A 144,179-nucleotide genomic window follows, 5' to 3' on the forward strand; every position below is an offset into this window, starting at 1 on the left:
GGACGCTCGAATATTTATTATAAATAGTAAACGTAGTCTATATATAAAACTTATGTATAATTTTGGACTAATTTGTGCGACGAATCTCATGAGCCTAATTAATCCATGATTAGCCTAGGTAATGCTACAATAAACATTTGCTAATTATGGATTAATTAGGCTCAAAAAATTCGTCTCACGAATTAACTCTCGTTTATGAAATTAGTTTTTAAATTAGTCTATATTTAATATTTCAAATTAATGTCCAAATATCTGATGTGATATTAGGCTAAAATGTTTAGCCTCATCTATATAACCCCTAAGTTTCCGGGCCGAGCCAAAAGCGGCGGCTTCTTGGGGTTTCGCGGGCGTCAGACGAGCGGGATGGGACATGGATGGACGCGTGCGTCGCGAGCCGGACAAAGCCGCGAGACGAAACGGACGCGCCGGGGCCGATGGCGACCGGGCTCGGATCGTGGGCGCCCAGTTCGTGATCCGGCTCGTGTGGCCACCGGACAGGCCCCTGCTGGAGTATTTTCTTCTCGTGGTTGCGATGAGCCGTTGAGCAGTGAGGTTTGGTGTAGGTATTGGTTCTTACTCGGTGCAGTTACTCCGGTGATTGTTGAGTGACATGGCATTTACAGCTCTTCGTTCAGATGTGAATCGTAATTCTCATTAAATACGGTGAATTAAAGGATTGTTTAAATAAGGCTAAACTTTTTAGCCGTACGTCGCATCGGATGTTTGGACACTAATTTAAAGTATTAAACATAGACTAATAAAAAAATTAATTTTATAAATGAGTGGTAATCCACGAGACGAATTTTTTAAACCTAATTAATTCATAATTAGAGCATGTTTACTGTAGCATCACATAGGCTAATCATGGATTAATTAAGCTCAATAGATTCGTCTCGCAAATTAGTCCAAGATTATGGATGGGTTTAATTAATAGTCTATGTTTACTATTTATAATAATAATCCAAACATTCGATGGGACAAGAGGCTAAACTTTAGCCCCTTGTCCCAAACAGTCCCTAAAGCAAGTTCAATAATATAGCCTATTAGCTTCAACCTAATAGTCAGTTCATACTATAGTTACCTACAAAACATATACTACCCTATTAATATCTGGTCTCATCTGTCATACACATGTTATATTTTAAAATCCGTGCTACAGCTGACTACAAATCTATAGCTCGCTGCTCTTCTCTCTTATCTCCTTAAAATATGCTTATAGATGGCTTTATAATTTGCTATTGTACTTGCTCTTAACGAAAGAAAGATGAAACCAGATCTACACGTACACCTTATCTTTTGGCTTCGCTAAAGTTTAAATTTTTAACCTTAAATTTAAAGTTGATTTTGGATATTTTCATTTAAGTTTATTTTTAGTCTTGTTTTTTAAATCGCTAAGAATATGTATATAAAAGTTTTATTATAAATTATTTTTTATTTACGAATATGTTGTTGATCTCTTTCATGTATTATCCACCACCTCTATTTTAAAATATAAATATTTTTAAGTTATTTAGCATAGACTACGAGGTGTTAAAACATTTTAGTCACTTTTTAATTTTAAATTGATTAGATTTATTTTTAAGTATATGAGTGGCTCTACAATGGAATGATTAATATCATGAGAATTAGTGCATAAATATTTTATGTAGTGGTATACAATTTAAGTCCTAAAATACTTATATTTATTTTGGGACATAAAGTATGAAACAACGAAATAAAACTTATATTGCACGAACTATTTCAATACCAACTATATTATTTTTGAAAATATAAAAATAAAACCTTTCATTAATAATGCCGTAAGTTCGTAACAGGCTTTCACTTCTTTGGAGTGAAAGTCTACACCAGGGACGGACCCGACGGGTGCCAGGACGAGCCTAAGAATTCTTTTATATACACCTACATACATGTGTGTAAAAAAGAAAAAGAAATCCAATGAAGAGAAAAAAGATATATATTCCTTAATGATATGTGATTGTGTTTTTTATAATTATATAGCTGTATTGTATTTTTGACGTGATATATTTACGACATTAAAAACTATATAAGTTTGAACCATATAGACATATACGCCACTGGTCTAGAAAAGTAGCCAGCAAACCTGACAATTTTTAGTGCAATTTCTTGCCCAATCACAAGAAAAAGCAAATCTGTATAGCATTAAGGTAATTTTTAATATAATATCTACTTAGTTTCTCTTGGTCCTATAATATAAGACATAACTATTTTTTATTTATCAAATAAATACATATAAACATACATTAACTAGCACATATTTTTTCTAAATTTGTTTTATTTTAAATTTTTTACTATCAAAATGTTCAACCATATTACATACATGCATATATGCTCTTAGATAATTTTAGATAATTTAATGGATAGGTGATTATAACTATTTTTGATCATTGTGGTACATTGATATTGTTCATGGCCTCATGGGCAAAAGAAGTCAAGCGAGAACCTTCCCACTGCTCATACGGTACAAAATATTGTACTTTGTTTACTACTAGTCCAGAGGTGGTGTTCAGCTGTCAAAATTTTTTGGCAAAAACATCACATCGAACGTTTGATCGGATGTTAGAAAGGGTTTTCGGACATGAATGAAAAAACGAATTTCACTGCTAGCCTAGAAACCACGAGAAGAATCTTTTGAGCCTAATTAATCCGTTATTAGCACATGTTGGTTACTGTAACACTTATGGCTAATCATGGACTAATTAGGCTCAAAAGATTCGTCTCAAGATTTCTTCTATAACTGTGCAATTAGTTTTTTGGTTCATCTATGTTTAGTGCTTTATTTAGATGTTCAAAAATTCGATGTGATGTTTTTGGAAAGATTTTTTGGAACTAAACAAGGCCTGATTGTTGTGTACTTTCTTATGAGCGTACAAGCAATTAAGCACAGGTATTCCTTTTACATCTCAAAATCGGCGCACAACGTTTTTGTTAATCTCAAGCTCTACAAATTATCGAATATAACTAGGAATAATGTAAGTACTCCAAATATCACTTTAGTTTTGAGATGCCTATCTATTGCAAATTCCCCTCTCCTAATTCGCTCTAGTGTGATTTAGAGCAATCATAATACAAGACACTAATTATAATTTATATATGTTCTGTGTCACAAAGAAACTAGTACTATATACCACTTTTACAATACAAATGCTACTAATTTATATTTGAATTTAATGTTACTCGTCTCTTGTTATGTCTTGGATGCTGTATAGAAACACGTCTCATATAAGATATGGTTTCCTTCTCTTTATTCAATAACTCACTTGCCACATCATATTTATCATATGTGACAACTCATTTAATTTTATAGACATTATTCTAGTCAGGGCATTGTGAGTACCCTTAGCACACTTTTCACACATGCTATATGACCTATCATATTTATTGGTCGATATGATCTAAACCTCACACTGGCATAGGTATTAAGATGTTTGTGACATCCCTACTCATAGTGTCTAAAATATCGTACAACTATAGTTATGAATTTTCACTATTCGATATTCAAAGATGAGTTGGTAAGCTAGTCGTATGGGGTTCAGTGATGCTTAGCTTTTTTTTATTTAAGGTGAGGAAGACAACCTTAATGTGAGACTACTTCCGATGAAAAAGATGTGTGGGACATAGAGACGAGAAGACAAGTGTGACTTAAGACCTCCTACCGAGGTCGATGAACTATGATTCAAGATCATGTCTATCAGGGAGTTATCATGTGTTTTATGTGAAATCAAGCCAATTAAATTCAGTGAAGAGAATATGTAATAAATTATCTGAATGAGGAATTTTTAACTCACGGTGATATTTGTGGTGGGTTTTTTGAATTTTTTCCCAAATAATTCACCAAAAATTTCCAGGCATACTCATGCGTAGACAACTATTTTTGTGATGGTTGGTCAAAACTTGGTGCAGTGGCCCAGTGCGGCGGTGCGCGAAGGAAAACAGGAGAACTTCTCTTTGACCACCCTCATATTCAGGTAGATATAGGCGCACGCAAGCAGCCGTAGTATCCATTGTATTTCCATGCATCTCCATGTGGTTCTTTCCTTAGATCCTGCTCCATGTTCCACGGTTCCAGCGAATATCATGCTTTGCTTCCAACGGTTGATCCGAACCTATTCAGGAACAAACTAGCATGTATCATAGGGCAATAGGGCACTGCACATAAGGCACTTCATTTTGACCCAATTTGGATTAACAAGGGCATCTCACGTCCTCACATTTACGAGAACACTACCTTAGGTCTGTTTGCATGAGCTTACGGCAGTTATAGTTTCTTACAAAATCTTCAAAAGTCTGAAATTCTCCCAAACAACAGTTAACTTTTGAGAATTTTGAGTTATATAATCTAGAAATGAACTAGAAACTAGAAGCTAAAAAACTCAACTTTTCTAGTTTCTAAAAAGCTGGTTTATTACTAGCTGCTTCTTAGAATTTTAAGCACCTCAAACAGACCATTAGTGTTAGTGCATTACGCATGTCCTTGTACATAAAACTTCTTATTTAGTTTCCTCCTGTTAATATAACACCAGCCTCCCTACCTGATCTTAAAATAAAAGGAAAATAGCAAAAAAAACTCAAATGTCACTCCTAATTTGAGATTCCTTAGAAAATAATTTATGGCAAATATCCCTTGCCCAATCAACTTAGTTTAGAACCCACCCTAGCTATCACCGTTGACACATCTTCTCGTGTCCTTTTCCACACGTTCTATTATCCCAACCAAATATGGTTAACGTGATTACAGATCTAACTACATCTCTCGAGTCCAATCAAGTGGGAGCAAGAGACATAATTAATTAAGGCATGTATGTTCCACTATTGTACATATAGTCTCAAGCATATTTCTTCCTACTGGCACATTGATACATCAAAGTCATGTTCCTCACCTTAAATTTGCCAAAGAAAATCTAATAAGACTGATTTCGATCTGGCCTAGTTGTATGTTTCATGACAATATGATTTTTAAAGCAACTTTTCTATAGACATTTTTTTTAAAAAAATACACCATTTAACGATTCGAAAAGTGTGCTCGTAGAAAACGAGAGAATATAGTATTATGAAAGGGGGAGGCGAACACAACCTAAGGCTATAAATGAGCTGAGCTTTGCCGAGACATGATGCCTAGGTTAAACTTGAGCTCAAGTTAAGCCTATCAAACTTTGAGTTTTCAATCAAGCTCGGCTCGAGTGCTCAACATTTTGATGATAATTTCTTAAAAGCATAATTTTAGGTTAATCATATTTAATAAGAGGTAAGAACAACTTAAGATTAACGTATAATACTACCACGTATTAGCTTATCATGACTTATTTATATTTAATTAACTATCTCATTGAATATTTTTTAAAAAAACTACACGTACTGCCAAGCTTGTGAGAAGCTCGAGCTTGGCTCGTCAAGAGCTCAAACCAAGCTTGAACTGAGTCTTAGACAAGCCAAAGTTGAACAACTTGTGAGCCGCGAGCTTTTTGATAGCACTTGATAGTAACGTACGAGTATGTAGTACTAAAGAATGCAATACCGGGAAGCAGCAACAACGAGCGGGGTGGGTTAGGATGCCCAATCTTTATGTGGATTCAGTGCCAAACCATAAGTGATTTTAGGATCCATCCCATCTTTTTACGTGACAATAGGGGAAATTGCAACCCTAAATGTTACTCTTAGTTGAAAATTCTTCTTATAAGTTAATTTATTATAAATAACCCTCTTAATTCACTTTTGTTTGAGATTACTCCCTATTGTTGCTGCTCATCCATTATCGTAGCGGTATATCCTCACACACACTCTTATAGGAATTTTTACATTTTTTATAACTAATAATTAATTAATTATGTACAAGTATTAATATATTACTATGTTTTTTATGGCAGATAACTAACAATCCCAATTACTCAAACGAACGCGGCCTCCTGGCACTTAGCACTGTATTTGTATACTTGTATGCCTCCTATCTACTCTCTAATAGTAACATGACCTATGCATAGCAACAACCTGTTTCACTGGAAATGTGCCTCCTTTCTGTTGCAATGAAATAGAAATGTGTTGGATTTATTTATTTCATCGAGTGCATGTCTACCTCAGACCTGCCAATTCGAAGTACATTTTTACTCATAGGTCACATGCAGCCAAAGCAGTTGTTCTTTATTTCTCGTACAGACACAATTTGTTAAAAGTTCTGTCATATGCTGGCAAGACATAAACACTAGGGGTGTAACTAGGAGATAGTCCAGGTGAGCCCAGAAAATACCCTTAATTTTGGCCCACAACCAGCCTAACCCCACGCACGACGCAAACAACCCACTAGGTCAAGCGTGATGGACTGAGAGGAGAAGATGTGGGGTAAATAGGTGGGCCTTTCCCTCCGCCTCTACCACTTGGGCGCTCGACTACCCATTGCCCCCTCCCCGCACCGCCTCCCAGCACATGCCTCTGTCACTCGTCCACCACCTTCGTGACTGATTGACACTCGTACTGCCAAACACTATTGCTAGACCTCTTCCTCCACGGCCCCCTTTGACCGTGGGCTGCATGCCCCCTCTTGGTCGGCTCCTGCAAAGTGATCACATGTGCCTGGCTGCCTAGTGTCCTAGCTACTTCAACCTCAGACCATGGCTTCCTAGTGGCCTCCACTCCTCCAGCTTGTCGACGTTTGCCCAATTGCCCCTCCGGCTTAGTGAGTAGTGTCAGGGATATTGATATACTACTAGTTTGACTAATTATGAATGATTGAAAGTGAATAAACCGTTATATTGTAATTTGTAGGATTCGGTTAATCATGAAGAGGAGTGTGGATATTGCATCGCTCTTCCAAAACCATGAAGCTAATGAAAGAAAAAGATTGCAGCCTCCTCAGTTAGTTTTCTATGACTGTATCGTAATATTTGTACATTTTAAATTTAGCAACTAAAGTAGTTGATTACTGATGCTACCATTCTATTATTGCTAGTTTTGTATGATTTTTATTGTATTTTAACTAAATTTAAATTTATATATGAGATTCGCAGTGTTAGAAATTTTTAGTATATGATACGAACTTATAAAGCAGGAGCGCCCAAAAAAAAATTCCTAACTACGCCACTGATCAACACATAAAAAAATTTGTCACGGCTGATAAGTCGCCAGCTGAAAAGCATTTCAGACCCACCAAAAATGGAAGAAAGTCGAGAATTCTTGGTGGTGCTTCATGAGCAACAAACCATGGGGCAAAATAATGATGTCAAAAAATTACAACGGCTGAAGCTCAAATACATTGCAAGCAATTGCATTTCTTTCCCTACCAGATCGTACAAAATCTATTGAATGTCCTCCACAAGAAAACACCCAAATATTCCAAGATCCAAGAAGCAAGGTCATGCTTGTCTCACCAGTCCTTACTACAATGCTAAACTACATCCTAAACAAGCCCAAGAAGTTTCTTTCTAGAAACTGAGTGGGAACCACGAAGATCTGCAAAACATAGGTTATATGAGTCGAATTTACCAAGCACAAAACTGCTATAGAGCATCATCATTCTTCTGGCAACAACTTACTTGTTCATGAGCTGCGCAGTGTTCTCACTGACAGAAACACGCCACTATCAATACGAGCTGATGGCAGGAGGGGATGAAGATTCAAAAGAAGCTCGAAGAGGCCTATTAACAAATGGGTGTGACAGAAGTTGTGATGCAGAAGGCCGTTTCTCTGGATCAACTTGTACACACTGGCTAATGAAATCTTGAGCATCTTTTGACAAATAGCTGGGAATTTGAGGACCTTCTCCTTTTCCAATCATAAAAAAGGCGTTTGTCTGAAAATACCAAATCAACATTAGTGTAGTGCTTAGATAACAACCAAAGCAAGATATTAAGTGCGCTAGTTGAATTATAGTAAATCTTAAAGCAAAAATAATCTCAGGCACCAATAGTGTTATGTTCTCACAGAGTAAGAAATGAAGGGAAAGACTACCTATAAGCTGTAGGTCCTGTTTATGTATTTCACAGTGCTTTGCTATCGGTTAAACAAGTTATGTGTCTAAAATTGCATAACAAACTTGTATTTGAGGGACCATTTTGTAATATTAAAACATATAAAGTAGTAACTGATAAAAAAAGTACAGAGTTGGTGGGGCGGTAGATTCACTGCCACCACTATTGCCTTCTTTTAGGAGTATAGATATGCTAGCATACTGCCCTTCCGTTGCAATGGAATTTTATTAAAAAAATATTAGCATATTATTAATATTATTTTTTGCATTATCATCTCTTAATTACTACATATATTTGATACTGACATGTGGGTCTATTTATTTCACAGTTTTTCTCTCCCCCCCCCCACCCCCCCCCCCCCCCAAAAAAAAATAGAGTTAGTAAAGGTGTTTGATCTGTAGTCATTTTTTCTTTTAAAAATTAGTGATACGACCAGATTTTATTAAAGAAAATTATCATTAACATGTTATTACTATTGTTTTTGAATATTATTTCCTAAATTGATATCTATATTTGTTACCGGTATGTGGGCCCATTGGTCTAATAGTATTTTGTTCATTACACAAAAATTAGAGTTAATAAATGTGGGTTGCTATATAAATCAGGAGTTGGTGGTATGGTAGATGGTAGATTCACCACCACCCATCACCACCACTGCTACTCTTTATAGGAGTAAAGAGTATAGATAGTCTATTGTAGCAAACAAAGTTTACAGTAGTATATCTGCTATATACTTTAGGACAAAATTACCCTTGTGCTCACATAGAAAGTATAATGCAGCTTACACATCATAATATTGAATTAATTAAAGGGTATAACCTTCATTATTGAGTCAAATAAAGATGAGTAAATTTCTCAAAATCATATATACTTGTTAAACTTGTAGCGTATTTATCTTTTCAGTTTCAGGCGGTGCGAAACTATTGTAATAATTTACTGTGCCTTTGTGCATCTTACATGCAGCAGCCAGTTTATCCATGAACTGAAAAGTAAGATACTTTGGTGAAACCATCATAAAACTACAAATTAAGTCCCTGTGTTGCAGAGAGAAAAAACACATACTTATCATAAAATCTATAACAAAACTAGAGATTAGGGCAAAATGTCAAACAATTACAAATTCAGCGCCAATTTTAACACAAAAGTAAAGATTTGCCATACTATATTAAATCTGTAGTTTTTCTGACACTTGTGTCAAAAATATTTGTAGTTCTCGAAATTCACTCAATAATAAAGAACATAAGCTTTCCTAAAACTTAATCTTGACACTTATCTTGGACTGAAGTTTGATGATGTACTATTATCTTATACATTGAACAAGGACTAATACATAAAAAGAGTGTTAACAGAACTATAAACTGTAAAGTCAAAGTATGACATACCCACTCCACATTAGGGTATGGTATTTGACGGGTTAACATCTCCAATACAGTGCAGCCAAGACTCCAAATATCAGCCTGGGGCCCATATGTTTTTTTAGGATTAACAACCTGGAAATAGAGGTTGTTTTAGCACTTTCACAGTTTTCTGGCTACGACATACCAACACAGTATTATCATCAAACATTGGAAAACAATAACACATAATTAGTCTGACCAGAAAGAATCGTGATTCTCGTAAAGGGGAAGTAAACATCATAGGATAAAGAGTAACTTTTACCTCAGGTGCCATCCAATAAACACTTCCTTTGCATGATCTCAGCATATTAATTTTTGACATCTGAAATCCAACAAAGAAACTATCTCTGTAAGACAGCATCATAGGTAAAACACTACTATTTGTACAAAAAAAAGGCTAACCTCCTTCGCTAACCCAAAGTCTGCCAGTTTAACTGATCCATTCGCATGAACCAGTATATTTGCGCATTTAATGTCTCTGAAAATGAAACAATTATTTCAATCAAGGAAAAAATTGAATCAAATGGAAACATCAAACAGTATCCCATGCAAAACTAAAAGGGCACAGAGTTAAGAACATAGCATGATACCTCATTTATAATTTTTCAAAATAACTATGCCAAGTTAACTTTCCCTGTTTGTTCCTACATCTGAGCAATCCAGAATAAGGAATTTTTCTGTGCTCCAATAAGAAACTATTATTTGAGTCAGGGGGGCATGTATAGCCCCCAAGACCCTGTGGTGCATGCCACTTTCTAGAGAAGGTGGAGCAGTGGATGTTAGTTTTGGACCAATATACTGACATCGGGGAATGCAGATGTATTCCACTATATGTGCTATTAACATTTGAAATGCATGGAAAATGAGCCCAAAAGATCGTATGCTTTGTCAGAAAAGGTGGTTCAAAAATAATCTGTTACTTAATGCAGTATCACAAGCATTGAATTATTTCAATAAAAAATACAAGAGAAGCAGCTTACCTGTGGACTACGTTTCGCTCATGGAGATAAACCAATCCATTGAGAATCTGCCTTGTGTATGCAGATACTTGTGAGTCTCGTAGTTTATACTTTTGATAGAGGGATGATAGAGAACCCTGTGTAACAAGCTCAATAAAGATGTACAGTTTTGATTCTTCCTGCATTGGAAGTGTTGAATGAATTACATGAGTAATGGGCATCATTACAAACATACACAAATGAAAAAATGTGTATATTACATAGCAATTATTTACATAAAACTATTTCTAGAATTGAATTAACAACTCAGCAACATCAAAACAATAGTGGGTTACCTTGTCAGTTCCATAATACTGGACTATGTTTTCATGTTCAAACTGACTTAGTAGTGCAATTTCCTGAGAAACAATAACTCAAAATTAGATGGTTTTAGAAGGTGGTACAATATAGTACAGACAACAGTACAACACTAGAACAGACAGTATTCACAATAAAAGGTAGCTGCAACAGATGAAGAAAGTAACCTGTTCAAGTGCAAGAATAGATTGTTGAGCATTGCTTCCTTGGTCAAGCAAAGATACTTCCTTCACAGCAAAAAATGCTCCTTCACTGTAGAGGCATACAACGAGGACAGCATTTAAAATTTTAAATACATTGTGTGCTCTTCAAATGGTACAGAAACAAGAATGAATGATATCCCTTACATTACTCTAAGTGGTTAAGACTGAAGTTTTACTATAATCAGGTGAAGAGTATGCTCTATATCACTCCTAACAACTTCCAACCTGAAGCCATTTGGCTCCAATAATATTTCAGTGTGCATCCATGATCAAAGTCTTGGAAAGGTTGGAACTTGCAGATATCATGGTCCTATTCTCACAACATTGTAGGCTTCCTAGCACAAATGCAGCAAGCTGCCTATTGGAGGCTACTGGTAGCAAAGTAGTTGGATACTGTCTCTGCTTATTCTTATCAGGCATACTTTAATTTCAAGAAGTCTTCAAGATCAAAATTTCAGCATGATTTTACATAATATACTCATTAAATAGCTATAAAACCAACATTGTACAAAAGCACTTTGAAACCAATCACCCCAGTACCAATAAACTACACACGTTCCCAAAGAAATATTTGACATTCTAGTATTCTACCTGCAGAATTCATGCTATTAATGCCATGCACTTCTACCTTCAGGTAATAAACAAAATAGCTTTCCCATCTTCTAACGAGGGGGCTGTTTGGACTAGCTAAGATTTGTCTTTCATGAAAATAACCTTAAGCTAAGGCCAGCTATGACCATATGACATAAGTCTATTTAAAGATATGCTTAAGTTAGACAAAAGATTGTAGTATATCTGTGAATATGTGATAAGTAAGAATAAGACAAGATCAAACACCAATTTCGAACTAAAGCATTGGTACTTACTCACTGATCCCTTCGTACACCATCCCAAATGAACCACTTCCCAGAAGAGCACCACGCATCCACGACTTAATCTTCCTCTTGAACTTCCCATTTGGCGAGATGATGAACATAGCCTCCGTAGTAGTGCTGGATGCATCATCATCATTTGTTGTTGACAATGATGATGTCCCAGTGAAACCTTCAAAGGTCTCTCCTATCCTTAACCCTTTCATCTCCCCGTCCACCCCTGCCACTCCCTCCTCCTCCTCCTCCTCCTCCTCTGTGTCCGACGTGTGAGACGCGTCCGCACGTTCATAATCTGTTCTCACTCCACTTTTCTCTTCACTGGGAGCAAACGACTGCAGAATGTCCCAAGTCGACACCCCGCTCATGTCTTTGGCCATAATCCTCCCTGGCGGCGGTGCGAGCTGCATGAGCGGCTTAGGAGGGGAGAGCACGGGAGGCCGGGCTCCTCGGATCCCGACTTCGCCGCCTCCTCTCCTCGGAGATAGCAGCGGCAATTCAGCGACGGGTGCTACAGCAGCAACGGCCTTGGGGGATTCCTGAGCGAGCGCCGCACCGGTGGGCTCCTCCGCCGAATCAGTTGCGGTGGAATTGGAGGAAGAATGAAGGGACTCCTCGGGAATTGAATCAGGGAATGAGGGAGGAAGACTGATCTGGATGACCTCGGGGGCGGAAACGGTTCGGGCCACGGGGGAGGGGTCGTCGACGGGAGGCGAGGAGTTGAAGCGGGAGCGGGGGAGGAGGTCGGAGTTAGAACGCTCTTTCCGGGCTTCCCAGGCGTCGGCGGGGATCGCGAACTCCTCCGGCCCCGATAAACCCAAGCTGCGGCAGAGCTCGTCGACCTCCCCCTCCACGCTGCCGCTGATGCGGATGTCCGTCCCGCCGCCGCCGACTGCCAGGTCGAGCGACCGCGACGGCCGGAGCCCCAGCGACCGCTCCGCCGACGTGGACGACGACCACGACGCGCACGCCGACACCGCCGAGGCCCCCGCCTCGTAGTCGATGTGCTTCGCGGCGTTGCGGCGCTCCAGCCGCGAGCTACGCCCGCGGCTCCCGCTCCCGCTCCCTTCCCCGCCGCCGCGGCTGCTGGAGTCCATCGACGACGCGTCCGCGCCGCGGCGGCCGGAGGAGGAAGACTGCTTACGGCTCCACGAGAACATCTGGATCCATAAGACGACCGCGACCACACGCCTAGGCGATGCTCAGCTCCATGGCGGCGCCGCGTACTCCCTCCGCGATTCGAGCTCAATTCCGCAGCAGCCACGGCCCTCGCCTCGCGCCGCCGTGCGATTTGGGGGGGGAGGAAGGATTTGGAGCTCGCCTCGGCTGATTGCGGGATGAAGTGGCGTGTCCGCGTGTGCGGGCTTCGTCGCGACAAATAAACTTCGCCATACAAGCGGCCAATGACCGGTGGGTCCACACCCGAGCGGGGCCCGAAGCCAGTGACGCAGGCGCGTAGCCTCCTCCGTGGCGTGGGTTCGACGAGCCGGGACGTACCAGACGCGGGTTGACTGCGACGACGACGAGCGCGCGCGGTGAGAAGAAGTCGATGCGGACCCCGCGTGAGGGACCCACATGTCGGCGGGAGGGCAGAGGGGGTGGGTAAATAAATGGCTGCCGTTTGGCGCGGATGTGAGGGCCAGTGGGGAGAGTGCAGTGCAGTGGGAACGGGGCGGCGTCGCCGGGCCAGCACCTGTCAACGGCAGTTGCGCGCACGGCGCACGGCGGCGGTTGCAGATGAGGCAGGGAAACGAAGGGGAGGAACTTTTTATTAACGACGCATTGTACATGTCCCACTCTACAGCTCTGCCATCGGCAATGGTAAAATGGCACCCATGTTTTTACCGCCAGATCCCTGGGTTACTGTTTGAAATGGAAGATTATTTTTTTAAGACGTTCTAAAAATAATCCCTCTATATACCACTTTTTTTCTTCAACGAGATATCTCTTTATAGATAATTATAGCCCACGTCTTTGAGTTTTTTGACTGCAAAAATTAAACGATGTATTTACAATAACTTGGGAATAATTTATTTATATATTGTTCTTAACGAACTAAAATAAATGCTGAAAAATAAACGATGAAAAATTTTAAAATTAACTTCAAATTAAAGGTTGATAATTCAAATTTTGGCTTATAAACATAAGCAAAGACAAAAAAAACTGAAGCTAATAAATATGTCGGTATTACCCAGTTTTCATAGTGTAAGACTTTCTAGCGATGTCTAAAATTATACGGATGTTGATGAATCTACATATATGCACATTGATGTATCAATAAATGCAATACCCAAAAAATCAAACTGTATGAAACGGAGGGAGTATTTTTTAGGTTTTCAGATATAATTTTTGACTCTTCACTTATTTAAAAAAGTTACGGTTAATATTTTTATTGATATTAAGTGATAAAACATAAATAATATGTTACGCGTGACTATTTTTTTTATTTTTAAATATTTTATTAAAATAAAATGGATGATCAAATACTGGACATGGAAAAATTGAAGTCTCTGTCGGACGGACAGAGTAAAAAGGATTAGCCATGCTACAAGTAAACAAGTGGTTATGACGCAGCAAACTAACAGGGCCACATGATGACCTTAAGGCGTTACAGTTCCACTGCATTGAATTGTTTTGGTTTTTCATGAAAAAACCCCCAACGATTTATTTGTAAACAAAAAATAACATGTAAATAAAACTTTTATATACATATTTTTAAGTTATTAAAAGCCAAAAGCTAATAAACTTTGGTAAAAAAACCAAAAATAAATTTCATATATTAAGCATAAGCAAACGCAAAAGCAAAAGATAAGTGTGATATCATGGTATATTGTTGGCCACACTAAACTGAAATGGTTAAGTCTAAGAGGTTAATTTGTTCTAAATTTGAAATAAAATACTCGGAAAAAACAACTAAAAAATTCTTCCCTATAGTACCGTTTGATGTCAAACATATTAACCAAGTTGGTTGGTTGACTTTGACTAGGATCCCGATCTCAAAATGTCTTGTTATCAACTCTCAAGTACGGAATTGGAAAATACGGCTAGCATGCACGTACTCAAGTAGCAACTACATTGGAGGATTGCAACTGATGATTTCGATAGTTACGTACATTTATAAGTGGTTGTTTGGATTCAGGGATTTTTAGAGATTTTTTTAAAGTCTCCTGACACATCGGATGTTTGACGTTAATTAGAAGTATTAAATATAGACTGATAACAAAAATAATTGTATAAATAAATGCTATTTCATTAGATAAATTTTTTAAGACTAATTACGTCACGATTAGCAAATATTTACTATAGCATCATATTCGCTAATCATATACTAATTAGGTTCAATAGATTCGTCTCGCGAAATAGTCCAGAGTATGAGGTGGGTTTTACTAATAGTTTATATTTAATACTTCTAATTAGTGTCCAAATATATATTTGATGTGACAGGCCCTAGGAAGGATTCACTGTTTTATTTCATTATTATAAGATCACTTGGATGTCAAACGAACCAATGCTAAGATCATACCCAGGTTGAGTAAGTTGACTACAATTTTCTCGACCTTAAAGGCCCTACCCTCAACTCTCAGGTACGAATTTTGGAGAAAGATCATGCAAGTGTTCCTTTGGTTGGTGCTCGGTTTTTTTATTTAACGTTGTTCACTTTAGATTTGATTATTTGTGTTATTTAAACTTTTGACAAATATACAGAATTATAAGTTATTCTTAATATGTTTATAATAAATCTATTCATAATAAAATAATTAATAGTTATATTATTTTTAATAAGATAAATAGTATAATAATGAAAGGTAAACTGCGTTGTAGCAATAAAACGGGAGTAGTACTGCATAGGCCACGTTCGGCATTGCCCATAAGATAATTAAGCCCTTTTCTGCGTGTGCGTTTCCCGAACTGCTAAAAGTTGTATTTTTTGGAAAAATTTTGTATAGGAAAGTTGTTTTAAAAAATCATATTAGTCTATTTCATATTTTTAAATAATTATTAATTAATTATGTATTAATCTATTACAACGTTTTTCACGCCGGATATCTAATCCCACCTCCTTGCTACCGAACGCGGAGTACACACCGTGGCCATTGGCACCATCTGATCTGCTTAATCAAACAGAAACAGGTTTGCCAAAACAGTGTAAATGCATTCGCACGGAAGATGTCATGGCTTCGTTATCAAGCCCATTTTCGAGAGAGCCGGAGACTATTTTTTTCAGGTTTCGATTGTCACAAAAGTAAGGTCATGAATAATGTAAATGGTATCGTTAAGTGGCCTGGATGCCGCGTGGCTGCCACGTAAGCTTGAGATCATATGTCTAAAAAGAATGTACTACGATACAAAGTTCTTGTACCTCTAACTTTTTATGCTTTTATCCTTTTCTATTTTAACTCTTATATCATTTTTATCTCCATACAAGTTTAAACTTTTACAATAAAATCCTATCAACCATAAATTTATGTACATACGTCCAACCAAATGATCGTCACCACCTCTCCTCTGGTTCACAATTCACGTGAATCAGCGGCGAATCACAAGCCATAGATCGGGGCTGTGGTGGTTAGTATGACTCAGGAGAGCGGATGACTCAGGAGAGCGGATCAACACGACAGTCATTGGAAGAGGCGTAGGCAAAGGGTATGCTAGGTATGCCTTGGCATACCCTACACTCTATACTCATTATATAACAGTATATATGTGCATTTCTAAAAAATCACTTAAATACAAATATGTGTTACTTACTGTGTGTATATTGAATCATGTTGTCAATTTTACAATTATTACTGATTTTTAAAATATATTTATCAATTTGTATATGGTAATTTTTGACAGACCTACCCTTAGCTAAAATAATCCTAGGGTCACCACTGGCCATCGGAGTTCGAGCGGCGTGGATCGTTGCTGCAACCACCGTCAGGACTCGGGAGGGCATATCGATACTGTGGCGGTCGACGGGCCTCAAGCAGTGTAGAGCCGTAGATCGATGCTTGCGACCGCTGACAAAGTTCGAAACTACGCGATCGACACAGCAACACCTGGCGGAGCTCGCGTCAACGTGGATTGACACAGTTGGGAAAGGACAAGAGTGGATCCAATGACACGAAAAACAAGGGCAAGATGGATATGATCCACCGTGAAAAGACGACCTTGCCAACACACAGCTTCAACCATACACTCCTGGTTTTCAAGCCAGGGCGAACTGTGGCCGAGGTCATCGTGCCCTACAGAAGGTGTGTAGAGCCTGCAGAAGATGCAACTTCTCTTCCTTCTCTCTTCCATCTGGAATCCAACGGGGAGCTTTGAGACTACTCGTCATAATGGAGCATTGATCATGACCCAAAGGAATTAAATCGCCATGCGCCACTTCTAATCTTCCCATGGCAAATTCTGACACAAGTAGATATTACTGCTAGAGATAAAATATCAAAAGTTAGATGTAATAGAGTCTAATAGTATCTAGAAATAAAGGTAAAATCCTGAATAGACGCGATGGAGTATTTGCCTTTTACTCTAAGTTTTTATCTCCTATGAATGGTATATATACACCGATGAGGATCAATGCAATGCATAACAGATCATAAGGTTTTTTCTATTCAATATTCTCTACATGGTATCAGAGATTCCTAAACCAACATCACAGGATCTTTGGTTAATATAGCTCCCATTCGTACTGCCCCAAGGATATGATTCTTACATAAATATTCCTAGGGCGTCGCATCGATGAGCTACAAAGATTAGCCATATATTAGTTTTAGATCAATTTCTTTTTAGTCCCCGCCTAGATTATATATAGATTAGATTACATTTCTATCAATTTAGCATTAAATTAGTTTCTTCTAGCTACAAAAACCCCACATCTATAGATTGGATTACATTTCTATCAATATTTAGCATTAGATTAGTTTCTTCTCGCTACAAAATCCTAGAGGTAGAAGTAGAGAAGCGGTAACATCGATCAACCAACAAGAAATCACTGCATTAAGCGGATGCCATATTCACCAAGCCTACATGTCCGTCAACAACCTACATTGAGGTAACACAATTGTATATCAATGTGGTCTACATCAACATGGGAATAACACATCGTCGTTTCGTCCACAACAATGGACATAAATCTTGCGGCCTCTGATAAGAATCTCTACAAGACACTTCATTGACGACAGCTGACGTCTACACTAGACAAAGACTGCATCAACGTGACATCACTATAGTAATGATCTCTTACACGACGTAATAGTTCAACAAAAAATTAGTGACCTGACATCAACAATATCCTCTGACATTTTCAAATGACCTAAGGGCATCTTTCGACATATACAAGATGCATTCAATGATATCCTCTGACATATGCAAGGTGCCTCATCTATGATCATAGCTTCGTCTCTAATTTTTTTCCACCTTTGGCTATACGTGGTTACATTAACTACTATATCTACAACGACCACGACTATCACATGATTTGCTACCCCCAACAAATATTACCATAAATCATCGTAAACAATTCTAGTTAAAAGCGTATGGGTCATTGTTGTCACCCATGATACTTTATGACTGCGGGGAGAATAGAGGAGAGATAAGAGACGACATAGAAGGGACACAATTACCAATGTAGAGGACTATCCATCCGAGATGTAATTAATTATGGTGAAGCAAAGAAGGGAAGATAGTGAAAACATAAGATTTAAATCCAGTCACAGTCGTTCACTTTACTTCTGTTACGACCGAGGGATCAATGCTAGAGATAAAATATATGTTATTAGAAATAATAGAGTTTAGCAGTATCTAGAAATAAAGATAAAATCTCAGATAAATATGATGAAATATTTATCTTATACTTCAAATTTCTATCTAATATATATATATATATTATATATATAAATATATATAAAGATTAGTGAAATATATAGCAGATCGATGGATTTCTCCGATTTTTTTATGATTACGTCACTGACTCACTGCCCGATGATGACGTTGCGTGCGCGCGCAGAGCCGCAGTATGGACGGCGACGCAGGCAGAGGGAGGGTCCCGACGATGACGCACGCAAGCGCAAGGTGGCGCCTGGTTAGCAGTCTACTAGGGGCAGGGGTGTTTGTTTATACGGTTAATTACATCATACCACTGGAATTATATTAGATTAGAAAAATATCATTATAATTCATTAAATTAAAGATATGCTATTATAATTTAGCCAAAATGAGATAGATACCACTATATATGCTAGAATCAGCCAGGTTGACCTTTTTTGACTGTCAGTTTTTTTGTATGGATCAAAATACCCATGGGGTCTGCTTAACCACCGGATAAAATCCCCATTTCTATGGCGACAACGATGAGGTCGACGGCGCGGCGACGGCTAGCAGCGGTGCCGACCTCATTCCCCCCTTCCCCAAGAGCGACGACAATGACGACGAAGTCGACGGCGCGGCGGCCACTGGTGGCTTGTGCCAACCTGTTTCGCCCCTTCCTAGAGATTGACGGCGACGACGACGAGGTAGACGGCGCGGCGGCGGCTGGCAGTAGTACCGCCCCATTCCGCCCTTCCTATAGATCGACGGCAACGACAACGAGGTCAACGGTGCGGCCGCGGTGCCGAACCCATTCGCCCTTCCCAGAGATCGACGACAACGACGACGAGGTCGACGGCGCGGCGGTGGCTAGCGGCAGTGCCGACCCTATCCCCCCTTTCCAGAGATCGACGGCGACGACGACGAGGTCGACGGCGTGCCGGTGGCACCGAACACGCGGCTCCGAGCAGTGGGCGTCCTCCGAGCACACGCACAGCCGTCGCTCACCACGCTCACGCCGCCGGCGCCGGCGACGCCGAGCACTTGGTCGCTCCACTCTTCACTTCACTCGGTTGTTAGTAAATCAAAGCTAAAAACGTGCTGAAAAGTGAGAAAAAACGCAGGAAAAGTACAAAAAAGCAGCGATATTTGACACAATAAATTGCTTAAAATGAGCTTAATCCCCCATTTCATTCCAAATAGGATAGGAAATGATGTTGCTGTTTTGGTAGCGCAAGTGTAAATAAAACAGATATGTTGTTCGAACTGCTCAAGTGAAAAGAAAGATGTGACTGGAGAAGAGGCCGTCCGGGTCGTACATGTCCTTCACCTTGAAGAACTCGCCGGCGTTCGGATACTTGGCGATGGCGCCGTCGAAGGCGACGTTCCGGTTCTTGCCCCAGTGCGGCATGCCGCCGTACTCGTGGCTCGGAGCGTGGTGAGCGACGGATGCGCACTGGAGGGGCTATGCGTGTGCTCGGAGGACGAACATGTGGTGGCGCCGAACACGTGGCTGACGACGACGATGACTCCTCCCGTCAGCGTCCTCGAGCAGCGACGACGGGTGCAACTTGCCACACCGGCAGGGCCACAGAAGTTGTCACCAACATGTGCTAATGATAGATTAATTAATTAGGCTCAAAAGATTTGTCTCGCGGTTTACAGCTAAACCGTGAAATTCATTTTTTTATTCGTGTCCAAAAACTACATCTGGTTGAACGTCTAACTTAACTCTTTTGCCAAAATTTTTTGGCAACTAAACCAGACCTTGCTTACCGGAGAGTATGAAACAGTGCAGAGCGTTGTACTCGTGTACCAGTACTGGGTCAACAGATAGATACACGTCACAGGTTCCATGCATGCATTGTTGATGCTTATATCCTGATTGCTGTGTGTGTGTCACGAGCCACGACGCGGTCCAGCACTCTACTCTTTCGTATATCTGCGCAGCAACTGAAAATTCTCAGTTGTATTTATTGCACTTCACAGCTATGGTGCGTCTCTGTCTCATGGCATGCGTTCTGGTATAATATTTCTCGGTTAGTCCATTAACATCTGTCGTATTGGATTAGTACTGTAAACTAAAGCTATCAAAATTTGAAATTACATTTAAGTTGATTTAAAATTTTTCACCAAAGTTTATTTTTCAACCTTGGCTTTTATATCACTAAGAATAAATATATAATTTTTTTATTCAAAAATTATTTTCGTTTTCAAATAAAAGGGCAAACAATCCATGACGATTGCTTATGATTGCTACTCTCTGTTTTATATTATAAGACTTTTTAGTTATATTTAGATTTATTTATTGATATATGTGTATTATATAGAGAGATTTATTAATAATTTTATGAATCTAGAAAGTCATACAATATGATATAGATGTAGTACTAAATTTATGTACTTCATTTATCTAAGATACATAGTACTTTCTTTTTTCTAAATTAAGATAACACATAAATATTATTGTGATCGGTTTTGATGAGAAAGCAAGTAAAGAAGTTACGTGAAGCATTAGTTAGTTGTATTTAGGGGCGGAACCAGGGCTCTGTTAGGGCTCAAACCCTAGGCCTAGAATCCAAACTCTATATAAATTTCATATAAATTTTAGAAGAAAAAAAGGTGAATTTATAAAGAGTTGGATAAAATAATAGATTTGAGTCCTACGTGTGGCTCCTAGCTACCTGGTTCCTCTCCTGATTGTATTCTAAAACAAATTTGAATATCATAAATAGTTATATTTTACATGAAGATACTATTATCTAGGGGGTGATGAAAAAAATCAAATAACATATTTACAAACAAAAAATAATTTATAATAAAATTTTTATATGCATATTTTTAACTATCTAAAAGTCAAGGTTAAAAAATTGATGAAAAAACTTAAAATAAACTCTAAATATAATGTTAAAAATTTTATTTTTAGCTTATAAGAATAAACAAGAGCTAAAAGTTTTATTTTTGGTTTATAAGAATAAATATGAGTGAAAAGATACCGCGGACCTTTCTAGTTTCCATGATTCTGCAAATTGTACCACCAGTCTGACGTAATAGTATTAAGAGACCATGCATGCATCCGCATTGATAAGAGGTTGCAATTAGCCTGCGCCTCTTTCAAACCACTTGCCAGCTGCGAGCCACTGAAAGCGAGTTCGAAGATCATATCGGCCGGAGAAAAGATCTGTAATCGCAACATTCGCGGAGATTACAGGCAATACTGTTTAGATCCTCTCTCTTGCAACAAGCATGGTGGCACTGCGGGGGCACTGGTACAGGATCTAGCAGTTGGCATATGCTGTGACGTCAAATCGATAACGGGATTCACGGGGCATCACTTTCCGGTTATACTAGATTTTTTTTTATGTCTTCCGGTTATACTAGATCGTTGACAGGGAAAGGAAGTAAGGACGCATTTAGTTCTTGAATTTATTTTTTTTATCACGTTAGACGTTTGATTGGATGTTAGAAGTAATTTTCAGATATAAATGAAAAACAAATTTTATGGCTCGTCTGGAAACTACAAGACGAATCTTTTGAGCCTAATTAATCTATCATTAACACACGTGGACAACTATAGCACTTATGCCTAATTATACACTAATTAGATCCAAAAGATTCGTCTCATGATTTCCTTTGACTATGCAATTGGTTTTTTAGTTATGTTTGATGTTTTATTTATGTGTACAAAGATTCGATATGATTTTTTTTAGAAAAACTTTTTAAAAACTAAACTGGCCCTAAATTGCTTGGGCCCACATACCCAAGAAACGACCAAGAGATTCTAAGGGCATATTTAAAAGTAGAGTTTAGTATTGACTCTTTATTCATCCACGTTAGCAACACTAACTTATTTTATAATATAATTGTATGTACAAAGATAGAGTTGGGTATGTTTTTTATTAATATAAAAATATATTTTTATTACTATTCTTTCCTTTTAATGTATCATATGCAATAAAATTTACTTAAATAAATATAAAAAGTCAACTCTAAGTTGTTATCATGCATAACAACTATTTTTCTCTCTCGTCAATTGTCTTTTCTCTATGTCATCTTATTTTCTCATATAATAACGGATAGAGTTAGCTAATAATTAACATTATACGTGTCCTAAGCGTCGTATTACGTTGTCAACGCGCCATTTAACTCCTTAAGTCATCAACCTGTCGTTCATTAGGCCAGTCTCAATACATGTTAGTGTCGTGCACATTAAATAGGGTGTCACATCAGTAAAATTGCTGATTTGATAGGGTCATTAAATGGGGGAATTTCATGAGATGAGAGAGGAGTTTTATCCCTATGAAACTCATCTGGCTCGGTTATCTAGTTTACAGTCTTGGTAACTATACCATAAAACTATGTATTGAGACTGACATTACTTGCATGGCTTTGCAGAACCCTAGTACCTGTTTCGACGATAGAGACTGAGCTGATCGATCTGAATATAATCAGTATCAGCATTATCGGGTGACCTTTAGGCTTTTTTCACGTGAAATCCGAACGGTATATTTATAAATGAAAAATATGTTGTGATTATGATTTTTTATATACGTATTATTAGCGATATAAAAACAAAGACCGAACAATGATAAAAATAACTCAAAAACCAAGTCTAAATTTAAGTTTGGAAACAAAATCTTATAAACATATGTAGAAGTGAAAAGATGAGGACAATTGTTTTACTAAAATTAAGTATAAACATAACGGCTTATTGATGACTAGATATAATTTATAAGTAAAATTTTTATATACATGTACTTAGCAATATATTCAAAACAAAAATAAACTATAATAGAAAAAACTCAAAATTAACTTCATATTTAAATTTTAACTCTATAAGCATAAAAGTAAACATAAGTTAGAGGACGAGCAGTTGTATCGTTCTCGATTGCTAGCGCCCTTCACGGCGCCGGTGCATGCATGTACGGCAAATCGGTAATGTGGTTGATGGGCATCCACCGGTGGTAAATCTCTATCGATATGGTGCCACCACGGAGGAGCTATGTTGATATCTCGACGACGATGGCAGCAACGCTGTAAGGGAGGTAGATACATTGTTGCGTCTGTTTGTTCTAACCTAATGACGTACACGACGCGTGTGTCGTGAGCGGCGCCAGTTACAAGCGCGCCGCTACTGGTTGCTAGTATACCTTTCTTGAGGTTGTCTTCGATATCCCTACGACGACGACAAGGATAGCCATCAACCTGCAAATCGCATGTTTTCTTCGCCTGAGAAAACCGGATAGGTAACATCGATCCGAGCAACTTAATGCTAATCAACTGCTGTCTTCGTTTAAGGATCGTCTTTGGGGTTATTGATAAAAAACCAAACAACATATTTATATAAAAAATAATTTATTAATAAAACTTTTATGTATGTGTTCATATCGATCTAACAACCAAAGCTAAAAAATAAATTTCGATAAAAAAACATCAAAAATTAACTTCATATTTAAAGTTGAAAATTTAAATTCCAGGTTATAACCCAAACCCAAACCCAAAACCAAAAGATAGAAGGAAATATATAACAAGTCTGGCTAAGTTTATAACCAAGTTTGCCGACACCCACTGCACCAATTTAGTTTCATTAAATTCATGGTATAAAATATTTTTATTGTACCGTTTATTTTGTGTTAAAAATATTGCAATATTTTTCTATATATTTGATGAAACTTAAAGAGATTTGACTTAGCTTATAATATGAACCAGGGAGTAAGATGCTACTACCTCTGTTTTATAATGTAAGATGTTTGACTTTTTTGGTTAACGTTTGATCATTCGTCTTATTCAAAAATTTAGTACAACTATAAAAAATTGATAAGTCGTGTGCTTAAAGTTTATTTGATAATAAAGTACTCCATCCATTTCATAATATAAGATGTTTGACTTTTTAGTTATAATGTTTGACCATTTGTCTTATTCAAAAATTATGGAAACATCATTTATTTTGCTTGTGACCTACTTTATTATCAAAAAAAACTTTAAGCACGACTTGTTATTTTTTATATTTGTACTAAATTTTTAAATAAAACGAATGATCAAACAGTGCAACCAAAAAAGTCAAATATCTTATATTATGAAACGGAGGTAGTAAGTCACAAGTAAAATAAAATGATATTTCTATAATTTTTTAAATAAGACAAATGGTCAAACATTGCAAACAAAAAAGTCAAACATCTTATATTATAAAACGAGAGAGTACTAATTAGCTAAGTTACATGGAAAAAATGTTAATAGTTAACTAAGTTATGAGTACTCTCTGCATATAGTATTATGTTACATTATTTAATTAACCAGTTTCCCACAATGTTTGCAAGCGTACCTGCTAGTTGCGACGCCAGCGATGAAAGCGAGGTCTAGCTCTCATATGTATCGGCCAGAGAAAATATTCGCAATTGCAGCATTCGCCGGAGTAGATCCTCTTGCGCGTATGGTGTTTACCGGATCCAGCTTGCATGCAGCTGTGACCTGAACTAACTTCCATTTCCTACATCGTCGACACGACAAGGAAAGGAAGTAAATCGCCTGGGCCCACGTTCCGAAGAAACGATGAACACATGCCTAGATTTGCACGTCTCCCGATTGGACTTACGTACGTCTTGAGCCGCTACCGTCGTCGTTTGCACGACAGCGACTGAGCCCGCTCGAGCTGAAGCCGTGGTTAGTTTCTAAAAACTTTTTCTAAAAATATCATGTCGAATCTTTTGATATTTAAATAAAGTATTAAATATACATGAATATTAAAATTAATTATATAGTTATGGAGAAATTGTGAGATGAATTTTTTAAGTCCAATTAGTACCTGATTAGTCATAAATGCTACAGTAACCAATATATGCTAATGACAGATTAATTAGACTTAAAAAATTCGTTTCGCAGTTTCTAGACGAAATCTAAAATTTAGCTTGAAATTAGAATATGTTAATACTTTAAATATATAAGCGTACACGTCGATCGATGTGACGTATCACAGGAAAAAAAATTGGAAACCGAAAGCAGCCTGAATCGATCGTTCCCGATCACCAGGCGCCAGCGCGCGGACACGGCTCGCGAATTGCATCCACGGGAACTCGGGAAGCGCGTGCGCCTATATATACGTTCCCGCTGGCGTACGGCCGTGACAGAACGATCCGGGGTTGTATGTACGCACGCGTGCGCGCGGCTGATGAGCGCATCGATCGGTGCCGTACATCTCCATGGGCGATGCCGCCACCACCGATCGAGAAGAAGGTGGTGATCGTGACAGCCTACGAGGAGGTCCCGCGGCGCCGTCCGGGGAGCTGCTGCAGCGCTGGCGCGTCAGCGTCGGCGTCGGTGGCGCGTCGTCGTCAGGGCGTGGCGGGCGCCGCCCGGTACAGCGGCAACGACAACCGGCGGGCGCTGCTGCTCGCGTACGCGCAGCAGCTGCGGCGTGGCGATGATCACCGGCGCGGAGCTGGCGGCGGGCGGCCGCCGGTGCTGCTGGAGTGGGGCAAATGGAAGGCGCAAGGCCGTCCCGGCGCCAGCGCCAGCGCCGCCGGCGACGCGGTAAGACCGCGCGCGCGAGAGAGATTTGACATTTGGCACATCGCCTTCTGATTCATTCCCATGCTAACCTGACGTACGTACGTACGTACGCACGCGCGTGTTGTGGTTGTTGAGCGGTGCCAGGTGGGGAGGAGGAGAAGCCTGTGCTCCAGGCTCCAGCGCTGGACCAGGGCGTTTCTCCGGCGAGTTCGGAGAATCGGGGAGAATGCGTTGTGCACGAACATGGAGAACAATCGACCGGCGTCACCGGCCAATTAATTAATGCAGGACGCAGTAAAGTGTATGTTGATCGATTGCCACTTTCCGCTCCTGTGCTGCACGGCTGCACCGTTGTTTGGTGTGGCGAATCCGGAAGTAACGATGGGATCACCATTCACCATTGAGCATTTCTTCCGTGCTGCAAGATGTACCGGTAGGTAGAAGTACCGGACGGTAATGAAGTAAATCTAACCGTTCACAGTTACAAGTGTAGGATTAGGAGAGAAATACATCCACGTTCCGCTCGTTTTTTTTGCCACTCCACGAGCTTGTCAACGGCCTAGCTGCCACCACCTCCCCGTCGTCCGCCACTTTCGCCAACCGGGACGACCGCGGCTGCCACCACCTCCCCGCTGGTTGCCACCGCCTCGCTTTCGTCGGTCGTCCCGACCGACCGACGCCAGCTCCCCGCCGCGCCGGCCGGGATGGCCGCAGCCGCCACCTCCTCCCCGTCGGCCTCCACCGCGTCGCTTCCGCCGGCCTGGAACACTGCGACCGTCGCCGCCTCCTCGTCGGTCGCCACCGCCTCGCACTGCCGCCGCCGCCAAGCTTCCTCGGTTCAGATCGGGAGCTAGATAAGGGGGATTGAAAAGTGAAAACCCTAGTTCCCTCGTCGACCCGAAAAGTCAAAAAAACCCTTCCACCGTTCTATGTGATGCAGTACAATAACATGGGTAGTTTTGTACCTGAAGATACCACCTAGTTTTCCACCATCGGATTAAGATGTATGGACGGTTCATATTTAGTATTAACTTAAGTGAAATGTACACGTTGCACGGAAGAAATTTTCTTCACCATTACCAAACATATGGTGTGCCATAACTACTCAACTGGAGAACTACTGCTCTCCATTATGTGAGTCTGTTTTATCGCATTACGGGAGAGGCACACAATGATATTAGTATATTACCAAAACCCGGCTGAAATTAATTTTTGTCCATGGTTTAATTGGACACAGCTGGTTGTGGAAAAATATTTGATTAACTACCAATTCATTAATATTTTAATCATTTGATATATGTATTTAATTTAATCTCTTTTCAAACGAAATTTAGTTCCCCCCTGAAATGTGCTATTTGTATGGCATGCAGCATAGGAGTATTCTGCTTGCGTAATTTATTAGAATAAATGCTTCACTAAAACTGATAGTATTAGCTCTAAAATTTGTAATCATGAATGTATTTTATTCATTGTTTCTTTCCATTGGACTTTATCCGAAATTAATGGAATGTAATGACATTGTATCCATCGTAACTGAGCTCCCCCGGAAAATGTATCATTGTTTCTTTGCATTAGACTGGGGGGACACGGAATTTTAATATTTGCGCCCCAAAATTTTTTTTCTCATAATTGTATAGGATTTTGATCCCACAGAATGATACGCTGAACAAGCTTAAATTATTTCATAATAGCTTATTATTATCATCCTTAAAGGTCGTAAGATCCAAACTAAATAAATCTATAAGAAAAAACGACAAAGACTTCACAGACAAAAGCTCGAGTGTAGACAAGTCTAGTCTAGATCAAGTCTTCACCTTAAAAGATATCGCAATCTTTCAAAGTTATCTATATGTTAAATTTATGTAAAACTATGTTTAGTTCCTAAAATTTTTTTTCAAAAACACAACATCGAATCTTTGGGCATCTAAATGAAGCATTAAATATATATGAACAATAAAACTAATTACACAGTTATGGAGAAAATCGTGAGATGAATCTTTTGAGCATAATTAGGACGTGATTAGCCATAAGTGCTATAATAACCAACATGTGCTAATGACGGATTAATTAGACTCAAAAGATTCGTCTCACGGTTTCCAGGCGGAATCTAAAATTTGTTTTGTAATAAGGTTGCGTTTAATACTTCAAGTGTGTGTTTAAAAACTTGATGTGATGTTTTTGCAAATTAAATCAGGCCTAAGAGTAACTAGTTAAGATATCTTACTAGTTGAATAAAATAATATAACAAGAAAAAGTAAGATAATCATTATATGCCAAACCAATAAATAACTTTTTACCAATTTCCTTCAGTAAATTATATATTATGAAAACCACTTATACCAAAAGAATTTGGAATAATCCATATGACATAACTGCAAAGACCGGAAGTACGACACATCTAAATAATTTAGCATCACCTCGGCTGCACAACTTTACGCACACGATAAATTAAACTGATCCAGAGGACGTGCATCGTCCAGTAGAACTAAGGATAGTAACATAAGACACTTCTTATCTAGCCCTATACCTATAAATACCTAATATTAAGTTAATACCTGGCCCGCTTTTTAAGTACCTTTTCATAGGTACCTTACATTACGAACAATTAGATTACGGTTTTTTCACGGATGGTATTGTTTTCAAGCACGGAAGAAAAGATGGACTAAAATATGCACAAGCTCCTATACACAGCAGCATTGTTGTGCTCAAACCTTTGGACTTTCTCTGTATATATTGGCAGCAAATAATCTCTCTTCGTTCACTCACGTCTCATTTTTCGCTTATGCGTATGCCTATAAGCCAAATTTTAAGTTTTAACTTTAAATTTAGAGTTGTTTTTAAGGTTTTGTCACCAGATTTTATTTTATAGCCTTGACTTTTAGATAGAAAAAATACATATATAAAAATTTTATTTATAAATTATTTTTCATTGCAAATGTCCCTTCAATCATCATCATGTCTTGATCGATTGTTGACAAATCAAATTTCACTTCTAGTTTGTAAAAACCTTGCTCAATATCGATAGATCTCCATGTTCTAGAATAATGAAGGATAGTTGGGATGGAACTAGATATCAAGTTGTCATCCTAAACAAATATTTTAGTTAAGACCTTCTCATCAACATGAAGAATCACCATGTTGCGACACAATACAAGACCCATATAAGTGCGACCATATGGACCTGCACATTACTGTCATATTATCTAGGTTATTTTGGAGATTTTTGATAAAACAATAAAAGATTGTTTGTATTTTGTGATAGGTATGTAATTGTGTAAACGATACGATTAGCTAATATAGGTTAAAAATTAAATAGATTGACAAGATGATGAACTTCTATATCGAATTTTTTTTAAAAAATACATTGTTAATAATTCGAGAAGCGTGCGCATATAATAAAGGGAAAATCTGAGAAAAAACTTGGGTAAAGAAAACGCAGCCCTGGTACTGCATCACCGTGAATTTTATTACCACAAGCCTTAATAATTCTCAAGAAATTTGATAGCCCCTTGAAAAATATGGATTCCAATAGCGACTTGTGCAGTGAAATGAAGAATGGTGCGTGTGCCGTTTTTTTAATGAGAACAGAGTATAACGCAAACGCTCACAACGCAGCACACTCTCTCCTAAGAACGCACGCACGCAAACCCTTCCTATGAGCACCTCCGAAGACTACCTGACAAATCCTAGAGAACCACGAAGTCACCACGGGCGTCTCGATGTGTGCCAGTTCTAATGTACTCAACCAACTAGAAAACCGTATGTGAGGCCTAAGGGCATGTCTATTTTTAGAGAAAATCTAAAAAATGTCATTGACAAACGTCTAAGTCTAAGAAATATTATTGACGAATGCAAGTTCTAAGAAAAGTCATCGTACAAACGAATTTGTCTGAGAAATGCTATTGTCGTTAGGGTTCCATCCATTTCTTCATACTATAACACTTAACGGAAAAAAAGTTGACGGAACCCTACGGTGATGACATTTTTTAAACAAATTCGTTTATACGATGGTCTTTCTTAGAACTCATACTCATCGATGGTATTTCTTAGAATTAAGTGTTTATCAATGATATTTGTTAGATTTTTCCCTATTTTTATTGCAAAGGGCATTCTAGTGTGCAACCTTTGTCTGAGAGTGACACTATAAAAACCTATCTGCGTGGTGATATTTTGTTCAAGCCTGTTTTTGAGGATAGCGTAATCCCAATTTTCTCACAATAGGATAATGCATCCATGAAACCTGATTATCTACGGTTATACGTCTAGTTAATTTTTCTTTATGTCAATTTCACTGTTCTAGTTATAGTGCGTGCAGTCTTAGTTTAATTTCAGAGTAAAGTTAAAAAACTACAGATATTTTGCTTCAATTATCGTAAAACTACAGATTTAATGATATATATATATATATAACAAAATTACATATTTAAAACACAATTTATCCAAAAACTACAAATTTAAGATCTTGTATCACAAAAATACAGATTTAGTGGTGAACTTATCACAAAACTGCATATTTTGTAGTTCAGATACATCAAACTATTTTTAGGTTACAAAACCTATAATTTTGTGATAAACTTGGTGTTAAATGTATAGTTTTATTATACCATAACTTAAATATGTAATTATCTAAAAATTTGGTGCTAAATCTATAACTTTATGATACGTGTCGTGAAAGCTGTAGTTCTACAATAGTTTGATCAAGTTTCGTGAGATTTACTCTTAATTTTAATATGTACGGTATACCCACTGAAATACCAAACTCCATGTATAATGGTCAAAGTTGATTGAAAAGTTAATTATTTAGTCATGATAAGTTTATATACTTATTAATATTTTATTATAATTTAATGTATTACTAAATAAACTTTAAGTATGACTTATAATTTAATATATTTGTTCATAAATTTTGAATGCAATGAATGATCAAACGGTAATATAAAAATCAGCATCATTAAATAAAGAAATGAGTTCTTAAGTAATACTGATAGTAAAATATAGGGTAAATTTCATGTATACCCGAAAACTCACTCCATCTCCTTTTATACCACTATAATTTACCCAGCCCCTTCTATGCATCTAAAATTTTAACAATTCTTGCCAAGCCTCTTTTGTTATATTTTCTTGATTTCACTGTTAAGTTTATGACTAATGTTTTTATTGTCCTTGATGAATTAGGTTTGAATATAAACTTTAAAAATGATTGAAAATGATTGAAATTTTTTTGAGTGCACAACATGTGTATTTTATGTAACTAATAGGACTAAATAATATGTGCATGAAAAAGATCAAAATCAAAATTTAAGTATACAAGGAGGTAAAATTCAAAGTAGAGACATAGAATGGATTATCCCTAAAATATACTACGAATAAAGCCACCGATGTTGAGCAGGTCAAACAAAGAATAGATCGCACAAATTAAACTGGCGGATCGAACCGGGCACAGAAAAACTTTAGAAAACCAAGGACCCGACGCGGCAGAGTAGACACACCGCACCACCACCCCCCGCCTCCTCCTCCTCCTCTCCTCGCCGTGCCCGATGAAGGCATGAAGCCGCCCCCGAGACATGCCTCCTAGCCCCCGCACCTCCTCCTGCGTCTCGCCCAAGCCTCTCGCGCCGCAGGCATGCTGTTCGCGCGCCGCGACATCGAGGCCGCGGGCGCCGGGGGGTCCGACGACTCGCCGGCCGCCAAGAGGGGCAAGCCGGAGGCAGCCGGAGCGCGCCCCTCGCTGACGCGGACCGAGGCGGCCGCGGCCGCCTCCGTGCTGGCGCTCTTCCTTGTCGGGATCTTCTGCGTCCTCCGCGCCGCGCCCCGCCGCGAGTTCGAGCAGATCCTCCGCCTGCCGCGCAGCCTCGCAGATGTCCGCCTCCTCAAGTAAGCTACCTCCATCCGCTTGCTCCCACTGGATCGACCTGGATCGCGGCCATTCTTGTGTGAGAAACGTAGTTTGGATCGTTAGTCGAACCGTCAACTATTTTGGTGCAAATATTGGGCGTGATTTGAGTTTCGGGTTTGCTTGCCAAGAATTTATAGGTGACGTGAGATTGAATTTGTACACACATTTGAACGTAAAGAATCTGAAACTGCTTAGCCTGTGTAAGAAATTTGATAATTAGGATATGAACATCAAGTGGCTTCTTGTTTGTTGGAAGATGACAAGATCGGTCTGATGGTTGATTTCAGAAAAAATGGGACTGTGTCCAGCTCTTCAAGTCAAATATTATTGGAGATTAGGGCCATTAGGCATGGTTATGAGTTTGCCCATCGAATTTTGACTAAGGACCTTATTACGGACAGTAGTTTCCATTAGGATCATGTAGTATTCAGTGTGCAAAATATCAATCTACTTGCAAAATCGGTACAATATTCTTATCACGTCTATTATGAGTTTAGAAGTAGGTTATTTTGCAGTTCCCTATCATGATGCATTATCAATGCTTGTTAGTTCAATTCTAAATCAGAACCTTTTCCCGATAATTTAGATTAATGATGAGCAGAACTGTAGACAGTAAAGTTCTTTTCTTTAGGCCTTCGAACTAAAACACTGACTACCATAGCATGTAACCTCTATACTTCACTGACTTGCTTGTGATGTTTGTATTTGTTTTGATTTTTTAGATAATAACATTTTAGATTTTCTTTCTGTTTGCATCTGTTTCCTTTCTGCTCAATTGACCATGTGATGAGATGAGTGAGAAACTGAAATACTGATCCCACTTATTTTAATGTACATTGAGTCACTCATAGTATCCTTCTACGGAACATTCTGTGTAATATGATGCCTTTTCCTACTAGAACATCTATGTGCTGTTGTTATAGTAGTATTGGCAGAAATATCTGTTTTCCTTACATTTTTATCATGGTGTACTAAATCATGTTCTAAGTCGTTGTGACTGATCTTCTGGTCGGATTTTACCATTGAATAAAAAGGAAACCATCCATTTTCACATTCATATGGATGGAAGTGTATGTATTTCACTAGTAAAATGATCATAGAATATGATAACAATTAGCAAATTAACAAGTTATAGATATAGATGTTTACATGACAAAATTTTAACAGCTGATACTTTTCCTGAAACTTGCAGGGACAATCTGGCTGTGTATGCAAGAGATTATCAGGCTAATTTTATATTAGGATATTGCTCAATATACATCTTCATGCAAACATTTATGATCCCTGGAACAATATTCATGTCCTTACTTGCTGGAGCTCTTTTTGGGGTGGTCAAAGGTGGCATTTTGGTCGTTTTCACTGCTACAGCAGGTGCTTCATCTTGCTACTTTGTTTCCAAGTTGATTGGGAGGCCATTAATTAGCTGGTTGTGGCCTGAAAAACTGAGGTATTTCCAGTCAGAGGTAATCTTCTGATATTAATGATAAAATCTCTTGTTTATTCATTAAATTTCTTTTTTTTGTGATTCTTTCTGCAAATGTTAAATTGCGCCTATTTCTTTGTTTCATATAACAGATGTTTTGTTCCAATGCAGATTGCCAAAAGGAAAGAGAAGCTGTTGAATTACATGCTTTTTCTTAGAATTACACCAACTTTACCCAACACATTCATAAACATGGCATCACCTATTGTTGATATACCTTTCCATATTTTCTTTGCTGCAACACTAATCGGCCTCATCCCAGCATCTTATATCACTGTAAAGGTAAATGCCTTCTCAATGGTGATCTTCTTGTTTTACTTAGGTTAACTTAAAGCAAACAAAGATCTCAACTGGAGTCCATGTTGTATGTTAAGAAATTCCATTAAAAAACGCTGATGCTTAAAGTATCATGATTCGTTATCTTAATAATATAGCATTGCTCCTTTGCCTAGTTTTTGGGTCCAACAGGAGATGGACAGTGCATCATGTTTCATGAACTGTCTTTGCATTTTGTACATCTTCTCTGTTGGCTTCAAGATGTACTCCCGTTGGTTCCATAATTATTGTCCTTTTGGACAGGGATATGGTTCAAACTTTTAAAACTTTAACTATTAATAAATTTTAAAATATTTAGTTTGAAAACACTAGGACAACATGTATAGATGAGTCAAAGAGTACTTTAATAACAGTAATCATTTTTTATATATATTGTAATAGAAAATCATAGTCAAAGATAGATTTAGAAGCCATGTTGTTGTCCAAAACAGAATTATCAAATTGGATGCGGTACTTAGTTATGTACGAGTTTAGTGGTTTCTCTGATTGTCTTATCTGTTTTCAGTGATAAGTCCTGAGTATATTTCTGTTGTATCTACTCATGATTTTTGTTACTGCTGTCTTGCAGGCTGGTAGGGCACTAGGCGATCTAAGATCAGTTAGGGAACTGTATGACTCAAAAACACTAGTAATTCTGTTCCTCATTGGAACTGTTGCTGTTGTTCCAACAATTCTGAAAAGGAAGAGGATATACGAATGATGCCACTGAAAGCATCTAAACACTGTATTAGTATCGAGCACTCCAGAAGAATAGTATCAAGGACTCCAAAAGTATATTAGTTTTTTTTTTCCTTTCTTTTTGTTGATATTGTATACCTATTCGATTTTAGCCGAAGAGATGTAACATGATGAATGTTTTCCTTAATAATAGATGACGCTAAGATGTTGCATCTGCTGCTCCATTGTTCTGAAATTTCCGCGTCTCATTTAACTACTCCATAATCTCTCGTCTCAACAAATAACAACCTTCATACATTTAATTTTACCCCTCTTCTGGATCCCTCCAGAAAAGTCTAAACTTTTACATCAAAGATTATAATCGAATATAATGTTATCACGAGACCCTTGAGAGCTGAGGGTTACGGACGTACTCAAATTATTTACTCTTCATCTTCCTGCCAAATAAACCCGGAAAATTTTATATCCAGAGGAAACTCGGGCAAGATTGCTGAATGCTGACCCTGGAAGGCTAGAATATTTTCTCCTTTTTTTTTCTAGAGAGAGAGCCAGAATTTTTCTCACGTTTATCCACACTGCCTACGGTCTCTTCGGTTTGAATAATTTTCAGAGAGAAATAGAGGAATTAAACTGTTTCGTTTGAAATTGCTGTGATCAGAAGCCTTTACTGGGCGGCGACTTGACCTGTTTGGGCCTTGCCCTGCGAGGCCCAACTCAGCCTCCCAGCCCAACACGCAGGCACACGGCCTCCTCCTACCTTATCGGCTTCTCCTCCTATCCGAGAGGAAGCCAAGAAGAGCTCCGGGGAGAAGCGCACGCACCTCACCCTCCTCGTCGGGAGCGCAGAAATGGCGACCCTCTCCATGGTGTCCGTCCCCATCGCCACCTCCTCCCTGCCCCTCTCCGCCCGAGGCCGCAGTTCATCCATCTCCTTCCCCGCACCCAAGGTGAAACAGCCACTCCTGCCCACATCTTGTTCGGCCATTTGCCTCGCCTCGCTCGTGCCGCTCTCGGGTCTGCGCGATTGCTGTGTGCTCGATGCGTCATGCATCCCTCCTTGCGTATCGCATCTCGACCCGTAGGATAGTACTCCTATTTGCGGGAGGTTTTCCTCCTGCGTTTGTGTGATCTTGGGAGGTTTTGAAGGCTAGCGACCATTCGTGTACTACAGTACTAGGTTTGGGTGTTCGCCTCTTGTATGTGCAATTCGGTAGCTCTTTTCACGGATATATGATATTTGGAATCATTAGCAATTTAGTATGATGAGGAACTAGTGTTTATGTGCTTGCATGCTTGTGACTTTAGAGTTTGATTTTATGTTCCTAGCACATTTCATGTCGGAAGAATGGATTATGTTAGCTTTTTTGCACAGCAGAGTGCGTCATTCTTTGTTATTCCATACTAGGGAGAGCAAAGAAGGATTATAGCTAGGATAGAAGATTTATTCTTTGTTACTATGTATTATCTTCATTTGCTACTCCCTCCATTTGTAAATGCATGGCGTTTGTTAGTTCAAACAAACAATGGAGGGAACATGTCACAGATGTGGACTAGTGTTGGTAACTGTATTGTGGTTTTGATTCTTTTGGCTTATTGAGTACTGAGCAGAAAGGAGGTATCGGTCACGGTGGCCTGCGGATCGAGTGCATTCGTATTGGTGGAGTAGAGATCCCAAACCACAAGAGGGTAGAGTACTCGCTGCAGTACATTCATGGCATTGGGCGGTCACGCTCACGTCAGATCCTCTTGGACCTCAATTTTGACAACAAGGTTACCAAGGACCTCTCTGAGGAGGAAGTCATCACTCTCCGTAAGGAGGTTACCAAGTACATGATTGAAGGAGACCTCGTAATGACCCTATCCCTTTTGCTAGTTCATCAGCAAACTCTATTTTCTCTTTATCATTGGTTATTATCTTTGCTAGATGTCGATTATTCCTTGAAATCTGGGACCCTTAAACCGATCATTCAGCAAAACCTGTGTGGTTCTTTTCACAGTTCTGTCAATGGAATTGAAATTACTGGCAGTGTTCTAATGCGTTTGCCATGCTTTACAGAAACGGTTTAACCGTGTGGCAATCGAGAGGATGAAGGAGATTAGGTGCTATAAGGGCATCCGCCACAAGCTAGGGCTGCCAGTTCGTGGACAGAGGACAAAGAACAATTGCAGGACACTAAAGGGAAGGAGGGCTTCTGTTGCGAAGAAGAAGTCACCTGCTGCCCAGGAGGAATAAGACACATTGCCATGTATTTACTTTTCGGTTCTTTACCTCTTGTTTATTTTTTGTATACTGCATGACATCACTACTATCTTGTACTCATCTTCAAGTTTCATGTTTTTGTCGTCATAGAAGAATCTTTGCATATTTGGATGTAACCTGTTGCTGAAAAGTTTATACTAGTTGTCACCTGGCTTACATGAACCTATGGTAAATTAAGGTTACATCCGTGTTTTACATTCCATCATTTCACTGCCTCTCTCATGTCGTCTATCTATGCTTGATCGAGCCTATCCTGCTGAGTTAACCTATAGCCAGTTTTCTGTTCATTTGTTCTACATATCCTTGTCAGCTTTGTTCCTTCTCACTTTACAAACTGAAAGAGTGTCAGTGTAAGCTGAATAATGAGATTGACATACATGCCCTGCTCACCTGCTGATAACAGCAAACAACAGTTAAGATTATGTTTTTGTGAGATGATGATTTAAGCTTGAGCTACCACGCCTGTGGTTGGAACAAGGAGCTTTCTGGGGAGAGATGTTCAGCTCGATCTCAATATAGGAAAAACTGTGGCAATCGACCAAAGTATCAACAGAAGGGCAACAGAAAAAAAAAACATTTCGAGAAGAAATGCATCATTGTTCTCAGATAACATACAAGACGATGATGCTCTAACGGTCCTGCTTGTAGACTTGTAGGGATGTCGTGTTTGTAGTTAGTCATCTGTCAGTCAGAGAAACGAACAAGTTTCTGACAAGTTGACACAAACGTGGTACATTTTTTTTTGTTAAGACAACTATTGCATTGATCGATTGAGCACGGGTGGAAACAGTTCGATTTTATGATGTCTGAACCGTCAGCATTATCGTGCCTGTCAACAGTATAAGCCAGCTCGATCGCTGCCTCTTGGTTTTTCATGGCTCCAAAACAAACTTAAAGTAAACCACGGTTAATCCTGAATCACAAACTATGGTTCAGCACTTCAGCCGCTCAGCAAATTTATTTTATATGAAGACATATGGCTAATCCGAAAGAAATGCACCTTTGCATTTTCAAGGTCTCTATGGAGGGACTGCGTACCGTTTTAAACCTTCTACTAAATTTTCTACCATAGATACGTGAAAAGAGGCTGAAATTTCTTCTAAAGATTGAAAAATATTTAGCCCACACTATTATTTTATTTTGAATCCGTCGTGAACTAATATATACTACCTCTATTTCATATTGTAAGACTTTTAGCCTCGTCTAAATTTATTAATTGATGAATGTATATAATTTATATATGTCTAGATTTATTAGTATTTATATGAATTTAGATAAAACTGAAAAGTCTACGGAGAGAGTATCAGTCTATCTCGATTCAACAGGATACAGTTACGTAGCATTTCGTTTCAGAATTCAGGAACGAGCACAAAACTGAAACTTCACCGCATGACTACATGAGCGCAGGACAGCAGGAGCGGGACGGTGAGCGCGCGCTCTATCGACCACTCGAAAACCGCGTGACTCCTTCGAGAAAACGCAGCCGAGCCCACGAAAAGGGAAAAATAATATCACACTTTTGCGTTGCTTCCGCTCTCCCGTCCCGTGCGGTGCCATGGCGCTCGTCTCGCTCTCGCTCTCCCTGCCGTGCGCGGGCTCGGGCGCGGCGCCCGCCTCGTCGCTCCCTCTGCGCGCGGAGCTAAACGCCCCCTCCTCGTCCTTACGCCCGCTCGCGTCGTCGTCGTCGTCGCCGCGCGGCCGAGGGAGAGCGCTGGGCGGTGGTGCCGGCGGCGGGCTTGCTCTGGCCGCGGCGCAACCGGCCGGTGCCTCCTGCTCCGGACGCCGCGGGGAGAGGTGGAGGGTGGGCGTGTCGTCCTTCTCGTTCCTGCCGTCGTTTTTCGCGGGGAATAAGGAGAAGGAGGACCGCGAGAAGGCGGAGAGGCTCAAGGAGGAGTTCCTCGCCGCCATCAAGCCGCTCGACCGCGGCGCCGACGCCACGCCGGAGGACAAGGAGCGCGTCGAGAAGGTGAGCGAACGCCTCCTCCTCGGCTCCTCCTCCTCCTTGTCTCCACGATTCGTCCTAAGCTGAATCCTATAAGTAATTGCCTTGCTTGCCTCAGATTGTTCAGCAACTGGAGGAGGTGAACCCAGTGAAGGAGCCACTCAAGTCTGATCTACTCAACGGCAAATGGGAGCTTCTCTACACCACCTCAGAATCCATACTGCAACCAAAGGTCCCTTCTTATCTCAGCAACCTATTCTGTTGAAGCGTGCAACGGAGCGTGGATAAAACCGAGAAAAAAATGACAGTTGTACAGTTAGATCAACCTTTTAGAATGTCAAATTATGTTTGCTTGATGCAGAGGCCAAAGTTTCTGAGGCCATTTGGAACGATTTACCAATCAATCAATACGGACACTTTAAGAGCTCAGAATATGGAGACGTGGCCTTATTTTAATCAGGTAATTTCCTCCACAAAATTAGTCCTGTGCCTTTATCATTAAGAGCTTATTTATGATCATTTTGTAATACCTTTCTTTGTTCTTAAGAAAAGAATTTTTTCATAGGAATGATATGCCTTATGGATTTTATGTGGCGTACTTAACTTTTGTGATCTGTCATATGTGCTGTGATCTTACTCTTTATGTATAAGCAGCCCCAGGAAGTGTGTGTGTTGGGGGGGGGGGTCTCTTTTGCTCCTCTAGACAAAGGAATGTGGTAGCCTGAAACATTGACTACACTGGTGAAGTCTTACTTGATTCACAAAGTGTTCATTTCCTTCTTTCCACCTTTCTGCTTGTCAACTTTTGATCTAATGAGTAGCTACACGATTCCACATTTGCATGTACTAACTTAGGCAATTGTTTTCCAGTTTTTGCTTAACTGTTGGCATAATGCATATATGTAATGTTGTCTCACTACAAATTTGTTTCTGTAAGATCCGAATACCATGCTGTTGGTAATTTTTCTTACTATTAACTAGAGGTATTATTTCTCTCAAGCATGATAATGTACAAATATTTGCCTCTGCAGGTTACTGCCAACTTGGTACCTCTCAATTCTAGAAGAGTGGCGGTTAAGTTTGATTACTTCAAAATATTTAGTTTGGTGGGACATCTATCTCTTATCAACAGTTTGCTTTTTTACACTCGATAATTGTACTTCATTCTATCAATACTTCATTCTCATAATGTTATATTCCCTCCATTTCATAATGTAAGACTTTAGCATTGCTTAGATTCATAAGAATGTTAATGAACCTAGACACATTCCAAACCATATACATTGATTAATAGAGGAATCTATACATGGCTAGAAAGTCTTACTATATGAAACAGAGATAGTATTGTTCTATCTCAATAATTCATTCTTAAAGTGTTCGCTCTTCTGTTATACCTTGCAAAATTGCCCATTGATTGGACGATAGTGAGCACATAGGCATGTGCCTGCTACTGCTAAGTAATACTATCTGTTGACGTTGGAGGGAGTACCATGTTTTGTCATACAATGATGTTACGATGTAGTTCTTTCATTTTCTTTGCTAGTGATGTGGTATTGCTGTTTGTCCTTCAGTAGTTCAGTTGTTCTTAGTAACTACACTTGAAAAGTATTTCTATGCATGTTAAGGTTGATTTGTACATAACATAGTCAAACTTCATACTGCTGTCACAAGTTACTAATTATATAATTTTATTGTGATTAGATTCCAATCAAAGCTCCTGGAAGTGGTAAAGGTGAACTAGAAATTACATATCTTGATGAAGAGCTCAGGTTAGATTCTTTCACCCTATGAATGAGTTTTGTAAAAGTGAAGTTTGATCATATACCTACCCGCTAAAATTGGTTTGTTTTTTCTTGTTTTTGCATTTAATTTTAGATTGTTTCTCATCAAATTAACTCCCCCAAAAAAACCAGAAATCCTTTCCCCTACATATTCCTACCCTTGATATAGGCATCAGAATGTATATGATTTGCAGATTTGAGTGCTCAAGATAGAATGATTCGAGAATGAGTTGCAAAAAGTAATCTCTCCCTCTACCAAGAAGAAAAAAACCAAAGCATGCGCCAGGGGTTCTGTCCTCTAACAGTTTTTTTATCATCCTTAAGATACTATATTTTCTAGTATAAAAATTTGGTATCTCTATGTGTATCTTAAGGAGTTCTGGAGTTAAAGGTACCAAAATATTTTACATTAAAAATTTAGTACTACTTGATACCTTTTTAAGAACCGTAAAATTTCTCATCCTGTAAAGGAAGAAATATGAGCCTAATGAGAAGGGTGGTGCTGACCTTGTTATTGGCTACCTAGTGTCTTTTGTCTTTTGCAATCTTCTTCTGTTATGGTGCGTGGTTTTGTTTTATTTACTGTCTGCTCGGCATTTTGACTTAGCCAGTTTGTTATGGGTTCTTTTGTTATCCTAGCAGTTATAAAATTTGTTTCTTTTCTCTTGATGATGTTTAGTTGATAGACATGGTTATAGTCACTAATAGTAATCAAATATTAAATTTACTAATGTTGCAAGAAATTTCTGGTTTCAGGGCTTCAAGAGGCGATAAGGGAAATTTGTTCATACTGAAGATGGTTGATCCAACCTACAGAGTTCCATTGTCATAGTATCTTCAATGCTGATGTGCAGTACAGTTACTACAGCAATTAGGTCCCAGCTATCCCAAGTATTCCTTTTCAGTTCTGATGAATGTAACTTGTAAGACATGTAAATATGAGTATTTGAGCATAGTTCTTATAGGATACAGCACATCAAAAACAGGCTCAACTTGATGTATATAAAGCAATGCAATTGTGGGTTCATTCATAAAAAACCTATAATGAATGTCTGCTTATGGTTTTTAACTAGGCATAAGAAAACCAGATAACCATAGCACTCCCTCCACTTTTTCTATTTGACACCATTGTTTTTGTTATACGTTTGATCATTTGTTTATTAAAAAAATTATATGTATTAATTATTTTGTTATGATTTGATTTATTAGCAAAGAAATTTTAAGAATAACTTACAATTTTATATTTTTATACAAAAATTTTAAATAAAACGAACCAAATGTTGATCCAAAAATCATCGATATCAAATAAAAAATAGAGGAACACCGATGACCTTCTTCCATGTTCTCCCAACTAACATACATGGCTCATTTGAGTTATTTGTCAGTCCGATCTACTACTCCCTCCGTTTCATAATGTAAGATGTTTAACTTTTTTTGAATGCAATGTTTGATTATTTGTCTTATTCAAAAAATTATGAAAATATCATTTATTTTTCTTGTACTTGCTTTATTATCAAAAGAACTTTAAGCACGACTTATCATTTTTTTATATTTGTACTAAAATTTTAAATAAGACGAATGGTCAAATGTTGTAACCGAAGAAGTCAAACATGAAAAGGAGGTAGTACCAGATTTCTCCTTGATCCACTACAAGCTTTATATCCACCACCAATTTTCTCCCTATCTGCGTTAAACTGGGGATCAAGAGCCCAACTGAAAACGTGGTTGGCCTGCTTGTCCCGGTTGGCTAATACTGTCACAGGAGTCCGGACTCCGGAGGGGAGGAACAGCGGAAGCAGGCTTGCCGGGTTCTGTCATGGTCTGGGACTTGAATTCGCCGGTATCTCATTGTGGTAGGCAATGAACTGGGGAAGCGCTGATGGTTGTGGGTTAGGCCTGGAAAGGGCGCAATGCGAGCACAACGATCCTTCTCTTTCCCTGTACGTCTTCCTTTCTCCCCCAATTTCATGGCTAGAGAATTGTGGAATAACCTTTTCTTATGATTATGATCTTGCATTACAAGTGATTTTGCAGCAGTTGCACTCGCAACATAGTATGGTTTTATTGTGCATCTTATGCTAACTGACCCAGTGTCTATCGATTGTGTACGAGGGTTACGCTGCTTGTTGCACCCTATAATTTGATGCCCACTAATATTAGCATAATTTGCTGGTGGCGCCATCTTATTTTGTGAACAATCCACTAAGAAAACATCAAAACGGCAGCAAATGTAAAGCCAAGACCCACACTTCATAGTTGAACATTGAATTTGCATATATCACCGACTCACAGCTCCTGTCCCCATGTCACCTCTGCTGGACAACTTTATATCCCAACGTTGAACTGTCAATCTACTCTAAATTTAGAGATCGTCTATTTAGTGTTGTCCTATTTGAACATTGTCTGAACACTGGTATATTATATTTTGTCATCACGTTGAGCTGGAGCTTCTCAAGAAACCGATATTTCAATTTGTTCATCCAGCCGAGAGCCTAAAAGAAGCTTCCGCCCTTACTTCCTCTAACTTGCCCAAAAGCTCCTTCATGAACTCAGATTTAGTGCCATGTGTTATACGAAGTATATCTGCAGCCCTGGTTAAAGACTTTAGAGCATCCTCTGTATACTCAAGCAACCTGCAACCAAAACATCTATATGTAACTGTAAACATCATGAGTGTGACCCTTTAAGGGTACGAATATTCAAGACTTAAGAAGAATTTAGAACAAACTTCTGGAAAAATTCATGACAACACTTCAGCAAAGCTTTTGAAGAAGTATGTCCCTATCCAGCTATCCATCTAGCATCAATAGCGAACTTCTTTTGTAATAAACGTGAAATACAGCAAATGGCCAGACCGAAGCTTACATAGGACAAGCAAAGTTCTATCATAATATTATTATAGATGACATGCCCGCCGAAAGTAGGTGAATAGGCAAAAGTATCCCATACCATTCAAGCTTTCCGCAGGTATAGAACTGTAAGCCAATCATTGGGTGAAAAGGTGGATAAACTCCTGGCAGAAGTGCAACACAATAGTGCTCATTGAGTTTTGTTTAAATCCCCAAAACTGTGATACAACACATTGTAAGAAGAAAATTGCCTTACTTTCATACACTGGAATTGTCAATCTGCAATACATCAACGCAGTCTGCCAATCTTGTAATTCCATATATATCTGTACAAATAATAGATGTTAGCAAGCTAGTAGGTCGGGCATAGTTGAATAGGTTAGTGATAGATAGGCGGTTAATCATACTAGCCAGTGTTCTCAACACCTTTTTACTGTCAATGCTAGAAATATACCTTCAAGAGTGTTTCCCGTGTGTGAAGCAAAGTAGTTGACAAAGGATGGTACAGCTTCTGCACTAGCTCTTCAATAGTCTTGTACAGATAACCTGCCTCACTGTTACCTACTCCCCCAGAGTTAAGGTAGCACTTTACAGTATTACGAAACATTATCATGTGGTCAATTATGTATGCCTGTCTCAGATAACATCTGATAGTTAAAAAGGATACTTCCAGATGATTTTAGTGAAGAGGCTTTGTCAGATAATAGTAGTACATCGTTTGCCATCTTTTGTAACTCTATCCCGTCTCTAGAAGTGCTACATTTCTGGCATGTATAAGCCTTGTTTTCTAAAGATGTCAAATCCAGATAAAAATGAAGATCAATGGTGAATGAAAGGGCAACCGACATTATATTTGAATAACCTGATCTACTACATTTCTTCAATTAGTATTTTCCTTTCTGCTATTAACAAACCTGAATTAGGCAGAAGAAATCCATCACACTTGTGGTCCTTGCATCTGTATCCCTCAAGGAGAGCATCTTCCTCAGAATCCTGTAAGATTGGCAAAAAAAAGACTTATAGCTAGAGAACACTTCCATATCAAGAATGTGTCAGCTTCCCATAAGACAGACAAAAGTAACCTTAACACAACGGGGACATTTGCAGGTGAAGTAGTAATGCTTGAGATCGTCCTGTCTCTTCATAGTGGTTGTCGCAGTTTCAATGTAACTTATTGATACCTAACCAAAATAGGAGCTGATATTTCCCGGAGGAGAAAGAATAACCCCCAAAAAACAAGGTGCACAAGCAGAGAAATATATGATACAGATGCAAAAGATATATTCCTTACCTCCTCATTTTTACTTATAGGTTGTAATGCACGAACATATGCTGTCCGACCTTCAAATATCAAAACTGCATTTGGTACACAACTAGGTATACCAGAAAAGGGTAGATCCAATAATAATTATTTATTAAATGATTGAACCTGGGGGTGATATTCAATGATGAACAGAGAAAAATTATACCACCTGTGGTTAATAATAGATAAAACAGGGTATAGTCCAGTCCCAAGGGGCCTCAGTTCAGGATCAGATATGGTATGAGCATTGCATGCGAACTGCACATATGCGGCAGAGGTTATATTTTATTCATGCTTAATTTATATAAGTCTAGCCAGATAATCACTCCAATAGTCCTAGCCACTGCTTAAGGGTGAGAGTGGAAGACAACGAATATAAAAATAAAGAAAAATAACTATGAACAGACCATTTTTCTGGCCAAATCTTCTTGGTTTATCTTCACAAATTAAGTTCCAGATCTGACTCTACTCCACTCAAATAATACCACAGTGCATGTCCTAGATGACTTGGATTCTAATTGTAGGTCATGCTTTCCGATGGGTTGGAACTTGGAATAATGGAACCAAATCGATCACATCCAACTAGGTTTCCAATAGATTTTAGATCATAAGCACAACCAAAAGCTCAATAACACTAGGAACTAACCGTATCTTTACTCCTTTAAAAGAAGGTAGTGATGGCGGCAATAAATCTGCTATGCACATACTCCCAAATTTTGCAAATTAGCCCTTGAGATTTTTAGTATTACAATTCAATCAAATCTAAATGTATAGCCATATATGAAATCAAATTAAGGTGAATATTCCCTACAACAAAACAATGGGTAGCATATTTCATGGAAAATATATTTAGTTTGTTTTAGGAAACATTATCATATATTTCCTTTTATCATAAGGAAAGCATGGGCATTCAGCTAGTCTATACTCATTTAGAGGTAAGTGTGGTGGCAGTGAATCTGCCACCCATCTACTCAAATTTTGCAAATTACCCCCTTGATTTTCTTAATATTAAGAAACAAGGGCGTGCAACTCATCTTATGGAAAAATATTTGTAGCAAAGCACAGACATTCAGCTAGCTCTCCTAAAAAATGCATCCAAGGATCAATTTTTCAGTTTGGACATCTTGTCCTTACAGTAGTAGAAAGAACATTTTTTAATCTATGCTAGCATGCATATACTGATCATTTTATGATTTGAGGAGCGTTACCTTGGAAAAAGTATGTGTGATTTCCTTAAGATCAAGCACAATTGAAGGAATAATCAGCTGTACGAGAGTAGCCATCTGAGCATAAAGCACCAGTTGATTCTTATCAACCTCAGAGATGTCTATTTGTATGCGGTCAATCCAACATTCACAATATCAAAGTCTCTATAGTTGTCATGAATCAAATGTATAAGAGGGCAGGATACGGGATTCTAATGCATCCACTAGATTGCAATTATCTGTTCCTGAAGATGGAATGACCTGGCAAAACAAGAAATATCAAGTTACCAAAATGCAGAAAACTCCAGCGTGCCACATACACCAAAATATCATCATACATTATATTTTGACATTGATCGAATAGACAATACCTTATCATTTTGCAGTTTTGTTCTTAGTACAAGCCTCACCATCAAACGAATTGTAGGAGTAAGCATCTTTTTTCTATCCTCGGTAAGAGCAGCAATGGCTTGACACTCAAGTTGATGCAGCTTCCATTCTTCTTTCTGCGCTAGCAATATATCACGCAAAAAAAGTGACAGCATTAAGAGCAAGAGGAATCACTCCGAGCGAACGTCTGCACATGCTCACAGCTCACAAAAGCATTTCCTTGCACATCATAACAACCGAAGGAGAGAGTCGGCACCTGACACGAACTCCCGCAGTACCAAGCAACCCGACAAACCGAGCACTTCCTCAGGTTTCTAGAGGCAAAGCAATTGTCACAGTTTGAGCCTACAGAGATCTTGTTTGGTGTAGAAGCGTAAGGTTCTTGGCAAATAACGATTTCCCCTGCAAACGCACAACCCCACCACCACCATCATCATCGCGGCATTGCAGAGAGAAACCGAGACTATAGACACGGGAGGCCGCAACATCCCCTACGGATGCCGGCTAGGCATTTGGCCGAGCGGTTCGCGAGCAGGACAACCGCCCGGGCCTTGCTCGCCCACCATGGCATAGAGCCACAGAGCCGCCTTTCGAACAGAGAAGAAGGGGGTCGGATCACCTGGGAAGAAGCTGCGTGTCGCGAAGAGGCCGCGTCCCTTCCCGGGGACGGAGGCGACGGCGAGGCCGCGGCCGGCGAGCTCGTCCCGCAGCTGCTCCTCCCACGACGCCATCCCGCAGTCCGGCGCCTGTCCAGATGGTTCTCGGGCTTTGGAGCGGAGCGCCTAAAGTAGGCGCAAGTAAGGCCCAGCAACTTTCCTTGGGCCGGGCCGCGCTGCGAACTAGTTTCCGACACTGAAGAAACCCCCCTCTCTCTCTCCTTTCTATGCTTTTAACTTTTCGCCACTCTTACCGATTTTCGTAACAGATTTATCATTAGACCTACTTATTATAGATTCATGAGGGCCCATATATTATAGATAGCAAGTGGTAAATCTGTTTTGACCGCTCGTAAGAGTAGAAAAAAGTTAAATTTCTCCACCACCGCGTCTGAATTTTTTTTATTAAATAAACTTTTTTAGCAAGTAATTTTATTACTAAACTACCGGGCAAATTTTTTTTCAAAATTGAAACATTTGGTCAGTGTTGTTGGTATGACAAGATAAAGCTGCCACGCAGCCTGGTCGGCGTGGCATAACGTGACAGTCTTGTCACGCCTGGCGTGGCAAGACAATGTTGTCACGCCACCGATAATTATATAATAAACCGTTTTGCCACGTGTGGCGTGGCCAAAAGGTTCACCGAAAATATTTTTAAGAGGATAACGTCGCCTAGCGGTCCTCATAGTAATAAAAATATTTATTAAAAAAGTTTAAAAAATAAAAAAAATTTCACCGCGTCTCGACCTCACCCCTCCACGGCTCCACCCGCAGTCGCCGTCTCGGTCTCGCTGCTGCGATAGTAGTGCGGCTGCATTTCAAATTTCGGTGTTTCGTCCCCATTCCCTCCTCCTCCTTCGCCACCACGGCATGGTCGCCTCCCCGCTCGCTCCGACGCGCTCCATGGCCGCCTCCGGGCTCGACGCCCGCGGCTAAGAGGGTGCCCGCCGGCCGCCGCTTCCCCGACGCCCGTTCGGAACCCTAGCGGCGCCCGTGGATCTGCACCTCCGGCGAGATGCCTGTGGGCCCCGCCGCCGCCGAAGCCACTGACGATGGAGAGGAGGGATAACTTCCTTCAGCCCCCTGCCGCCGCCGCCGGGAAGAGCCTCCCGGTCCCCGCCGCAGGGGACGCGACCGGCAACCTGACCTCGTCGTCGAGCTCCACCTCCTCCCTCACGCTGTCCCCTCCGGACTTCCTGCGTCAGGTTCATGCCGCGTTCAAGCGGCATAGGCCTGTCGGTGAGTGGAATCCAGCCCTGCCCGCCTAGGGTTCTAGTTAACGTTTGATGCTTTTGTCATTCAAATCTAACTGGAGTAAGTTGGAATTCATTAGTGCCATACACTGTACACTGGGCTAGCGATCTGACAAAAAAATAGCTAGTTTAATGTGGGCCGTGGCAAATTAAAATTTTAGATATCAATTGTGATGTTTGAAGAACATATTGGTCCGAATGAATTTATCTTTACGTGGTGCTTATTCGCTTTGGATTGAACGTCTCGTAGGTTCAATGCAGTCCAATCAACCGCGAGCAACTCGAGTCCTGGTATCCCGAGCTGAGGTGCCAAGTAAAGCTGGTGCCAACCCTCCTGCGGCACAGAATCCGGAAGGTAAGATTATGCAGCAGAGGAGAGGCTTGCTGGGGGCTTCCAGGTTACGAAATGCAGCTCCTGATCAGATTAAAGCTGTTTCTGATGGATTGGTGGCCTCAAGTCAAGATGAATTGTTGTTGACTATGCCTTCAACATTGGGAACTATCACAGATACCCGTGATCAGAATGGTGGTCACCAGCAGAAAAGTGACGCCGATCTATTGGTGGATAGGAAGAGGTCATCAATGGAAGTTTCTTCCTCCCAGATGGCATCCACAAATGCATTGGTAGGGGAAGATTTAAAAAAGAACCTGTTCTATCTGGCTAGCGATTCACAGTTAACTTCTCAGAGTAAGAATCCTCCCCTTTCTGGTTACTCTGAAGTTTAATTGAAACTTGCGTTTGTGTTTAGTTATCAGTTTACATTGCAGGTGATAATGTAGGAGTAACTGCTGGTAGTAGAATGGACAGTATGTTGTCTTATCTGCATTCTGTTTCATTGACAGCAGGAGATAATTTTCCTGACGCTCAAGTAGCAGATAAGCAAGGCAGGAGCCACAAGGAGATTGGGATTGCTAGTGCAGCAGTTGAGATGGATATCAAGTATGATGCCGCTAACCTGTCTCGAAGGATTGATGAGGCTTGTGATCAGAATCATGGAGAGCCGTTGACTCGCTGCTCTGCCATGGGTTCATCAGTTACAGCCGTATCTTTATATTCAGGATCTACTATTCAAAGTAAACATGCTGTTCAGATAGATCAATATGCTTCACCAGCTCAGATGCCAGAATGTGGCATAGAATCATCTGGTGTACCAGGTCATGGTTCTCAAAAATTGCATGGAGTTGCAATGAATCAAACTAATTGCAATACCAACAATCAGCAGGTTGATAGTCTGGCCAATGGTGGAATGGACAAACCTGTTTCTGGTGATAAAGTTTGTTTGCCATCCCAAGGGTTATCTGGGAATGATCAATCTTTGTCTACCAAGGATGATGGTGCTCCCAGACGAGGCAAGGTTGAAAAGGAGCGTCGCAAAAAGAATTATGATCCTGATGTATTCTTTAAAGTGAATGGAAAACTTTATCAGAAGCTCGGTAAAATAGGGTCTGGAGGAAGCAGTGAAGTCCACAAAGTTATATCAGCTGAGTGTACAATATATGCCCTGAAAAAAATAAAACTTAAAGGTCGTGATTACCCTACTGCTTATGGCTTTTGCCAAGAAATTGAGTACCTAAACAAGTTGAAAGGAAAGAGCAATATCATACAGTTGATTGATTATGAGGTACTAACTACTAATCTTGCCTCCATTTTGTTTTTAATGAAATATTCTCTCCATTATTTGTGACAAGAAATTTGATGGCAGTACCTCCACTGAAAAACTTGTTGTGCAATTTTGTTTTTTCGTATTATCCAAAATTGAGCTTTGAATGTGAGCTTCTACTGCAATGTATTGCTAATAATTACGAAATTTATGGTCCGATGAAAGTTTTTGCAAATGCAAAGTTAATTGTATTGTTTTTTTTGGGCTAAACCTGCATATTTTAGGTCTAACTGTTAGTAAATGTTTGTCTAAATGTATGATCCTTTGAAATTCATAATTTCATATGTCCAGGATACTTATCATTATTGAAACAGACGAATTTGATACTTGTACAAAGAAATTACTGTTGCTTCATCACCTAACAAAGATAGCACTGCCTTTGCTGTAGCATAAAATGTGTTTCTTGATTTATGCAATTATGTAATCTTCCAGTCCCTCAATTGGTCTTTATTATTGTGATGCAACTATCATTATAACTTAATGCTAGCTTAGTTATCTTTCTAAAACCTACAATATAGAAGTAATAAAGTATCAAGTGTTTATGTTAGCCCAAACCTCAACAGAACAACTGCCATCTTAAATATTGGCAGTTTTCAATGCTGTAGTTTTATTGGAAATTCTAAATTGACACATGCAATACTACATTCCCTGTGATTTGTTGGTATCATTTGCAATTTCCTATAATATGCATACAGTCATACACATACACACAAGATCCATGTGTTTACATGGAAGTTTTACATGCTGTAAACTTGCTCGTCATTTCTATGCTTTCTGCATTGAGTGTAACAAGTACCTTTTGGTGTATGCTTGACATGTTTATTACCTCCTTTGAATTTTCAGTGCTCTACATCTTTTAGAACTTCAATTCTTCAAAAGAATAAAACTAAATGATTAAAAAAAACTTTCTGGCTACAATTTATTCCAGGCTTCCAGTAAAAATGGAAAATGTGTAGTTCACTATATTTAAGAAACTAAACGTTATATTCTATGTAACCTTGTGTTTGATGATTGATAATTTGATAATTCAACCAACCATGATGCATGAAGACCAATTTAAGCATCTATGGAGTTTGGTAAAATATGCTACTGTCTAATTGACCCTTTATAATTTTGCTGTCTGGAGAAAATGTTGTTTAATCTTCCTATGAATTTTGTTTTTACCAGGTCACTGATAAAAGTTTGCTTCAAGATGGTTCTCTGTCACCCAGAGATGGGAGAATTAAGGATGATCATTACATTTATATGGTCCTTGAGTATGGTGAAATTGATTTAGCTCATATGGTTGCTCAGGAGTGGAAGGAGAGGAGCACCTCAAATATGAAAATAGATGAAAATTGGCTACGTTTTTATTGGCAGGTAACTTTTCTTCTTATCCAATATAGCTGAAACAAGACACAAATGGATCGATAGAAACAATTCAACCTTAAGTAAAATGAAGGTGATCAACCCCTTCTGCAGTAGGGTATTTGTCCTACAAAGGATATATCTTCAGATCTTTATAACAAACGTACATTTATTGATTCATGGAATTTATCTAAGAATACCGATACTCCGTATTTACCAACTATTATTGTTAGTTTTAACTAATGAAGGGTTAGATACTTAGACCAAGAGTACTTTGTGACAGCTGGTTTGCTAGCAATTTGTTGATTTGCTATATCTTCGTTAATCAACTGTTAGTTTATCAAACCATCCATGTAGTAATCTGAGAACTTGTATAGGCTTGTAGTTGTTCACTGTTGACTTGTGTAATCCTTCAACTGAAGAACTCTGTAGAAAAGTTCTGTTCATTTTTCTCAGTATATGCACACAGGTGTGAGCTTTCCAAATTTCTTCTGGCATATTCTGCATAGTGGAAATATCTGTAAGCTTTCTGCTGCAGTGCTTACTATGCCCATTCTCTGTACCAAGAAAATTGTAATAAAGTGAGGCAACATCTCTATGCCGTGCTAATACTTAATGTAATGTTTTACAGCCCATGCTTATGTTATAAACCTGAAAATAAGGAGCAACATGGTTCACTATGATCTATCACATAAATCTCATGGTGCAAATTTCATCTTTGTCCATTTTGGTTAGGCATGCTTTCATGCAGAATGTCACAAAAGGGTTGATATAGTACCTATATTATGCTTATGTTAACATAGTACCTTATCAGTTTTCCTTTGTACTGTAGCAAATGCTTAAGGCTGTCAATACAATACATGAGGAACGGATAGTGCACTCCGATTTGAAGCCTGCGAATTTTTTACTTGTGAGGGGTGCACTGAAACTTATTGACTTTGGCATTGCTAAAGCAATAATGAATGATACAACAAACATTCAACGTGATTCTCAGGTACTAACTGATGCATTGCAGCAGACTGGTGCACGTGCACACACAGTCACAGAGGGAGATATAGCTTCTGTGTTGTAGCATTCATTGATGTAATGGTTAAGAATATCAATGTCCACTACAATCTACAGATATTATTGTCTTGCTTTCTAATCATAGTTTCCCACTGTATTGAGCAGATTGGAACACTAAACTACATGTCACCTGAAGCATTCATGTGCAATGAGCAGGACTCGGGTGGTAATATTATCAAGTGTGGCCGTCCATCTGACATTTGGTCTCTTGGTTGTATTCTTTACCAGATGGTGTATGGTAAGACACCCTTTGCTGATTATAAGAATTTCTGGGCCAAATTTAAAGTTGTCACTGATAGGAACCACAAGATTAAGTATGAACCAGTAGATAACCCATGGCTTATTGATTTAATGCAACGATGCCTTGCATGGGACCGAAATGATCGATGGAGAATACCTCAATTGCTTGAGCACCCATTTCTTGTTCCTTTGGTGCCAAGGGATTTCCCTTCCATTGACCAAGATCCATGTAGGTCTCTGATGGAGAGGGTTAGAGTTCACTGGGCCAATCCCAAGCTTCATAAATTTATTGAAGAGCTAGAGAAGGATGAAAGCTATCCAACCACCCAAATGTAAGATAGCTTTACATTGATAGAATGATAGAATGTGGATGTGCGATGCATATCTCCAGTTCTGCTATCAGCGTCTTACTGATACACAGGAAGGGAAAAGGCTGACTATAGCTAACGTTACATCTTATCATGATTGTGGAAATTGTCTACTAGAGGATTCATATATATTTGGTTATTAGGAAGCTTGCTACTTTGTGGCTCGTATTCGGTTTCCATGACATGACGCCGAGACCATCAGGAGCTGTGGCATATTTGTATCACGCGAGATTTTCTTCAGATGATGTATTGCTGTTAATGCTGGAACTAGGAGGCAGGCAGAACCTTAGTAGCACAAGTGCTTTAGTCTGTATCGCATGTTCGTTTGAATTTATTGTTGTGATCTGTAAATAGTACCTGCATGAGTAGGAATCGGAGGGAGCATTTTTTTTGTGGTGCCATTGGCATTGTACGCTCCCTGCCATCAGGAAGTTGATGCAATTGTTCGTCAGACTTGGTGTATGTTCAGCAGGGCAAGCTTTGCCAATCATATATGACTCCGTTGCTGTGTACTAGGTTCGTCTTTTTTTCAGTGATCCTCTTTTTGTGATTGAAGTGAACCGGGCGAATCCAAGGCCCATCCTCAGGTACTTAGGTGTGTGTGGGTGTGTGTTCACGTCGTCGCAGTGGCGCACTCATGTACTGTTCTCACTCCTAAAGCTGAGGCCGGATTGTACCTTTTCTCTTGGGATCATAAGCCATTATTCGTCACTAGCTACTGACTCCTCGATAAAATATGATAAAAATATGATGATTTTATCCACTTTATTTACACCAAAATAAGTTTATCTTTAAACAATACTATAATTGTATTGCTGATGGTTGACTTCTATGTAAAAAAGTCAACCACCAAATTTAGAAACACAAGATAATTTATAGATAAAACTTATATATATATATATATATATATATATATATATTCTTAGCAATTTAGAAGACAAGTACGGAAAATAACATGTGATAAAAACAAGCAAAATTAACTATAAATTTAATGTTAAAAATTTAAATTTTATGTTATAAGTAGAAGCGAAAGGATGATGTTGTTGGAGTATAAAAACAAAGAATAAATGTATTAGGATTAGATAAAGTATGGGTCAATTGTATTATATTTCAATAAAGTAGATATTATTCTAGTGTTTTTTTATTTTGTATTGTTATTTGTAGTACAGATGACAAATAAAGTTATTTCATGATGAAAGGATTAAGTTGTGTTGTTGTACCGAATTTTTTTTTCAGTTTTTTTTGGCTTTTACATATATGCTTCCCAAACTACTAAAGTATTTTGTAAAAAAGTTACATATAAATATATCATCTCATTTATTTATTTAGAGTTAATTTTTAAATTTATAGTAGTTAATTTTTTTGTTTTACTATTAAATAACTATAAAAATATATAATATTTTATCTTTTATCCCCAAAGAACATAGTGGAGACGCTGAAGATGAATGCATCGCAGGAGGCGGTCAAAGACGAGAGGGAGTCCGCCAATTAAGCGGCGTATGGTCCTCACTCTTCCTCAGTCCCTGCTCTGCTCCGGCCGCCGGCCGGCCGGCTGGCCGGCACCGGTGGGGGCCCCCCGGCGACCGGCCCAGCCTGAGCTTTCATGGCGCGCAGCCGAGTGACAGAAAGCAAAGGGCGAGACTGCCACTGACGCCGGGATTGGGCTGGACTGATCGAGCAGCCCACCCATGGAGTCATGGGCGCGTAGTACGGTAGCAGTACTGGCCCGAGCTATCACTGGTGGCGGTCTCGTTGCTTTCTGGGTGAGAATCTGCAGCGCCGACGGGCGGCGTCACGGATTCAATCACAGCTGCGTGTACGTTTGATACGGATCGGTTTGGGGGAAAGCGCACTGTTTCCATGTCAGCTGAGCCATTTCCTTTCTCGAGAGGTAGTGCGCGGCTGCTACTGTGCACGGAATAGGAGCTCCGGTTTCGTGTTTTTCCTGAAGGAAGTAGAAAAGCGAGGCGCTGGGTTTCACTCACATGCGCAGCAATAATGAAATTGCGCGCAGTTTGCAGTACTAGCACTTGCACAGAGATGAACTTGTTCTCTTCCATGTGGATTCACATGAGGTAGGCTGTGTTTGTTTGTTGATTATATATAAAAGATAAAAAGCTGATTTTTAGAGCTATTTAATAAGTATAAACGATAAAATTAACTAATATACAACTAAAAATATAGTTTAGTTGTTTAAGAAACGGACGCACAAAAGCCACCTAGAAAATAATCTTGGCCCAAAGAAAGCTACCAGTACTAATTCTTCACTTGCTTTTTAATAAATAACGTTTTTGACTTTTTGACAGAAGTTTAATTATTTTATCTTATTTAAAAATATATAATTATTATTTATTTGCTGTGTTTGGACTTATTACAACATGTGTTAGCTATAACTTATATTTTACATATTTAAAAAAATTAAATAAAACAAGTGGTTAAAAATATGTTAAAAATCAATAATATTATCTATTAGATTACGGAGAGGTACAACCACTGCTACAGATCCTACAAATACGATGGTTTAAACGTGACGGAGCCCAAGAGCCCGTCAATGAAAAAGCCATCTATGACGGACCGTCATAGGACCCATCACAGATGGTTGTGTATGGTTTAGCCCGTCACCGCTGATAAGTAATACGTGACTTAGACAAATTTTGGCCCGTCACCAAAAGTTATTGCTGGCCTTTGTGCAACCCGTTATCGGGGCACACTATCTGTGACGGGCACTGAGAATAGGCCCGTCGTAGATGTATCATCTCCGACGGGCCAAAGGTTAAGACCCGTCAGAGATGTCCTTTCGATGATGGGCCTCGAAGTAAGGCCCGTCAAAGATGTTTGTTCTGTGACGGGCTTTAGATTAATGCCCGTTTGTTCCGTGACGGGCTCATTTTATTTTTTTTGTATTTTATTATCAGTGGCGGGCCGTGTGTTGCTATTGCATTATTCGTGACGGGCTTAGAACCTACCGGTGACGGACTAAAATTTTAGCCTGTCAAAGATAAGTTCATGCCCGTCCTACGTAATCTTCTGAATGCCTATTGGTGACGGGCTATAAAATGAGCCTGTCACAGATGATTAGTATCTTTGACGGGATCTATTTCAAGCCCGTCACGGATACGTTATCCATGACGGGCTGTAACACCTTCTGTGATGGGCCAACGTTGAGGCCCGTCAAAGATGCCTATGATCCGTGACGGGATTTTACCCGTCAGTAATGTATCGGTCTCATCAATGACCACTCAACACTGATTAAGCCGGCGTCCATCACCAAAAAGCCTTTAGGCCCGTCACAGATGTCAGGTTCCGGTGCAGTGAACTGTACTGCAAGTACCATGGAGTGTATACTACTGTTCATCAGTAAACCTATCAAAAGGATCGGTATATAGCTAGGTAGTAGTACCACACCACCGAGGGCACACTGCACAGTGGACAGCCTGAGAACCAAACAACGGGGAAGGAGGGGAAGAAACCAAACATGCACGGTTGCACGCACCTGATGAGGCGATGACCGACCGGTTGTCCACCCACTGTCGCGCGGGGCATCAATGCAACAGTCAGGCTGATGGTGTTTTTTCTAGGTGATACTACTGCATTCACACAGTCCGTCACATCAGGACCACCCCCAACACACAGCGCAACACACACCGATCTTGCGTTGCGTGCGTCTCTCTCCGGTTAGTCGCCACCACCCGCAAAGATCCCTCGAGCTGCAGCAGCACAGCACAGCACCCCCGGTCAAGCATGCGAACCGCATCGCAAACTGGTGGGCGTGGGTCAGGATCACCATCCATCCGATCCGAGAGAAAGCCATTAATTTGATCAGCTCGAAACAGCACGCGTGATGGGTGGATGGAATGACGAGAGGCTACGCGACGAGAGGGTCTATTGTTGCGCCAGGAGAAACGAAGCGTTCCGGGCGGGGGGCGTGGCCGCGCATGACGAGATGGGGGAGCGAGGGCGTACGGGCGCGGGTGTCCCGGCCGGGCCACCCGACGGCAGCCCGGCCCCCGGGGGGGCCGCCTGGGTCACCCGCCTCGTGCATGACGCCGTGGCGCGCGTGCGTCGCGCGGGAAGCGTGTGGGAGGGGGCGTTTGCGCTGTCATTCCGCGAGTGGGGGATGAGCGAGGAGGACTGGCTGGGCCAGGAATTTTTTTTATTTTTAAAATCTCTTTACTAAAAAATTTTATTACTAAATATCTGGGAAAAATGTTTTCACCGTATACACCTTTGGCTATGTCACCGAATTGACGTGGCGAAACGGCTTGTCACGCTGACCACATTGCGTGGCAGCGTTATCTTGCCACGTCACCAATATTAGTGTGGCCAAAAAATTCAGTTTTGAAAAAAAATTATCTGATGATTTAGTCTTACTAAAAGGTTTATTTAATAAAAAATTTCCCGGGCCAGCCGGCCGCCCCAGGTTTCAGTTTGGCGGTGAGTGGCAAAGTTATATTCACTTTGTTTTTTATATTATTGAATTCTCGTCCCTTTATTTTATATTATAAGAGTTTTAATTTTAAAAAATAAGTTCTAAAAATTCAACTAAATATATAAAAACTTAAGTAATACCTATAGGTTATAACTTAAATCAGTTTCATTGATCAGAATATCAAGTATATTGTGAAAGTATATTTGTTTTACGTTGAAAATATCACTATATTTTGTTAATTACATTAAATCGTTAGAAGTTACCTAAACCAAATAAAACATCTTACGACATGAAAAATGTAGAGTAATATTTTATTTTGACAAACATTGTTTTTTAAACACTGGACTATTAAACCAAGTATTGAGTTTCCTACACTTATATTTGTTTGGTCCAAATAATCCTGGATGGTTTTGTAAAATTGTTTAGCCTGTTTGGAATGCTGACCCAATGCTTTAACAATGCCGCGACACTAGTTAAACCAGCAATTAAATAAGAAAAATAAGTAAAATGAGCATATATGTGGCTAAAAGAAATAAAGGTGAGTAAAGATGAAGAGTCATCCTATCCACTGCCTCCGTCATTCCCAGAATCATCCATACAATCTCTTGCATTAAGAACGGATATAGTATTTTTAATTCGTTATCATTAGTATATTTTTCTTAAATTTTTTATTGGTGTAATCAGCTTGCCAGTCTTAGGCCCCGTTCGATTGCCCCTGGTAAGATATCTTACCCCTCGTTTTTCGCGCGCACGTTTTCTAAACCGCTAAACAGTGTATTTTTTACAAAAATTTTCTATAGGAAAGTTGTTTAAAAAAATATATTAATCTATTATATATATTTTTTAAAAATTAATAATTAATCAATTATGTACTAATCCATTACTACGTTTTTCGTATCATGATAAGTTACTTACCCTCACCAGCCGAACACAGCCTTAAAAATCATCTAAGTCAACTCGTTAACATAAAAACTATGGGCTATCTCACGTGTACCACAAACTATTCAACAAAATCGCTCATGAGTTATTCAGACCAAATGAGAAAGTTTACGAGGCTTAATACATGGTTTAAGGTTTTCGGCAGAGTGTTGACTAGCAGTTTTATCTTTTTGGTTTATATTAAGCATAAGTGAAATGGTTTATTGATTATTAAATAATAATTTATACGTAAAATTTTTATATATTTGTTCCTAGAAATCTAAAAGCAAAAGCTAAAAATAAACTACAATATAAAAACAAAATTAACTTTAAATTCAAGTTTTAAAATTTTAATTCTGCCTTATAAGCGTAAACCTAAGCTAAAGAAAGGAGATAGGAGGTAAAGTTCATGGGTTGATATTTGCTCGTAGGCAGGTGAGTTGGAGCTCCGTGTACTTGCACTTTTCAGCTTTTTTTCAAATATTCAAAATTTAGAACATGAAGGTACACAGAAATCCACTCTTTAAGTTTCAACTTCACAAAACAAAATCTGAGATACCAAGAAAGTTGATACGGTCTATAAGTCTCAATACCAACTTAAATACTCCTTTCGATTTTAAATATTTGTTGTTTAGGTAAGATTTATTCATAAGATAACCAACCTACACACCGTAAGGTTTTAAGTTGTGAAATCTATTCTCTCTAGCAATGGGTCTCCAACATATCATATTAAGAGGAAGACAAAGTGACGCGTACAAAATGTTAATTATTCCGATCAATTCATTTGCCTCAGATGCTTCCAATCGCTAAGCTTGGTCAATGTTCACTACCCTCCATTGCATGAAACTTTTTTATTAAATAAATATTTTTAGCAATAAATTTTATTACTAAATCACCGGATATTTTTTCTTAAAACTGAACCTTTTAGCCACGCCAGTGTTAGCGCCGTGACAAGACAACGCTCGTACGCTACCAAATTGGCATGTCGGTTTTGCCACGCCATTGTCACTGCCACGCCACCGACAATGGCGTTACAAGCTGTTTCGCCACGCTAATGTTGGTGGCGTGGCAAAAAGGTTTATAGGGTGAAAATATTTTCTCCGGAGGTTCAGTAACAAAATTATTTATTAAAAAGGTTTAAAAAATTAAAAAAAATCTCATTGCATTCCTTTCTCTCCTTCCGCTCCACTACGTGTAGTATGATGTAACCAACTATGATCTTTGATGTAACACATTTATATTATAAAGTAGAACAGTGTACAAGTATTATCGTAGCCAAGTTCTCTTCATTTTCTTTAAACACCCTCATATTAAATCTATACCTCGCAGGTCATTTTCAGAATAAGGATTGCAGTTTCAATCCAAGACGGAATCAAAAAAAGCACATGATGAGAAGGTGCTCGGAGATAGCATAATCCAAGGAGGATATACCCAACTTCAAAACCTAGAGACATCCTAGGTGTGTGTCTAGACATGATAACCTCGATTCCTTATGTGATACAAATAGTAAAAAAAAGAAAATATATAGCACAAAATTTTCACACTCAAATATCTGCATGCAAGAAAATAGTTATTAAACTAAATTTGAAATTAATAAAAGGAATATTTGCCCCTTGTTTATTCTTACAGGTTTTATAATATTTCAAATTTTATGAAATGATGGATGTCACAATACACATTTTTTCTAAAGTTATATTTGGTAGCGCTAGGAGTATCTCGGTTTAGGTGCATGTGCATATGGTAGCACCCGAAATGGTTCCTATTGGATATTCAAAAGGCATTTATAGTGTAATGATCCTCAAGTGGCTCCACTAACTAGCTCGGGTCATTGGCTCTACGTTGAATGTGGTTTTCCTTGTAAGGTTTGTCAGAGATATGGGCCCGGGGGTATCTCCTGTGTGGTTGGCGCACGGCAACCGCGACCCTACTAACCGAAACCTCCGGGAAGGGAGGTCGGGCCCCGGGAAGCTACGTGCCCCCAGGGGGTCGGGCCCGGAAGGTTGCCTGGTGGTCGAGTGCCAAAGGCGTCGGGCCACCTCCGACCCCCTCGACATAAGGGTTGCGCATCGCAGGGTCCACCACGCGTCAGACGTGGCCTCGGTGTCCAACCACCGTATTTACTACAATGGGAGGGCGCCTGGCGCGCCACGTCACCCTCATGATGGGCGCAGGCATGCGTCTGCGCCGCATTAAATGCGGCTGAAAGCACACGCCCCCCATCTGCTCTTCCCACACAGAAAAGGCGGGGGAAGACATGCTACACCTAATAGCATAGTGATGTCTCTGTTATCGTAGGGATAGCATGTCTCTCCTATGTTGCTGTTGCATTAAATGTGGCAGATGACTGCGAGAGAGGAGCGACGACCTCCCGTTTGGACCTCTAGGTCTAAGGGGCACCGCCCACTCCACTTACCCACTAATTGATAGGACCCGACAGGGGTGGCATGGCGTTAGGTTGACCAACGGCAAGCCTCCGCAGCAGTCCTAAGAAGGATGATGACCTACACATTGTAGGTGGAAAAAACCATGGCATTGTGGTGTCTCCTTACAGTATAAAAGGAGGCTCTAGTCAATGGAAGAAGTAGGACAGAAGACAAGTAGAACATTCTCACACAAGCTTGTAATGCATTTACTCCCATAGTGCACAAATAACAAGAGTAGGGTATTACATATCATAGCGGTCTAAACCTGTATAATCGTCTTGAGTCCACCAAGGGGCCCGATCGCCCTGGAATCTCTGTCACTTTTGTTTTCTTCTCTTCGATGAGGCTTTCGCGCCCTAGCTCATACCCCTGGGCCGAACTCAAAAGAGGTCCCACACGGTCCCCCGCTCGACGAGCTCACGCTTTGGCAAGATTCATGTTCCTTGTAGATGACATGAGTGCCCTTGATTGTGTCGAGGTAACTCAACCGTGTGACTCGTGTTGGAGGACCCGTGCCCCGCCTCCTTGTGCTGTCGCCTCGAGCGAGCAAATTCAGTTCTTAAATTGAACTAACCTAAATCTGTCGTGCGCTCGCTCAATCCCCTTTGTCATCGCAGACAATGCCTCCGCATTGTGTATTACATTGTCCCCATTGACGTTGTTGCTCATGGGTGTCTCGCTCTTCACCTTCGTCGTGGGTGTCTCAATATTCACCTTCCCCATGAGGCCATGACCAGTCCAAATCTTTAAATCGGAAGAAGAGCTCGTATACATGTTAGGAATGGGCAACCCGTTGAGACCCTTCATCGTGTCTACTTACCATAGAAATTGCTAGGAGGAGTGAGAGAGGGGGCATGGGGAGGGGGAGGGGGATGGGGATGGGGGAAGCAACCCAATGTTATTGATAATGAGAGGATAGGGGTAGCAAAGAGGAGAAAACAAGGGACATGAATGGGATTTAACATCTGTAGTTGTTCAATTATGTCATCGAGCAATGTGGGCTTGGTGTTTCGAACATGTAGCGTGATATTATTTTTGGATCTCTATGATGTAGCAGTACATTATGATCCCTGCTCAGGAGTTGTGATGTTAATGAGCCAAGATCATTAGGTACTTTTACAACCCTATTTAACCCTTAGAAAATTTTAGCTGAAAACCCTATTTTATACCTAACCATCAGATTTTATAGAAAAAAGTTTAGATGCTTATTACCCCTACTTGGGAGTAGCCTTACCCCACGTGAACGAACATTTTCTCATGATGAGGCTATGCACTATGAGTCTTGGTGAAAGCCAGTATTTCACACCTATCTAATTTTAGTTGCATATTAAAACCACCTTATTTTGTGCATTAACACTTGTTCATGTTTTATAGTTAATTAAAAGCTCAAGTTCTTGAAAAATTGAACATAAGCTCAATGTGAATTCGAAGTTCTCAAGTTTAATTCGACTTGATCATGATAGGCAACATAGACAGATGATATGGTGGGAGTAGGCTCCTTCCTGGATAGCTTTTTTCTTTTGAAATTAAGCATAAGTAAAACTATTTACTAATGATTAATAAATAATTTATGAGTAAAACTTTTATATACTTGTTCTAATTGATCTAGAAGCAAATGATGAAAAATAAACTACTATAAAATTTCCAAAATTAACTCCAAACTTTGCTTTTAAAATTCAAATATTAGATTATAACTATAAATATAAGGGAAAAGATAGCAACAATTAGGCCATTTTTAGTTTCCAAAATTATTTTCTCAAAACATCACATCGAATCTTTGGACATATAAATGAAGCATTAAATATACATGAACATTAAAACTAATTACACAGTTATGGGGGAAATTATGAGACAAATCTTTTGAGTCTAGTTAGAACGTGATTAGCCATAAGTGCTACGGTAACCAATAAGTGTTAATCACCAATTAATTAGACTCAAAAATTCGTCTTGCGGTTTTCAGGCGGAATCTGAAATTTATTTTTTCATTTATGTCCACAAGCCCCTTCTTACGTCTGATTAAATGTCTGACGTGGCCTTTTTACCAACTAAACAAGGCCTTAGACCTCCTTCCTGTGAAATGTCTATATCATAAAAAATGACTCAAAAAGGAAGAGCGTGTGGATCTTGATTCTTGACGAAAGACCATATGTTGTACTGTATACTACTTCTACATTCTTTTTGGCATATTTTTAAATTACCCTATCGCCTTTGCTTTGCTTAGCAACGCGGAGTTCCTTCTCGCAAGTCTCTTCGCGGGTAAAGATGTCCGTGATTCGTACGCGCGGATCCGTCACGGTGAAGGTAGCACGCAAAGGAAATGCTTTTCCACACACAAAGAACTGTGGACAGAATGCTCATCATGCGTACTACCTAGAGTCCCAATCAACAAAAAGAAAACAAAAACCATCTGCTTTCGGAAATCAGATTGCTTGTGTAAGCTGGTACTACGTACGTAATCACCCTTATCTCAATTCCGTATACACATTCTTATCTACAGGGGTTGCAAATATCATGATTATCGCCGAGATGGTCCTGATGATAGGTCATATCGTTAGGACATGATAACAAATTAACAACAAATCATGATTTGGTTCAGTAAATATCATGAGAATTTATTTTTAAAAAATTGGATGAAAAATCCAAACAAAATCATGGTGATAAATTACGATAATCATGACATATAATCGCGATATATTGCACTGTTTCACCCAAAAAGGTGATCATTGTCGTCATACAGCTATAATCGTTATCTATCACGCGATAATCACTCCCTCTCACGTGGGTTGACCCCAAACCTGCCACAAATTTATTTTTAAAAAATTAAATTCAAGTTTATGCGGTTTTCGTGCCATTATCATAAATTATCGCTGATAATCGTGGTATATTTTTTTTGGTGCATGGTTTCAGCTTATGAGACGATAAGTAAAATCCTAATTATCTCACCATGGCTTCCCCTATACGAATCGAATCAGCATTTGTTCATTTGCACCCAAGAGGTTGCTTCTAACTCATCAATTTCGTTTGGTTAGCTACCAGATCTCATATTCGATTATCCCTCAAACCCAAATTTATTCTTACGAGCAAATTAACTTGTTACAGCGCATGTTCAACTTTTGCACCTCGTTTGACCTTGACAGCTCACCGTTTTATTGGTGATCGGACGACCTATAGCTAGATGTAGTTGCTCAACGACTGAAGTTGGATATATATATATGCAACTGATCAACGGATTAGTTGAGTAATAACAGTATAATACTGCTGCCAAATTTGACGGCACGCATGCAATTGCTACGAAAAGGCACGGAAGTTCTTAATCAATAAATCATGGGGGAGAAGAGCTTGCGGCGCCATCCATTTGGCGACGAATGGCGGTAGTGGAGACGGGACGGGAGGGCTCCAATTGGCAGTTCGGCACAGCAGCAGCAGCAGCCAAAGCGACAGGTGCGAAGTGGCAAGTGGGGTTGGCACGGCGCGCGGAGTCGCGGGCGGTCTCGAGCCCAAGCCGGAGCCAGCCCCGCCTCGCGCCCGCGCGCGCACGCGCACGCGCTGCCACGCAGACGCGAGTACGCGACAGCGGGGAGGGGCCGAGGGCTGAGCTGCTGAGCCGGGACGAGCGCTCGCGAGTCGCGTCGCTTCCTCTCCACCGTGATCGCGACCGAAACGTCGTCGTCGTCGTCGCGCGCGCGGCCTCCCTTGCCACGCGCGATGCCCGGGCGGGCGGGCGGCGCGGGATGCACGTGTTGCTGCTGGCTGGCTAAGCTGGGTGGGCTGGCCCGCGCGGGTGACGACGTGACGTTGATGCGGATCGCGGCGCGCCGATTCCCGGGAGGTGGTGAGGGAGCTCATTTTACTCCGCTGCGATCGTTTGCCCCAAACTTATCTCCTCGTGATAACGCGTATGATTTTAAACGGTGTATTTTTTATATATAGAAAAGATGTTTTGAAAAATCATATTAATCTATTTTATATTGTTTTAATAATTAATGATTAATTAATCATGTACTAATCTATTACTATGTTTTCCATGTCATTGTAAGTTAACTTACTCTCCCTCAAAACAAACACGGCCTCTCTCAGCACCGTAAATTTTTACTGTTTATTCTGCTTTCTTTTAAAAAAAGATAAATAATATTTTTATTATTTTTAGAGAATAGTTTATGTGTAACTTATTTTTAAATAAGACGAACGGTTAAACATTACACGAAAATCATTGAATGTAGTTATATTGGGACATAGGTAATGAAAGAAAACCTAAACATGTGATCCATCCGCTCATCCGCTCATGTCGTCGGTTATTTATTAACCGAACCGTTGGTTTCTTTATTAATTAAACCACTGATTTTTATTTATTAATATTCTGATATAACATACTTCCAGTCTACCATCTGAAATGAGTAAAATATACATAACTAAACCAATATGTAAATTATTAAATATTCACACCACCAAAAAATAATAATTGCAGCAAAATAACATAATACTATAATAAAAACTGCTTGGGTTCTCAAAAACCGCCACAAGTTGAGAAAATGTCCGGTTCATTGGCTTTTTACTGGGTCCGTAACAGGGACACTCTTATGGTCCGGTTTTTTCAGTTCAACCATGGGTATCATCCAGGTTTTTTTTGCTATGGTCTTCCACGGCAAAACGCTCCGAAGCAACAAAGGAAAAGTAGTTATGTATTTCTTAAAATATAATTATTTATACACTGATATGTATGAAGTAAGGTTAATAAGTAAGAAAATATGATGTCTCTTCCTAAATACATAAGAATCGACAGAGGTGGAAGGGTATTCGAGTGTAAAATGAGAAATATTTTGAATAATAAATGACTAATGAGACATGTATTATTATAATAACATACAATTTTTTGTATTTTGATATGATATTTAAATATTATAAATACTTATATTTTAAAGAGAAAGCGAGTAGGTAATTGCACGTAAGGCTCGTGTAGTTTCCACGGACCCGAGTGGAAGTCGTCCGGCGCAAGATAGCAAAGCGAATAGAACAAAGTATGGGGGAAATGGGGGAATTTTCGGTCATTCAGAAAGAGAAGATGAACGAGACGGGAAATTAAGTGCGAATAAAGTGGCAATGTGAAGTGATTGAGCTTTAATACCAAAAGGACAGTTTTGTTCTGGTTAGGTATCTTTCGAAGCAGGTCGTGGATAGAAACAGAGGTCGTTTTCTGTTCCGATGGAAATCTTTATGCAACTACTTCAAATCAATCTGTACCCAAACGGAGAAAACACGAAGATCAACAATCCATGATATACAGTAGTCTTCTCGGTCTTTTTTATCATCTTTAAAAACTAATTTAAGGTATTAAAAATTTTTGTACAATTAAAGTACCTCAAGATACGTTCGAGATATTTTTTAAGAAGATTAAAAAAGCTCCATCTCCTCGTTCACAGTCTTGTGTAGCCACTAGCTAGGCAGACACACGACATGCATACATATAATAATAATTTGTTAGTATCTTATATTTGAAATGGATATGAGCTTAGTTCAAATTATGACATATCTTGTGGTGTAACCAATTTATCTGGATTTAAATCTTAGATTTAACATGAGAGTTTATGATTGTTTCGGAAGTGGGTACTCATATGGGTACATTATATGCATGTACGAACTAACGTGTGTAAATTATGAGCATGTGTATTTATACTAGTAATAATAATATTACTATTACTAACTTATATATTTAACTAGACCAGATTAATAAAAGAATAATGTACCAGTTGCTAGTGAACCCGTAACCAGGCCATAGATGTCTTTCTAAGATCAGATCATGACCTCTATCCCATCTGATCAATTATACTCTTAACAACGATATTGCTAGAACTAACACGGCGCCTTCACGCCAAAAACGATCACCGGTTCGAATCGAACGTGCGCACCACGCGTAAAATCACGTACGATCTCCACCGGGCTCCACCGTAGCAGTAGCCACGACGATGTCGTCTGACTGTCTGAGAGACATTCTACCACGTGCAAGTCGTCGATCGATGGGCAGGTGCATGTATAGCTCGCTAGCGCCCCACACCGGGACGCACGAACGTTAACGCCCCCGGACGTGCTGCACGAGACGAGTCCCCTGCCGGTCGGCGGCCGGACCACTGCCGGCCAGGCTTAGGCCGTGTTCTGATGAGCGGCAGCTATTCGACGCAGAAAATATAGCAATATTTTTATTTATGATTAATTAATTGTTAGTTATAAAAATTATAATATATATAACATAATTGTTTAAAATAAATTTTTAATGAATTTTTTTAAAAAACTCATCAATTAGCGGATCAATTAGCGGTTCAGGAAGTATGTATGTAAAAAATATAATCTGGATTAGCAAGAGAGAAACAACACTGCCTTAATTGCCTTCGGTTCACGTGGTCATACACGTCGTCCGTGATGATGATCTAACCTGGTTAGCTTTGTGGTAATTAATTGTGTCGCGTTGGTTTGTCATGTTTGTACGTTTTTCAGCATACCATTCTGGACTTCTGGTTCCAGTAAGAACCAAGGTACAAATCCCACGGATTTTATATGCTAGTTGATATAAATTTGCAATCAAATTATACCGTTTTTCACTTCAATCATTAGGATGATGTCACATGCGGTTATTTTCAGCATATTGGTAAGACTAGATATATTTCCAACTACTACCGACACATTCCTAATATTATGTCACCCGCTAACCATTTAGCTGAAAATCAATGCATACATACGGTTCCTTTTCTCTGTTTATAAAGTTGAGGCCCAACCTTTATCTATTAATTTATTATAATTATTTCAGCTTGACTATACTTATCTTTGTATTTATGGTTGTTCTATGTATTTAACTTAAGCCTAAACCTATTTTATTTCCACCCCTTCTACCTACTACCATCCGCTAGTGCATGATGGCACTATCAATAACACAGTTACACTTTTGTACCATGCTTTTTACTTACCGTCCTTAGAGTCCATATAACCACTAACTATTAAATATTTTATTTCATCCGATTAACATATAAATCTTTATAATATTGTATAGAATTATATATGTGCTAATAAATTTAGATATATAAATATACGTCAATTAATTGATAAATCTAGATATAGTTTGAAATTTTACGATATAAAACAACGCGAGTATATTTATCGAACTTATCATACGTGCTACCATTTTAGCCCTTTCAAACCCACATGCGCCCTTTAAAAGTGCACTAATAAGATATAAAATAAGTCTCCATGTGTATTCGATGGGTTGAATTTTCTAACTTTTTTTTGTTTGGGGGCAAAACGTACTCATATGTGTCGTAGGATTGCATAGGAAACATGACATCCTGTATGAGCTATGGCATCAAATGCCTGTATGCCTGTACAACTGTGGAATCTGGAACAAGGAAAAAGCGGATTACGGCGTGCCATCTGCCAAGCGTTGCATCATACACGGGGCTCACATGAGAAATTTCTTTGTTAAATAAATCTTTTAACAAGTAATTTTATTATTAAACTATCGGATAATTTTTTTTATAACTGAACGAAGAATAAAAAAAATTCCTTGCACGGCTTCCAGCCTTCCACCCCGATGAGTCGCGTAGTATTCGCGTGGCGTGTGCAGGTCGTGCAGCCGTTTACCGCCCCGAGCTCGCGGGCATTTAAACCCCTTCACCCACCTCGCACCCGAGCGGAAAAAAAATTAAAAGAATAAAAAACCTAAAAATCGCCACACCGGCCTCCTCCTCGCCGGCCGCCGCGGCGACCGCGCGCGTCCACGCCAAGGCCGATCCCGACGGACCGCCCCATGCACCCATTCTGCTGCGTGCCCCCGGTCCCCGTCTCCCCTGCTGCCGCCGCGGCTACGGCGGCCGCCTCGTCGACCGCGGTGGCCGGGGCCCCCGCCGTGATGCCGCCGCCGCCGCAGCCCCCGCCGCCGCCGCCCCCTCCCCCGCGCAGCAACTCGGCGCCGGCCGAGCGGCGTGCGCTGCGCTGGGCGGCGGGGGGTAGTAGTGGCGGCGGCAACTCCTCGCCGCCGGAGGGGGTGAAGCTGAACGAGATCGTCGGCGGTGGCATCTCCGGGATCCTCTACAAGTGGGTCAACTACGGGCGTGGGTGGAGGCCGCGGTGGTTCGCGCTCCACGACGGCGTGCTCTCCTACTATAAGATCCACGGGCCCGACCGCATCGTCCTCTCGCGCGAGACCGAACGGGGCGCCAAGGTCATCGGCGAGGACTCTCTCCGCCGCCTCTCCCGACCATCCACCTCCTCCTCGTCCTCCGCCCACTCCAACGGTCACCACCTCCCCCGCAAGCCCATCGGCGAAATTCACCTCAAGGTCATCCTCATCCTCTGTTCGCATCGCCTCCGTGATCCCCAGATCCATTTCGTCGGCTTCTGACGGTGAAATGGATTGCGTGTGCAGGTGTCATCCGTGAGGGAGAGCAGATCGGATGACAGGAGATTCTCGATTTTCTCTGGGACGAAGAGGCTGCACCTGCGGGCGGAGACAAGGGAGGACAGGGCGGCGTGGGTCGAGGCGCTGCAGGCGACCAAGGAGATGTTCCCGCGGATGTCCACGAGCGAGATGGTGGGGCCAGGAGACACCGCAGCGGCTGTGGCTGTCTCTACCGAGCGCCTAAGGCTCCGGCTGCAGCAGGAGGGGGTCAGCGAGGCGGCCATTGCTGACAGCGAAAGGATCGTGCGCACCGAGTTTGAGGTGTTGCACAAGCAACTCATGCTCCTTAAGCAGAAGCAGACGCTCCTCCTCGACACCCTCCGTCAGCTAGAGGTATTGCTATTCATTGTACTCGCGGTTTGAAGGATACGTGATTGCGCATGAGGTAGGTATTTGTAGTTTCCATGACATGGGGTGATATTGTGTCATTTTTTGCATGTTTGAGTTAATTCATGGAAAAAAAGGTACAGAGTACTGATGAGCATTTTACGTTGACTGAACCATCTGACGGAAGTGTCCTTGGAAAATTTGAATTCTAGTGGTCACTCTCTTTATCACGCTTTAAGTTCTCCGTTTCTATTATTATGTTGTTTTAGTGACTGTCAGATGTACTTTAGCTCTTAATTATTGAATGTATTATGGAAATTGAGTAATGCTGCATATATGATGTATTATTTGACTGAAAATAAACTATCAACCCCTAGTTATATCATTAGGCATTCCTTCATTTCCTAGTGTTTATTTTGAGAAATTATTTCATTCTGTCGATGCCTTAGTATTTTTTTTATTGCCAGGCCTGGTGAAAATGTTAACTACTACCCAGCGAGATGATTTCAGTTTAGTTCATATTTTCTGGGATGCAGGGCAATTTTCCTTTTTCCTGTTTGCCGTCCAGCCAGTGCTTAGTATTTTTTTATATTGTTTTCTTGATTTTTTGATGAATTAGAATTCAAGAGGTTTCATTAGCTAGTACAGAGCAACGAGTTTTACTTGATTGAAAATACACCTTGCATCATTACATTAGTTCAGCTCCTTTTTATCCAGATTGATTTGTTCAATTAGGATTATGTGATATGCTAGAGAATGTAATGAATATCCTTCTATCTCATTAAGGGAAAAAAAGGCATCCCTCTTGGGCTATCTCCATAAATTGCATAAATATCTTCATTATACATCATTAAAAATATTAATGAATCTAGGAAGGGTATCTATGCAATTTATGAAGATATTTTCTCATTACTTTTACTAAAATATTTATATTTAAGATGAAGCATGGAGAAATGGCAATGAACAGAAGTGGATGTTTTCCTCTCTTAAACAATGTCTGTTTTAAGTTATTAACTGCTCTACGATCTGCCTGAAAGGGATTAATGGGGTTCTATCGTGTGCACTTAGTTGTAGGCATGCCTGATTTGATATCTGATTTCCAGCTATTGAGCACATCCTACCTTTCAAACATGGTATTGAACATCTGCATCTGTAAAACATTCCCATTTTGGTGCATGTCTGCATGTCCACAGTTGTTGGACACATTACATCTTGTGTCATACTGGTACACGCGGCGCATTACTTTACTTCGTGTACCAAATATAAGGACATCTAAAGTTTGAGATTTGTCCAAGAATATAAGGACATCTCCACTCACCTCCTCATATTAACCAATCACAAGTTCACAACCATCCCTCATTTAATTTTCACTCCTAGCTCCCCACCTCAACCAATCGCAAGGATTCCTTACCTCAACCTTAATCTTTCCAAACAACCCTAGATGTTCTTATATTGCTGGACAGAGGGAGTAATAAGGATGTCAAATCGATAATGCTGAGTAATTGCTTAAATTTTTAAAGAGGGAGGGAAAGGAGAGTCTGCTTCACCATCCATTCCTTCCCAATCTGTACCGTTGGGACCGTTCCAACTCCAACTCCAACGACCGACAGATATATCAAATGTCTCGGTGTATCCTTAGGAGCCTGACTATCCTCTTGAGGGGCTTTGGATTTTACAACATATTGATGGCAGTGCTGGCAAGCCCAGCATAGCAGCCTATTGAGCAACTGTGCCGCCATTAAGGAAATAAGGACCTGATCTGAATTCAGGATAGAGGTATGGGTCATGGGTGCAGATGGAAAAGGTAGCAATGAAACTGCAAAGAGGGTCAGATTTAAAATTAGGAGATAAAAAATGGTGATCTACAGGTGTTGTAAAGGGATTTAGGTGGAGCAAAGTAGATGAGATTGAGAAAGATTGTTGGCAAGAAGGGAGTTGAAGGCAGCTCCAACATAATAGTGATGCCTTAGATTATGGGATTGGGTTGATATTTGATAATTACTGCTATGCTGCCTGTTACATTATAGTTCTCCTAGGTCTCATGTGTGAAAAATATTTATTAAAATTACTATGTATTGCGAACTCAACTATTCTATGGTTTTCCTTTAGACCCTGTTCAGCCTATCCCTTCTGTAGGTGTAATTGAAATTTATTCCACACCTATTGTGGTGTTGGAATTATTCCCCTTCAATCCCCTGGAATTATACACCTCTTGGGGATTAACCGAACAAGGCCTTACTCTTCTCCCTTTTTTATCTTTATATAAACCATTTGACTATTTAGAAATTTACCAATGGGATATTTCATACTTCGCTTACTGTATTCCATTTCTACTATATGTAGGATTTCTTTGTTCAGATGTCTCTTCAATACCATTGTACCTTGGATTTATACATAGATTGTATATTAATATCCTCTAATAAAGTATTCCTTTTTTGTGCCTTGCTGTAGACAGAAAAGGTCGATTTGGAGAATACCCTCGTCGATGAGAGCCAAAGACAATCAAAAGAGTATGGGTCCACTTCTAGATCAAAGAATGAGAAGTATAGTGGTACGATAATCAGTGAATGGTTTGTCATTTTGTCATATTGCATTGCTGCACTTGTCTTTTCTTTAAGCTTTTTTTTGCTCCGTTTTGTGGGCAAAAAATATTGCTTACTTCTTTAATACAATCTTCCACAAAAGGGGAAACTCAATACATGTAACTGGATAAATTGCACTCCTAATTTGTACCATCTTAATTAGCTTTAGGCTACAAACAGTACCAGAATACCTATAGTTCTGTAGCTGCCAAACAATGTAGGCAGTGGTTTGGATCTCGCTTAGTATTCTGTCGTATTGCTAGAAGTATAACTAAACTATTGTCTGCCATGCATTAATAATTGTGAAATATCAGATAATGATGGCTATTTTTTCTTGAATAAAATATAGACTAAATTTATTAAAATATTTATTAAAATTACTATGTATTGCGAACTGAGCTATTCTATGGTTTTCCTTTAGGCCTTGTTCAGCATATGCCTTCCGTAGGGGAATTGATGGGAATTTATTCCACACCTATTGTGGTGAGGAATTATTCCCCCTCAATCCCCTACAATCCCTTCCTCTTGGAGATTAACCGAACAAGGCCTTACTCTTATCCCTTTTTTTCTTGAATAAAATATAGAGTAGATTTACTTCTATATGTAGCTCTTGATGTTAATTTCTTTTGTATTAGTTTAGTCTCCTTTTGTTTTTTATGACTAATTAAAGTATTGTTCCTCCTTTTTCAGAAGGAAGTGCCAGTGAATCTGATGATTATAATGAACCACAGGATCCTGCTGAAGATGAGACCGACGATGATGAGAATATATATTTTGATACACGAGATTTTCTTTCATCAAGCTCATTTAAAAGCAGCGGATCTGATTTCCAGAGATCAGAAGCGGGTTCAGATGACGAGGATGATTATCCAATGGATGGTATTGATACTTCTATGAAGTCTGTTGGAATTAGTTACCCATATGTAAGAAGGCGTAAGAAGCTTCCAGATCCAGTCGAGAAAGAGAAGGGTGTAAGCTTGTGGTCAATGATCAAGGACAATATAGGAAAGGATCTTACCAAAGTTTGTCTGCCTGTTTATTTCAATGAACCACTTTCATCATTGCAAAAATGCTTTGAAGATCTTGAGTATTCTTACCTTATTGATCGTGCTTATGAATGGGGAAAAAGGGTATTTCTTCTTCCTTTCAATATTTCTGTATATTCATGGTTATGCATGTGCATTTTGAAATAACATGAAATTCAAGTAACTTAAGTTTGAACTATGTATATTGTTTATTTAATCGATACTTCCATCTACTTATAGCATATTACTATATCCAATTTTGTGAGATCAATTTGCCTTTGATTTGAATGTCCAACCTGCAGTATCACCAGATGCCATCCCCTTTCTTGTTCTACATAGTACACATTAATATTTGCCATTTTGTTTCAATTTTAGTGAATTCTCTATTAAAAGTTGCAACATTGCTTTGCATTAATATATGGTTGAAACTGTAACTATTTGACACCTCTGCAAATACTATATGATCTCTTTCCTCTGCATTCGATTTGTGAGTAAACATGTTCATCCACATATATGTATTGTGATTAGTTTCTGCACCTTACGTCTCTGCTAAAAAACTCAGGGCAACAGTCTTATGAGGATTCTTAGTGTAGCTGCATTTGCTGTTTCTGGCTATGCATCTACGGATGGAAGAAGCTGTAAACCCTTCAACCCACTTCTTGGGGAGACCTATGAAGCAGATTATCCAGACAAAGGCCTACGTTTCTTCTCAGAAAAGGTTTTATCTATGGACCTTTTGAACCTACTTATATTTATAACTTAAATCAAAGTAGTAGTACTACTTTTGTGGAGTTGTGATAATTTAGTTAGTAAGGTTTGGTGGAGGAAAAAGTTGTAAGATGAAGTTGTCACATAATGGTTCCCTGTCACCAAAGCCATGTTACATTATGTCAGTACCTATGTTATTGGTATACGTTTTTTTGTTGCATGAAACCTCTTCAAACATACTTCCAAATTTAAATGTGGGCTCTATTTGATATATGATCGATTCTGTTGTCAACCAGGTGATGAGACATTAACCATTGTCATATTTTCAGATAGTATATATTTCAATTTGTTTTTCTTCCCATTATCAGTATATTCAGACTTGTTTATCCTTTTCCTATAGATTATTCTTTCTGCTAGTTCTATTTGCATTTGCATTTTGGTTGATTAATATGACTTGCCAGGTAAGTCACCATCCTATGGTTGTTGCATGCCATTGTGAGGGAACTGGATGGAGATTTTGGGCAGATAGCAACCTAAAAAGCAAGTTCTGGGGTCGCTCCATTCAACTTGATCCTGTTGGTGTGCTAACCTTGGAGTTTGAAGACGGTGAAGTTTTCCAGTGGAGCAAGGTATTATTACATATAGTAAGACTATTAACATGCCAGTGCATTACAATGGGTCTATACGACTGTGAGGATGAGCTACACAGCCCATAGGAGGAAATAAAAAAAACTCCTTTTTAACATGGCCATATAGGAAAAGGGAGTATTTAAAAAAAACAACTTATTTTTTTTGGAGGGACTGGTTTTCTCGTGAGGGGATGTGCTTTGCACGATGTGGGGGAGGGCTGGTAGGAGAATGACTGCGCTTTTAAAGTAGTTAAGAAATGGTTAAATCCGTGGAAATAATTCAATGGATATATTCTATCTCAGGTGACAACTTCAATTTACAATCTCATATTGGGTAAACTGTATTGTGATCACTATGGTACTATGCGAATACAAGGGAATAATGAATATTCATGCAAGCTGAAGTTTAAGGAGCAATCAATTATTGATCGCAACCCACATCAGGTATGCTTGTAAATTTAGTGCATTTTATGTTTGTCAGTTCTTTCTGGTTTCTTTTTCTTACATCCATTGTTGTTTGTTTCTCTTTTAAGATACACTTGTCTGTCTATATTGGTTGAATCAAGTGATGCATTTGTTCCTTTTGACAAGTTTTTTTTGGGTGATGTCTTCATATATGTGGATTTTCTCTTGAAGAAGGGAGTTATTCCAAGTCTCATTTAAAACGGAAAACAATGTTCTATCCATTCTTAATCTGATATGTTCCCATATATATTTCTTAGGAGGAACTTCTTATTGTCACACATGAAAAGCTTGGAAGAAATGCACATAACCATTCCCAATTTTATTAGATCCATACTTCTGCACCATACTTGTAGTGAATTTATCAATACTCTACTTCCTGAACCCATCAGATCAAACAGGGACCTAGCTTAAACTTTAGATTTGAAACAAATTCCCTCCCTCCGTTTCTTTCTATAAGGCTTTTTCTGAGCGGCACTGGTTTTATGGAGATACAGTAGGAGAGTATGAAAACAAGAGATAGACGTTAAAATGATCATGCTACCCATACTTAAATATATGAGAGACAACAAGAGGTGTTGAGTAATGAATTTTTCTTATTATTGTAAGAGGGACTAGATGATCAATGAGCATATGCAAGGAACAGAAGCAATTAATTCACACGTAAGTATTATATTGGCCTTATGAAAAGAAACAGAGGTAGTAGGGACAACGATAGTCACAGTTTGCATGGATGTATGCACTTTACTGTAAGTGCCAAATACATAAATACAGATCCTTAAACCTTCAGTAATGTGTGAAGCAAAACCAATCTACTAATATGTTATTCCTTTGGAATTTTCTCTGATAATTTTAACTCTGAAAGTAGCTCAAGCTTCATGAAAATCTGTTACTTGATCTAGTGGATAGATATCATGATAATGATTGTTCTTGGCTTGTTTTAGTTTTGAATCTGCATTTTGTGAGAGGGGAGAAAATGTATATTTTTACAGTGAAACACAATGTGATTGATCTTTTAGCTAACAGAAATGAACTATTGAAAGAACCTTACAGTGGAGAATGAAGGGTACGAACATCCCATTTGAGCTCTTCATTTTCCATAGACAATCTTTGGTGAGAATTTGATACAAAATATTCTGCATTGTTTTTGAAGATTAACTATAAGGCATCTTTGATTCTTGAATATTTGCATATCTCCCATATAAGCCTTTTTCTAAATGAAATTACCACGATTCTCTTAGTGTCTTATTTATGAAATATCTTTTGTCTATCATACATTATTCAATTGAATTAATATAATGCAGGTTCAAGGTGTTGTTCAGGACCGAAGTGGTCGAACTGTTGCTACGCTCTTTGGAAAATGGGATGAGAGCATGCACTATGTGATGGGTGATTGTTTTGGAAAAGGCAAGGGATCTGAAAATCTCTCAGAGGCCCATTTGTTGTGGAAAAGGAGCAGACCACCTAAATTTCCTACCAGATACAATTTTACTCGCTTTGCAATCACCTTAAATGAACTTACCCCTGGATTGAAGGTAAGTACATTTATGGTCACATCAGGTTTTCATATTCACTTCCTACCGGTATATCTGACCAACAGCAAACAACCACCAGGAAAAACTGCCACCAACAGACTCTAGATTGCGACCAGATCAGCGGTGCCTAGAAAATGGCGAGTATGAAAGAGCAAATGCTGAGAAGTTGAGGCTTGAACAGAGACAACGACAGGTTAGTTTGTGACACTTTTCTTGTTCTATATTCTCATAAAGCGTGGGTTAGTTACAAACAGCTGAATCCAAAAACAAATGTTTCGTCAGCTGCATTTCAGAATTTGGTAATGATATGCTGCCTGTCATCATGTAACTTTATCCCTTTGGTTTTAACCTTTTTAGGATCCGAGTGCTACCCTGTAGTTGTTAGAGAAACAAAGAATGATATGGAAGAATTTGAACCCCACCCCCCCCCCCCCCCCCCCCCCGTTTTTTTTTCCTGAAGATGCTGAATCATTGAAATTTAGCAAGGGGCCTTGTTTTTCTGCGGGCATTACTTCATTCTAAACAAGAACTAGACTAAAATGACAAATAATGCATGATTTGGGCCATGGGCCAAAGATCCATCAATCGAGTCCATTTGGGTGCTGTATATGAACTCTAGATTATGCTTGACTTGTGAAAGTCAATGGACATTTTGTAGGCACGGAAGATGCAGGAGAGTGGGTGGAAACCTCGGTGGTTTGCAAAAGATAAAGCTACCGACACATACCGCTACATTGGTGGTTACTGGGAATCCAGAGAAAAGGGCAGCTGGGAAGGCTGTCCAGATATCTTTGGACAGGTTCCTAACGATCTGATGATAACTGACTAGGCTTGACCGCTTGAGTAGGTTACAGGTTTCTGGTTCTCTCTGCTTTTATTCCTTCTGTGGGATCACTTGATTCCAGATTTTTTAGTGGTTTATATTAGAGCAATTAAACGGGTTTTGGCCTGTAAGCAGAGGCTGTGCTTCAGATATATTGTTTCCGTACATGCGAGGTTCGTCCAAAGTGTCACTTCGAATCAGTGTTTTCTTGTGAGGATTACGTTGCTCACAAGTTCAGAGTGCTTTGTCCTAGGCCATCTGTGTATACCAGACACGTAAAATATTCTTAAGCGCAATAGAATGAAATTCAGCATTCATGACTGTAATGCAGGTACTCAATTTTTAGCAGGTCAAGTATGAAAGCGTAAACGAAGTAACGAAACTTAGCTTGTGCATGTGTTGCTCTGCAGGCAATTCTAGATTCACAGCAAATTTGATCTACTATGGCTACTTTCTTTTGCTTTGCAATGCTACGCTGTAAATTATTATTTGGTTATTATGCGCATATTTTTTAAAATTGTTAAATGATATGGTTTTTTAAAAAAGTTTGTATACAAAGATACATGGTCTAACCACTTTAGAGTAAAATTTTAACTTTATATTAATTAATTCTATTGTTTATATCATTAAATAGCTATAAAAATTAGAAAATCTTCCCATCTTTCATTTTTCATCACCAAAATATATATATTCCCTTGTTGTATATAGCGTCTAGGCTTCTGCAGCGCCTTAGGGTGTGCCTTGTCTTCCATTTTTTTTTACTTTTACTCTCGCACTCTTCCCAGATTACTGAACAGTTCACATTAATCTATTTTAATTTTTTAAGCTAATACCTAATCCCGCACAAAATTCGCTGCTCTTTTTCGGGGAGTGTGCCCGTGGGATAGGAAATCAGCTGTTATTTGGAATGGGGAAATGACGAAACAAGCTTGCCAACGGTGGTAATCGGTAGGCTATGGAGTATGGTAGCTTGATCATTATACATCATTAATTCGAATAAGAGGATCATGCTAGTATGGCCTTGTTAGGACAGAGATCAATGATAAATACTATGTAACATCAATGCAATCAGATTGAAAGCCCACTCATATCTAAATAATAATTGTGTGCACCATGATTAAAAAAACACACATTTCAATACTAGGCGATAACAAGCGAATTAACCCAATAATTGTTTTTTCGAAACACCGTACAAACACAATAGTTCATTGTTGAATATTTTAAGCTTGGGGTTGTTCTTACATGCCATGTTAAAAAAGGATGCACTCTCATGCCTTATATTTTTTTAGGTCGTACGGCTAACAATATTTTCCGCGAGCTAACACGGTGTGCATTTGATAATCCGAATCATAGAGCATTGCATTTTTTCCATGTAAAAGCTACTGTAAAAATGCCAGCTACTGGACCGTGGCTACGGCATGCAGGCCTGGCCTTGTTTAGTAGACTCCGGCCCATCTATCTCCTCGGCTACGTACACGGCACCACGTCAAGGCAATCAAGTCCCAGACGCCGAGTTGGCGAGGTGCCTGTGACCCACACCCATCTCTTCCTCAGCCCGTGCACGTGAGTCGCCAACCCGCCATCAACCGCATCCATCACCGTCAGTCACGCACCGACGGACGCAGGTGAGCTCGTCCGCCGCCGCGAAAGCGCCCGCGCCAACAGCGACGTACGCGGCGACGCTCGCCATCGCGAGGAGGACAAGAGGCCTCCGCTTGTCTCGATGTTGATAGACCACCACCCGCGGCGCGGCGTCTTTGATGATCGCGGGGGTGTTTCGTGTTCGTCCGTCGTCCGCTCGCTTTCAAGAGATACGTCATGAGAAGAAGAGCGCAGCGAATTCAGAGTGGGCCATTTATAATAAACCGTACAGTACTCTTTTGCTCGGTGTGCTTGTGTTTCTTTCTCTCTGAAATAATAATTGGTGGGGTGTGGGGGGGGGGGGGGGGAGCAAGCGGGCAAGTAGGGACCCGTTGCCTTCACGATGGCTAGCCTTTTCTGCCCCCAGCCACTGCAGCGTGAACCGCCGACAGCGCGGCCCCACCGTGTGCCCCACGTGGCATTGTCGTGCCATGGTACCGGCAGGCTGACCGTAATTGGAGACGTGCATCGCTTCGATGAGTTTTTTCTTCTACTCCTCCATTTGAGATGATTTCCTTCCGTTAGCGTAGAAGCAGGCATGCAGGTCAACGGAAGGCTGACAGCAAACGTCACCTGGAACCGATCGACACTGCTGCTGCTGCGGCTGCTACTACTACGGTGGGAGCAACAAGAAACTTCCGTGTCAGGGCCACACCGCCGCAGGCATGGATCGCGTGCACGCCGCTCGATACCGAGACCGACACTGCAGGAAGGCGCAACCCGACCTGGGCGAGAAGGCGGGCAGCCGTGCGCCCGTGCCTGCACGCAGGGCAGACATGGGCATGCGCTCGACCGATCGATCGGCATCATCTCCGATCCCCTGCAGTCCTGCACACGCCTTGGCGTTGGCGTTGGCGTCGGCGTCGGCGTGGCTATAGGTCGACCCCCAGCGATGCACGCGCTGCCACAGTGCCATCAGCACTCGAGCGGGCGGGAGACAGAGCTGCGGCTGCCGCCTAGATAGAGTATAGTAGCTAGCTAGGAGCCTTGCTGCGTGAGCCAGAGCGCGTCAGCTCGAGGCCGTGCCGTACGTACTGCTTCTCCCTCCCGGTCATAAGAGCAAGTTCAGATCAACTACTATTAATTTATCTATAGCCAATTTAATAGCCAACTCATACAATAGTTACCTATAAAACATTAATACATGGTCCCACATATCATACACACACCGTGTCTTGAAGTCCGTGCTGTAGCTGGCTGTAAATTAGTAGCACAGCTCTCTTCTCTCTCGTCTCTTATCTCTTTAAAATATGTTTACAGTTTGGCTATATGTGTATGACATGTGAGACCATGTATTAATATTTCGTAGGTAATTATTGTATGAATTGACTATTAGATTGACTATAGATGAATTAAAGCTAGTAGTTGGCTATACTATTAAACTTGCTCTAAGGCCATTCAGGATGCATTGGCAAGGGCCTCGAAACAAGTTCAATAGTATAGCCAACTATTAGCTCTAATTTATCTATAGCTAACCTAATAGTTAACTCATACAATAACTACCTACAAAACATATACCACCATATCCCACATGTCATACATATAGTGTGTATTAGAGTCTGTGCTGTAGCTGGCTACAAATTAGTAGCCTATTCCTCTTCTCTCTCATCTCTTACCTCCTTAAAATATGTTTATAGCTGGTTTTATAGCTTGCTATTATACCTGCTCTCAGTCGGCTGTTGCTTACCTTAATTCCACACGCACGCTTTTCAAACTATTAAATGATGCATATTTTGCTAAAAATGTTTATATAAAAGTTGTTTACAAAATTAGATTAATCTATTTTTCATGTTTATAATACTTAATTAATCATATGCTAATGACATTCTTGTTTTGCGTGCGCTGTTTAGCACAACTCCCACCATCTCTCTCGAACACGGTCACAGAGTGCATGGAGCCTCGTGCGAGTAGTCACAGATGTCACGTAGGCATAGACCTCATTCAAAAATTAGTTGTTTCACAGTGCAAGGAGCCGTATTGAGTAGGCTCAAATGTTTAAGTCAGGCCCTATATTTTATCTATTTACGTATAGGTCTAAACTTTAGTATAGAACCGTTCGTATACATAAAAATAATATTAACTGCCTCCCCTCACTTTTCACCTTCCCCTCCTATCAAAATCCAAATCCGGCGCCACGGATGCTGGGCGCGGGTCCAGCAGCGCTCAGGCGACGACGGTGGCTAACGGACGGCAGCGGCAGCTGAGGCGCGACGGCGACATCGCCGGGCGGCGGGGGCTGCGGTGCTCGGTGTCGGTCGGGCGTAGCTCAAGCGCGACGGCGACGGTCCAGATCGGGATGCGGCGGTCGGGCGACAGCGACGGCTGCGGCGCTCGGTGTTGGTCAGTCGACGGAGGTGAGGCAGAGCTTACGGCGGCGCTGTGCCCCCGTCCTCTTCCTACTACGCTGACCCCGTGCCTTCGCCGAGTTTGAGGCGGAGCCATGCACGTCTTCATGGAGATACGGTGGCCTTCTGTGAGGCAACATGAAGGTGGGTACACTGTAGCCGACGCGGCGGGCTGAGGGCACTCGCTATGTCGGTGCCGTGTAAATGCTCTAAAGTAGTATTCCCGCCGTTACAGAAGAAAAAGGTAATTTTTCGGTTTCTGTGTTCATTTGACGATCTTGTCTTATTTAAAAAAATTTAAAAAAATTAATCATATATAAAGTATTATTTATGATTTATCATCTAATAAAAATAGAAATGTTAATCGTAAAAAAATTTAAATAAGACGAAGAATCAAAAGTTATAGGTAAAACGTAAAAGATTAGTTTATTTTGGGATGGAGAGAGTAGTACACTAAATATTTTTAAGATTTTAGTTTTACGTATACCACAACTTGTACTGATTTTCATAAATTTTAAAGCTAATTGGATGCTTTACAAAGTAATTCTAATCAATGCGAAATCCGAAAGTTAACCCTTAAAATATAAATACAAATTTAATATCTTTTAAGTTCATGCCAAGCAGCTTTTATAAATTTTCTGACCCCGTGACCCGCACGGCCGCAAATGCGCACGGACAATTGGAGTTCCGACACGCGCGATAGTCATTGATCTTGCGAGGGTGTTCCAGAAGTACGTGGTATTATCTTTTGAACCAGACATGATAAGTTGGTTTGCGTTATGAAATTAAGAGTAAAATCCACCAGCGGTCTCTAAACTTGTATGTATGTGTTATCTCGGTACATGAACTCTTAAAATCTATTTTTGGATCCCCGAACTTATCCAGAGGTATATAGGTCCAAACGAGCTTTAACCTGATATCTCTTGTTAGAAACAAAAGCACAAATGAGACGCGAATTTAACGTGGAAAACCCTTGCGGGAAAAACCACGGGCGCCAACCGACAAATTGCACTATGAGGATATGATTACAATGCAGGGGAAACAATGAGAACTCGCCTTTTCCTGTGCAGACTACAAGAGAATATATAAGGGGAAAAACTAAGATCTCTTGCAGTATTTGCATGACTTATACCTGCCTCTGGACTTTGACCTTCCGCGGTAGCTATTAGAACTTTTGTCTCTTGATTTGTTGTCTGTGTTCTTCTCTTGTTGCCTGCCCCGAACAACAAGGTTTCTGGTTGTGAGTTAGAACCTTCAGAAGGTACCATCTTCTTCATCTTTTCTTTGGCATGCAAAGCATCATAAACTTCTTGTAAAATTAGAGTATCACGACTATACAAGATAGTATCTCTAAAATTTGCATATGAGCTAGGCAATGAGCACAATAAAATAAGGCCTAAATCCTCTTCATCATACTTTATCTCCATGGACTCAAGGTCAGCAACAATTTCCTTGAAAGTGGAGAGATGATCCATCACAAACTCATCATCTTGCAACTTGTGCAGAAATAACTTTTGCTTCAAGTGCATCTTGTTGGTTAGATCCTTTGTCATGCATATTTGTTCCAGCTTCAACCACAGCGCGGCAGCTGTCTTCTCCTTAAGCACTTCCTGCAAAATATTATTGGATATATGAAGATGGATATATGCCATAGCCTTACGGTCTTGCTTCTTCTCATCGTCGGACCAATCATTTGTCCTTTTGTTGTTGAATCCATCAAGCGTATCATCCAGATCTTGCTGTGCAAGAATTGCACGCATCTTCACTTGCCACAATGAGAATCTTGTGTCTCGGTCCAAAAGAGGTAGATCATACTTTAAACTCGCCATTGGGAATAAATCTTGAATCTGTTGGTATTAATATGTTGAACCCAAGCAGATACGCGAAACTCTAGTGCTCAGAACGATGCACAATAGATGATCTGACAACTTTTGGATATACAAGATTGGGTAAATGTAGCAATTAAATCTGGAAAGAAAAACGATGCTGTTACTGTAGCTGTACTGTAGCTGCTACAGTAGCGCGGATTGGACGGCACGATCTGATGGCTTGTCCTTAGAACAATCAATTTTCCTCCCGTGTGCACGCGTCTGCTCCTTTCTTTTTCTTCTGTGCGAACGCGACGTTGAGTCGGAGTCGTCGCCGACTCCGACCTGATCTCGACGGAACGACGATTCCGCAGATCGCCGGAAAAGTTTGGTCAGCGGCAGCAGCGTAGCGTAGATTAATCTTTACGGCTGATACCACTTGATACCTCTTGTTAGAAACAAAAGCACAAACGAGACACAAATTTAACGTGGAAAACCCTTGCGGGAAAAACCACGGGCGCCAACCGGTAAATTGCACTATGAGGATATAATTACAATGCAGGGAAAACAATGAGAACTCGCATCTTCCCGTGTAGACTACAAGAGTATATATAAGGGGAAAAACTAAGAGTCCTAATAGGATAAGGCGAAAGAATCCTATTAGAAAATTAGGTTAACTCCTAGTAGGTAATAACTGGGAGAAACCTACTAGTAAACTAATCCGAATATAATTCCAGTTAAAATTCGGATCACATATTTAACATAACCCGCTCCATCCGCTGACGTGGCATGCCACGGTGGCGCCTACATGTTAGTGGTGCCACGTGGGTCCCATATGTCAGTTTCTCTCTCTTCTCCTTATTCTTTTCTCTCTTCTCGTAGGCGCCATGATGGCATGCCACGTCAGCGGATGGAGCGGGTCGAATCCCATTTGAACCTATATGACACCCCCGGACAAGTTCAGGGACCCAAAAATGCATTTTGAGATTTCAAGGACCTAGATGACACATGCATACAAGTTTAGAGACTGCTGGTGCACTTCACTCTGAAATTAATTTGGCTGCACTGCACTTATGCTGGGATCTTTTCTCAAATATTTTTCAGATCTATACGAGGTTTTTGCATATACACTTTTCAATTGCTAAATATTGTGTTTTATAAAAAAATCATATATCACTTCGGTGGTGTTCTTTTTAGCTTTTAGACGAAAGATAAAAGATTAATTAGTTTTTATGATAGCTATTTAATTTAATGATCAAACGATGAAATGAGATATTACAAAGTTAAAATCGATTTTGGACTTATGTACAGAAACCTTTTTAAAAAGTACTTTAATTAGTAGCCAAGAAAACGCACGTGTAAAAGCTAAGGAAAAAAAATCTAAGTTAAAGAACACAAACTCATCTTTTTAAAATAGATTTTTAACTTTGTAGCAATTAAGTTTATTATTTATATTTATTAGATACTCCCCCCGTTTCATAATGTAAGAAGTTTTAGCTATGCTTAGATTCATCTATTAACTAATGTATATTGTTTATATATATGTCTAGATTTATTGATATCTATATGAATTTATATGAATTTAGGATACATTAGAAAATCTTATATTATAAAACGGAGATAGTAGCTGTTAATAAGAACCAAACTAACAATACTAGCTGTTGGCCGATACATCCACGATGACGCAGGTTCGGAATTTCATTGATATGGAGACCCTATGTCCTTATTGAAGAGTTCGATAGTGCAAATGATCCACACTAACTGCCCAAATTAGCGCCATCATTAGCACCAACATTTGTCACAAAAAGATCAACACAGCATAGCCAACGCCGTGTGCATGATTTCAATGATGATTTATGGTCCAATTTGCATTCGTACGTTTGCCTTTCATCTGTCTCAACAACGTAGCATATTCTTTTTTTTCTTTTGTTACCAGAGATACCATGAACATTTCCCTTCTACCATTTGATCCGCTTTTAATCGACCGCTGCAAATGAAGCCCTTCTTTGAAATGCGTAAATTGTACCCAGAAATGGTAATAAAATGTAGTAATTTAGTACTCATGTTACACTATTTACCTATAAAACCACTTGAGAGGGTATTTAAACTGGTTTCATATTTTAGGAGGTAGAATATCCAGCTTCATATATTAGGGGTTAACGAGACCAACCCATAGTTTAGGGTGAAGTAGACTTATATATATATATATATATATATATATATATATATATATATATATATATATATATATATATATATATATATATATATATATATATATATATATATATATATATATATACACACACACACACACACACTAATGTTTATTTATTCATGAACAAATCTAAATAAACCAAAATATTCTATAATATGGAACTGAGAAATACTACTTTATGCCATTATTAGTGTAAGATTTGATTGTCCATTTACAATAGTGCCATATATTAAAACATATTTTGAGTGGATAAATAAAATATATGCTCTCAATGCGAAATTTCACTTCACAGTTTCGAGGGCTAACATATCATTTAAATGTTACACCCAAGTGATCAATAGAATTAATTAAATGTGTGGAGACGAAACGAATTAATCTCAGTAAATATTTCAAATTGAGGTATCATGTACACTAAGTTTCATTCTACAAAACTTATTATTATTTTTATTTATGTGTCATGTTATTTAATGAGTTTAATACATACTACCTCCATCCCAAAATAACATTATTTTTCAGTTTTTTGATACAACTTTTCAGTTTTTTGATACAATGTTTTGACTCTTCGTCTTATTTGAAAATTTTCCAGATTAATATTTTTATTCTTATTATACAATAAAATATGAATAGTAATCATGCGTGACTGATTTTTTTAAATTTTTATATAAATTTTTTAAATAAGACGAATGGTCAAATGTTAGACACGGAAAAACAAAAAATAAAGTTATTATGGGATGGAGGTAGTATAAGTTATATGAAACCTCACCAACCTTAGTACTACCTTCATCCCATAATAATCTCATTTTTTATTTTTTGGTGCCCAACATTTGACCATTCGTCTTATTTGAATTTTTTTGTGATTAATATTTTTATTGTTATGAATAGTACTTTATACGTGACTAATTTTTTTAAGTTTTTATATAAAATTTTCAAATAAAACGAATGGTTAAACGTTAGGTATGGAAAAACGAAAAATAAGATTATTATGGGAGGGAGGTACCACGTGATATCGAAGGAACCAATGAGCAGGGCAGCATGCATGTATCCATGGGACCCACGGTTCTCCCCGTCTCCACGACCCCCCCCCCCCCATCAAAGCTCCCAAGATACGTCCCTTTCGCCAAATGGGGCACTGTCTCCCCTCCTTGCCTTGCACCAAAGAAAAGCAGCGCGAGAAAAGGGAAAAGGAGACAGAGAGAGAATGTGTGCCTGTGTGTATGCGTGTGTGCCGTGCCTGTGCAGCAGCAGGAGTAGGAGGAGTATTCATGTATGCACAGTGCAGGTGGTCCTCGTCCGTCACACACACACTCCTGGAATCATCCATCGACCAGGACGCCCTGTACTACTGATGCTCGACGGCGACGGATGAGTTTTGGCCTCGGGATCCGCGGTCACCACACCCGCATCATCGGTGGACTCATCGCGTCCTTCCGTTCGACGGCATGATTGCCTGGAGGTTGGATGGGCGCCCATGGCCATGGCACCCATCCCATGCATGGACACCACACAACGCGTGCATGTCACGGCCTGACTACCAGACGACACAGCGAACACAGCCGGCACAGCCCTACTAGCTGCAGATGCAGCTGCAGCAGAGACCGGCGGCCAAGGAACGAATTGAAGCCAGCAACACGATGCAAAACTGTGCGGCGTAGTAGTACGTGTTGGGGTGAACTTGTGCAGCAGCAGCAGCCACAGCTCACAGCTCACAGCTTGGCTACCCCAGCTACAACGGCTAGACCTGTGCCACTACCACAAGTCTATACAACTCATCACAGGCCACAGCTAGCTAGCATGTAGGAGTAGCATACTGGACTGGACGGTGCAGCTTTCATGCAGCGAGTAGCCGTAGGCTATACTATAGAGTATCCACTCCTATGGTACTCCGTATATTACTACTAGCAGCCATGAGTATAGATAGGCTCTACAGATGGATGGGGAGTTTCGTTTTTATGGCAAGGAGAAAGGCTCCATCCAGCGTCCAAAAAGAGCCCAATTTAGGCCGATCCTCAATGCGGCCCGGCTACCCTGCCTGCAAAAGCTAAAGCTGCCCACACTCCTTGCATTAGATAGACACGCATCCATCCATGGAAAGCAGCATTACATGGCATGAATACATTGCTGGTAGCAGTAAGAGCAAGTTCAATACTATAGCCAAATACTGGCTTCAATTCATCTATAGTTAATATAATAGTCAACTTATATAATAACTAACTATAAAAACATATACTATCATGTCCCACATGTCATATATACAATATGTCTTAGAGTCCGTGATGCAGCTGGCTACAAATTAGTAGCTCACTGTTTTTCTCTCTCCTCTCTTACCTATTTAAAATATGTCTAGCTATCTTATATTGTACCTGCTCTAAGTACAATATATAGAAGTGCATGAACACACATGCATGTGAGCAGCACAATTACTTGAATAGGGGAAACTGATCAGAGAAGGGATGCATGAAAGAATGAATGCCATCCTCTGAGGAAGCAGTGAGAGGCTGCTGCAGGCAGCTCACGGTGGATCACAAACAGAAGCATGGGGGTTGTAAAAGCTAGGGTGGTTAGATAGATTGATAGATTCTTGGTGGTCAAAAAGAGCAAAAGGATGGCTGCTTCTCCAACTTATCAATGCAACGTTTTTTCCTTGCCGGTGCTACCAGCCTCTTTTTTCATCAGTTTTCACCCCATGCAGGCAAAGCTGTTCAAGCTACCACCTCTGTTTGCAGAGAGACCCTGGGTACTGTCACTAGCTCAACGTGCGCACAAGATGGATGAGCGTCTCTTTTGCATCACGGGAATGTCTTCTTACTGCAGGAGAAAGGAAAAAGCAGTGTCGAGGCTCTGATCAATCAGCTGAAATCATGTGCTTACCTGTATATTGTGACAGTCTGGAATGAGTTGCAGGCTGCTTGCCGTTGTGTACTACAGTATGCAGGGATTAAAAGGGCAGAAAGAGGTAGGCTTTTCAGGGTGAATGATGGATTATATTCTGGAGATCATACATGTGGACAAATGTGTATCTCCAGGAGTTAACGGATTCATCATGTGTGTTAGTGTTTGAATGTGCGAAATTTGCCTTTGCTATAGTGCTGCTGGTATTCACTGAACAGCTACCATAGTGAGATAACTCCTCACTGAAGTTGGATTATTGTTCTCCTCTTTTTACCGGACACACCTCTGCAACTGCAAGGCTGCAGTTCACCATATTTATTGCACCAAACGTAGCACGACATTCCCCCATCAAAGTCATAGATTTAACCGTGCAAATTAAGGTGGTGTTTAGTTGTTAAATTTTTTTGACAAAAACATCACATCGAACGTTTGACCGGATGTCGGAAGGGGTTTTCGGACACGAATGAAAAAACGAATTTCACAGCTAGCCTAGAAACCGCGAGACGAATTTTTTGAGCCTAATTAATCTGTCATTTACACATGTTGGTTACTATATCACTTATGACTAATCATGGACTAATTAGGCTCAACAGATTCGTCTCAAGATTTCTTCCATAATTGTGCAATGAGTTTTTTTGGTTCATCTATATTTAATACTTTATTTAGATGTCAAAAATTCGATATGATAGTTTTTGAAAAATAATTTTGGAAACTAAACAAGGCCTAAACTGCAGATCCTCATATAGTCTGAAACGACTGTTGTCGTAAAAGTTGTATCAATCTAGTTGAGAAAAAATATTGTAAAAAATTCTCTGCTTCTGATCCCTGAAGAACAGTGGCTCGTACGTAAGCATGAAAATACAGCTACAAGTCTACAACAACAATACGTACATGAACGGTCCACACCGACAGAAAACAACATGCTACACACATGACTGGATGCGTTTGATCGATCTGTACCGTGAGTGTACACGTGTGTAGGTACTACTAGTTTCACTCGTACTACGCGAGAAGCTCGTGCAATGGACACTGGTACATGCATCTGATGGCATGGCATGGCATGGCATGGCATGGCCATCTCCGTTGCAGTGATCACAGGACGAAGCATGTCCTCCCATGTACGTAAAAGCTTCACGTGAGCCGCTGCTCTGCTGCCTGTGGCATGCGTGCATTTGCAAGGTCAAGGAGAAATAAGAAATTAACCGAAGAGGCCGGAGGACATGCACATAGGGCTTTTTTTTTTTCCTTTGGCTGTGCCGGTTGCGATGCCGACCCCGTACGCAGTTACTAGCATGTGTAGGACATGTCAGAGCCATGCCGTGCGCGTATGTACGACGTACTCCTGTGAATTCACCCTCCCCTTTTGCGGCTTCCATGTAACGGAGTTAATTGCATCCTGCGTAGGAACTGTTTGGAGCATGAGAATTTCCTTTTCGGCAGCGAGTCCTGTTGCAGAGTGTAGGCACAGTGCGCGTTCGCGAGCTCTAATCTAAGGCCTTTTTTAGTTTCCAAATTTTTTTCCAAACCATCATATTGAATTTTTGAACACATAAATAAAGCATTAAACATAGATGAACCAAAAAACTAATTACATAGTTATGGAAGAAATCGTGAGACGAATCTTTTGAGCCTAATTAGTCCATGATTAGCCATAAGTGCTATAGTAACCAACATGTGCTAATGACGGATTAATTAGGCTCAAAAGATTCGTCTCGCGGTTTCTAGGCTAGCCGTGAAATTCGTTTTTTTATTCGTGTTCGAAAACCTCTTCTGACATCCGGTCAAACGATCGATGTGATATTTTTGTTAAAAAATTTTGGCAACTAAACACCACCTAAGCTGATTTTTTTCTTTCTTTTGTTCGTAGGCATGTTTCCTAAACTGTTAAATAATATGTTTAAAAAATATATATTTGCTTTAAAACATTAGATTAATATATTTTATAAGTTTATAATAGCTAATGCTCAATTAATGATGCACTTATAGCTTTACTCGTTTTGCCTAGCCAAACAAACCTTCGCTCGCGCCCCAAAGAGGGCTTGTTTAGGTTGCGCGCAGCCTAAACCTCCCGTGCCAAAGAGAATCAGTAGCCATCCATTTTGCCAGACATTTTGGCTTGCTGAATTTTACCTTTGACAATTCTTTGGTGAGGTGTGGTGTGTATACACTGCAATGATCAAAACAACTCTAAAGTACATACAATTCATGAACCACTGCGTTGAGCTAGATGCAAATTGATTGAGAACGTCATCACTGGCCATCGGTACCCCCATTTACCGATCATCGGCGATAGCGGAAAAAAAAACACGGTAAATGCATATTCCAAAGTTTGGGCCTTGCAAGATAGAAAAAACACAGAAATAGAAAAAACATAGGAATTAAAAGTAGTATGATTTTTTAATTTCATGGGAATCAAAAACACATGAAAAGATGAAAGGTGCCCTTTGATGGTGCTATAAGAAAAACACATGATTCGTCCTTTGATTTGCGCTAGGAAAGTTTCTAAAGAGGTCAAACCTCTTTCTTATTTTTCTGTGAAAATGAACTAATTAAAGGAATGCAATCCTAAGCAATGTTTTCTTTTCTTTCCTACAAATCAAAGGCATATATAGGAAAAAATCCATATGATTGTGCATCTTACAAAAATCATATACCAATCATTTGAATCAAAGGAGACCTAAAGATTTAAATTTTTTAAACTCCATGTAGTAAGCCACGGTAATCGTGGCGTGCATGTTGGCGCTGAAAAATAAAGAAAAAATTACAGATAAAATTATAAAACAAAATAAAAAATGTAGATAATTGTGAAAATATCTGGAAAATTATGGATGTATCTAGAGAAATAATATGATATTGAATATGATTTTTGGCATAACATTTGTAGTATTTTTATATTTAAATAAAGTAGAAATCATATTCCATCTCATGTATTGTTTTATCAATTTTTCTCCCAATTTCGGTGGAGCTCCGAGATATAAAGTAAACCTCATCGTTTTCATACATTTTGTTCACGGAATAGCAATAAAGTAGTAAATTTTATTTTTCTCATTCGTTTTTAAATTTAAACTCAAATAAAATTTATCAATCCCTACCAACAATTACCTTTACAATAAGTTTGATAATTGTGGTAGCAGAAAACCTGCGCACTGCACGGCAACACTCACGAAAAGGCTAAAGTTAGCGCACCCGTTACCCCGTACGAACACTTCATATATACGAAGTTTGTATGTGTTAACTTTTTATATACATACTTATACAAACTTTACAATATATATTCATATATACATATATATAATAAATTTGGTAGATACATCTTTCTAAGCTAATATTTTTATGTAGATACATCTTTACTCAAAATATTTTACGTCACAAACTTGTTTCTTTGTATAAATTTTTTATACATGAACTTTTATGTGTATAAAGAAGAAACTTTACACATACACACAAAATTATAAAAGTTTGTATATACAGACCTTTTGATATATGAATATGTTCGTTGGGTTAACGAGCACGCATTTGACTTGTAAAAATTGACACGTTATATTTATACTCACGTGAAGGGAAGAAAAAAAAATTGGTTATAGATTTAGAGCCAGCTATAGCATATGCTTCAAGATAATGTATATGTATAAGAGGTAAAATATACATTAATGATCTAGTATATATTTATATGTACCTATTGTACAAGTTAACGATATATTAGCTTTTAATAACGTAGAAAAAATTATTATTAGTAATTAGTTTTTCTATTTACCTTCTCTTTCCAGCCCAATGCTCACGCTCGCGCTCGGTGTCTGGCTCCGCGCTCCGGCCGACGCAACCTCACGTGGTGCCCCGCCACCGCCACGCCTCTTCTGCAAGGGCGGCACAAGCGGCCGCACAGGGAATCCCCGAGCAAATCACCCTCCCCACCAATACGGAGGCGCGTGCAAAAGGCACGCTGCTACCGCGCCTAGTGCCCACAAAAATCTACACCCAAAAAGAAATCGTCAACGACGGACGGACGGCAACGACCAGAAAGATGTCGCCGAATCCCAGAACCCGCTACGCCGCTCTCCACCGATCCACAGTCCAACCCCAGAAATGTTTTTCGCCGGTATGGCCTGGGATTTGCAAAGATCTGCCTTTGCGACGCTGCACGCAGAGACTCTCACCTAAAATCAGATACGAGATCGAGCTGCTGCTGCTGCTGCCACACTACCAAGATACTAGTGGAAATATATACTGATATGACTCCAGTATAATCCTGTGCCTACGGCACAGCAGAGTGGTGTAGCATCAAATCTCGTGCGGTTAGAAAATGAAAAACAAGGATTCGAGTGGATACCAGTGCAGAGAATCGTCTGTTTGTTCAGGAACGGACACCACCACGGGAACCTGGGAGGGGCAGCAGTGTGCGGCAACCAGAAAACAAATTGGAGGTCGTCTATGGAACAGTGCAAAGGCATTGGCGATGGCAATGCGAGTAGGCAGGCAGAAAGGGGTAGGAGAGGAGAAGAGACAATACGTCGTAGTGCCCGTACGGTCACGAGAGGGGGTAGAACCCTGATGGCATCTGCTCTTTTGACCTGGCCTATGTTATGTGTTCTACCGATGAAATCAGCGACAAAGGAATACTTCCTTCAATTTTCCTATGAACAGGATTTCTCTAAAAATCCAATGACTATTCTGTAATCCGAAGAGGCTCTCGGTAGTCAGTATCATGGACTTGCGGTGGTTTTAAGATTTGTGCGGCTCCACTAACAAGGGTTGGTAATTTTAAGAGTGAAGATGCAACTGTTATTTATATACCCGATGATGTGATTCAGCCATCTTATATCTACTGCTAACTCCGTTCCGAAATAAGATCATTTTTCGGTTTTTAGATACAATATTTTGATTTTTCGTCTTATTTGAATTTTTTCGTGATTAATATTTTTATTCTTACTACATGATAAAACATGAATAGTACTTTATGCGTGGCTAATTTTTTTATTTTTTTATAAATTTTTTAAATAAGACGAATTGTCAAACGTTGGACACGGAAAAATAAAAAATAAAGTTATTAGAGGAGAGAGGTAGTAGCAATTATTGGTCCCCATTGATTGGCTCGTACTTATGCTTACTTTTGAAATATAATTTGGGGTTTCTTCATCATATTTATTTTACAACATTTACTTTTAAAATGATAAAAACATGTAAGCAACAGTTTTATCCATGATTATTTTTTTGTTACTGATATATTGCTTCAATTATGTTTTTTATAAGTGAAACGATAAAGTCCATTACGTATTTACATGCTACTAGTAGATTATTTGTATTGGTTTTGCCATTTTAAATTAGAAATAGACACGCTACATTGTTCAAGTATTTTTTTAATGCCGTTTAGTATTGGCCACCTTTAAGTATTTGCTCTATGTTCTATTAGTGCCCCTGTTGTTTCGCTTTTTCATGCAAAAAGCGAAATGATATATTTACAAATGAAAAGTAAATTGCGGGTAAAAATTTTATATACACGTCCATAGTAATTAAAAATAAATGATATAAAATAAACAGTAAAAATCACATTGACTCAAAAATTAATTTAAAATTTAAATTTTGAAGTATAAAAAGCTACAACAACGAAACCATGGGATCATGTGAGCCATTGGCTTCAGAAGGAGGAATGGTATGTTTGTCTTACTAGTGGCTGTAAAGAGATGCCATTTGTAAATGCAAGATTATACCTTTTCTAATTAAAATTGGTCCTTTATTTCTTTATCTTGGGTTCCGTCTTTTGTTTTTTTACTTGGGTGTGCTCTTTCCATGCTAAATGACTTAATATACTTCTAACAATTATTTGATGACGTAAACGAGTAAATTAATTGTCATAAAATTGAAAATTGGATTTAGTTGCACCGTTTAGTCGCAGGAAGAGTGCCAGTTAATCCATTCAGGTCCTAAGACAGTTGACCATTTGGTCCATAGGTTTGGAAAACTCCATTTTGTAATATTATTTTTTTTTCAAATTAGGCGGTAAGAGAGGTTGGGGAGACCAGATACTGGCCGGAGCAGAGTTAACGAAGACCAATAGATGCATGGAGCGAGTGGTGTAATCATCACAGGTGCATGGAGTCAAGTAGGTGTAGAATTCCTGTCAGCTTGGGCAACGTGGTTGGAGCATGTGCCTATTGCACTGACCAAACTGCTAAAGCTTGTGCAGTGCAGGAACGGAGGGATGTACTCTTGCGGGTAAAATTTTGTCATTGAACATTGAATGGATTGCATGATCCTTGTGATCTCTTCCGTGCAGTACGGTTAGTGAAAAATACGTGCAGCATGGTTAAAAATATGGTTTGCGACGTGTAGTGTGAAATCAATACATGAATAAGAAAACACATAAGTTAAAAGTAGTACGGTTTTCAGTACTATAGGAATTAAAAACCCATTGTATGAGAATAATGGTCTTTAGGTTACACGAAAAATTGAACAAATTAAAATTTTCCCATCTGGTAAACATCATGCTTATTTACTCTTGCACCATCGGAATACAATCTTGTTAAGTATCTTTTTTATGAACCATTTAAAAGGGTCTATAAAAATCTCATTATAAAATTAAGTCCTCTAAAATTCTTTGTCAATCCTGTGTTTCAAAACATACATAATTTGATTCCATCGAAGAACGTCGGTTGTGCACTTGTATTCCTAATGTTAACAAAATGTTTATTATCAGCATTCGGCTTAATATGAAATGGACTATTCCCTCTATACCAAAACATGGTTATTTTTAGCATCTAAATAACTAATTTGTCTGTTTTATATTATAAAGACTAGAAAATCGTACAATATAAAATAGATGATAAAATAGATGGAGTATTTTTTTTCACCTACTCCATCTCAATAACTACAACCATCCCTATTTAATTTTCTATATAAGTGCTTATCTTAACTAATTACCATACTTGTTTAGGGTCTATTTGTTTTGTGGGAAAACAAAAGTTAAATTCTAATGATTAATTCTTATATAATCCATTCGGTTTGTAGGAATAAATTACAGGAAAACCAAAATAAAAATTTGAATAAATTTTAGAAAACTACAGAAATAGTTTGATCAAACTATCAGAAAAACTATAGATTTACGGGCATCACAAAACTGTCGAATTAATACTATTTTTTTATAAAAATATAGATTTAAGATATTTATGACAAAACAATATTTTTTCTTACTTTATAAAGATAACTGTCGAGCTCTTAAACTTGTATTTTTTTATAGTTTCACCACTAAATACATAATTTTATGGTACAAGACCTTAAATCTGTAATGTTATAGTAAATTTGTTGCTAAATCTGTAGTACTGTGATACACAACATTAAATATACAATTTTGGGATAATTTGATCAGAGTACCCATAGTTTTATGAAATTTACTCTAAAATTTTCTTTCCAACATGCTATAGAGAGAAAACATAGGAAAACAATCTACCAGCCAAACTTCTTGCAGAAATTCCAACGGAGTGATGTGGGCATGCATTTCTATTTATATAGATTAAAATTTCTCTAAACCAAATAGGCTCTTATTTCATCCATCCTTTTTTTTTCAAAACAATCTATAAGTGCTAATATTTTGGGATAAAAATTATAATATAGTGCTCCTTGAATTAATCAAATCACCATGCTAAGATGAAATGTTCCTTGCTTGCATCTAGGGCAAGGGGCAAGCCACTAGTGAAGTCATCTCTTCATCCCAAAATATAATTATTTATAGGATTCAAATTTTATACCATAATATAAGTATTTCTACACTGATTTATATAATTTTAATTATTTAATAAATTATAATTTAAGATTTAAAAATTAACCACTAAAGTGACTAACAGCATGCCCAACAACTTATCTAAATTTATTTTTTAATATCTTCATTTGAATTACCATCAAAATTTTTTTCATATCTATTTGCACTCTAGTAGATTATCCACATCTCCATATCACATCAAGTATATTTTATTAACGTATATCAACTACATATTTTTCCCTTAAACATATATTCAAGATGTAGTCTTGCACCCCATTTAGATCAAGGAGAGTGTTGACATATCCGTAGTATATAATATTAGAAAAATAGCTCTTTTCCTTATATTTACCTGCTAAAAGTTGAATGTTCAAACTTGAAATTGATTTTAAGGTTTTCACTAAAGTTTATTTTTTAGCATTATATTTTAAATGACAAAAAATATGTATAAATTATTTTTATTTATAAATACGCCATTTAATTTTTTTCCACGTAAAACATAAACAACGGGTTAACGACATAGTTTGGATTTGATTATTATAGTTTGGAAATGTAGATAGTCGTTGGATACTAGGCTTCACAATCCCCGATGTCGAGTCAGAGGAGGATATTGCTGTAAAAGCAAGGCTAATAATATAGCCAACAAGCTGGCTATAAGATTTTTTGTAGCTTTCCCTTAGCCCACTCATATACTAGTTAGCTCTTCATCATTAATATAGGGCCCACGTGTCACTCTCATAGAGTTTTTTTTGTTTTTGTGCCTAAGCTAGCTATAAGCTTACAGCCTGCTTACACTCTCTTTCATCTGTCTCATCCACATAAGCATATAGCCAGCTTATAGCCTGCTATTATACGTGCTCTAACTGTGTATCACATACTACACCGTACTATACTACTGTTTGTCCAATCAGCCTCATGAACAGGCAGATAAATAATTTTAAGATATTGTGTTTGCAAGGCTGGTATAGTGGTGATTAAGAAAGGTACTGACCAAATAATCTTGTGTTCTTTTTCTGTTTTCTGGCTATTTTTGGGCGAGGACTAAAAGGCACTCCACATTTCATGAAACTAATCTAAATTGTCCATCATGATCTACAAGTAGTAATATCAAGAGACTACTGATATTGTAAAATTAAAAATAGATTAAAATATTTTCAAAATAATTTAGATATTTTTTAAATATATCATTTAACCCGTTTGTGAAGTGTGCTCACGAGAAATAATCAAAGTTTTCTCTTTTCCATTCTGTCATTCCACAGTACTCCAATTTAGGCCTTAAGTAGCAGCAGTACTACTACTTACTACTAATAATAATTAACTATTTTATTATTATTATTACTATACAGCATCAGACAACGAGCTTTGGCTGCAATGCCAAATCAAGGTTAGGATTTTTCCTTTTTAAAAAACCAGGTTATAAGATCCAGTGCGTCACTCGAGAGGTTTATCCAACCGAGGACCACCACCACCCTCTGACTCGAGCCACATCTGTGTGGGGTAGATCCAATAATCTTTGCGAAACAATGACAAAAAACAGTTGAATTAGCGGTGGATGTCGATAAAGAGATTCGAAGTTTGGGCATTATACGAATGAAAAGGATTGATAGGATCAGCATTCCAATCTAAACATCTGTTGTGTTGTGCTTTTCTTTCTCTGCTTTTCATGCCCCTCCCCCTCTTATCACTTTTCCCCACTTCCAATACTCTCTCTGAAACATCACAACCTCAGGTCACAGGTCAAGCAGAGTCGCAAGCCTCCCACCTCTCTCTCTCTCTCTCTCTCTCTCTCTCTCTCTCTCTCTCTCAGGCAGCCTGCAAAAAGCTATGGCAAGGGCCAGTAAATACTGGGAAAGGAAGAAGCCAACAGCGCAAAAGAGATGGAGAAGCAGTGAGCAGGACCCCACAGGAATGAAGATGCTGAATTAAATTATAATCCACCCATTCTCTGGATCGAAGTGTATCTGTACATGATCTTCATTATTCACTGCTTGCTACAGCCTTAAATTCTCTTTCTGGAAACAAAAATTCCCTGTCCCCTTCTACATCAAACAGATATATAAAAGGGGGAAAACTGAAGCACTAAGGAATCCTAACAAAAGGGGGAGAAAAAGAGAGAGAGAGAGTACTAGGGAACTGGAAGTACCAATCTGTCACCCACCAAATCACAAAATTTACAGATACCTCTGTCGTGGCTGCCTCTGAAAATCCAGCCATTCCAATTCCTGTCACCAGTTTGCAGCGAACTGACTACTTTGCAAACTCGATTACCTGTGCTCCTGGGTCGAGGCTTACGGTGGCTACCCAGCCGCTGAGTTGCTTTAACGGATCCCCGTGGATGAAGATGATTGTTTGTAATAATGGGCATTCTTTACCGTGCACAAAAACCTATCAAAACCATCTTCGAATCATTGCCCGGTGCTCTGGCCTTTGAATGGAATTTACAGTGCACCTTTGACCCATGACTAGCCAGCTTCCACGAAAATTCTGCCAATGAAATCTTGAAACCTTTTCGAATAGAGCTTTGGGTCCACGGCAGATATCGAATTGGGGTCGGTCTGTAATGACTTGTAAGCATGCTCTAGCCTTTTTGTGATGTCATAATCCTGGAGAATGTCTATTATCCCAAAATATAGAATCACATCATACACTTCACCAGTCTGGTTCGGGGCCAAGAATCCCCCACCACTAAGCAGAAATGGGTCGAACTCGCTCCTTCTAGATGCTTGCTCTGCCCGGGCTGGCATGTGTGCCCCCAGTCTAACCAATGGTTTCCTGTATTAAAAAATGGTTGGAGAACCTAATTAAATAATTTGAAATAAATTTGTCACCTGTTTTTTCTAAACTAGGAAGAAGCAATATTCTAATACAACTGAACAAAAACCTGGGCCCTATCAACGCCTAAGCATTTACATGTAACGCAAAATAGAGTGCAAGGGTGAACTATGGTGATTGTTCAAGTCTCTTACGAGATCCAGTAAAAATAACCACCTACAGCACGGGCAAGTCAGGTACAAACCGTTAACGGTACCAATGAAGAGTATAGTTCCTTGGATTGGACAAGTTATTCTAGTGGCAAGAAGCTTATTACTCTATTTGCCATCTGGAACAGAATCAATTAATATATCTTGTGAAACTAAGCTTTCGAGGGTACTAACAGTAGTCAATCTTTAAAAACACATCAATGAAACTTCAATCAGTTAAGAGAAGATGCCAAGATACAAGTTGAATAAGTTCCTAATATTAGCAAGGAAATATGGGAAAGAATCTTAAACAGGGAAGGTACAAGCCATTCGCTCTCATCAGCAAACGGATGTCCAATTATGGGCACAGCTATATTCATGTGGTCACACTAAGCAAAAAATCCATCTACAGAATAATTAGGTATCTCCTGCACTAATTAGAATAAAAATGAATTATTAATGTAACATGACAATTTAAATGAATTCCAATATAGAATGATATTGGGTGAAGGGGGGCACATCTTAAACAGGAATTTGATAAGTATCAGCTTGATTAAAAAAGAATTATACGTAACATCTCTGATAGGTATGGAGTTTACTCCGGGACAAATACAGATAAGCCAACATGCAAACAAGCATGCATATGTATAAACAGGTAACATACCGGCAATCAGGTATCCTATCAAAATCATGATCTGAGAAGCACAGCTCTGGCATGCCACCTCCACCTTGGAGTGACTCCCTCTTCATTGAGAACTCTGAATACATATTACTGGTTAGGCTAGATAGATGGATGGGTGACATTGTAAGAAATCAAAATAAAGGTCTAACTTACTAGGAGAAGCCGTAAAAGTAGATAAGCCAGTCTTTGAGGCAGAGAGCTCATCACAGAAGTGAACTCCCACCAAGAAACTGTAATCCATAATCCCCTCTGATTCCAAAAATTCACAATCTCGCCTGAGTTGCCTGAAGAATAAGCTCCATAGGATTTAGCACAACTATTCCAGTGAAAGTAAATTTAATGCCCTAACACAATAGGAGCTGAACTTACGCGTGGAGATCTCTAAACCAAGAACGTTGCAATCGAAAAACAAAATTGAGATCTAAGTCCTTAAGAGTGGTTGTCTCATCAATCTCATCTTCAAATTTGTCTGCTGTTCGTCCATAGGATGAGCCTTTTAGATCAAAACGGCGATGAATCCGATATTCTGAGCAGAACAAATTACCCATAACAATAAAGCGGACCTGGGAGAAAGGGTCCTAAATTAGTCACTGTTGTATAACAATTTCACGTAATTGTTGTTGCAAACAGCACGCACCTTCTGTCCATTGAGAGGCTTCACACAGTGGACACCATAGAATCTTGTAATTAGAGAGTCACGATATTGACTTACATGTTGGTAGTAACTAGGTAACATCCGAATTAGCAACTGGAAAGGTTCGATATCAAGAAAAAGAGGTCATCAGAAAACAAGTGGCAATGTGTCACTATTATTTATGCGAAAATAAATTGTACCTAGTAGAACATATTGTTACTAGTTACCAAACACAATAGCTATATGGACGATACCAAAAAGGAAAAATTAGCAACACAAGTGCTACACTAGTAAAATGATATTCTGAATTAACAGCTTTGGAAATAAAATAATCACAGCAGATAGCATCTAAACAAAGAACTTATTGAATGTTGTAGATACAACAACTTCACACCAACAGAATAAAGGAGGAAACCGGGAAATACCTTCACTTCTGATTTCTTCACTGTCTTAATCATGAAACGATCATCCTGCGTAAGGTAAAAGAAGCTCCCACTTTTTCCAGGTGAAGACAGCTCTCTCAATGCATCATTCCCGCAGATTGCAAGCATGTAATCTGCCGGATCAACTGAGAACAATTTCCTCAAATGCCTGCGATCGAATCCAGCATAACAATAAACAATACGGCAAGGCGTGAACTAAAGAAACAACACATCAGCACAGATCGATTAAAATGAACAGTAAGCAAGCACCTGAACACCATGGGGCAGTAGTCCTTCCACCGGAAATCTGGGGAGGAATGTGGTGGTGTGACCTTTGACCCCTCAGGCGGAAAACGCGTCCAGAACTTCTCCCTTGGATCAAAATCTGCAGGTGAAAGCTCCCGCATTGGCACCGCTGCAGACTTTCCCACCGAGTGCCTGCAAGATGCCACCGTGATCACCCCAAATCAGCAAGGCCTATTAAATCCACGGAACAATGCCAGCATTTTACCGCAGCAATAGTTAAACATGAATCACCTTATCCCCAATTGCAGCTGTAGCATGAGCTCGTAGTTCTTATGCCCCTTGGAGATGGTCTGCCCAGGTCTTTTGCCCTCCGGTGTAGTAGCCGCCGATGGCGCCCAGCATGTGCCACCGCTAGCTACCCGCCGGACGCTCCGCTGTGTGCGAACGTACGGCACTCCACCTCCAACCGTAGTGGCCTCCCGGTAGAGCATGGACGCCTCGAGTGCGTCCACGATGTCGCAGGTGATGTCCCCCGCCTCGCCCTCAGACTCCCAGATGCAGATCCGAGGAACGGCTGACGCCTTGTCACCTACTCCCTCGACGGAGGACCTCTTCCTCACCGCGCCTCCACCACCCGCGCTGACCGGCGGGAAGAACGTGCCGCTAATGGCCGGCATGTCGACGCAGCTCCGCGGCCAGGAACCGACGTAGCGGCTCCCGTCGGGCCAGGTGAACACCCCGGTCCCCCTCGGGACGCCGTTCTCCCACACGCCGTCGTACCTGCTCCCGTTGGCCCAGATCAGCACGCCTCGGCCGGAGATCACCCCGGCGCGCCACTCCCCGACGTACTGGTTGCCGTTGGCCCAGACGTACCGGCCATGCCCGTCCTGCAGGTTCCTGCGCCACTGCCCCTCGTAGTAGTCACCGTTGGCGTAGCTCTTGGCGCCGACCCCGTGCCGCCGGTCCGCCGCCCACGCCCCACGGTACGTCGCGCCGTCGGGGCCAACGAAGACGCCCTGCCCCTCGATCCGCCCGCCGCGGAACTCCCCCTCGAACGTGGCTCCCGACGGCCACGAGAACCTCCCCTTCCCGGACGCCTTCCCCCGCCGCCATTCCCCCTCGTACATGCACCCATCCGCCCACACATACTTCCCCTTCCCGTGCGGCGCGCCCCCGGCGAACCCGCCGCGGTACACGTCACCATTGGGCAGCGCCTTCTCCACCACCGCCTCCGCCTCCTCCCCTTCGCACCCGCCGCCGCCGCCGGCGGCGATCATCGCCGGCGCGACCCGCCTCATCTGCGGCCACACCCCCACCCCCACCACCACCTCACACCCCAGGCATTGCAGATCGGGACGCGCTAGGGTTTGCGATTTGGGGCTCGGGATTTATGCCTCCCCACCTCGAAGCTTTTCCACCCCTCCTCTTCCACTTTTCCTCCCAATTTTTTTCCCCTCTCTCTCTCTCTCCCACCGGGTCGTTTGATTTGGGCTACGATGGTGGTAGTACTACTACTGGTCTAGTACTCCACTCCACTGCTACTGTGGAAGGGAAGGAATAGGATGAAGAGGAGAGAGAGATGGGGCGCATTTACCGTACTGCCCTCGCGGTTGGATTGCAACGGGAGGCGCTCCACCCACGCGGCCGTATCCGGGGGGCGACCTGTGCCACGTGGGAGATTACGGGAATGCCCCTGGTTGGCTGGCTAGGTGGGAGGTGGTGGGCCCGTGGCGGGGGCGGCACGAGTCACGAGTGGTCCCATCGACGACGTCGTCGCCCTCCGGGTCGGGGGTGGGTGACTGGGCAGGGCAAGCCGGCCGCGCGCGGAGGCCGAGGATTGGTGGCGGGTCGGATCTGCGAGTGGGGCCCAAAAGGGCTTAGGATCGGGGGCCCACCTGGGGACTGGCGTGGACGTCACTGGCATGTGGGGCCTGGGGGGCCGGCCCTGCGTGCTGGACAGCGTGTCGGCTTGACGTGCTGAGTGGGCATGGCGTGCCAGTGACTACCGCTGGTACTGGATGCACCGTTTAAATTGCTAATGTGCAGTTATCAAGGGTTGCTCACTTTTTTTTTTTACTTAGGACACTTTGAATCACATGAATAGAAAAAAAAAGAATAGAATAAATGTAGGATTCTAATAGGAACGTAGGTGTAAAACAAATGGTTGCAAAACATAGTAAAAATATAGAAATGACCGTTTGATTGGACCACAGGAAAAAATAGGAATTTGAGAAGAGATATAGACTTAGAGGATTTTTTTTCCATAAGGTTCAACCTCTTGTTAAATTTGCTCCAAAACTTATATAAGAAATGCATTCCATAGGAATCTCATAGGATTCATTCCTTTAATTTAAAGGGTTTTGTAGAAAAAATTTCTATAGAATGGAATCCTCTAAAATTCTTATGAAATTCCTTTGAATCAAAGTGACCTTACATTTTGAAGTGGCCCTAATTGTGGAGGTTTCGCTGAAGTTTGTTCTTTAAATGGGTTTTTAGCTCACTAAAAAACATATATAAAAATTTTATTCATATATTATTTTTCATTATAAATACATTGTTTAGTTTTTCTATACTCCTGTAAAAGGAGTTGTGGTAAATCTGTCACCTATCCCACCACCGATTCTCTACTAGTTTTTGAAAAAAAATAACATAAATATATACCATTTTTATTAACTTTACTTTAATAACATGCTATTAATATTTTTTAATAAAATTCCGTTGCAACGTATGGACAATATGCTAGTTCAATTAAAAAGCAAAACAATCATTTTATAAGAATGTCCTCTGTAACAACCTAAACTTGGACAAAAGTTCTTTTGTCATCATATATAGACTTTAAAAAGAAACTCCGCAAATATTATTTCTACGGCTCTTTAAGGTGGTTTTTATCGGTGATTTTAAGCAAAATGCATTTTCAGCTATATTTTATTGTGTAAGTTTTATTTGGATTGCACTTAAACATGAATTTTTTATTTTGGATCAAGTAAATTTGGTATCATTGCAGTTTAGACCAAGGTTCCCCTTACCGTTCTTCCCGCGAAAACCGCGGCGCCGTGCTCCCGCAGATCCCGGAAGGTAACCGCAAAAACCGCAACAAATTTGAAAACAAAAAATTTGAATTCAAAACCGCGCGATAAACGCGGTTACCGCGCGGTTTTGCACGGTTACCGCACGGTAACCGCGGTAAGTACTTGCCGAAACATCGCATGAGAACGGCGGAAACCATGGTTTCCCACGTAGTTTTTGCAGCCAAAACCACGGTTACTGCGCAGAGACCGTGGATGTGATGTCAAATATAAAAAAACATTAAAAAATCATGAAAAATAGGAAATATTATGTGACTATATTTGTGAGTTGTGACATTGGAAAAATAGGAAAATAGAACATGTTTAAGGGAAAACAAGAAAATTTTCACATGACCTTTTATAAATTCTTATATTACACACAAACATACGTTGTCATATCACCCTTCACCAAATAATTCACACCAATAACAAGTAACAACAATTTAATTTTGATTGTTGTGTCACAAATATACATACTACCCATTATTACTAACATACACATATAATTTTTCTCCATACATATTTTTTATATATCCATCGTTGTATATTTGTATTTCAACATTATGTACCCTAGTGTCTAGTGCAAATTAATAATGACTCAACAACAAAATATTCTTAACCATCTTCCTATGAAATATTATTTACAACGGGCTATTTTTTAATTTTGTTTCCTGAAATTCTCGTTTATGATTTTTAATTACATCGAAAATACACTTTTTCATGAATTTCTTTGACAAAACTATATTATATATCAACCTATACCACATATATTTTCTCCATTAAATTTCCTTAAATTTTTTAAATTCTTTTCAAATTTAGACTCGGTCCTATTTCCTGTAAGCATTAGTAACTTTGAACACAGCATCTCCGTTACACCGGTGAAATCTCATATCTGTGCAGTCCATGTATTAATGAAATACAAGTTAGGAATAGATTTAAAAAGTTATTAGGGATGATCCAAATCGCAATAATAATAAATTTACCCAACCCTTTTTATTGTTATATGGATTTGTATACTTAAACTAGCTAATTGAGATAGCTCTTTTGCATTTCATATACCATTATTACTCTGGTTCCATCGTGCCACGAGAGAGGGAAAAAGATAGAATTGTGGGGATTTTGATATATATTGTGTATATCTTTAATATATGTCGTCTGGCTAAAATCATTCATCGTATATGCAAAATTAGACAATCACTTTGCAACCACTTTACGCTAGTGAATGATACTGTAAAGTTTAGAGAGTTAGCAAGACTCCCACTCGAAGTTTACGATTATATGGACTTTTCCTCCTTTTCAATTACATAAATATCGAAAATATACGCATGAGACACGCACACCATTGTGCTTTGTACGTGCACACTGTGGATGCGTGGGTATGTGAACCGTGTCCCTTTAACTCAACCAGAAAGAGAGGGATACCAAAGACAAATACTTAGCCTCACTTATAAAAGGTACAGGTCGACTTACATGTTGTTTATTTAGATTGTGTTTTGTTTTCGCTAGATTACTATTTAGCTCGTATTTTCTGAACTAATAAACACTGTTTTTTAAGTTTTTATACAGAAGTTTATCATCTCATAATTATAAACTAGATTTCAATTTTATAATAGTTAATTGCTTATGCTATTAAATAGCTATAGATAATTCAGGTAATTTTCTTTATCTTTTATCAAACAAAACAACACATCCTTAATGTGTAGCTAAAAGCTACGATTTCGAGCAGCTGGTTAGGGTACAACCGAGTGTGCCCTACCACGACATTGTTGTATTTACGTGATCTCTTGAATATTTGTTCTATTTTTCCCTCATTGAAATTTAACGTGACATTTTGTGATTCTGTAAGAAGAATAATTGTTGAGATGGGTATGGAAACAAGTGCACTATTAGCTTGGTAGATATGTCGGCTATATAAAAAGAGGAGAAGTGGATATCTTTGGGGGAACATGGTACAAACACAAAAAGAGGAAGGCAAATGATGTTGGAGAACTGAAAGGAGAGAGCGCCCATATCTACTTAGGTTTGGTGATTTTGGTAGGTAAGCATGCTTGGTTGAGTTGATTTCATCACAAATGTAGTAGCACGGTAATAATTCGGTAAAAGCAGTAAACATACTGACAGGAGTTGTACGATGTACCTGCAAGTGTTCATGGTTGGTTTAATGCCGTGTGCTCCATGCACAATTACAAAGGGGTTTGTACTGGAAAATTTATCCTAGTAGTATTAACCTAAGGCTCATCCTTTGCTTCAAAGATGCTCTAAGGTTTTAATGTGGATTTACAGTTACAGTTACCTTCGCCATGTTATATATTCGTACTATTTTATTTGTCAAATACGGGTGGTGCTTAGCGTGAGTGTTGGTTAATTCTAAGGAGTGTAGTTCTATTTTATTTTTTTGTATACATGATTTGGGGGACAAAGTGTTGCCACTCATAATTTGAGATCGAGCGAATCAAAAGAAAGCCACCGTGTGAACTGCACGGAATTAGTTCGGTGGGCATTTTTATTATCTGATAATTCGAGGCACTCAGTTGGTGAATCGTACGAAGATATGAACACCACAGATATTGTTCGGGTTTCCATTATTGGTGGAGTTGGCTTATTCTTTTTTTTCCCTAACAAAAGTTTATGGGCTGACTCCGGTGCATTTTACTGGTAGTATAATTTAATTCATACTGTTGATCTATTTTTATCGGATGATTGTGATTAAATTATACTACCAGCAATATTAGGTGTAGTAGAAATTTAAGGGGTAATATCGTCCTTTTTATTGTGATCTTTATTGCAAAAAACAAAATTACAACATACTGCTAATCAAGTAATTAACAAAGTAAAAAATACCATTTTTCTACTGGTAGCATAATACTATCAGTAAAATGCATCGAAAAGTTGCCCAAAGTTTATGTATCTTTACAGATAAATTTCATAGCTTATATTAATATACTACTTCCGGAACAGAAAAAACGCTATTAGACTAGGGGTGCGTTCGGGACAAGTAGAGATGGGTGTTAGTTATCATGCATGGAAAATATAATAAAGATTAGTGCATGATTAATTAATTATTAATTGTTAACAAATATAAAATAGATTAATATAATTTTTTAAGTAACCTTTCTATACAAAATTTTCAAAAAAATACACCATTTAATAGTTAGAAAACATGCACGTAGAAAATGACGGAACATAGGGTAACATAACTTCAGCCGAACGCGGTCTAGATTGGGGAAACAGCTAGTTTCAGAACAGGAGAAAACACTCTAAGCCTAAATCGGGTAAGCAGAAATGATGCCATTAAAGTTGTCGATGCATGACTTCATCTAATAGGGTAAAAATAGCGATGCTCACGAATACCCAGCATACAGTTATGCTACTAACAAATTAGTGAAATCACATATTCGTCGTTGGTCCTATGTCTTTAAGCATGTGTTACAGGGCAACATTCGCTTGTGTGTGTGATGGCGTATGAGTCTTCGGTGTAAAAAAAGGAACATTTAGGCCAATGCGGCAGTGCAGCACAAGCTAGCCAAAATATTGTTCCACGCCACTAAAAGTTCACGAGTTTTGCTTTACACCATCGAGAGGTTCCAATGTATTTTGGATTAATTTGATTCGTGCCATCGTAACTATGGATATTAAGATAAATATCATTACAATTTGTCTATCTGTAGTCATGCAAATTTCATATAATTAGAATCATGCCATCGCCGTTATATTTCCATCTTCTTCCTTATTTACACGTGGGACCCACCCGTTAGATTAATCTTCTTCCTCTAATTTTTGCTTTCCCCATTCCCCACATCTATCTCCACCGGCGTCTCCTAAGAAAAATTCGAGTTTTGGAGTTCAGGTCGTATAATGGCAGTCTTTTTTTGTTTGGATTTATTCTTGTTTGATTCAACATCGTGATGTGCGGGCTGCAGCCTGAGCATCGTCTTCCTCGTTGCCATCTTGTCGATCTTGTTCTTCGTTCATGCTGCTGCACCTGCTCCGGCTGCACCGGCAGCGGCAGGCAAGGGAGGACGCGGACAACGTGACGGCATTCCAGGGGCAGCTCCAGCAGCTGATTCACCTCCACGACGCCGGCGTGGACCAAGCCTTCATCGACGCGAGGTCCCGTTTGACTGTGTCATCTGTCTACGTGAGTTCATCGGTGGACAGAGATATGGGAAACTGAAGATCGAAGATTGGAGGAAGAAGATGAATCTGACGGGTGGGTCCTATGTGTAGATGGAGAAGAAGATGGAAATCATGACGACGATGGCACGGTTCTAATTTTGTGTAGTTTGAATGGCATGGTTATGAATAGACGAATTGTAATGACATTTATTTGAATATGCATAGTTGCAATGACATAGATCAAATTAACCCATGTATTTTTATACCATTCAAAGTTTCTTCCGTAACCTCTTTTTATACAACCATACAAATGACATAAAAACTAAACCGAAATGTTCCGATGTATAAAATAAAGCTACGGACTTTCAATGGCGTGGACCTAGAGTTATAATCCTACATAAATGTGAAGGGATGCACTTACAACAAAAAATCAATGAAATTAGTAAGTTATGGCCGTTGAAATTAATACTATATAGGCTAATACCTATACGAAGATTGATATTTTTAAGAAAATCATAAAAAATCACCTCACATGATGGTATGTGTGAAAGTTTAGTACTACATTGCCTATTCTAGCAAAGGGAAATCTTCTTATAAGGGAGAATCCTCTCCTAGCCTTTTGAGGTATGTGTCGTGGAGAGAACTAGAGGAGCAACGCATGCTCGCTGACCTGCCTGGCGTGCGTACATGCCATGCACATGAATGGTCCGCCAGGACATCGTCTTATGATCACGTATCCTGTTACTTCTATATAAATCAAGTCATCACCTCGTCGCATAAGTAAGATGCGAAAAACAATTTAGGTTTTTGTCTTCTTCTTTGTACTACACCGACGATCAGGAGAGTAGATCTTCAGAATCTTCACCTTCAACGTCCTGCACCGGGAGAAGGTGGCAATAAAGTATTTGGGTTGCATGGCTGCTCCCTGATCTTTCGCTGGCACGACAAATGACAACATCCGACACCACGTGTTTCACGCGGTTTCTCGTCAACACGATCCACAGAGAACCAGAAAAGTCGGTATATATCCGCTATGTTTCTTGTATGCGATATGTTTATGTTGTATTGTCTAGTTTTCATATATAGATTGTACGATATGAGTATTATAGTTTACATGGTTAATATAATGATTTATTTATAGGATAAATTAAATTATTACATGCTTATATACTCAACGATGGCTAGCATCCGTCTCTTTTGAAAGGCCGTTAAGAAAACACGCTCGTCAGTCGTGAGTGAGTTTATACGTTCATCTCCCATGTAATGGTAAAAGAAGTCTTACCTTACCTAGAACCCTATGCAAAAGCAGCACTAAACAAAAATGGCCAATTTATTTTGCTTCCTCCGAAAAACGTTGAGGGCCCCTTCGATTCAAAGGAATTTCATAGGAATTTTAGAGGATTTTATTTCTATAGGAATTTTTTCTACAAAATCCTTTAAATCAAAGTAATAAACCCTATGAAATTCATATGGAATGCATCTTTCTATATAAGTTTTGGAGGAAACCTCATGGAAAATTCCTACGAGTCTATATCTCTCCTCAAATTCCTGTGTTTTTTCTGTGGTTCAATCAAACGGTCATTGCTATGTTTTTCTATGTTTTACAATCCTCTGTTTTACACCTATATTCCTGTCAGAATCCTATGTTTTTGCTGTTCCTCTGTTTTTTCATTCCTGTGATTTAAAGGGCCCTGAATCGAAACCACACCCTACCATTTTCTTTAGCAGTACGAATTTGTCCATCGATCTCACAGGCACAGTTTGACACCAAATCAAACAACAGCAATCCAGCCCAAAGTACAGGAGGAGGAGCATCATTGATGCGATAGATCGCGGCCGACGAAGACAAAGGGGACTGCGCGCGGCTGCATGCCTCAGATGCCTCGGACGCGAGATCCATCGCGCGCGGCGTCGTCGTCTGCTCGATCAGGTTGGCAGGCAGGCGCAGCGCAAGACAAAAGCAAGCAACCGCGAACAACTGCATGCGCAGCGCGCCGTGATGGCGATGGCGATGGCGATGGCGATGTGCGTGCGTGCTTTGACGCGACAAGAGCTTTCGCCGGCCGCGCGGAAGATGGCAGGCTCGTCGTCGACTTCTCTGGAGAATCCCCCCGGCCACCCCCTCCCGGGAGGCCCGTTAACCAGACGGCGATTGAGACCGGACATCCATCCTAGCTAGTCCCCCGGTGCTCCAGATTTCTCCTACTACGTCCTGAAACAAATTAACAATTGATTAATGAGCAGCCATCAACAACGGCGCCGTGCAAGCTTGCAGGATATGTGGCCGTGATTCCCTTTGGTATTACAGGACGGTGGGACGACGGTTACGAGTGCCGATTGCTCATCCACGGTGGACTGTCGAGTTGCAGGGGCATCAATGTTAAGCACGGGTCTGAGTATCCGAGAACAAGTTCAATAGTATAGCTAACTGCTCACTACAAATTGTCTATAGCTAACTTAATAGTTAATTTATATCATAGTTATATAATACACAATTAATATCCGATCTCACCTGTCATATACACATATGTCTTGGAGTCCACGCTGCAGCTGACTATAAATTTATAGCCTGCTGCTCTTCTCTCGCCTCTCCTATCATCTTAAGATATGCTTATAGGTGGTTTATAGGGTACTATTGTACCTGCTCTAAGAGTATCTAACCCGATGAGTATGAGTTTGAGTGTGGGCTTAAGTTTTATTTGTTAATGAGTATGTGTGTTTATGATCCGAAAATTGAGTGGGCGGCACATGAGTTTAATATTTTACCTATAGGTAGCTCATACCCAATCTGATATTTATGTGGGGATTGATTTTGGTTTCACATATCTATTTTTCACTGACCATTATAATCTTACCTTGATGAAATTATGCTAGCTTGGTGATAATTTTGTGTTGATTTTTAAATTATTAGTGTTAGTTTTAAATTTACTGACCATGTTTTTTAATTATCTATTTATGTTGAGATATTTATTATCCCTGTGAAACATACCAGGTATCCACCGGACATACTCTCACAGGCGTAGACACAAAGTTCTATCCACCAACCCTATCGAGTATGAATTGGGTGAGCGAAAGTGGGTATCAGGCCAGGTTGGATTTGTCTTCCCCGTACCAAGCCTAACCCATTGCCACCCCTAACCATCCCCATGGGATGCAACAACTAATTAATAATTTCTAGTCCTACTTCACTTCGCTTGCCTTGGTAACCCAAGCCTCCAAAAATGAAATTGACGAGGTTTCCAAACTAAGCAGCAACAGTCTCGGATTCACTCATTTGTTAACACTGTCATTAAAGTCATTTACGTGCGAACCCATATAAAAATAGAACTCATATGTAAATAAGTGTAAACGTAGTGCGATTACAATAGATGGTATATATCCCGGACCAGATAGATCAAGGGATCTCAATAGCTTAACTGCCGTACTGATATGGCATTATTTTCCCTTTCCTTTTCTTGCTCGACTTAGAAATCCTATGCTACTTTGATCTGGACTACTATCCTGAGAGCAAGTATAATAATAGACTATAAGTCAGCTAAATGCTTATGTGAAGAAGAAAGGGGATGAGAGAGAGAGAGTAAGCAGGCTATTAGCTTGTAGCCAGCTTGGGCACAGGAACCAAGAAACTATATGAGAGAGACATGTGGATCCTGCATTAAAGATGAAGAGCTAACCACTATATGAGTGAGCTATAAAAAGACTATAAAAAGTCTATAAGAAGTCTTATAGTCAGCTCGTGGACTATATTATTAATCTTGCTCGGAGGCTAAGATTACGAGAAGGCGTGCGTACGTTCTCAATCGCCTAATTGATATGCTACGACCTTTCAGTTGTCATTAGTTGCGGCGATTGAGATACATCCGAGGACGAGAAATCTTGACATCTTCTCCGCGCCATTGCTGCTCGCCACCATCCTGCTATTTTAGTACTATTTCTTCACATGCATCGATCGTATGCATGCCCAACTTGATCTTCCCTTTCGCCAACGACGCCAAAATCGCCAACGGATTGCAAAGTACAGGCAGGATATATACTAACGCATCATCATCATGCATTCCATTCACGCCATTGCGTTTTGGATTTCTACTTCTCTTTCTACCTGGAGAGAAAGCCAAGGGCGTTCGTACGTACGCGAGCAGATAAAATACTACTCAGAGAGTAGCTCTCTGAGTTTGGTTTGGTGCATCTATATATGTCTCAGATGATGATCTGATTTTCGTTTTGACTACCAAGACGTGTCCCAGAGATTAATTAATCTTGTCATTCATTTATCTGCATATAAAACGGAGACCGGACGTACTTAACGTGGCGTGCTGCGACAGTACCATGGACAGTGACGTGATCAGACTCGATGAGTATAATAGGTGATAGAGAAGAAGATGCCAGATAATTAACTCAGCTATATATATATATATATCTTCTCTCGATCAAGGCATGATGGTTTTTGACTTGATCTGTTTTTCAGCTAGCTAGCTAGAGTGGTTAGTTTTTATCGTGACCATTCATCCATCCGATCGATCCATGTCGCTGCAAACTAAACAAGGAAATGTGTAAATAATTCTGAATTCCAAGTTGTTTATCTTTCAGAAAAGGAGCTACGGTGAAGAACGAAGAACACAACTCCCTATCACAACTCTTGCTTGGATTCTGAAGTCTGAGTACTGCCATCGATCTATTAGCTCAGTGGGGGCTGATTGGCTGATGACGATAAGATAATCTTGTGAATGTCATGGAAAAGGGAAACCAAAACACCCTGCATAACAGTGACGAAAAAAAAATAAAAGAAAAGGAGAACTGTGCATTCTCAGGCTCATGTCTTGGCTGACAATAAAACCCCAAAAGATTGCACTGTCCATGTCCGTACGTGATTTACCGTACTGATTTCTTGGTTTTTATGCTTTCATCACGACGTCGACTTTTCGTGGGCCAACAGTGCATGCAAGCAGGGAAAGCAGCTTGCATTGACGCACGTAAACGAGCGATACTGTCAGTACTACGCCATATCTGCAATAGTGCTACTAGTATTGGATCAGCATGCATGGAGGTCAGTCTGAATGCATTGTTTCATGATACCAGCATATTACCCATGCGTTACAACAGAATCTTATTAAAAAATATTATTAACATTTTAATAAAATATAGTTAATAAAATTGGTTTAACATATAGGTCTCGACTTTTTTCTTTTAAAAAATAGGAGGGAGTTGGTGGTGGGGTAGGTGGCAGATTTACCACTACCACCACTATTTCATTTTATAGTAGTAGTAGATAGTTACCGAGACTACAAACTAGTTAACCGAGCCAGATGAGTTTTATTGGGATGAAACTCCTCTCTCGTCTCATGAAACTCCTTCGTTTAATGACCCTGCCAACTCAGCAATTTTACTAATATGATGCATTATTTCATATGCATGACATCATGAAACAACTGGTCTTAGTGCGTACTATACTGCTAAATTACAGCTTTCAATGAAGATGTTGCCATATTGCCATATCGCAGCATCGGAAGATTATTCACGTTGGTTATTGGAGAAGCGTTTGGAACAGCTAAAGTAGCACTAATCATGCCAAAAGATACATCCGTAGATGATCAAATCCTACGCCTGTCGTTTGTTGTTCGTTTCATATTCTCCAAAAGTATTTGGGACGGTAGCACTGTGCCACATCTCCAGATCAAAAGCTCTGGGGAGCTCGAACGAACTTTGGAAAATGTATGATAGGAATTTCGGATGGTTTTTTCATCAAATTTTGCACAAATCAACGCATTTGCCTTAACGTCATTACTTTTATAGAAAAAAAATATTCCCACCGACCCAAAATACAACAATATTTCTTGTACAAATTTGAGTTAAAAATATTTTTATATTTTAGGGAAAGGTGGGGGGTAGTTTGTTTAAGTCCAACCTCAACTTTACACCTTTTTTTTTTGATTTGCAGTTTTTTATTAAGAGCATCATCAAGAGATAGCCAAATTTTGGTTTCTAAAATTACTGTATTGGGAGTTATTCTATAAAAATTTTCTCCCTAAATCTCCTTCAAGTCCAAGAGTATTCCTATATTTGAATTCCTAAAATTAGTTAGTTTATTTAGTGGGGGGGTTGGTAGTTGGTTAAGCTGTTTTTATCTATTCTGTGTGCTTGCGAGATCAGCCAGGACGACGCGAGATCGGCCACGACGTCTTTTCTTTGGTGAACAGAATTGGCCACGGCGGCGTCTTGGCTAGCCCATCTTCTTTCTCTTGCTGTGAACCATGCCCTAGACGAATCTTGTAGCCTAGACGGAGGCAACACCCTCAGTTGAGGCGATGCCTGGATGGAGGGATGGAGGAACTCGTGGGCGGAGGTGGTCGTCGATGGAGGTGATGAAGGACGTGCGCAGGTAGAGGGAAAAAAGAAATAGTGCGCCGACAAGATGAAAAAAGTGCGCGCGTAGAGACTGGAAAAGTACGGGATGCCAGTAATTGGGAATGCTAAAACGAACTCTAGATCTAACACATTTTTGGGTCAATATTAGGAGCAAGGTAAAATTAGGAGTAGTTATTGGGCACTCTGGGAGATTGATTTTTAGACTAATTTTACAAAAATATGTTTTGGGGGCAAATATTGGAGACTCTTGTAGATGCTCTAATTTGGGCATTTTAAAAGTACTTTTTAGGTGCTCTATACTAATTTACTATCGTCAGTTAGAATGATGTAAATTGTTGATTTATGAATTTTATTATCAATAGGAAAATATATTCTACTATTAGTAATTGATGTGGTAGTAAATATATATGATCAACTGGATTGAAAGCATGGGCCAGATTAATTTTACTACCGGTACCACCGTACCAGTAACACCAGAGTATTGTAAAGCACCTCTTTTTAAGAACGTGTTCACATGTTATTTCTAGTTAAGAGGAAGAATAACAGAATACGTTTTATATTATAAGATAATTTGGTCACATTTAAATTCATTCGTAGATCATTCTATATGTCTTATATACGTATATGACCATTTTATTTACATCCACGTAAATCTCAGGAATATTAAATTCTTACTACTATAACATACGGTAGGTAATATCATGTGACACGAAAAAAAAAGTAAAGTAAGAGAGTCACGTACTCACATATATCTTCATGGCGAATCCGGGCTGTTGTTGATGGCAAAAAAGGCCCCCATTCAGACCACCAACCGGCCCATGTTCCCAAGACGGAGCATGGATCCCCGTGCTCACAGATACGTGAGATCATGCACGTTGAGGGCATTCCCAACCCATTACTATTCTACATTTAAATTTAATGCTATGGTTGATTTCTATAAACTTTTCACCATCAAGAAACTAGTATTAGACACTACTCTTCTAATACAAACACTACTACTCCATACTTAAATATAATGCTACTTATCTTACATAATATTTTGGATGTTGTGTAGAAACCATGTCTCATGCAAGACATAGTTTCATTCTATTTCCCCATTTATTCACTTGCCACATCATTTTTCATCATATGTGACAACTTATTTAATACTATGGACACCATAATAGTCATTGGGTTGGGAATGCCTTGATGATCCAGAACCGGGCCTCGCATGATAATTTGTTGGGTTCTTTTACCATACTTGAAAAGAAACTCAAAGTACCAACAATTTTAGTATAAAACGAACTTTTTTGAGAACTAAAATTATTTTAATGGAGAATCACAAAATTAGAGAGTATCCATAAAAAATCATAAATTTAGGGTCCTGTCGAACCATCGTAGTTCGATAGGACCCCTATCGAATAGCCAACAGTCGACTGGGAAGGAGATCGGACTAGATCGTCAGCGTTGCAGTTCGACATGACCTATCAAACTGCCGTAGTTTGACAGGCCCGGAGGCTCAGCAGGCAAACGGGTGGTGGGCCCTGTCGAACCCACTCCGTTCGATAGATTTCTAAATTTGCGATTTTCCCGGATAGCCTCTACTTTTACGATTTTTTTATTAAAATAATATTAATTCTCAAATAAATTCTAAACTTTTGATATCTCAAAGTATAATGTATCTTAAGGTACCACATTCTTTACACTAAAAAGTATAAAAGTAATTTGAAATATTTTTTCAAAAATGATAAAAAACCTTTGATTCGCCGATCCACGCTGGAGAGTTTACCACCATCATAGCTAGAGTTAGCGTCCTTTTGCCCTGAATCTCCGAGACTGTTTCGCAGTTGCGGCCCCATCTACCTCGGGAATCGTCGGAGCCCGAAGCTATGATATGCAGCATCCGGCGTCGATCGATTGCCTCTCCACCGGCTGTGTTTTTCTTGGCGCGGCGCCAGGAGCGGAGGAGCCGTCACTTCGCTCAGATATCATACGACACGATCATGCGATCGAGAGGAGAGGCGATCGATGTAACCAGCTTGGTGGTGCCTGAACACCCGTGGTGCGACCGATCGAGAAGACGCGCGCGCCATGGATCTTTCTCGGTGTGCACGACACGAGAGCTAGCTATAGCCATGCAAGCTGCTTGCATGCTAACTCCTATAGTAGATTGTGATTAGTGTGGATCGGAGTACTTGCGTACGTATTAATTGGCGTGCTTAGATGCCGGCATGATAGCCCAGGGCGTGATGATTTAGTACAGTACCACGTCCGTACGAACCTCACGATTGCATTGCTGGAGATAATTAATGACTATGCGAGGAACTTGTTCATGCCAGTTAGTTTCTGCTACTAAGTATCAGACTTTTTCCAGGCAAACCCAGAACTCCAGAAAAAATTGGGCACTACTCAGTATAGATGGCCAAATGGACGGCTGGGCTGGCACGGCCAGGCTCGTGCCGAAGTCCGTCGGGACGGCACAGCCCGATCAACATGCCGGGCTGTGTCCGTCCGTCTAGGCACGTCCCAATACCACTCGGCTCGTGCCAGGCCTCGGTCATCGTACTTTTTATAAAATAAGTCTATATTTCACCCTCTCACTCCTTTGAGCTGTTAAAATAAGTCTATTTCCGCTTTCTCTTTTTTGGATGTGTTATATATAGATAGAATAAGTCTATTTTACATACTTTTTTTAAGCTAGGCCTTATATAAATAAATTAAGTCTATTAAGGATCTCTAATATTTTTTATTGAACCGGGCTGGGCCGGCCCACTGTGCCGAGGGTGTGGCCTAGGCACGGCCCGACCGGGCCAGCCCGGGCCTGATACCAACCGGACCGTGTTATGCTTGCGCTGGGCCGTCTGGCCTCGGGCCTTATGGCCACTATACTACTCGGTACTCGCACCTGAGACTGTATTGAGTACGGATAACTTTGGTATACCTGAAACAATACGAGATTAGAGCACGGATTTGTTGCAATGATATACTACTGATAGGACAAAATTAATCATGCGGCCAGAGGGCAAATTAATCCAGTGAAACAACTGTAATCTTGCAATATGGAGGATATATACTTGGTGCTGCCATGGGATGATCTTTGGCTAATTTATCCCAAGTGAAGTCTGCCCACGTTTACTGAATTTTGGCTTAGCACTACGAACTGAAAAGTGTTTCCTCGGATGCGTATAAGTGAATGGTAGGAAACGATTCATCCTCCCTACATTGAAGCTTCATTTCCTCCTCCTATAAAGCATGTTCTGAACATGTTCCTTCCTCATGAGGGCGGTGATGCGGATTCGCCGCCGCCGCCGAGTCTGTCGTCGGAGAAACCTCTCCGGTGTGCGTCGCTCGGTGTTTGGTATGACGCCACGGTATCCCGTCCCGGGACGTACCGACGCCGTCGGATGAATCTCTTCGCGAGTCGGAGAGAAATTTCCACAGTGCGCCATCGGCATGGACGGTGTTAAACTTCGGGTTGGTTTGTATTGAGATTAAAATTGATCCTACCAAAATGTGTCTAGTAAGGTAAAGTTATATTTGATTTGATGCTAAAATGAGCCAAACTATAGTTTGATATGCTCATATGCTCGCATTTATCTTCTAGCACAAGGCCTTGTTAAGATTTAGCACCAAGCCAAATGTTTGAAAAACACAATATAGTGATCATTTGGTAAGGTCGATTTTTGTTTCAAAACATGATGGCCCTTCGTAATATCTGGAAGTGGTTCAGAATTTGTAAAGCTGTCGAGTGAGTCGATTTGCGCCGGTTTTAATAGTTAAAACAATTGATATATCCAGTTCTACGGTTAAGTAACGTGAATCTGATTCGACCAATAGTTAAGGGAATACAAGTATACTTTCTCCCTATCCATTTGCTGGGTCAGTTGACGGCCCATCCCGAGATGGGCACATGACCGAGCTTCGACTTTATTTGGAGCGGTGGTGAAGAAATATAGGCTTTGTGCGTAGTGGCCTTTGCACTGTGGCACATTAATCGCGATTAGGCCATCAAGCCTGAACTTTTTTCCGATTAGTGTTATTTCACCCGTCTCGAAATATTGTTGCCTATTACTGTTACACGATTAGGCCCTAATAACTATATTTTAGGACTGAGAGATTAGGATCAGAATTCAGAAGCAGTGAAGCAATGCAGCTCAAGTCAAGTAGTACAAGAAATGTCCACCGCAGCACCTGCGCGCACTGGTGCAGCTCGTGGAGAAGCGCTTTGGCGAGGGGGCGCGAGCACCGGGGACGCGAAGGCGGAGGTGGCCGGCCGCCGTCGCGACGAGCGCGGTGTGCAGGCAGGGAGGAGTCCTGGTCCAGGACGTGTGGGAGCGCGGCCGTGAGGATGCGCCGGGCGAGCGGCGGCGGCGCCACGACGTCGCGCGGGTCTGAGCTGTGAAGGGTGAGGGCCGTTAGCCCGCGAGGCGGAGGGAGTGGATCCACTAACATATACTTTTATCTTTTTTTTTTTGGTTTGACTGGGCCATATATATTTTATTATTTTATATTTTTCTTAATTTTGCTTGGTTTCACGATAGCGTCATATGGAACTAGGAAGTCAAATCAATTAGGTATGAGCCCTGTCAATAAAAAAATAGTCTCAAAACTACCTTGAAACCTCATTCAAATGAGTTTCGGGAGATAAAGGATGCGTTTTAGTTTGTACCCGTCTTTGGACATGTTTAGGGAAGCTTTATATCTTAAAAAGCAGCTGCTTGGTAGCTATTAGGATAACTTATGGCAGAAGCAGTTTTTGACAAAAGCTGCTTCTAATCCAAACAAGCCCTTTGTGAGTGTCCAAAATCGAATACGTCCGAGGGACGTCAAATACACCTTTTCTGATTGGCGGAGTGCATTCTCGAACCGAAGGATTGGGCCCAATCAATCAAGAGAAATGGATGGGCCGGGCGTACTGTTCTAGGCAATGTGGGCCGTCCGATTCTTGCGTGTGGCCATAGTGAGCTAAGCAGGCCGTCTTCTTTGGGCTACAACTTATTGGCCCACAGAAATTAGAGACGTGTGCCACACTCCCACCAAAATTGGCTGGCATTGTAGATTTCCTCTCATCCTCATCAGCATTTTGCGCCTTGCCGTAGTCGATTCTCGCAGATCGACAACGCTAAATCCGCCGTGAGCCCAGCCGACACTCAGACAGGAGCGCATGGGTATACAGAGTCCGGATAATGGTGGCTTTATGTTCGAGATCGTTCTAATATAGTGATGAAAAGAATGACTAACCACGTTTGCTCTAGAGGTAAAAGCTGTAAATATTGACACAATTAGACCGTCACGATGTAGACTACAAACGCAAAAATTCATTGTCATGGTCGCATGGCAAAATTAGATGGTACCAGCGTGTTTGTTATATATGAATTTTGTAAATACACATTTCAAAAACTAAAAATCAACATTGGTTATACGGAGGGAAAGAAAGGAGCATATGGGGGTGTTTTAGAGGTTTGCTTATAATATGACAAAACTGTTATTTGGTCAAAGCACATTCCCTTAAAAAATACTACAAAGTGAATATTCTATTCCAATATAAACATTTTCAAGAATCGAAGACATGTCTATCCAAAAGAATGAACACGATGAAAAACCGAATAATTTCAAATTTTCAAGTGAATGTAATCATGCAGTGGCCTTGCCTTTGAACTGCAATGTGGAAGCACAGAGTCACATAGCCTCCCTCATGCACAAGCAATTAAACGGGGTCAACAAGTTTATCAAACGATCGATTAATCTCTAATCAAGTGCCCTGATCTATTTGATAATGTAGAAAAGCTTGTAGCAAGAGATGGAAAATAATACTCCACATTTTTTTACATGACGCTGTTGACTTTTATGTTTACTTTTGATCATTCGTCTTATTAAAAAAATATAATTATTGATTATGATATTATAATTTAATTTATTACTATAAAAGTTTTAAGTATGATTTATAATTCTGTATATTTTAATATAATTTTTAAATAAGAGGAATGGTCAAACTTAGATCGAAAAGTCAACGGCGTCCTATAAAAACTATGAGGGAGTAGTTTAATGCAAAGTAGTGAGAGGCAACTGTTATTAATAACAGAGGATACCCGAAAATCGGCTTGTTTTATATATGCAGTATAAACCTAACGGATGGATCTAACTGTTATTAATAACAGAGGATACCCGAAAATCGGCTTGTTTTATATATGCAGTATAAACCTAACGGATGGATCTAACGGGTGACATTCACGCGCCGTTAACCCGCACGAATATAAAGTTTATATATATAATTTTTATTATAATTTGTGTTTCTATGTATTTTTTATTTGTGTTTCCATCTATAATTTTTCTTATAATTTGTGTTTCTATGTATAAAATTCCATCTTTACACATGAAATTTTATGTATATAAAATTTATGGATAGAGACAAATTTATAGCATATAAAGCATACAGTAAAAATACCTATATGAAAAATATCATATAAAAAAGTATCACAAAAATTATACACTAAAAAGTTGTATATATAAAGTTTGTACCTGGAAAGTTTATATATATATATATATATGAAGTGTTCGTGTGAGTGAACGAACACCCGAGCGTTTGCCCGTTAAACTTTTTAGAAAATGACATTGTAATGCGTCGGTACTAACCATATGGCCATATCCACTCGAGCATATGTGCGCAATTTGGCGTTCACCACCCATACAAAGAATACAACCTGCATGGGCACCAAGGTTGACACCCAACAGTACACTCCAGTGTCCAGGGCAACCACCCGATCGCACATAACAACTAGGGGTGAATAGCGAGCCAGCTCAGCTCGACTCTGTTTAGCTCATTAAGATAACGAGCTGGCTCGGCTCGATTCATTATAAAACTTGAGCTAGCTCGTTAGACTTATGAGCCAATGCATGATAAGCTCACACAAATAACTTTCTAATAGGTTATACAAGCAAAGTTTCAATTCAATATACAAATCATATGCAATTATATCTAAATATTAAAGTTTGAACTAACAAATCACATGGTGACTCGTGAAGTATTGAACAATGAACACATGTATTCTGGGGCGGAATCGACGAACGGCAACAAATTACGTGTCTGGGTGGCCGTGGATGGATGGAGACAAAGGCACGATCATGTCTAGAAAGGAAACTAAGATTTTTTTATGCACTAACTATTGGGCCCCAAAAATAAACCTATTTATCTCGAACCGTGTGCCTTTATGTTATAGGTTACCGGGTTATGGCATATTGTTTGGCTGACTCATTATCTCTAACGAGCTAAAATGTTAGCTCAGCTTGTTGAAAAAATAAAATAAGCCGAGCTGACCTTATCACGAGTCTGAACGAGCTAACGAGTCACGAGGTTACTATCCACCCCTAATAACGGCACCAATTGCGCTAATGCGCATGTGCGCATGTGTTGCACGGCCTCCTGGGGGAGTCCAATTTATCCACAGCCGGTGCGTGCGCGCGTCCGCATCAACCGGACTCCACTGACGTTAGCGCGGCCGGCGTTGCTTAGGGACTAAGCATATGCAGCTGATACAGCGCGCGCGCGCGCGCTCGTTGTTGCAAATGACGCCGCACCGCACCTGCGAGCGCTCGCGGCGACGCCAAGTGCCCGACACGGAGAGTGGGACGTGCCGCGTGCCGATTCGCGGAGCACCAAACTAGCAACTTGCCGGCCGGCCCCCTCGGCCCGGGAGAGGAGAGGAGAGGAGAGGGGTGCGTGACTTTGCCAAGATAGTGCGCGCGTCACCGCGCAAAAAGCGTCGCATTATTACGCTCCCCTCCCCCACGGCCCAGGGGAAAGGGAAGGCGTCGGTCGACCCCGCCTCGCTCGCGCTCGCGCCGCGTCGTGTGGAGTGGAGGCCAAAAGCTTGTGAGTTGGTCACTTGGACTCCCTCTTTCGCCTGGCGCGCTCGTCAACAACCAAACCAACCAACCCAACTCAAAACCCAACACAACCGAGAGGCGGCAGCAGCAGCAGCTAGCGAGCAGGCCTCTCTCTCGCGCGCGCGGTGCGCGGAAAAGAAGAAAAGATTGTGCACAGCGAAAGGGGAGGGGGGAAAAGACTAGCTAGGGGCCCCTCGGCTGATCGGTCGATTCGACCGGCGATGGATCGATGCATGCAATTGGGGAGGACTGGAGAGACAGCATGTGTATCCCGCGGGATCTCCTTGTTTGCACGGTGCCCTTTTCCGCCGGGGGCAATCTTCCCCCGATCGCGAGCGAGCCACCTTTCCAAGCCACAATGGAGTGGTTAACCTGAACGCCCGTGGGGCCAAAACCCATAAACCCAGCCCCAGCCTCTCCCCGCTCTGCATCTGCATGCATGCGAAATGTCAGCTCCTGCATGCCGTCGTGGTGGGGGCCTCGTGGCTGCATTGCATTTGCACCCACTGTATCGCTGATAGTTGTGGCTCTACTGCGGGGAGATCTCTGCACTGCAGCCGATCGATCTCAATCCTGGAGCATGTGCCATGTGTGTGGAGGACTGGAGGTCACAGTCACAGAGCCAACAGTGCTGCCTGCATGCAGGCTGAGATCATTAGTGCTTGCTGAGATCAGACTACTGGTAGTATGGTGGTAGTATAAGGGTATAGCGCTAGCTCCAACTCATCTATAGCTAATCTAATAGCCAATGTATATAATAGTCAGCTATAAAACATCAAAACATGGTCTCACATGTCATATACATATTTTGTTTTAGAGTCCATGTGCAGCTGGTTATAAATTAGTAGCCCATCTCTCTTCTCTCTCCCCTCCTATCTCCTTCAAATATATTTATAGTTGGCTTATATAGCCTGCTATTGTACCTGCTCTAAGCTGATAGACCCTGACTGGCTGGGCCTCTCTGTCGGGTCGGCCAGGTACTTTGCTGGGTCGGGCTTTCGCTGTAACCTGGGCCCCGTGGAGATTCGTGCTTGTACGAGACATCCACGGCCACGTGTGGTGGATATACACCATGGCAGTCAATGAGTGTCAATTCACTGGGGATCATGCCCGCGATCGATTGCCCTGTGCCTGTCGGTCGATCGATCCTTAGTACCATAAAATGCATGATGAGCATCGGTGATCGTAGCTAGCTATGGCTAGCTGGGGACGCCGGCCGGCCGGCCGGCCGGGCCAGCAACTCCACTGAATTGTTCTCCTCAGAGCTGGCACCGAAAAGAAGAAAGAGAGACAGGTGAAGAACAGATGGATGGAACAACCTGTGCCTGTTGGGCATGCAGCAAAAGCTAAGCCACCACTCTCTAGATTATCCAATATCGATCTCCATGTGAATCGCTTCATGGTAAAGAAGATACACTCTCGAGTAAAATTCAAATCCGCTTGGATCTTGGTGTCTTGTCTTTCTTCCCTCTTGGTCTGAGAAAACTTGCTAGTAGAAGTCTAGCACGACGATGTGAAAAATGTCAACGTACAACCAGTGAGCTGCTTGCATGTTTTTACATGATCCAGGCTAGCCGCAGGCCTGGCCCAAACAAAAACAATATGAGCTACCAGTAGCGAGCGAGGGAGCTAGCTAAGGTTTGTTTAGTTTCCAAATTTTTTTTCCAAAAACATTACATCGAATTTTTGGACACCTAAATAAAATATTAAACATAGATGAACCAAAAAACTATTACACAATTATGAAAGAAATCTTAAGACGAATCTTTTAAGCCTAATTAGTCCATGATTACCCATAAGTGTTACAGTAACCAACACGTGTTAATGACAGATTAATTAGGCTCAAAAGATTCGTCTCGCGGTTTCCAGGCTAGCCGTGAAATTCGTTTTTTCATTCGTGTCCAAAAATTCCTTCCGACATTCGGTCGAACATTTAACGTGACTCTTCTCCTAAAAATTTTCTCAATCTAAACACCCCCTAAGCTCGAGGCCCCATTGGTACACGAAAAGATATGCATGTTAGGGTTGTTAAATTGGTCCATTCCTACAAAAGCTCATGTTATGGAAAAGGTATGCCCTCTGGTTCGATCATCTCTCAATTGTACCAGTAAAAGCCAGTCCATTTGCACGAGCAAGCTGCCAAAGGAGAAAAAAAATGTTCATTATTAACGAGCTTTTTCCGATCCAATTGAGTCCAAATAATAGGAATTAGTTCGTCGTCAGGTACGTGCATTATGGTTGTGTACGCATACAGCTAAAGATGCCTCCTAAAGTTGGATTCAGTGGATATATACACGCAATCAAATTTGCTTTCAGCTGTTCCACGGCAGAGTAGTCAGAAGCCAAAGGCTCCTGCCATGACGTCTTGATGCATTCTCCCTTTGTCACTTTAGTTTATTTAGAAAATAAAATAGTGTGGTCTTTCTGCCTTGAGAACCTAATTCGTGATATCACCGAACCTATCTGTATGCCTGAACGGGACTATGCCTATTTAATTGTCCTGTTGAGAATTACTGTACATCATGATTCGTTTCTACGTATTTAAGTAGCTAAACTGCAGGGGCTGGACCTGGACCTGGTGTGAATATTTGTGACTTGTGAATGCATTCCCTATCCCCCCATTTCTGAGTGCATGTCTCCTGAATAGCTAAAGTTGCACTAAGTGATAATTCTAATGACTAGCTTGGTGGAGATGTAAAGTGTAAATCTATAATCATAAAGAATGCAACTGTCAAGTTGATAGCTGAAATATGGTAGATGAAATTAGAACATTAATTACGCTTCCTCTGAGCATAGTAGGAACGTTATTGAATTCTCATCAAAACATTTCAATTTTCGTGTAGTAAAAGAATTCTAGCAATCGTAAGGGAATCCAACCATTTACTATTGAAAGATCAAAGTATTTAATTATACCGAGAAGAAAAGATAAAAATATGCACAATAGTCTAAAAACTCTTTTGTGTGTGTGGTTGAGAAAACTAAAACAACCTTTTACCACATAAAAGTCTAAGTGATAGTTTTGTTGGCCCCCCCCCCCCCCCAATCCATATAGCACAGTGCACGGTTTAACCTCTCGAAAAACCCATAAATTCGTATAGGAAAACTAGATCAATCCCCAATCCCCATCGACTCGATTTTTTTTATTCTCTCCTATTCGTACACAAAGTATATGCGACAGGATCCATATAGCACAGTGCACGGTTTAACCTCTCGAAAAACCCATAAATTCGTATAGGAAAACTAGATCAATCCCCAATCCCCAATCCCCATCGACTCGATTTTTTTTATTCTCTCCTATTCATACACAAAGTATATGCGACATATCCTGTTGTTATATAGGAACTCATGAACATCTAACTAGTATTTAGAACAGGGGTGCGGGTGGGGTAATCTACCCATTTATCTTGCACCTTTTGTGCTTCAAGAAGTACGGACGTTGCCAATCGATTTATTGCTGTGGTCGTCCAACTTGATTTGACTGGTATTTGAGGAGAAAATTATTTTATTTGACATGATTGTGACTTGGAGTACATCATCATTACATATAAAAAAAATATGTCCCACTTAGGAGTTGCATTACAAACCATGGATGTGTCCCGATTTTCCAGCCTAAGGATCACGCAGCTCTTCTTTACAATTTCCATTGGAATCTCTGGATGTACTCATCATGAAAAAAAAAAAGGTTAAGAAACGGTCCAGTTGGAAATTGACATTTGATGGATCTTTCTGCAAACGGATGAATTGTGCAAGCGACTAAGGGGATTTTGGTTTGTTATTGAAATCTCAACCATGCTAACTTTTAAATATTAAATTTAGTAAGATAAAGAAACATGGAAATATTGGGCCCTTTTGATTTGAAGTCTAACCGAAATTTTAATAATGCCTAAGTTTTAGTGCTGCCAAAATTTTGATAGGGTAAAACTAGAAGTATTTACCTCAATTGAAACGAAATTATAGAGTACCTACGAGAAACAGATTTACTAGCACTGCAAAAATTTTTGTTGGGCAAGGTAGCGAAGAAAACCAAATTAACCTAGCTTGAAGCCTTACCAAGTTAGTCCCTACATCACAGAAAAAAACTAATTTTTGGCGATGAAATTAAACACCTATATGTCCATATTCATTCTCATAAGTTGATTATTTTGAAGAAGGAGGATATATTATGTAACTTTTAACCGCGAAAATTTTTGAGTTTACCAAAATTTTGTACGGCAGTAATGGCTGAAGCATATCTGTTTGTTAATTGAATTTTTTTTCACAAATCTAATATATGTTTTAGTAATCACAATTCTTGCAAACTATTCTTGTTAGAGCAAATTTACAGTAGTTGAATAGGTACTAAGATGTACTAAAATTTTAATAAATTCTCAAGAAGTGTAAAACTGCTCAGTTAGTTAACCACAACGTGACAGCCAACATTCCCTATATACTCTGCATGATTTATTCGAGTTAGAGGTCAACCAAACGGATATATATATATATATATATATATATATATATATATATATATATATATATATATATATATATATATATATATATATGTGTGTGTGTGTGTGTGTGTCGATTGATGATTCTTTTGTCGATGTTTTAGACAAAACGTTCGTGCAAAATCCCAAGAGGCTACTGTTAGGCTGTCAGCCTCAGACTCAGTAGGAAAAAAAAAAGTTCTCCTCGGCATTGGTCGGTCGTGCTTCTAGGACACCTATTTGGTCTCGGCAGAACTTATCTTTTCGTTTGTTTATGTTTATAAGTTAAAATTTAAATTTTTAATAGTTAGTTTTGAGAAATTTTTTATTATAGCTTATTTTCAGCATTTAATTTTAGATTGCTAAGAATATACATATAAAAGTTTTATTTATAAATTATTTTATTTGTTAATATGAAGTTTAGCTATATTTTCTTAAAAGATGATATGATCACCCCCGAATTTTGCAAAGTGGACCACGGACCACTCGAGCTTTAGAATAGATCACGCTAGATTTGATTACGTTAGACCCCTGGGCCACAACCCCCAAATCTCCCTCCAATAGATCGTTCCATCGTGCAGGTTGGGTTGGCAAAGCAAAGCACAGCTAGCCAGTAGCAGCGGTAGCTTTGTCCTCCCCCCACGACGAGAAGCTTTTCACGACGCGCCGGTCGTCCGTCCGTCCGTCCGGTGAGCGATGGCCCAGATCGCCTCCCTCCCTCCCCCGCGTGTGTGTTGCAGTACATCTGGAATTCCCCCGGTCGTTGCTCTGGTCCAATCCAACGACCCACCCCTCCTCCTCTCCAAAGAGAGCGGGGGGAGAGAAAGAAAGGCCCTGAAAAAAGGAAGATCGCGTAGCAGCAGCAGGGAAGGGTTGGTGTGGTGTGTGAGAGATACATATCGCAATAATTTCGTGGCGAGAATATCTTTAGGTGGTGTTTAGATTAAGAAAATTTTTAGAAATGTCACATCAAATGTTTGACCAGATATCGAAAAGGGTTTCTGGACATGAACGAAAAAACGAATTTCATGGTTAGCCTAGAAACCGCGAGACTAATCTTTTAAGCCTAATTAATCCGTCATTAGCACATGTTGGTTACTATAGCACTTATGGCTGGGTTAATTAGGCTCAAAAGATTCGTCTCAAGATTTCTTTCATAACTGTGCAATTAGTTTTTTTATCTACATTTAATGCTTTATTTAGGTGTTTAAAATTTCGATGGGATGTTTTTGGAGAAAAATTTTGGAAACTAAAGAAGGCCTTAGCCAAGCCAGTTTGCCTCGATCTGGGCGCCTTAGCCTGCAAGCCTCTCCCTCTTGTACGGAACTTACATGGAACACGCACCCATCCCGTGTGCCGTCGCGTCAAGCGGGGCATCGTGACTGGACCGCTCGGATTCCGCGGTCGCGGCGCAACTACATGGGGGAGGAGATCTGTATCGATCTCGCTCGCCTCTTGCAGTGGCGGGTGAGTCGTGACGCTCGCCGCGCGCGAGGGGGAACGACGATCGGACAAGCGTTGCCGCGACAGGGGCTATTTTGGCTAGTGCCAAGGCCGTGAACTGGACACAGATAACATGGTTGTTGGTGATATGTCTTTTGTCTTTTGCGGCATTTTCAACCTTATATTTTCGCTTCTATTTATAGAAATAAGCTAACACCCTTATCTTTTGGCCTAGCGTTATGCTTATACGTTAAAATTTAAATTTTAAACCATACATTTAAAGTTGATTGTGAGTTTCTTCACTGAAGTTTATTTTTCAGCATTGACTTTTACATCACTAGAATTACATATGTAAAATTTTATTTATAAATTATTTTTCGTTTGCAAATATGCCGTTTGTCTTTTTTCATGAATAAAAACAAACAATCTATCTCCCCCTAAATTTGATTTTTCAACATTATATTTGAAGTTGATTTGGAATATTTCATTATAGTTTATTTTTTTATCTTAATATTTGGAATACTAAGGACATATTAAAAAAAGTATTTACAATTTTTTAATAAATATGTTGTTACAATCACCCGTTTTGTTTGGCGTTACACATGTTGATGGTGAGTTCTTAAAGTTTTTGTGCACGGCAAACCATTGGGATTTGCACTCGTGGAACTCTAGTGTGTAGTGGGTGTATCCAGTGGAGTATTGGATGTTGAGAAGTAAAATGGAGAAGAAAAGCTTTCTCCTTTTTGGCGTTATATGGGATTGCCAATTCTGAAAACACTTTAGATTAAAACAAACTTGGTAATGGAAATGCCGCTTTCTTTTGCTCGTGTATTCCCTTCTGTACATTTCTATACCCATGCTTTGTCTATAACCCAAGCGACGGGAATCCACCAAAAGGAAATGAGAAAGCACGGTGGCCTCTTTCATTTCCTTTTCGGGAAACATTTTTCACATGAAAAACAAAGCAGCGACCATAATGTTACGCTAGTAGTAGCTAGCTACAACAGGAAAAAGAAAACAACAAATGATTTTACAAATCCGACAAGTGAGAAAAAACCAAACCAAACCGATATATAAACAAGGGTGGTCATTTGTAGGATGGCAATAGGTAAATACCCATCGGGTATTGGTACTCCATACCCATACCCACCATTGAAATTTAGACCCACCAAAATCCTCATACACGCCATGGGTATAAAAAATTCCCCATACCCGTACCCGCCTGGGTAAGCCTCACCCGCGGGTCACCCATTTACCCGCCAAATTTGACATGACAATAAAAATAATACAAAATGTTTTGATCCAATTGTAGCAACGACAAGGCATCCGCATCAATCATACAATATCATAAATCCCATCAAGTAGTATTTAAGTAGTAGTAGACAATACTTCAATCCGCGTAATTTCATATATGAGTTAAGGCTTAAATACCTAGAGTTTTATATTGGGCTAACCTAATTTTATATATAGGCCAGAATGTTCATTTGGGCTTTCGGGTATTTATTACCCGCAGTTAAACGGGTATGGGTATCATAGGAACGTTCTCATACCCGCGTACCCGTTGGGTGAAGGTATTTACCCATTTACTTATCCACGGGTAATGCATTTAGCCCATACCCATACCCTAATGAAGTAAATATCCATCAGTTCTCGGGTCGCAGGTCTCCGTTGCCATCTCTAGTCATTTGGCTCGTCGAAAAAAAAACAAAACAACTTATTTATAAATAAAAAGTAATATATAAATAAAATTTATATATATATTTTTTAATTATTTAAAATCAAAGAGAACTCTACTATAATTAAATAAATCATAAAATCAAATATATATATATATATATATATTTATAAGCATAAGTAGAAGAAAAAATGATGATGTAGATTATTACTCCACTCAATGTGTTGTCCCGTCCATCCTTAAACAAACGCGGCATCTTCGCTTAGGTGAAGAACCATTTCCTTTTCTGGCGCGAAGTAGTGGCCGGCCAGAGGCCGTGCGCCCGGGCCGTGCGTGCAGCTTACAACTCTCCGGCCACCGCGCGGGGAGGCTGATCCGCGTCGGCGTCGCCGCCGGGCGCGCGCGGCCACACAAAACAAAACGGAGGCGCCTTTTTTCTGGCGTGCGAGAGGAGAACGTTCAACGCATCTCATCTCCCCCGGCGAGTGGAAGGCGGATGGATCGGCCTCGGCGGCGCATCGGACGGCCGCGAGGAGCCGTGTTATCTTTTTTCCCCGGTTATACCGGCGGCGTGGTCTCGCCAGGTTCGCCCAGGTGTCCGTCCTACCCGTAAGAACGCGGAACGGGCCCGCACGCGCGGTGTCTTTTCGAGGAGAGCCCGCTACAGCGGTGAGGAGGACCGGACGTACTGTTCTACTGCTGGTCGCTGATACTCTATTCATCTGGAGCATCCAATAGTTTATCTATTTTATCCTCTATTCTGAAAATAGAAGATAAAGATTATAAATTAAGCTCTAACAGAAAAACTATCATATCATTTATTTTTAGATGACATCAATATTAAAACATCTCCAACAGCTTATACATCTCATCCTCCATCCTAGAAATAGAGGACGAAGAGTAAAAATTGAGCTCCAGCAGAACATCTATCTCATCATCTATTTATGAATGTCATCCATACTAGGAGGGAGAAACTTTTAGATGTTCTCTCTCCAATCCTCCAAATAGATATAGAGGATGTCATATATAGATGATCTGCTGGAGTACAGAGAGATATGAAGAATGAAAGTATTTTAGATGATCATCCAAATGAAGATATGGATTACTAAATTTAGATGAGCTGTTAGGGATGCTCTTAGGAGAGAACCTTCATATTTAGATGATCTCTCTCCATCTTCCAAAGATATATAGGATATCATATATGGATGATCTAGTGGAGCACATGAAGATATGAAAGATAAAACTAGTTTAGATGATTATCTAAATAAAGATATGGATGATCAAATTTAGATGAACTGTTGAGAATGCTCTAAAACTGTGTGCTAGTGCCCCGTACTGTTTGATGAAAATGTATTATTTAAAAGACAGGGACATATAGAAGTATCTATGACAAAATTAGTATAGGTAGGCTGTCCAAAAGTATTACAGCCTCCTGGCCTATATATCGTTTGAAAAACATCGTACGAAAATAGATAAAATTAATCTTAATGGTCAGCTGCGGACACGCCCAATATGCACAGAAAACACACTGCTACAGGAGGCATCGATTGCTTAGCCGCCCCAGCCAGTGCTTTCGAAAAATCACTATGTTTTTAACGTGACCGTGAAAGTATTTTTAAGGTGTGTTTGTTACGGCTCCTGCAACAGCTCTATCTCTTCTAAAGCTGGAGCCCACCGAGGCCGTGTTCGGCCGGGAGAGAAGGGTGGGTTAGTTATTTGATATAGAAAACATAGTAATAAATTAATAATTAATTAATTAATTATTTAAAAATATAAAATAGATTAAGATGATTTTTTTAAACAACTTTTCTACATAAATTTTTTATAAAATATACACCGTTTAACAGTTCGGTAAGCGTGCGCGTGAAAAATGAGAAGAGTTAATATCTTATACATGCTGCCGAACGTAGCCCAAATAGTTTTGGTAACACCTAAACTATAAGGAAAACGGGTTAAATTGATATAATAAAAATAAACTAAAGAGCGGATTTGGAATACAATTGAGCCGCTCTACTACAAACTTTGCTCCTAAAGTACGTCAACAATCCATTTGCATGTATAAAAGTAAAAAAAGAAAATTAAAATAAGTTTTCAAATGGTTTACAGGTACAAAGGAAGGATGGGATCGGAATACTACAGACTACAGTGTTCCAAACCATCTTTTTAAAATTGTATATCATAATTTAGTAGTCAATCTGTTCAAGGGATAAGATATGAATACGACCAAATTACTTAGGATATATAACAGGAATGGCATATTTGTTCATTTTATCAAGGTTTGTCGCAGCCATTTTTTCCACACAGGAATGGCATAATAACTTGACAGTGTAACATATATAACATCGACCACAAACCTCCTTACAGGATGACATGTAAATACTGTGAAATTTGTTGTATATAAGCATATTAATTTTGCAACAGAACTGCATGCATGCATTTTATACAAGAGACCTGATGCAAACTGACCACTGAAGACAAGGTGATCAACAAGTCACCATCTCTACTTTCCATGGGATAAAGGACATCTAATGCGTCACTGATACTTAGAGTAAGGCTAATAATATAGTCAATAAATTGGTTATAAGACTTCTTATAACCTTCTTTTAGCCTACCCATATAGTAGTTAGCTATTTATTATTAATGCATGACTCACATGTTACTCTCACAAAGTTTTTTGGTTCTTGTATCCGAGCTGGTTACAAGCTTACAACCAGATTACACTCTCTCTCATCCTCTCTCTCATTCATATAAGCATTTAGCCAGCTTATAGCCTGCTATTATACTTGCTCTTAGAGAAGTATGGCTCTAATTCACATTTCAGGGATTAACTTTGGGGCATGACTCGACTCATACACGTGGCAAAATTTCTAGTTTGTCTTTTTACTCGTTCCTTTATGCATTATATATAATCTAAAAATAGCTATATAGAACTTCTATTATCCATGATTCTCAAATGAAAGGAAAATTATAACAAAGAGGCAACACAAAACAACGAGAAGACAAGATTATGACAACTATGCTAAGCTTGTCCAGTAAAGATGTGTTATAGTCTAGAAAAGTTATCACTGTTCCACCGAAAAGAACAGGACGCAACGAGTAGCACGATGAAAAGGTTTATGCTTGAATACATTAATATTTTTTGAGTGGATGAAAAAAGGTGAGTAAGAGCAAAAAAGGGGATGAAACTAGGCATGTAGTTTAATTGGATGATTGTCATTTCAACTTCCGATAGTGTTTGAAGGGCAATTTTCGTTCATGTGTGTGGAGACGCGGACAAAATATGCAAAGGACAAAAAATGGAATCTCTCCATATGCACATTCTTCAGTCCAGAAACAAATGGCATCTGCAACTTGAATGCCTAATAGGCCTAGTACACAGTGATGTGTGTTGAGGATGACACACATATGCCATGGCAGTTGAGCATATAGAGGTGGGTATGCTGATTGCCTTCGTATTCACTTGGGCCAACAATATCTTTACTAGCATCTATCTATAGTAGCAATCCAAGACGATAGGGTAAAGAACACCGAAAAACAATAAAAGCGAGGACAATAAGTGTAAAAGTTATCATGTTATATTTATGATTACACGGAGTAGAGAGAAAAAAATCAGGTCACAGATTTACAGCTAGCTACAACATAAAATCTAAGGCAGTGAGTGTATGAGAGATGTGAACCATATATCGATGATATAGTATATGATTGCATGTAACTATAGTATAAATTGACTTTATATTAGCTCTTAATGACATAAAAAGATTTTGGAGCTAGTAGTTAGCTCTTCTATTGACCTTACTCTAAGCAACATTAGATATTGGGTGATTAGTAATATCTAGGTAAAGAATTGTACTCTCTTTAATTCTACCATTAGTAATTGAAGTGGTAATATAAATAGAAATGTAAGACCACATTGGTCTCTAACGTATTGCTTCCATATGATTTTGATCCCACAACTATGCGACCACGTGCCACACGATATCACATCATTAGAAACAATCTATATTTGAGCTAAAAAATAAAATGTGAATGGTTTCGAGAGTTAAAGGACTAAAAACAACCATTTCCATATTTAAGGGATTAAAATCGATTAGGGACCATATATAGACTTACCTCTAACAAAAAATATGGTTTAGTTAAAGTCTATAAGTCACCACATATTTTTCTCAAATATCAATAACTTTATTATAGACACACAAATCATTGCACTAGTTACAGTGATTAAATTAATGGTGAAGATTCTATGTTACAATTGTATAGGGTGTAAAGCAATTCTTATTTGCCCCTGGTGGGTTTTGGATCATAGATGACAAGGCAATTAAGCTACCAACCTTGTTATTGAATATACATGTTTTAGTTCTAATGATAATTTAATTATCTCACAATTGGAAACCAAATTAAAGTTTTAAGGACCCAAGAAGATTTAATTTCCTTTTAAAATTCGAATTTGAGTTGTAGAAAAGTTGTACTACTAAGAGGAATTTATGCCCAAGGATTGGATTTGTGTCCAAGTGCTCAAAGGTAATCTTTGATCTATAGTGAGAGACACAAAACACTACATTCGTTTAAGTGTTTAAGTGTAGGTCAGGAGTTCTAGTACCATGATCGGAGGTTCCAGCAGAGCTTTCTGTTTCTATTTGGCAGAGAGACTTAATTAAATGTCCTGAGTCTTCTGACTCATGCTCTCTATCACTATTTGGCAGAGAGGGATGATCAAAAGTTCTTGTCTATCTTTCTAAGCGTTACTCTAGGTGTTGATATGAAGTTCCGATCACCCCTAATTTTTGAATCTACGAGAAATGACTAGTTTTAGATGGGTGTGAGTATTTAACTCCCTTGATCCAACTTTGAAAAAGTGGTTGCCATATTTTCTTGACCAAATTTCGTGAGCTTTTTGTAGGGTTTGTACTCCTCCTACCTTGGATATAGAGCTTATCCTGTGATATTTGATTGAGGATTTGAGATTTGAAGAGCCTTTGAAGCTAGAATTGTGTTGAGTACTTGGGACTTAACACCAGACATTAGTAGCCTATTACTCAAGGATGTCTCCTCTTAGTCAGATAGGTATTGCTCATAAGCATACATGGTTTGTGGACAACACACATAAGTTTATAAAGGATCTACTTCGCCGTAAAAGAATGGGTAACTTAGTCGATACTAAGTTTGATCTTTATGATTGCTTAGTGAGGCTTGGGATCAAGAGAGATATGGTTGATTGGAGTTTCTCAATGGTTACAGACTGTTGGGACGAATTTCAATGGAAAATATTTGACATTTCTTGTCTCTATTTACTGTTTTCGTTACTTGCTTGCATCTATTGCCTTTTCAGTTTGTCTAGTGTTTTTTTCTGTTGCAATTTACATATTATGTTACTACCTCCATTTTATATTATAATATTTTCTAGCCTCGTCTAAATTCATCAATTGATGAATGTATATAATTTATATATATGTCTAGATTTATTAGCATCCATATGAATCTAGGCAATACTAAAAGGTCTTACATTAAGATGGAGGGAGTATTATCTAGTTTTCTGCGTGGTTGAACTTGCTACATTTTTCCCTTCATGAGAAAAAAAATCAAGGTGACTGAAAGTTCCAGGGTGACTGAGAGAGGGGGTAGTTGTTGTGGACCTGTTGTTGTATCATTGTAAATGCCAGTTGTAACTTATCAGATTGATAAATTGGCTTATGTATGTTAGCTTGCTGCTAGTGACATTTGAAGTCAGTTCAAGTAAAGTTACAATTAACGTGCAAGTCTAATTAAGCCCACAATTTTAGTAAATTAACAGGAAATTCCTATTGGAAAAGTATTTGCTAACGCTGCATGATGCAACCGAGTATATGCCCGAATAAAAAAAAATGGCAAAGTATAAGCTGCAGAAAAATGCGAAGAAAAACAGAGCATGGTGGAGGCAACTAGTGGGAGGTGCAGGGGGCCCTCCCCCTTTGGCCTTGGACGGCTACTGCGCTCCTCACTCTCTCCCTCCCCTCCCCTCCCCTCGAGCCTACAAATAGCCCCCCGAGCTCGCCATCCAAACCATAGATGCTTGCAACCAAGCTGCTTCTTGGGTCTCAAGAGCAGCAGCAGGAGCAGATCTAGAGCCAAACACAGCTCACTTCCAACAAAACAAAAGAAAACCAAACCCACAAGTGTTTCCGGGCTTCCGTTGGAGCGTTGTTGTGACGTTGCCTGCTTGCTTGCTTGAGGTAACCACGAAAGCTGCCACGCTTCTTGTGTTGTGTTCGATACGATAGCTGCATGCTCTGACTGACCTCGTTTGCACACGGGTGAGTGACTCGTCTCTTGTACTCACTCTGTGATCTTGCCTCTTCACAGGGAGCAAGCGATACTGCCTACTGCCGCCACCCTCTCGCACGGTCGCACCGTTACTCCAAGAGGCAAGGATGTCTGTGGCGGTGTGCCGTGGCCCGGCCATGCCGGCGTTCGAGCCCTCGGGCTGGCTGCGCCCGGCTGAGAAGGCGTACAAGCCGGAGGTCGCCGTCGACGACCGGCCGGCGCAGTTGGACATATGGAATGCTATCCAGGCCGACGTCGACAAGGTGGCCGCCGGCGACAAGAAGGCGGCCAAGCCGTACGTCCACCCGCTGGTGCGCCGGTCGTCGAGCCTGATGAGCCAGAAGAGCCTCGAGATCTGCACCGAGAGCCTCGGCTCCGAGACCGGCTCCGGCGACTTCACCGCGTCGCTGGACGACATGGCGAGCCTCTTCGGCACGCCGGTGGCGCCGGCGTCGAAGCTTGCGGATGCGGAGGAGTCCTTCTGGCAGCAGGGCGCGGCGCGCGGCGGCTGCGAGCAGGAGGAGGCGTGGGGGAGGAAGGAGCTCGTGGCGGTGAACTATCACTGCTCGGGCGGGACGCGGTCACCGCCCCGCTCGTTCCCGCCGCCGCTTCCATCCATGTCGAGCCGCGACAGGCCGTGCCTGCAGATGCGCCCTCGCCGCCAGGACGGGCGCCTCATCGTCGACGCCGTGGTCGTGAGGCCGCGTGGGTACCTCAACGCGAGGCGCCAGGGCGGTCGCCTGGTCCTCTCCTTCGTCGACTGCTCTGCTCGCGAGCAGAGCGCGGCGAGCATGACCGCCGTGCCAGCCGAGGCGCCGTACTTCCCGGTCGTGGACGCCAAGCACGATCAGAACGAGGAGCTCGCCACGGAAGTCGAGGAGGAAGACGAGGTCGAAGAGGAGGAGGTGGAGGTGGTCGACAGGGGCACCGTCGTTGAGGTCAAGGTGAGCACGCAGCCCCAGACGCCGACCGCCGCCAAGGTGCACCGCTCGACGCTCGTCATCAACAAGTTCGTCGGCAGCACGCCGCTGAGCGTCGCCGACCAGCCCCGGCCCAACGCCGACGCGCCACCGGAGCCCGAGGCAGCGCCATCCGCCGCCGCCGCCGCCGAAACGGCGGACGCGCCACCCCCGACGCTCCGCCGCGTGCCGTCCTCCACCTCCACCACGACGCTGGCGGCCGCGGTCGCCGTGGCCTCGACCTCCACCGACGCCGACGACGAGCTGCACCACCCGGCCGGCGCCGCCCCCGCCGCCGACACCAAGCAGCTCCTCCTCTTCACCTCCCGCTGCCGAGACAAGCAGGAGCTTCTCCAGAGCGTGCGCCAGTGCCGGCAGCTGCGGCAGAAGCCCCTCTTCATCCTCGAGCCCTACTGCATTGCCACCTCCTAAGCTCGCCGCCGCCGGCACCGCCACACCCACGATTTGCTAGCTAGGCTCATAATTAATCAACCAACCAATCAAGCGAAACACGCACGATTTGCTACAAAAAAATTACCACCATTACTACTCCATTATTTATTAATAACCTTAAGCTCGTCGTGACACACAGTAGCTGCTGCTGGGCTTTTTGTGACACACGCTTTGGGCGCGTGTCGTTCGGTATTTCCAGTTTTTTTTCTCTTCTTCCTTTTTACAGCGGTCGGTTCAGTGATCGATCGCCACCCCCCATTTGGTCCCTCTGCAGCGGCTGCTTGGTGCAAGTCGAGTGTGCAGTGCACCTCGTGTTGTAAACTGTCTATATAGTCATCACCACCACCATCATGTATTTCCCAGTGTGATTTGAGTAATTAATTGACAGATTTGCTTCCAAAAAAAACCACATGTTCATGTTTGATTAGATCGTTCTTCTTGTTCTTGTTAAATAAACTGCGCTGTCGTGTCCCAGATGATGCAACGATCAACAATCTTATCCCTCTTGACACAAGATTATAAATGCTCCTAACATTGAGCACTGGATTGTTGTCATTTTCAAACGAAATCTTGGGGTCTGATAAGCAAAGTTAGGTCTTGTTAGTTCCCAAATTTTTTTTAAAAAACATCACATCGAATTTTTGGACATCTAAATAAAGCATTAAATATAGATGAACCAAAAAAACTAATTGCACAGTTACGGAAGAAATCTTGAGACGAATCTTTTAAACCTAATTAGTCTATAATTAGCCATAAGTGCTACAGTAACCAATATGTGCTAATGATGGATTAATTAGGCTCAAAAGATTCGTCTCGCGGTTTCTAGGATAACCGTGAAATTCGTTTTTTTTATTCGTGTCTGAAAACCCCTTCCGACGTCCGATCAAATATTTGACGTGACACTTTTTCTAAAAAATTTCTCAATCTAAACACCACCTTAATCTCTGGATGTGCATATGCATGATTAGTTCCCTGCCTATCCGCTGGAAGATTTGAAAAGACATAACATAACATGTACGTGCGTGCCCAACAATTGCCCTAGACGTTAGGGTCGAGTAGGATGTCAAGATGAAGCATATATATCATGCACTACATGTCTTGCTGCTTTGGGTAACCCTAGACTAGACACGGTAGATTGATCAAGGATAGATGGATATATTAGATATTGGATATTTGGATAGACGTACGTCACCTCACGTATGTCCATGGCAAATTGGCGATATATCTCCGGACGCATACGCTTGTCTCTGGTTGTAAATGGAGGTCGGCGTCACTGCAGGAATTCATCAGGCAGACATAGTGAATTAGGCCGGGTTCGGTAAGAGAATAAGTAATCAGTCCGGCAAACATAGCAATAGATCATTGTACAATTAATTAATTATTAATTAAAAAATAAAAAATAGAATGATATGATATAATTTTTTAATGCAACTTTGGAATAGAAAATTTTCATAAAAAATATATCTTCTAGCATTACGGGAAGTGTGTGTACGAAAAAGAGAAAATATGTCTTACATAACTTACCGAACTAACACAGCCTTATACAGTCTCATTGTTACGTTAAAATTAAGCATAAGTGAAACCGTTTATTTTTTTGAAAAAAATACTTTTACATGCTTCTTATTACTATCTAAAAGTAAATACTAAAAACATAATTTGCTATTAATATTTAAAATAAACTCTAAGTTTTAGTTCTAAAATTTAAGTTTAACTTATAAGTATATATATAAGCGAAAAGATATATACGATAGGGACCAAACCTACTAATAGTCCCGTGGAACTCTCTGGAGCTAAAAAGAAAAAAAAAAGAAACATGACGAGTCCCTGTACTACGAAAGATATCTACTTTTAACTGTTACGATGTATTCTTTTGGAACGGAATCTTATTACAACTTATGGGGTTTTCAAGTTAAATTGGTTCCAGTACCGTAGGATTATTGAAAAGAATCGGTGGTTTGGTTTAGACTTTAGAATCAGTCCCGATGTATGTACGACTCAGTTATCCTATCTACGTACGACTGAAACACTACAACCGTTTGATTAGACAAAGGGGTAAATAGCACTACGGCTATTAATCAATTGGGCCGTATGTAAATCGGATGGTTGAGTCGTACGCATATCAATTTTTCTTTAGAATATGGTGGTCTGGTTTACATGGCAATGATGTTTTTCATTAACGGGCGCCTGTCGTGTAAGTTTCGTTGGCACATGGCATAAAAGTCTTTCTGTGGTCTTGATCGTTTTTTTAGCTTATAGCCAAAACAGGATATACTTAATTCATCCCACGCTTCCAATAGTTCGCTTTCTTCAAAAACTACCTTTATCAGCATTGTTATTATGGTTTAAAGCTGTTTGTTAATTTTATAATTTATATACTAGTTTATTTATCGATATAAACAAGCAGATATTATATTTCATCCGAATTCCAACTTAAAAAAACAACTCCAATACATCAACAGAGCTTACATAGTCCGTGCCAACCTGCCAGGCAGGCATAACACCACGTACCACTGCACTAACTAACTAAACGAATACAAATTTAATATATATTTGTGTTATTTCACAGGAATATAGTGGATTCAAAAACATTTATAAAAATATATCCGATTTGTCTGGAGGTAGGGCGAGACATATGTGGTGTCCCTACATTGCCAGTCAATACTCATGCGGCGTCATCACACTATTTGACGAAGTCATTATGGTGTGATCACACTATTCGGCGACTCACCACCATGCTAGCGAGACTGACACAACAGTGTCACTTGGTGGTTGGGCGATATACCACGTGGTGTTGCCCTTCCGCTTGTCGATTCGAAGATATTTTTGTAAATATTTTTAAGTTTAGCCTTACTCTATCTTATTATTAGAGTGATGTAGTTATTCTGGGACACAAACAATATATTTAACAATATCGCATAACACTATATATTTTAAAATCAAGTTCTAAATTAGACTAGTATGAAATTATGACCAGATGGTATGACTAAGACCATAACTTAGAGCATCCTCAACAGCTCATCTAAATTTGGTCCTCTATATCTTAGTTTGGATGGTCATCTAAAACAGTTTCATCATCTATATATTTGTGTGCTCAGCAGATCATCTATATCAGAGCATCTATATTCTAGTCTATTATATTTTATTGATACATATAACTAACATATATTTGTTTTATATTCTATAGTGGCCAAAGTGGGGACAGCTGAGTTTTAAATGATTTAGATGTTCTCGGGTGTTGTAATAGATGTTCTGTTGGAGCACTATTTTTATTCTTCATTCTCTATTTTTAGGATAGATGATGGGATAAAAGAGTTGTTAGAGATGCTTTTAGAGGAAAGGCCGGAGACGTTTTGTGTTCTTCTGAATTCGTCTAGAAAACAGGCCCTACCGAATGGTCATAATAATAGAAAATGACACCTTTAAAAAAATTTTCTTTTTGGTGTATAACGATTGGAGCTAGGTGACTTAGTGCACGAGAGGAGAGGAATTAATTAATCGATCCTCTCGACCGAAAGAAATGGCGACGGCGTACGGAGACACTATTGGAGGGGCCAAGGCACGAAACGCCCAAGCTAGCTAGCTAAGGTGATTGAGGATGTCGTCTACACGCCACAAGTTGGCCGTGTGTTTTCGCTCGCTGTCACCGCATGGCAACTTTCTGTGTGTGTGCTTGCCAGTTCTCGCTCTGCACGCCCAGGCTGTGCTGGCCGGGTTAGGCTGTGGCCGGCCGGCGCCTTCGGTGATCGTCTCGCAAGCTGAACCACCGGATCGGATCGACCAATCATATATAAGGAGCGAGCAGCTAGCCTGGGCTCTCCCTCGTCACGAGCACATACATCCAAGGAGCAAATTGCGTGCATGCGTCGAACATATATATACATACATCCGATGCACTTAGTCGTCCATGCCTTTGGAGTGGTACTGAACATTTTTTTTCTTAATCAGCATCCCAGTCCCAAAATAACTGACTATTTTGGTCGGTTTCAGACAAATTAATACTCAAGTAAATCTATTTACCCCTTTTGGTGGTGAAGATATATATGTGTAATATGTATTTGTGTTTACTGTAATTTCTTACATTTTTAAGTCCTAAGGAAAATAGTCATATATTTTGGGATAAAATTTTAGATCGAAATGATTAAATATTTTAGAACGAACGGAGTATTTCTTTCTGGTATATTTATCCTGTTTTAATTTGGAAGCCTCGAGAAGTACTCCTATATGTGTGTGTGTTTGTTTATGGAGCACCTAAACTTAATATGTTCTGATATAAATCTCGACTTCGAGTAAAGTTTAACAACAAACATTAGGTAGTTTGATCATCAAATGTCAGTGGACGGACGAGAAGGTGACGCGAGAAAGTATAGGTTCTCATTCGCACCTCTCAAAACACACGTTTGTATCTATCTATCTTCAACTACAAGGTTTGATGTCAAAAGCGAAAACAAATGCAACCGCACGAACCAAATCATTCCTGGTGATCGCCGGCCCATTGTTCCTCTTCTCCACCAAGGTTCAATCAAATCGTGACGGTCGAGCAAAAGCAAAATGGGGAGGCAAAAAAAGAGAGAGGAATATCTCCCAACCGAGTCCAGACCAATCACACGGAAGATCTGCATACACGTATGCATAGCCGGGAGAACCGATGCTAATCCGGCTGAAAAGACGCTGTCCAACGCTACAGTTGTTGCAATGCCATTCTGCCACGAAATGCTTCCCCATTTCCCTTCTTCAAAATCACAATTAATTGAAGGCAAGTTTGCAGTGGCTCTTAATTTAGATATTTGTCTGAGTACGTAGTTCAGTGGTTAATATCCCCGAGCACAAAAATATCCACAGAGAGTTTGGAGCTGAAGTTTGGATTGGCAGTTTGGTACGGACAGTAATGATCAGTGCTAAGAACGTGAAAAAAACAAACAATCAATTAAGCTAGTTGGTGTCGTGCGTTAGTGATATAAAATAGCCGCCCCACTCATGATTCTAAGCTAGATGATGGTCCAAATCAAAGTAGCTATCAGCTGCTGACCACAGGTTAAATTCCTCGGCTTAGTGCTCAAATAAGTTTCGGCCAAAAAGTGTACTCCTCTCTCATAGGTCAAACTTTGTTCTGCATGTTCGAATGGCAGCATGAGTGGAGGTGTTTGCAAGCTAGGTTCTTTACCTCTGGTCATAGACAGTGATGAACGAAGATGAGAAATATTATAGCCATGCAAATGTTCTTCTCCAAGTCAACTTCATAAACAAGTGATGAGTGAAAGAGAGGCGTGGCGAATGAGCACAGTTGCGTATGAGTTAAGATAATGCTGTTATTGCAAACAAATTTAAAGGTAGACCCTGCTCTTATCATCTAGCTTAGCAAAAGAATCAATCTATTATACAACAACAGAATCTACCTATTGTATAACAAAACCCCTTTTTTTTTTCAAAGTCACTATATAATGCATGATTATATTAACATCTCTAATAGGTAAAAGAGAATTGTGATAATTAAGATTTCTAATAAAACGCCTAGCTAGCCCACAATTTGATAGCCTTTGACTAATCGACAAGCATGCACCATACATATGAGCTTCTCATAATGTTGACCGGATAATTATACCTAATCAGTTTTGCTAGAATTGTGTCAACGCATCCTGGGGTGGACCCCCGTTGGATTTCTCTCGTTATTGGGCATGCCAACATTGTGCTCCCGCCAACAACAAACTCAATCCCGTCTTTTCCCTTATACTTATGTTTATAAGACAAAATTTAAATTTTCAACTGTTAAGGTATCCTCGAATAATTGTAAGCTGTTTATTGTTTTGGATCTAACGAATCTAGTTTTATTATACTACACACAGTTAGTAGGTAGTAGAAATTTTATAAGACTAAAATTAGAACTAATATATATCTTTGCGATAAATTTATATGTCATATACCATGTTAAAATATATAAATTGATAGATATATCTTATCAATTTTTTGAAAAAAATATTTAATATACTTATAAAAATACATAGTTAGATCTAAAATTTACTCCACTAATACCACTTTTAGTAAAAGGTACTGTGATGTCCTAAATTTGGAGTTGATTTTGATTTTTTTCACTGAAATTTATTTTTCAGCCTTAGCTTTTTAGATCGCCGAGAAGACGTATATAGATTTTTATGCACAAATTATTTTTTGTTTGTAAATACCCCTTCGTCTTCCTTGGTGTGCTCTTCAATTTTGGTGATGGTAAATAAGTTAGTGTGGTAGTCCGTTGGTTATCATTCAATGGGTCACACTCACTGATCGCATCGGTGTCTGCTAGGGTTATAAGGGAGTTGAGGCAGCGGTGGCAGGCAATGACAACAATAAGTCGGTGAAAGTTTTCGAATCCATGGGATGGAGGAGACCGGTAGAATCGACAATATTAGGACAAATAGGGGTGAGTTGCATGTTGGGTTGCAGGTGTGGAATATGGTGGAATTGGAGGAGGCCGGCGAGGCGGCGAGAAAGAAAGAAAGGTGGCTGGGAAGGTCACGAATAGGCATAGCCTTTGAGGTAGCTAACGGTATTGCGATTGCGTTCTTTCTTATCTCCAACTTGTTATTCTCACTTTTTTTCTTAGATTTTGTGTGTCCATTTCTGAACTGCGTGATGGTTTTTTTTGTTTGCAAAAAGTCTCTATATGGAAATTCATCACCTCATATTTCTAAAGTAGAATTTCAATTTTTTTGATAATTAATTTTATCGTTTATACCATTAAATAGATATCAAAAATCAGAAAATCTTTTATCCGTTATCCAACAAATGAACTTAGCCTTCGGGTGTAGAGGAGATATGCTAT

At 40.0% G+C, this 144,179-nt stretch overlaps 9 protein-coding genes across 10 annotated transcripts; 6 read left to right on the forward strand and 3 right to left on the reverse strand.

Moving 5' to 3' along the window:
• Positions 1 to 7,117: 7,117 nt before the first annotated feature.
• Positions 7,118 to 13,082, reverse strand: LOC102708981 (mitogen-activated protein kinase kinase kinase 1-like). The gene is made up of 9 exons (XM_015835335.2): positions 11,759 to 13,082; positions 10,857 to 10,941; positions 10,668 to 10,730; positions 10,354 to 10,511; positions 9,776 to 9,851; positions 9,636 to 9,695; positions 9,359 to 9,466; positions 7,542 to 7,798; positions 7,118 to 7,458 (listed from the first exon to the last, which is right to left on the reverse strand). Exons 1-8 carry the CDS (start codon positions 12,919 to 12,921, stop codon positions 7,589 to 7,591), a joined length of 1,923 nt encoding a protein of 640 aa, XP_015690821.2. The 5' UTR covers positions 12,922 to 13,082; the 3' UTR covers positions 7,118 to 7,458; positions 7,542 to 7,588.
• An 18,403-nt stretch (positions 13,083 to 31,485) lies between these two features.
• On the forward strand, positions 31,486 to 34,706 carry LOC102704963 (uncharacterized membrane protein At4g09580). Its single transcript, XM_006650401.3, has 4 exons — positions 31,486 to 31,933; positions 33,148 to 33,418; positions 33,550 to 33,720; positions 34,343 to 34,706. The coding sequence occupies exons 1-4, from the start codon at positions 31,683 to 31,685 to the stop codon at positions 34,472 to 34,474; spliced, it is 825 nt and encodes a 274-aa protein (XP_006650464.2). The 5' UTR covers positions 31,486 to 31,682; the 3' UTR covers positions 34,475 to 34,706.
• A 512-nt stretch (positions 34,707 to 35,218) lies between these two features.
• LOC102705236 (30S ribosomal protein S13, chloroplastic) lies at positions 35,219 to 36,917 on the forward strand. The gene is made up of 3 exons (XM_006650402.2): positions 35,219 to 35,399; positions 36,061 to 36,300; positions 36,509 to 36,917. Exons 1-3 carry the CDS (start codon positions 35,301 to 35,303, stop codon positions 36,683 to 36,685), a joined length of 516 nt encoding a protein of 171 aa, XP_006650465.1. The 5' UTR covers positions 35,219 to 35,300; the 3' UTR covers positions 36,686 to 36,917.
• Positions 36,918 to 38,195: 1,278 nt separating this feature from the next.
• On the forward strand, positions 38,196 to 41,504 carry LOC102705515 (probable plastid-lipid-associated protein 4, chloroplastic). Its single transcript, XM_015835473.2, has 6 exons — positions 38,196 to 38,678; positions 38,773 to 38,886; positions 39,016 to 39,114; positions 39,686 to 39,760; positions 40,356 to 40,423; positions 41,192 to 41,504. Exons 1-6 carry the CDS (start codon positions 38,268 to 38,270, stop codon positions 41,265 to 41,267), a joined length of 843 nt encoding a protein of 280 aa, XP_015690959.1. The 5' UTR covers positions 38,196 to 38,267; the 3' UTR covers positions 41,268 to 41,504.
• A 916-nt stretch (positions 41,505 to 42,420) lies between these two features.
• LOC102705799 (histone-lysine N-methyltransferase ASHR1) lies at positions 42,421 to 46,923 on the reverse strand. 2 transcript variants are annotated; one of them, XM_015835472.2, is made up of 14 exons: positions 46,802 to 46,923; positions 46,439 to 46,584; positions 46,164 to 46,298; positions 45,999 to 46,053; positions 45,796 to 45,914; positions 44,757 to 44,845; positions 44,576 to 44,657; positions 44,367 to 44,465; positions 44,199 to 44,277; positions 43,952 to 44,071; positions 43,739 to 43,848; positions 43,541 to 43,610; positions 43,385 to 43,448; positions 42,421 to 43,068 (listed from the first exon to the last, which is right to left on the reverse strand). In XM_015835472.2, exons 1-14 carry the CDS (start codon positions 46,911 to 46,913, stop codon positions 42,912 to 42,914), a joined length of 1,437 nt encoding a protein of 478 aa, XP_015690958.1. In that variant the 5' UTR covers positions 46,914 to 46,923; the 3' UTR covers positions 42,421 to 42,911. The 2 variants fall into 2 exon arrangements, with proteins under 2 accessions (XP_015690958.1, XP_006650467.1); XM_006650404.2 differs by having other exon boundaries at positions 42,689 to 43,068; positions 43,739 to 43,845.
• Positions 46,924 to 47,890: 967 nt separating this feature from the next.
• Positions 47,891 to 53,275, forward strand: LOC102706085 (serine/threonine-protein kinase MPS1). The gene is made up of 6 exons (XM_015835471.1): positions 47,891 to 48,077; positions 48,342 to 48,779; positions 48,860 to 49,713; positions 50,920 to 51,111; positions 51,932 to 52,093; positions 52,270 to 53,275. Exons 1-6 carry the CDS (start codon positions 47,891 to 47,893, stop codon positions 52,738 to 52,740), a joined length of 2,304 nt encoding a protein of 767 aa, XP_015690957.1. The 3' UTR covers positions 52,741 to 53,275.
• Positions 53,276 to 68,199: 14,924 nt separating this feature from the next.
• On the forward strand, positions 68,200 to 77,386 carry LOC102706366 (oxysterol-binding protein-related protein 1C). The gene is made up of 10 exons (XM_006650406.3): positions 68,200 to 68,862; positions 68,950 to 69,315; positions 71,761 to 71,860; positions 72,582 to 73,021; positions 73,479 to 73,634; positions 74,086 to 74,253; positions 74,557 to 74,697; positions 76,020 to 76,250; positions 76,330 to 76,443; positions 76,909 to 77,386. The coding sequence occupies exons 1-10, from the start codon at positions 68,332 to 68,334 to the stop codon at positions 77,077 to 77,079; spliced, it is 2,418 nt and encodes an 805-aa protein (XP_006650469.3). The 5' UTR covers positions 68,200 to 68,331; the 3' UTR covers positions 77,080 to 77,386.
• A 20,234-nt stretch (positions 77,387 to 97,620) lies between these two features.
• On the reverse strand, positions 97,621 to 102,188 carry LOC102706640 (phosphatidylinositol 4-phosphate 5-kinase 1). The gene is made up of 8 exons (XM_006650407.1): positions 100,957 to 102,188; positions 100,690 to 100,857; positions 100,423 to 100,588; positions 100,001 to 100,111; positions 99,733 to 99,926; positions 99,517 to 99,647; positions 99,346 to 99,439; positions 97,621 to 98,493 (listed from the first exon to the last, which is right to left on the reverse strand). The coding sequence occupies exons 1-8, from the start codon at positions 101,961 to 101,963 to the stop codon at positions 98,184 to 98,186; spliced, it is 2,181 nt and encodes a 726-aa protein (XP_006650470.1). The 5' UTR covers positions 101,964 to 102,188; the 3' UTR covers positions 97,621 to 98,183.
• A 33,528-nt stretch (positions 102,189 to 135,716) lies between these two features.
• Positions 135,717 to 137,815, forward strand: LOC102709263 (protein FAF-like, chloroplastic). The gene is made up of 2 exons (XM_040522240.1): positions 135,717 to 135,865; positions 135,996 to 137,815. Exon 2 carries the CDS (start codon positions 136,064 to 136,066, stop codon positions 137,345 to 137,347), a length of 1,284 nt encoding a protein of 427 aa, XP_040378174.1. The 5' UTR covers positions 135,717 to 135,865; positions 135,996 to 136,063; the 3' UTR covers positions 137,348 to 137,815.
• The last annotated feature ends 6,364 nt before the right edge of the window (positions 137,816 to 144,179 follow it).

This window comes from Oryza brachyantha, chromosome 3 (assembly GCF_000231095.2).
Source record: "Oryza brachyantha chromosome 3, ObraRS2, whole genome shotgun sequence".
Classification (NCBI taxonomy): domain Eukaryota; kingdom Viridiplantae; phylum Streptophyta; class Magnoliopsida; order Poales; family Poaceae; genus Oryza; species Oryza brachyantha.

What these genes read in the sequence shown, in the direction of transcription:
- LOC102708981 (XM_015835335.2), bottom strand. Translation starts at nt 12,921, where the DNA reads ATGTTCTCGTGGAGCCGTAAGCAGTCTTCCTCCTCCGGCCGCCGCGGC. An exon ending in GTGTACGAAGGGATCAGTGA is followed by an intron (nt 10,942 to 11,758) that starts GTAAGTACCAAT and finishes ATGCCTCTACAG; the next exon opens with TGAAGGAGCATTTTTTGCTG. An exon ending in CTATTCTTGCACTTGAACAG is followed by an intron (nt 10,731 to 10,856) that starts GTTACTTTCTTC and finishes ATTGTTTCTCAG; the next exon opens with GAAATTGCACTACTAAGTCA.
- LOC102704963 (XM_006650401.3), top strand. Translation starts at nt 31,683, where the DNA reads ATGCTGTTCGCGCGCCGCGACATCGAGGCCGCGGGCGCCGGGGGGTCC. An exon ending in GCAGATGTCCGCCTCCTCAA is followed by an intron (nt 31,934 to 33,147) that starts GTAAGCTACCTC and finishes TGAAACTTGCAG; the next exon opens with GGACAATCTGGCTGTGTATG. An exon ending in CATCTTATATCACTGTAAAG is followed by an intron (nt 33,721 to 34,342) that starts GTAAATGCCTTC and finishes GCTGTCTTGCAG; the next exon opens with GCTGGTAGGGCACTAGGCGA.
- LOC102705236 (XM_006650402.2), top strand. Translation starts at nt 35,301, where the DNA reads ATGGCGACCCTCTCCATGGTGTCCGTCCCCATCGCCACCTCCTCCCTG. An exon ending in TCTCCTTCCCCGCACCCAAG is followed by an intron (nt 35,400 to 36,060) that starts GTGAAACAGCCA and finishes AGTACTGAGCAG; the next exon opens with AAAGGAGGTATCGGTCACGG. An exon ending in ACATGATTGAAGGAGACCTC is followed by an intron (nt 36,301 to 36,508) that starts GTAATGACCCTA and finishes CATGCTTTACAG; the next exon opens with AAACGGTTTAACCGTGTGGC.
- LOC102705515 (XM_015835473.2), top strand. Translation starts at nt 38,268, where the DNA reads ATGGCGCTCGTCTCGCTCTCGCTCTCCCTGCCGTGCGCGGGCTCGGGC. An exon ending in AATCCATACTGCAACCAAAG is followed by an intron (nt 38,887 to 39,015) that starts GTCCCTTCTTAT and finishes TGCTTGATGCAG; the next exon opens with AGGCCAAAGTTTCTGAGGCC. An exon ending in ACTTCAAAATATTTAGTTTG is followed by an intron (nt 39,761 to 40,355) that starts GTGGGACATCTA and finishes TATTGTGATTAG; the next exon opens with ATTCCAATCAAAGCTCCTGG.
- LOC102705799 (XM_015835472.2), bottom strand. Translation starts at nt 46,913, where the DNA reads ATGGCGTCGTGGGAGGAGCAGCTGCGGGACGAGCTCGCCGGCCGCGGC. An exon ending in TCACACATACTTTTTCCAAG is followed by an intron (nt 44,846 to 45,795) that starts GTAACGCTCCTC and finishes GCATATGTGCAG; the next exon opens with TTCGCATGCAATGCTCATAC. An exon ending in ACCTGCGGAAAGCTTGAATG is followed by an intron (nt 43,069 to 43,384) that starts GTATGGGATACT and finishes TTTTGGTTGCAG; the next exon opens with GTTGCTTGAGTATACAGAGG.
- LOC102706085 (XM_015835471.1), top strand. Translation starts at nt 47,891, where the DNA reads ATGGAGAGGAGGGATAACTTCCTTCAGCCCCCTGCCGCCGCCGCCGGG. An exon ending in TACAGTTGATTGATTATGAG is followed by an intron (nt 49,714 to 50,919) that starts GTACTAACTACT and finishes TGTTTTTACCAG; the next exon opens with GTCACTGATAAAAGTTTGCT. An exon ending in GGCTACGTTTTTATTGGCAG is followed by an intron (nt 51,112 to 51,931) that starts GTAACTTTTCTT and finishes TTTGTACTGTAG; the next exon opens with CAAATGCTTAAGGCTGTCAA.
- LOC102706366 (XM_006650406.3), top strand. Translation starts at nt 68,332, where the DNA reads ATGCACCCATTCTGCTGCGTGCCCCCGGTCCCCGTCTCCCCTGCTGCC. An exon ending in AAGTTTTCCAGTGGAGCAAG is followed by an intron (nt 74,254 to 74,556) that starts GTATTATTACAT and finishes ATTCTATCTCAG; the next exon opens with GTGACAACTTCAATTTACAA. An exon ending in TTGAACAGAGACAACGACAG is followed by an intron (nt 76,444 to 76,908) that starts GTTAGTTTGTGA and finishes GACATTTTGTAG; the next exon opens with GCACGGAAGATGCAGGAGAG.
- LOC102706640 (XM_006650407.1), bottom strand. Translation starts at nt 101,963, where the DNA reads ATGAGGCGGGTCGCGCCGGCGATGATCGCCGCCGGCGGCGGCGGCGGG. An exon ending in CAGCTGCAATTGGGGATAAG is followed by an intron (nt 100,858 to 100,956) that starts GTGATTCATGTT and finishes GGCATCTTGCAG; the next exon opens with GCACTCGGTGGGAAAGTCTG. An exon ending in TACTTTTACGGCTTCTCCTA is followed by an intron (nt 99,440 to 99,516) that starts GTAAGTTAGACC and finishes ATATGTATTCAG; the next exon opens with AGTTCTCAATGAAGAGGGAG.
- LOC102709263 (XM_040522240.1), top strand. Translation starts at nt 136,064, where the DNA reads ATGTCTGTGGCGGTGTGCCGTGGCCCGGCCATGCCGGCGTTCGAGCCC.